At 49.4% G+C, this 125,579-nt stretch overlaps 1 protein-coding gene across 4 annotated transcripts; it reads right to left on the bottom strand.

Moving 5' to 3' along the window:
- Positions 1-18,331: 18,331 nt before the first annotated feature.
- SEMA6C (semaphorin 6C) lies at positions 18,332-113,965 on the bottom strand. 4 transcript variants are annotated; one of them, XM_029580211.1, is made up of 20 exons: positions 113,681-113,964; positions 81,489-81,594; positions 59,887-60,074; positions 59,372-59,486; positions 58,505-58,562; positions 57,896-57,952; positions 56,896-56,997; positions 56,176-56,266; positions 55,548-55,670; positions 54,958-55,046; positions 53,824-54,041; positions 52,933-53,064; positions 51,823-51,978; positions 51,203-51,376; positions 50,623-50,760; positions 49,993-50,070; positions 46,769-46,821; positions 45,306-45,356; positions 40,793-40,948; positions 18,332-24,977 (listed from the first exon to the last, which is right to left on the bottom strand). In XM_029580211.1, the coding sequence occupies exons 3-20, from the start codon at positions 59,990-59,992 to the stop codon at positions 23,725-23,727; spliced, it is 3,150 nt and encodes a 1,049-aa protein (XP_029436071.1). In that variant the 5' UTR covers positions 59,993-60,074; positions 81,489-81,594; positions 113,681-113,964; the 3' UTR covers positions 18,332-23,724. The 4 variants fall into 4 exon arrangements, with proteins under 4 accessions (XP_029436071.1, XP_029436073.1, XP_029436072.1 ...); XM_029580213.1 differs by lacking the exon at positions 40,793-40,948 and having other exon boundaries at positions 113,681-113,963; XM_029580212.1 differs by lacking the exons at positions 81,489-81,594; positions 113,681-113,964 and adding an exon at positions 60,206-60,317.
- Positions 113,966-125,579: the final 11,614 nt, after the last annotated feature.

The following is a 125,579-nucleotide window of genomic DNA, read 5'->3' as shown; positions in this document are numbered from 1 at the left end:
ACCGCCTACCCTGACCCTGGCGTTAGTGTGGTGCTGTGCTCTTGACAGTCGGTGAATATCCAACGGACAGCGTCATGGACTACATGTATATATTGGCTTTGGTGATCTTTTTTCTACGGGTGAGAACCAGATTAAGAAATGCTTTGCGAGCGAATTCTAGATGGCCTATTGGAGACAACAGCCAACAGGGGAACCCGGCACAAAGACTGCAAGAGGTATGTATTATATGTTTGTGAATATCCAATGGTAGCATTTTTCTGTCTGAGCATACAGTAAAGAGTCAAAATCAATAAAACAGAAGAGGAGCACATGCAGAGCATACAGCAAAGAGTCAAATCAGCTAAATGAAAGAAAAAATGACACAATGGACGGCATCTAGACGCCGGAGTAGGAGGGGGATGTTATCGCTGACTTGCGCGCCCGGACATTGGAAGGTAGCGGGGCCTCCGATCATCGACGTCCGGGTGCTCAGGGCAGCAGCCATAGAGGTTGGAAGGTAGCGAGGCTCTGCCTCAGACCACGCCATGGATGTTCCTGCCTCTTTCCGGACGTCCATGATCGGAGGCCCCGCTACCTTCCACGTCCAGGCGCTCAAGGCAGTTCATGGACGTACGGAAAGAGGCGGAAACGTCCATGGCGTGGTCTGAGGCAGGCCCCGCTACCTTCCACGTCCATGGCATGGCCGCTGCCCTGAGCACCCGGACCTGCATGATCGGAGGCCCCGCTCCCTTCCAACGTCCATGGCTGCTGCCTTGAGCGCCTGGACGTGGAAGGTAACGGGGCCTCCGATCATGGATGTCTAGGTGCTCAGGGCAGTGGCCTCTACATGACTCCTGGTGTCCATGCGGGGTCTGTTGGAAAGAAGCGTCCATTAGTATGCCTCTTACCTGATAAAAGTGTTGCCGATCTTCCGAAAGATATCCAAAGGTACCGCTGTAACCGCTCTGTCCTGGCCCGAACCAAATACAAAGGGATTTTCTTGTGACTTATATACACGTCCAAGGAAGGATTATGACGTGGCGATGATGTCACAAAGGGGGAACAATGGGATAAGTTTCCAGATCGATGAAAAGTTTGGAATTCATTACATTTTCGTTACATTTTCAAAATGACATTTCCCGTTCCATTGAAATGACATATATGGTATGGAAGCAGCGCACCCTGGATACTGTATAGGAGTTCTATAACGTCCTATACAGTAAAATCGATAGCGAGTGCCTACTGTGCGATAGGCGGCGCGCCTTTGGTGCCGCTTGGATTTGTGTCTAATTTGAATACTGAATCGAGCGGATTGTGAACCAACATGTGCGCTCGGCAAATGAGCAGGTGCTGGACACTGCCGCACTTTATTTTACTTTATATAGAAACCTAGAAATGATGGCAGAAAAAGACCAATCGGCCCATCCAGTCTGCCAAGCAAGCTGCCACACTTATTTTCCCATACGTATCTGTTTCAGCAACTACCAATTTCAGGGCCCTTGTTGGTATTTTATGTATTTATTTATTTATTTAAAAATGTTTATATACTGCAAACAATAAGACATTTGCATGTCTGTCTAGGCGGTTTACAAATATACATACATAAGTTAGAAGTAAAGCATAGCAAGTTTACATATATAGAAACATATAGAAACATAGAAATGACGGCAGAAGAAGACCGAATGGCCCATCCAGTCTGCCCAGCAAGCCTCACACATTTTTTCTCTCATTCTTATCTGTTTCTCTTAGCTCTTGGTTCTATTTCCCTTCCACCCCCACCTTTAATGTAGAGAGCAGTGATGGAGCTGCATCCAAGTGAAATATCTAGCTTGATTAGTTAGGGGTAGTAGGGGCAGTAACTGCTGCGATAAGCAAGCTACACCCATGCTTATTTGTTTTACCTAGACTATGTTGTACAGCCCTTGTTGGTTTTTTTTTTCTTCTCCCCTGCCGTTGAAGCAGAGAACTATGCTGGATATGCATCGAAAGTGAAGTATCAGGCACATTTGGTTTGGGGTAGTAACCGCCGTAACAAGCCAGCTACTCCTCGCTTTGTGATTGCGAATCCTTTTTTTCTTCACCCCTGTCGTTGAAGCTATGCAGGATATGCGTGAAGCATCAGTTTTTTGTTTTTGTTTTTGTTTTTTTTTCCCCTGCCGTTGAAGCAGAGAGCTATGCTGGAAATGCGTGATGTATCAGTCTTTCTCCCATGCCGATGAAGCAGAGAACCATGCTGGATATGCATGGAAAGTGAAGTATCAGGCACATTTGGTTTGGGGTAGTAACCGCCGTAACAAGCCAGCTACTCCCCGCTTTTTGAGTGCGAACCCTTTTTCTTCTCCCTTGCCGTTATAGCAGAGAGCTCTGCTGGATGTGTGAAGTATCAGTTATTCTTCTCCCCTGTCAGTTATTCTTCTCCCCTGTCATTGAAGCAGAGAGCTATGCTGTATATGCATTGAAAGTGAAGTATCAGGCATATTTGGTTTGGGGTAGTAACCGCCGTAACAAGCCAGCTACTCCCCTCTTTGTGAGTGCAAATCCTTTTTTCCATTACCTCTTGTTGTTGAAGCTTAGAGCGATGTAGGAGTCACAGTAAGCATGTGTATGTTTATTTAATAAGGGTATTGTGTCAATAGCCATCATTCTGGCGAGTCACCCACTCTTCATTGGCGGCCTCTTGACTTTATGGATCCGCAGTGTTTATCCCACGCCCCTTTGAAGTCTTTCACAGTTCTGGTCTTCACCACTTCCTCCGGAAGGACATTCCAGGCATCCACCACCCTCTCTGTGAAGAAATACTTCCTGACATTGGTTCTGAATCTTCCTCCCTGGAGCCTCAAATCGTGACCCCTGGTTCTGCTGATTATTTTCCTACGGAAGAGGTTTGTCGTTGTTTTTGGATCATTAAAACCTTTCAAGTATCTGAAAGTCTGTATCATATCACCTCTGCTCCTCCTTTCCTCCAGGGTGTACATATTTAGATTCTTCAATCTCTCCTCGTACGTCATCCGATGAAGATCCTCCACCTTCCTGGTCGCCCTTCTCTGTACCGCTTCCATCTTGTCTTTGTCTTTTTGTAGATACGGTCTCCAGAACTGAACACAGTACTCCAGGTGAGGCCTCACCAAGGACCTGTACAAGGGAATAATCACTTCCCTTTTCTTACTCGATATTCCTCTCTCTATGCAGCCCAGCATTCTTCTGGCTTTTGCTATCGCCTTGTCGCATTGTTTCGCTGTCTTCACATCATTTGACAAACACAGCTAAATTAGACATAATAAAGGTCTATCGGTATATTGTGTTATTGGATTTGTGGTATGTTGTATGCTTCTTTGAATAGATATGTCTTTAGCATTTTCTTAAATTCCTTACGGTTTGATGTAAGTCGGAGGTTTTCGGGGAGAGAGTTCCATAAGATTGGACCGGCGACGGAGAAGGTTCTTTTGCGGATTAGAGCCAAGCTGACTGTTTTGACTGTTGGTACTTCTAGCAAACATTTGTCCATGGATCATAGCTGTCTTGAGGGCTTGTATATACGTAAGATAGAGCAGAGCCAAACCGAGTCAACGTTATATAGTAGATTGTGAATGGTAGATAAGATTTTATATCTAATACGGTGAGTTATGGGGAGCCAGTGTAATTGTTGTAAAATGGGTGTTATATGCTCTTTACGAGATAAGTTATATATTGTTCTTGCTGTGGCATTGGTAACTGTCTGATTCAAGTTTTCTGCCATCCCCTGCCATTGAATCAGATTGTAATGTTGGAGTTGCATCAAAGGTGAGCATAAGGCTTAATGGTTAAGGGTTGTAACCGCTGCATCAAGCAAGTCACCCCGATGCTTGTTTACCAGACTGCACAGATCAATGTCTTGTTGGATGTTGTCTGAATGTAAATCCTGTTTTCCACATTTCCCCCTTTTCCCCCTGCCGTTGAAACAGAGAGCAATGCTGTATATGCATTCAAAGTGATGTATCAGGCTTAATTGGTTTAGGGTAGTAACTGCCGTAATAAGCAAGCTATCCTCACGCTTATTTGTTAACCCAGATTGTGAAGTTCAGTCCTTGTTGGTTGTTGTCTGAATGCAAATCCTCTTTTTCACATTTCTCCTTGCCGTAGAAGCAGAGAGCAATGTTGGAGTTGCATTAACCTTACAAAGAATAAATCTTTCTCTCCCAACATGGGGTTTGAACCCATGATTAAAATTCCCATTTGAGCTACTCAGGCTTTGTTATGTTATGTTATGTTATGTTATGTAATCAGAAAATGTATCTCAACCATGGCTCTGAAAGCCGCAAGAGTGAAAGCTGCAGCTCAGTCAGATAAGTATGTGAAGCGTCACCTCAAATACATCAAAGCGGAATAAGAACTGCCAGTGTTTCCACAAATATTTGCTATCTATCTTTAGTCTCTCTCCTTTCTCTGACGGGTTTTTTTTTAATGTTCTTTTTATGTTTTGCAAAATCCTTCCTCAGATTTTCCCCTAACTGCATTAAATCCTGTGGTGAAAAAAAAGGTGAAAAGTACCGGATTCGTCAGAAACGATTCCTGTAGCAAGAAATGCTCTTTACAAACATCTCAACTTTTGCAAAAATATCAATTACGTGGCCACTAGATGTCAGTTCAGCCCTGGCAATGAACAAAATCCTGGCTACAGGTGTTGCAGGGAGCCCGTGGGACCAGTCGCGTCTTTTATCTTTACAACTGGTCTCACAAACGTCGTGCAAAGTTCCAGCGTGCGCCAAAAAAAAAAAAAAAAAAGAACTGGCTTTCGATATGGAAGAAATTCAGTGTGGAAGGCGGAAAACACTTAAGACGTCGTCGGGTGGTCCCTTGATGCTGAGCGTTCAGGCCGGAGGGAATGGGGTGAGCTGGCAGGAGGGTGTCCTCCTCACCCCAGGTCAGCCCCAGCAGGCTGAGCTGGACTTGGTTTTTGCTCCACTGCATGCAGGGAGATGGCAGGGGATGGACACAAAAAAGGGACTGTGGTGGCAGAGGGAGGGAGAAGACCACAGGTGCAATGAGAGCTGGGACAGCAGTAAAAGGCAGACTTGGCTGCAGCAGGCCGTCCTTTTCTGCCCACATCTTGAACGGTTCTCTAGGTCTGACTCAGAATCACAACTCCATGCCTGCTGCGAGGGCAGATCCAGGACCAGACTGAATAGGATTGACCCTTGCTCCTCCGCCCGGGTTTCCTTACAAGTGGACGGCACATGGGTCCGCGAGCGTCTCCTTTTGCTGTGGTTCTCCACGTATGAAGAGGTGTTTAGAACCAGATCGGGGGACGAGAAGGAAATCCAAAATCATCCTATGAAGAAAGAGTGTGAGAATTCTGAACAAACAGCAATCCTCACTGTCCGGTTCCTCTGGCCTTGTTCAGCCTCATCCATCAAACCATGGGCACTTTCCTGGGAGGGACCTGGGGATGGGGGGGGGGTTGGGTGCTGTTCTAGTAAGGTGCCTGAGATTTTCCGCTCTGTGGGCTTTAAACTTCCTTGTGAATTGGTTTATCAGTAGTCAAATGTTTCACAGGTTACAGAGGAACCCACATCTTGGTATAAAGTTTAAGGGCACGGGGGCATAGCTTCTACTTAACATAATTTTGTCTGGTTCTTAACCCCCCTTCTAAGCCTCCGGTGTCTGTGCAATGCAGAGAGGAAGGTCAGAGTGAAAAGCAGATGCACAAGAGGGTTCGTTGTATTTTGTGTCTGCGGGAGAAAAAATGCAGTTCTTCTGGCCCTAAGAAGGAAAACAAAACTCACTTTTGTAGAATGTGGCCCAGTCCAGTCTGAAGGCAGCTAAAATCCAGAGAGAAACAGGCAGGTGAGGGCTCTTCAGCTTGGAAAATAGGCGACCTAGAAGGAATATTCTTCTTCTTCTTCATGAATTTTGATGAATCTCGTTTCTTACGTATGTACATCATCAAAAACGGACATACCACACATTAAAGCTAATAGCGAATGATAGACTAGAATCATGAACGGGGTGGAAGGGGTAATTAGGGGACGGTTATTTACCCTTCTGAAAGGCGCTAGGGGACACTCCCTGAGACTAACCAGCAGCGGATTTAAACAAATCGTAGCAAGCACGGTTTCACTCGGCGCATTGTCAGTCTGTTGCCAGAGGATGTGATACGTTTCTGGATAAGTTCCTGGAGGAAAAGTCCATGGCACCTTACTAGCCAGGTAGACTTGGAGAAAGCCAGCGCTATCTTTGGGACTCGGCAATAAAGACTGGGTTTAGGTTCAGTGACCCAGATTGGTGACTGTCAGAGCTGGGATGCCGGGCTCGATGGACCTTTAATCTGACTCAGCGCATATCTGATGCTCGTATGATAAGGGAAGGAAAGAAGCAACAGGACAGTGCAGCCAGGAAGTTTAGTTTAGGTAAATATCCCAAAATAACAGTGGAAGTGGTTAAGAGAAGGTTAGACAAATATATGTCTGCGATGATAGTAACAGCTGGACCTCATGAGGTACTTTCTGTGGAAGTCTCCAGGCTGTTACAGCAGGTTCAAGATCACAGCAGTAGCTCATGCGTGTAAAATGGTGTTCCTCAAGCTGCTCAGAGCAGCAGCCGAGTGATCAATCACACCAGGCATCTCTTGTCCCCCCTTCATTTATCTGACATGCAATCCTGCCTGCAAGAGGGTATCCTGCACCTGCTTTAAGATGGCAGCAGGTAATGTATGTCCTGGCACCCTGGAGCTCCTTTAATGCCATGCCGGAGTAAAGCCAAACCCTGCAGAGCAGCTACGAGGGCTTGGGTGGCTGTGCGTGTGGAAGAGATGGGAATGATGATATTTCCCCAGCAGCGATGCATAAGCTATCATCAGCCCTCATTTTTTCATTTCCCATTGCTGAAAAGTCAGTTCTTGAAGGTGAGTAGGGAGGAGGTGAAAGAGAGAGAGAGGGGGGGGGGGGTCACCTTATCCAGGGTCTTCTGTGGCACCTCCTTGTCCCAGCATTAACCGTGTGTATGTATATAGAGCATGTGAAACACATCATACAATAGACACACTGAGCAGACGTGTACTCTCTTGCACGCATGATATATCATACAGCGGATACACGGAACAAACATGTTTTGAGGAGATTAAAAACCTTACATCACTTGACACACATTGATATTTTTTTGGGAGGGTAAGGATGCTGAGATAAGGAGAGTCGCATTAACCGTGTGTATGTATATTGAATTAAGGGTATTCAATATACATACACACGGTTAATGCGACTCCAACATTGCTCTAAGCTTCAACAGTAAGAGAAAATGTGGAAAAAAAAAAGGATTTGCATTCACAAAAAAGCGGGGTGTAGCTTGCTTGTTACGGCAGTTACTACCCCCAAACCAAATAAGCCTGATACTTCACTTTCAATGCATAGCCAGCATAGCTCTCTGCTTCAACGGCAGGGGAGAAAGTCTGATACTTCACTTTCAACGCATAGCTCTCTGCTTCAACGGCAGGGGAGTAAGTCTGTTACTTCACTTTCAACGCATAGCTCTCTGCTTCAACGGCAGGGGAGAAAGTCTGTTACTTCACTTTCAATGCATAGCCAGCACAGCTCTCTGCTTTAACGGCAGGGGAGAAAGTCTGTTACTTCACTTTCAACGCGTATCCAGCATCGCTCTCTGCTTCAACGGCAGGGGAGAAAGTCTGATACTTCACTTTCAACGCATAGCTCTCTGCTTCAACGGCAGGGGAGAAAGTCTGTTACTTCACTTTCAACGCATAGCCAGCATAGCTCTCTGCTTCAACGGCAGGGGAGAAAGTCTGTTACTTCACTTTCAAAGCATAGCCAGCATAGCTCTCTGCTTCAACGACAGGGGAGAAAGTCTGATACTTCACTTTCAAAGCATAGCTCTCTGCTTCAACGGCAAGGGAGAAAGTCTGTTACTTCACCTTCAACGCATAGTCAGCATAGCTCTCTGCTTCAACGGCAGGAGCAATGTAGAAAAGAGTATCTATATATATATATATATATATAGACAACAACCAACAAGGACTAAATTACATAGTCGAGTAAACAAAAGCATGGGTATAGCTTGCTTATTGAGGCTGTTACTACCCCTAACTAAGCTACATATTCAATGAGATGTAGTTCCAACACTGCTCTCTACATTAATGGTGGGGTGGAAGGGAAATAAAACTAAAAGGTACTAAGAGCCAAGCGTAACAAGTAAGAGGAAAAAAAAAAAGTGCATAGCTTGCTGGGCAGACTGGATGGGCCGTTTGGTCTTCTTCTGCCGTCATTTCTATGTTTCTATGTGATATCTGACAACACGACAACGGTGGCCTATATCAATCACCAGGGAAGGAACCAAGAGCCAGCAAGTGTCGCAAGAAATAGATCAGCTTATGAAATGGGCAGAAGGTCATCTGCAGATTATCTCGGCCTCTTGCATTGCAGGAAAATACAACGTAAGAGCAGACTTTCTCAATAGGGAGAGTCTGGACCCAGGAGAGTGGGTGTTGTCTGCCGAGGTGTTTCAGCTAATTGTGGATTGCTGGTGCCTTACATTCCTAGACCTGCTGGTGACTTCTCGAAATGCGAAGGTTCCTCGATTCTACAATTGCAGGAGAGATCCGTGGTCCCTGGGACTAGATGTTCTCATACAGCTCTGGCCGGAAGACAGATTGCTTTATGCCTTTCCTCCAAGGCCCTTGCTGGGCATGATAATTCGTAAGATTGAAGGCTACAGGGAGCTGGTACTCCTGGTGGCGCCAGTCTGGCCCATGTGTCCGTGGTATGCAGATTTGCGACGGCTCCTGATGGAGGCCCTCCTTCGTCTTCTGCCGCACATAGATCTGTTTCAACAGGGACCGGTTCTTCACGAGGATCCGACTTCTATCTTATGGTTTGGCCTTGAGAGGGCTTGCCTGTTTAAGTGTGGTTATTCCTCTGTGATGATTGCTATTTTATTCTGTGCTTGCAAGTTCTCCACTTCCTTGGCTTATGTGTGGGTTTGAAGAGTTTTTGAGGCCTGGGGTGAGGAACAGGTGTTCTTCCTTGTTCAATTAAGATCCCTCATTCTGGATTTTTTGCAGAATGGAGTGAATAAAGGATTGGCCCTTAATTCCTTGAAGATGCAGGTTGCAACTCTTGCCTGTTTCAGAGGCCCAGTGAATGGTGATTCCTTGTCGTCTCATCCTGATGTGGCACATTTTTTGAAGGGAGTGAAGCATTTTAGGCCTCCCTTGAGGTTTCTGGTTTCATTGAGGAGTCTTAATTTGGTTCTGGATTTTTTTGGTGGGCCCTACGTTTCGATCACTGCGTAGCCTTTCCTTACAGTTGTTGACCTTGAAGACTGTGTTCCTGGTGGCTGTGGGTCGAATATGTTCTGTGGGTCGAATTTCTGAGCTGTAGACCTTGTCTTGCTGGGAGCCATTCCTTTCGGTGACTCCGGGGACATAACAGCTGCATACTGTTCCATCCTTCTTGCCCAAGGTGGTCTTGGACTTTCATTTGAATCAGGAGCTTCTTGCGCTCCTTGAATGTTAAGCATCTTGTCGTGCGGTATCTAGAGGTCTCTGAGTCTTTTAGAAAGACTGCCTGTTTGTTCTCCATGCCAGGAGTAAGCGGGGCACTTCGGCTTCACAAGCTACCATAGCTCGTTGGATTAAGGAGGTAGTCACGGCTGCGAATGTGGATGCTGGAAAGCTGTTGCCTACTCAGGTTAGGGCTCATTCCACTAGGGCTCAGGCAGTGTCATGGGTGGAGGTTAGTCTTTGTCTCCCGTCGATATCTGCCGAGCTGCGACATGGTCCTCCTTACACACTTTTTCCAGGTTCTACCATCTGGATGTGCAGGTCCAGGAGGATGCAGCCTTTGCACGTGTGGTGTTGACTGGACCGTGGGCAGCCTCTCACCCTGTTGGCGAGTAGCTTTGGTACATCCCACTGATCCTGAGTCCATCTGTCTTCACACTAGGAAATGGAGAAATTACTTACCTGATAATTTTGTTTTTCTTAGTGTAGACAGATGGACCCAGCTTTCTGCCCTCGGCTGCTACATGAATGTGTCAATAGTCCTCCTATGGGGCTCTGGGTCCACAGGGATTACTGATAAATATTCATCCAGTACCTAGAATCTTACGTGAGTTCAGTGTTTGTTTGGTTGAATACAGTTCTGGTTACCTGTTTTTCAATGAAGTTTTTTGCTAATCTGTCCACAGTTGCTTTTGAAGAGAATACTTAGCAGGCTGGGATCACTGCAGGGTTATATATACTGTGACATCAGCTTGCTCTGTCTCCATCTGCTGGCAGGGGAGCAAAAACCCACTGTCTACACTAAGGAAAACAAAATTATCAAGTAAGTAATTTCTCCAATAAAGAACATTACAGACTAGAGTTTACGTTCAGTATTCCACCTTCTTGTTCCTATTCACAATCACTTATCAAAATTGTATACTTCTACCCTTCCTTGGGTTGTTGAAAGTCACCCGCATACTCTATCTATCTTTGGCGACGCATGTAAAATTGTCATGCAATAAAGTTATCTGAATCTGAGTCAGGGCCAAGAAACGCATGTCCACCTTCTAGCTGGCCACTAGATGCTGCTCCTGGCTTGTGGAATTAACATTATTTCTTCCTGTCCTGCATCCGAAGAAGATAGGTAATTCTTAGGCTGTGACAATAAAAGGTGTCACAGCCTGCAGAACATCCGCTCAACAGCAAGTGAAGGGCTAGCTCACCTGCTCTTGATGGCCCGCGGTCATTTGAAGGTGGACACTAGAGCAGCATCCACAACAGGACCACCATCGGTTCAATGATTGACTGGTTCACATGCGTTACATGCATTAATTAAAATAACATTTGCTGTTACTCTTTTTAGCATGGATTCTTTCTCACTAGCTTTCTGCTGCCATCAACAAGATGAATGCATGCAATGAATGCATTTTTTTTTTCCTGATTAGTTATATCCTTATGGCTGCTAGGCATTTTCTTTGGTTGAGATCTGAGGGAAAAGGCACTCTGTGGATTAGCAGGAATGATGATATTTTTATTATTATTATTATTAAGAATATTTATTTTCTCCAAGGACCCAGCAGGATGTTAGTCTTCACACATGGATGACATCATGGATGGAGCTCTGTTTTTTATACCTTTGTCAGGTGCTGGCAGGACTGACTGAATGCAGTCCATGGGTGATCCATGTAGGCCGCTGAGCCTGGGGACTCGCCTGAGTTCTACACGGACAGGAGTTCCATGTTGTTTCACCGATCAATCGGCATTGATGGAGGTTAAGACAGTGAAGAGATCCAGGATCACACCATTCCTGTGGGGGGGAAAGCTCATCCTCCCCATATTCAAAGGAACTAGTCTCCACGGCTAGGAACACTGGACAATGTAGCCTCCTTCCTGTTTGCCTGTGATTGTAATGCAGTCTCCTTGTGAGAGAGGTGAGCAGGAACCTGGGCAAGCAGCTTGCTGCTGCACCTTTGATGCCATGCTCAATTACGGTTGGCCATGCACATCTGTGACCAGTGCACCGATAATCTGACATGATATCAGGACCGCATTGGGGACCAGGACTGCCATTGAGCACCATGGTTACCTTTGATGCCGTTGAGGTGCCGGGGCAGCCTCGATGCCATCAAGGTGCATGACCTCCCTCACTGTTGTAAGGGCTGTGCCGTAGGCATCTGTGGACTTGATGCACCAGAGTCCTCGTGCGCCTTGGGCCTCAGTGTGGCGGAGTAATAGCACTGACCTCTAGTGTCGAGGACCAGGGCTATCATAGATGCCATCGGAGCTGCCCTCGATCCCATTGAGCTGCGTGCGTGGGTCATTGAGGTGCATAGCCTCAATGCTGCCGCCACCCTCGATGCTGTTGACGTACGTGGCCTCGAGGACGCGGCCGCCCTCGCGGCTGTTGAGGTGCGTGGCCCTGATGCCGTCGCCTATAGGCCATTGTGCCATTCTCGACTATGTTGAGCACCATCAACGAGGCACTGGCAACGCCACTGAGTGCCCTAATCGCAGTTGAGGCCATTGACCACCGGGGCGTAAGAGCCCTCGAGTGCTACTAAAGCCTTAGGGCAATGGGTTTTGGCCTTGGACGGACTTGGTGCTGTCAAGCCCCAGGGTCGCCATCTTCTCAAGGCACCCTGGAGCACGGAAGGCATCCAGGTGCAGTGTTCTGGTGCCCTTGAGGCTTCTTTGCATTGTCCAGACGGGGCACCAAGGGGCATCGGACTGTCCCATCACTGGCCTATGGCTAGTGGGCACCATGGATGCCTATGATCTTGGGGGCCCTGAGCTGCTGGGATCAGGGGGCATCGGAGGCCCCACCTAGTTTTGTGCACCATCACTGCTAATGAGCACTAGCGAGGCAATCATCAGCCATAGCTGCTGCTGAGGGGCGCCATTGAGCTTGCACAATTGATGCCCTCGGATGTATAGGTGATCTGAGGGTAACTGTTGATGGTGCTGGCAATCATTGGTTCCTTTGGGCATCAATGAGGCATGTTATGGCTGCAGAGCCTTTGCTTGCAAACGCCCCTGGCATCCTCTCTTCCACCGGTCCAGTGATGCCTTTGGGCACTGGGGTTTCTATCAGTGCTGCCAGGCTGTCGATATCCGTGGGCGCCGGGGTTTAGTGCTATATACCGTCGAATGGATCAAGACACAGTCGAGCGCTATGAAGCCCTGGGTGCAGCATCATTTGGTGCCATTCATGCGATTGCAACAAGACCACAGAGCACCAGGGACGCCGTTGATCGCCATAGACCTCGCTGGTGCAGGTCCATGCGGGAACAGCGGTGAGCCATTCCCAATGCAATTTCAAGGGCTGAGATCAGCCTCTTGGAGAGTTATCAGGTACTGGGGTTACCATGGGGATGATGCCATAGAACGCCACCTACCACCGCGCCATAATCAGAGCCCCAATGATACTGGGGAGCCATCATCACACTATTCCTAGCCACTCCATTGGGAGTTAGTGAGACAGTGGAGCACAGCATGCATCGTTGGGTACAACAGGGCATCTACTCCAAATGCCTCAGCGCTAGCAAGTGGTATTCTCCCTGTCTGTATGGTACACAACCATGCCAGGGTTCTGTTGTTGTCACGTCAAGGTATCGGCCTCCTCATCTGTTCTGTAATGGGTGAGAAAGGTGCAGGAAAGTCAGTTCTGCCTTGTCAGCTATCTGTTTCACAATTTTTCCTATGGTGAAAGGCATTGTGAATGCTTTGAAACAGGAGCCGAAGAAGAATCTAGGACTGGCCGAGTCATTCCTTATCACCTGGGAGGAGATGATCCATCGTCATCACTCTCACCCGGCTCCCAGATTGCCCCTTCTCCATCCACACAGCAGGCAGTGATGGTACAATCTTCCTTACTTGCCCCAAAGGATTGTCTCAATCCATCCCTGGCAGAGGAGTGACCTCTGGGGGTGAAAGTGCGGGTCAGCCTCCCCCCGGCCCTCCTCTCTCTAGCCTCTCTGCTAAGTAAGCAATGGGCCCTGGACTATAAAAGTGTGAAGTCATTAAAACTAGTTTGCTAGTTACAGACAGGTTTCTGACCTCGGTTCCGTAGGGAAAACCTTAGAGCTGGATGAATTTCTGAAGGATCATAAAGTCCTGAGTTCCCAGCAATGCGAGTGTAGGTCTGTTCATGGCTCAGAAACGTTGCTGTTATCCCTGTGATTTCCGTTTGAGGGAAACGGATCAAGGAGGATCTGTCATTTTGATCCTCCCGGACATTTCAGCCGCTTTTGATACTGCGAGTCATTCCGTGCTTGCTACGGGCGGGACTGTTTTTTTTTTTTTTTTTTTTTGCTGGTTTTCTTCTTCTCTGTCTAGCTGGCAATAGCAAGTTTGTATTGGTGAGAGCTGGTCATTGTGGTGGCACATTGAGGCAGGGCTCTTCATCGTTATTAACAACTATTTGCAGCCTCTCTGTAAGACCATGGTGTGTTTTATAAAACCTATGCAGACGACATTCCGCCTAACCCTAAAAGGTCTAGGCGGTGAACAAAATGACATACACAAGTTAAATCAAGAACGATCCAAAGCAACATGCATTTAAAATCAAAATTAAGATATGTTGCATAAAAACCAAAATAAGTAAATAAATAAGGCAATATAGCAACCACTTTGTCATTTTTTAATTATGCTTTTCAGGAAATTAGTTCCTGGATTAAACAAAATAGGTTATGTCTCGGGACCTTCATTTTCAGTTTTTATTGTTCTTTATTTTGCCTGTGATTTATCAGGGTTTATTAGGAGAAGAACAAAAACAGGAGAAAATCAGCTTGGAAAAAAAAAAAGACTAATTTTTCCAGGTAAATAAATATCACAATCTATTTTGGTGGACAGAAGCCAGGGCAATAAAATATTAAGCAGATTCTCCCATCCAGCAGCATCCCCAGCTCCTGTCTAGCATGTTCCTCTCTCTCTCTCCACCCCCCCATACCCTTCCAAGAATCTTCCTGAGCCCGCCCTGCAGCAGCATTTATCCTTCCCTGTGGTGGCTCCAGGCTTCTCCTCTCTCCACCTTCTGCTTCTGTGCAGGGCCAGGGAGCCTGCCAGGAATTGCTTCTGCTGGACAGGCATTCATGGCACCAGCCAGCAAGGCCCTTTGGCTTCTTGAGAGGCAGGACTTGAACCTTGGCACGGGAGGACGAGTGCTTTTACGGGCGGGGAGTGGGGGCGTGAAACACAGCATGGGTTTTGGCGCCCACCGGCTTCCAGCCGTGGCTGGAGGCCTCGAAACATTGCAGCTGCAACTTTTTAATCATCCTAAAATTAGGGTGAATATCGGTTTAAACTCATTGTCACCTTTGGGGAAAAATCCTGGAATTATGAGTGAAAATTGTTTTAAATTGAAAATGAAGGGCCCCAGTTATGTCTTAATCTTGCCAAAACAGAAGCAGTCTGGCGGAGTCGTCCGCTCCCTGAGGAGTGCTTAGCATTTTCAGTAGAGAGGATGCCATTGTGCTTTTCCGAATGTATTAGAGCTTTTGGAGTCCTTATTGACTCCTGTTTGTCATTAAGGGCACAAATACAGGCTGCTTTAAAATCTTTTTTTTTTTTTTTGGTACTGAGGCTGCTGAAACAACTAGAATCTATTCTGTAGAGGAAAGATTTTAGGGCCTTCATTCAGGCTTTTATTCTGACTTCCCTCAATTATTTTAATTCTCTGTATGTGGGACTGCCCCACAGTTGAATTGAGCCATTGCAGCTACTTCAGCATGCCGCTCCGTGTTTGGTGTTGGGCAGATCCTTAAGAGACATTGCAACTCCCCAAGTTGAAACAGCTGCATTGCCTGCCTATTACCTCAAGGGTAAAATCTGAGGTTTTGTGCCTCATTTTTAGACTATTAATGGGGAGGGGCCAGGTTATCGTATTTATTTATTTGGGTGTTTTATATACCGTTGTTCCAAAGGAAGATCACAACGGTTTACAAAATCAGTATGCATATCTTTCAAAGATGTAAACACTTGAAGTCTTTCCTCAAGAGTTTGCGATCAGCTGGTAGGCGACTGGAATCTCAGAATTCTTTCAGTCAAGCAGGCTCACTTGCAGGAAACCTGTTGCAGGGCCTTTTTTCGGTGGTAGGACCTGTAAGATGAACTTCAGTTGACATCTGCTTCTGTCCAGTTCTGTAAGGAGCTTAAAGCCATGTAATGTTACCCCTGCATTCATGGGTCCTAAACTCAATTACTAGGTGTGACCACTGCTTCATGTGTAGAATTGCAGCATCCCCCTTACTTTCTTTCCCCATCTAGGTGCCAGTGCCCTAAATGTCAGTCCTCACTGCTGGGGCAGTCCTCAAAAAAACTGTTGCTTTCCAAACTGCATGCTTCTTAATGACATCGAGCCACGTGGGCCCAAATGCCTCCACTGTTCTGTCGACTATGTATGACTATGAAAACATCATAGATATTAGGGCCCAGCATAGCCCAAATTCAGTGAGAGCTTTGTGGTGCCGGAAGGGACAGGGCTCATTCCCCAAGATGTACCTGACCAGGGGAGGATTGGCCTATTGGGGGATCGGGCATCCCCCGGTGGGCTGGTCACGCTAGTCATGTGGTCTGCTGAGCGCGGCCGTGACAGAGCCGCGCTCGGCAGACCACGTGGTATCTCCTGGGCCGGTCTTCATCGGGAATCCGCCGCTATACCTGATCCATCTGGGTAGCATGCTAGCTGATGGGATGCAACTGCACTGCATCAAAGAAAGAGCCCTCTAGATGGAGCAGGCACCCTTATGTATATATAGATATAAGATATGAGTAACACTTTTATCATTTAATGATATGTTGTTTTCATACTAGTTTTATTTTTTGGATTTTATCTTATTTACATTATCCTTTGTTTTTTTGCCTGTTTGTGATGTTTTTTTTTGTTTTAATTTGTTTATTGTTTATGCAATGCATTATAACTCCCTAATGAAAGCTGGGTGGCAAGAACTGAAGTTCATGGAAGACTCTTGGTGAACTTTCCAGGAGAGGATTAAACAGGAAAGGAACAAAACAATGAAAAGGGGGGGAGGGGCGCGGAGAGCTGTTTAAAAGCCACTGAAAAGTTGTCCACCCTCCTTTAATCCGAACGGTTGGGTGTTTATTGCTGAGAGACCCAGGCAGCTGGTGAGGGGATACTGCTGGTGTTCAATGCATTTCAGAAGGCAGCCTTGATGCTGGTTGCCAGACAGAACCATATTTACCTTCTCATTGCCTAGTGGAAGCTTTTTAGGCAGTGCCTTAATCAGAGCACAGAGACTGGAGGGGAGACCAGGTGATGCTCCAGATATGACTGATTAACAGGCAGCGCTCTCTGTATTGCAAACAAATAGAGACTAGATGAGAATAGCCTCTGCCATTGGAGGTCAGAAACAAAACATGCACTAGCACCACTGGCACGGACAAAATGAATGGTGACTGGAGGACACGTACTAAACATGGGCGGTGTGGGTGATGGGGGGGTGAAGCTAGGCCTTGTATTAGGATTTTTAGCAATTAACACTGATTTACAATTTGTTTCTGGCAGAATTATGGATAGTAGTATAAAATGCAATATTGGTTATTACAATTGCAGAGGTGTATGGAGGAAGCCATCATATTTGTGTGAGCATTGGAAGGTAGGATTGATATGCTTTTGCAGAACTCTGTGGGTGGCGCTACCTTTGGTACATCTTAATGCTCACCGATTGTAGGAGGGATGAGGCTTCAGAGTGATGGAAGCTGGGCCAGTTCTCAGCCAGTCACCTCAGAAATCTCCAATGCATTGGCCCACGAGTGAGAAGATTCACTGCCTACAAGGTGCATTCTTAAGGTGGGGTGCTTGCTGTCACCCCCACAGCCTCTAACAAGCTTATACTAGCTTGTAACATTGTTAACAAACCTTTGGTTCTCTGCTTTTCTGGAAGTCACACAGCGGCCCGTGAAATTGCATAATCCAACTGCTTTTAAATGTTTGGTCTTCAGAAGTAATTTCAGGTTGATCTCTTGAGCATCATCAATCTTCTGCTAAGTGCTCTATATCATCTTGTAATGGGATTGGCAAACCACCCAGAACCTAGTGTTGTGAAGGCAATTTCCTAAATCTGTGCGTTCCCACCCTTCTGTAAACAACAGTGTCAAAATGACTAAAGCTTTCTCCACTTGACCTTGCTGGATGTCCTTGGTTAGAAGACCGAGCTAATGTTTCTCCTGGCTCTCTTCCCGTCTCCTTCCTCTGTGCATATATATATATATATTTTTTTTCTATTGATAATGTAAATCTAGAAATTTGATTAGCTCTGAGATGATCATGTGATTGCAAACAGGATATTATAAGAAACTATTAAACTGTTACGTTCCCGTAGGACATGTGGCAGGCAGTGGCAACTTGAGTTCATCATTAACCCCATTTTCTCCTTTTTCAGGATGGCTTTGTGAAGCGAATATAAATTGATGATTTGGTTTTATAGTTGAAAAAAAACCCCCATCTGCCTTTCGCCCCCATCTCCCATGATTCGGGAGGGCACAGCGCCCTCCACAGGGCAATATTTATCATATTCTTTGGGGAAATCTAGGGCCTTCGTCGCAAAGACATTTTTCCCATGCTGTGCCTTATGCAAAACATTTCCGCTCTGCCCCTTGCCAACAAACTGGGGTGCAAGAAAAGCGGAAATGTCCTTGTACCCCCTGAAGAGCCAGATATCCAGAAGGGCGTTATTCAGGAGAAGGAAGAGAGGAAAGATGCTTTAACGCATCCTTCAAATTCAGTTACCCTATCTCCCTAAAGCATGGGTGGAAGGGGTGAGCATCTTCTGCAGGTAAAAAGCATTCAGCTGAATATAGCCAAAATGTCTAGTCTCTATGCCACAACCCAGCCCGAGAAAAATAACCCTTCCAGAGCCATCACGGTGTAATTGCTTAGTTGTTTTTAATAACATTTAAAAAAAATGTGTCCTTTCCATATACAGTTTTAAAACCTAGAGCTCTCGTAGAAAGCAAAATGTGACACATACAAACGAAGGCAGAATAAAAACAAACTGTTAACTGGGACGTATACAGCTATTTACAATCCTTTGGCCCCCCCCCAGCTACTACACAAGGAGCTAGTGCCTGTCACAGGGTTTTGGGCTGCTCGTCCATCTCCGGGACACAAGGGACTATAAGAACTTTCCGACACAAAATCTTACCGGAAATGCATCTGCCTACCTCCACCTGATGGCAGGCAGATCTTCTGCCACCTGTCCATGCCATAGTTGTTCTTTTTTTTTAAACAGAAAACATTTAAATAGCTGCCAAATAGGCCCAATTCATTCCCATGCAGTGTCTACTGGGATGGGACCAACCTTCCCCCAAGACGTATCATAGGTGGTGATCTTCCTCCGTGGAACCATCCCTCCAGTCCAAAAATGCCTGTCGGATAAAGGTGGAAGGGGTACGAGTGAGTTTGTGTAGAATTAGTAAATCACTCTAGAAAACAACCAAGGGAGGACTAAGCACACATAGGCGTGGCTTTGGGATGCTTTTCAGCTTTGCCTCTATTGAAGACGACCTCATCCTTATTGGAGCAAGATCATTTTCAAGCAAGGAGGGGCCACCACCCCCATCCCATCCTCACAACTTGCAGCCCCATTGATCCAATGGCTGGCAGGTTATTGTGGCATTTAGCTCAGGCCTTTTCATTGGGAGCACAAGGCAGATTACGTCCAGGTACCTAAGCTGTTTCCCTGTCCCCCAGAGGACTCACAATCTAAACTTGGACTGGAGGCAAGGGAAGGGTGAACGTCCCTTGCCCAATCTCCACGTTAGTGAATTTCCAGCCTGGAGCTGGAGTGCTTGCAATGACTTTGCAAAGTAAGTCTTGGGGGGGGGGGGGGGTTGAGAGGGTATCCCTTAAATTGTAATTCTTGGAAGTTAAAATGCTCCAAGCAGCTCAGATTTTAGGGGTCAAAATAATAGTCCAATCCCATATTTTGAATAAAGAAAGCACTTGTTACGATGCAGATTGCTTTTTTCGTGTGAAATGCTTCCAGATCAAGGTTGGTAGCATGCTTGGTTGCATGTACACGAGGGAGCCCCCAGCTCCGTGAGCTGGTCAGCGTCCCCTGGTGTATATGCTGCTAAGGAGCAATGCCACTGTTACCTTGCATAGCAGTTCCAAAAGGGACCGTAATTTCGAAAGCTTGATTCGACCCAGTGAGCACTGAAAACTGATCAGCGAAGTCTTGTCTGGACCCAAATATGATACATCTTGGGTGCAGAATAAGGAGGAGGTGCCGGATGCAATATGAATTAAGGCTGCAGCTCTCTGGGAATTGTACCGAGAGCTCAGGGAGCAGTAGTACAGAGCCCGGGCCAGGGAGTTGCTGAGAAAGCCTGGGCATCAGCAGTGCTGGGGGTTGGAGGTTTCTTGGAGTTTAGGGACCAGCAGCAAAGGTGCTCTGAGAGTTCAAGCATCATCAATAAAAAGGAGTGGGACAGGCAGAGAGCTCAGGAGCCAGCATTAAGGGCTGGGGAGAACTTGGGCAGTAAATGGGCTGTTGGTAGTTCAGGCACCAGCAGTAAAGACATTGAGGAGTGAGTGGGGGGGGGGGGGGGGGGGTGCCAGAGGGCTCAGCAATAAAGGGGCTGGGGATCTTTGAGAACTTGAGCAGTACAAGGTCTGGGGTCACGTTCTTAGCTCAGGCACCAGCAGTAAAGCGGTTGGGAGTGGGAGGGGCTGTCAAAGGGTTCAAGGGCCAGCAATAAAGGGTAGAGCGCGGGATGTAAGAAACTTGCCATTAACTATTTGGATGCTTTAGATAGGGGGTGGGTGGTGTCGGTGGCTAAACAGATTGGACCTTCCAGCACGCGGAAATTGTGGCTCCCAAGGCTTCGAGATGCACCTTCTTTGAAATCAAAACAAAATAGAAAAACAAACAAGGACAATCACATATTTGCTACATTGCAGTGTTCATAAGACTAGTTTTTAAATAAGGCACACATTTACACAGACTATTGGTTTGGCTAATTCGTTTGAAATCCCGTGACGAGAGATGTTTTTTTTAATTTCACAACTTCACAATTACTGGTTGGACTCTTGGTAATAATCTGTCTGAGAAATACAGCTCGTTTGCTTAAGCTTTCTCCACCCCCACACCAACACTTTTAGTTAGGTAGTCTGGGACAATTTCCAGTAGCCCGCGTAGCTGTAAAGTACGTAGCTACGTTTCTCCCTGTGGTTCCTGCGGGCAGCAGCACTGGGCAAAAAACATACTGGCAGGCAGGGAAAGCATTTAACATTTAGGAGCCCATGTTCAAGAAAAGATGCTGAAGGGGGGTCTAGACCCGTGGAAGGCCCCGAAGCCTAGGCTGGCAACAGGAGGAGGAAGCTGCGCAGGGCGCATAGGCCGTACCCTCCCGGGGCCGGATTTAAGGAGACCCTGGAGATCAGATAGCGGGTGAAGTCCCACTGTCCCCGCTGCTCCCCAGAGCGGCACGGCAGAGCCCCAGGTGGATTGCTGGAGAAAGCTCCTCTTTTGCCTGGGTATTTGGTGCCTTCAAAATCTGGCACCCTAGGCAATTGCCTGTGTTACATATGCCTAAATCTGGGCCTGCCGCCTCCCTAGACCAGCTCTCTCCCAGCGTGGGGGAAGCTGTTGGGGCCGTTTGGGGGCTTGGGTGGTAATCCAATGCTACATAGGGTTTACACCCCCGATCTAAACAGCCTTTTTTTTTTTTTTAATTATGGCAAAAAAGCATGCTTGCTGTGAAGGGGGGGTGACAATTTTTTTTTTCTTTTGCTTAAAGAAACAATTCTTCAGGGAGTCACCTTGATTCATGAAGGTTTGCAAACAGCAGTCAAGCTGAATCATTTTCAAAATGCTACTTTACACCTTCATATACAACTGCATAGTCCTAGTCATCATACTGACCCTGCAGCTAACAGGATTCTCCGTGGGATACGAGGCCTTTTAACTGACCCATGTGGCACTTATCCAAAGCTGTCCAGATGACCTGCGTGCCTTCTTTAGAGATCATCTTTGCATAATACTTATGTTAGCTACCCTGAAATACAATCCAGCTAATGTGGAGAGAGAGCGAGCCCTCTTGTTTGGCAGCGACTTTAATCGGTGAAATGCATTCAGTCTACTTTGGTGTAGCCCCACTGCCATTGATGGATTCCTTATGGGAACTTGGATGCTTCATCTACACAAGATGGTAGAGAACCAAGGAGGAGGAGGATAAAATCTTGACTTGGATATAGCGCGGTATCTATAGGGGGTGCACTGGCAGCTGGGATGGATCCTTAGCAGCGTGGACAGGCATACCCGGGCACACCAGATCAATCAATTGCTCTTTATCTGCCTTTGTCTACTCTGTTGTTATGACATGATAAGGCTGCTGTAGTTTCATATAACAGCAAAAAGACAAACAGGAACCTTTTCTAAGATTTTCTCAGGTGACCTGAGACAGGGTAGGCGCAGGGCTGAGTTTAAGGTATGTGTGCCTGTAGGCAATGGAGGGAGGAGGGAGTGTCCGCCTTGCTTTCCCGACCTCCCCTGTGCAAATACTCCCCTCGTGCAGCATCCCCCTTCACCTCTAGCTTAGGAGGGGGAGGGGGGGCTGCCTGCCCGCAAGAGCAGCAAGTGGAGACGAGAACTTCAGCCCAGGGCCTCTGGCACCCCCCCACCCCCTCCTCCTGCACGGGCTTCTGGTTACCGCTGCAACCTATGTGAGTGTAGGGGCACTGTAGAGCCGGTAAGCATGCAATAGCTGCAGGAGGACCCCCCCGTGCTGAACTTCGTGTCTCCACTTGCTGCTGCTGCTGTTGTTGTGGGGTTGGCGCTGCAGCGGCAGGCCCAGATTTAGGCATAGCAGCGATGCTCCAACCCCCTAGAAAAATTTGCATCCGGAGGCAGTTGCCTACATTGAGTCCATGCCTAAATCCTGGCCTGGATAAACTTCATAGATGGCCCAGCCGGCCAGATTGTAAATGAAAACGTTTTCACATTGATTACTTCGTTAGGGAGCTGTTGCTTTGCACAGGCCAAGTAGGCAATGGTTCTCCTTTTCAAATCAGCCATGGTCATGATTCCCTAACACAAATATATTCACATTTTCAGTACTCTCTCTACAGGCGAGTTTGCTTCTTCCTACACAGTAGGATTTATTTCCTCCTTTTATATGGAGTTATATTGCAAAATCAATCCATACCTCTCTCTCTATATGTAAATATATACATATATATACACACTTCAGAAAGGTTAGGAGTTCTCTTTCTGATTTTCCCACAGAAGCACAGCTGCCTTCTCCTTCACTGGCCCATGGTCTCCATCAGTGAGGACAGAGTCGGCCTGACCAGGCACGCATCTGTCACAGTTTATTTTTATTTTGGGGAGGGGGGGGGAGCAGACCACCAGCCTCTACCATCCAAATGATTAACTTACTGGGAAACTCTCCAAAATGGGCTCTTCCCCCTCATCCCCAAGGTGAAGAGGGAGTGGACACCCAGCTACATTATTGGACAGGCGGAGGAGTCTGATCAAGGAGCTACTTCCAGCAGAGTGCTCAGCTTCCACAAGAAATAAGGATGCTTGTAATAAATAAACAGCTGGGTACTGCATCACTATGTTGTTGCATGGACTTAGACTTGGCGGAATCACGAAAGATCAACCTTTTGGCCAACGTGAACACTAGTGGTGGCAAAATGGGAACACGCATTTGAGAACCTGTGCAGTACTCCCCACCTTACAGCGAATGTCAACAAGTTTCTCATTCTGTTTTGCTTAATACCTTGATCTTTTTTCCTCCAAGATGCTTGTTGATCTTGTGGACTCCACCCTTTCAAAAATAAAAGGTGAGCTGTGATTACATTGCTTAAAAGCAACACTATTGTGTCCTTGCTGACGCAAGGGGTATAGCTGTTCCTTTATGAAGGTGTACAGAGGCATGTTAGGTCCTGTCCTGTCCTACTTTGCCTCAACAGCTCCTGTCGAGGACTCCTTGGTGGCAGGCAGCCTCTCTAGTCCGCTTCTGCTTCCCGTGCTTGATCTTTTGGCTCATGATGTCGCAGTCACTCCTACATGGCTTGGCGCGTTGGATGGGCTGAAGGTGCTGGACCCAGCACACTTGCAGCATGAAGCTGCCTTCTCTTCTTGGGTTACGACTGCTGCACATAAAAGATCGTCTACATTAGGACAAAAGCAGTTAAAAATTCCCCCAACTGCTTGAGACAAAACACTGCCTTGAGGACCACTTCAGCTCAGACCAGGAGAATTCAATGGCTTGAGCCTTTCCTTCTTACAGCCACAAAATCAGCCTGTTTAGTAGTTGAATGGGTTGGTGACCTTCACCGGGGAGGCTGGCATGAACACTGGCGTAAGTGGCATGTCTGGTTTCAAAGAGGTGGTTCTCTTGATGCCATTTCGTGGCAGTGGGGTTTGCTCAGTATAGCTGTGTTGCCTTGACAGAAAGATACTATGTCCTTCCAGGGGCACAGGTGTGCCAGTTGAATGCATCCGTGTCAGCAATGCAGCAGATGGGTGCTGCCTGGTGGCTTGGCTTATGCTGTGCTGCCTGGAGAGCACTGCTGCACTTGGACCAATGTTGATAAGTTTCTGTGTGGAGGACAGAGAATGTCTTTGGGATGGATGTCTCAATTGCTTTTCTATGCAGGACTGAGGGGTTACATCAGGTGGGATATCCAACCTGCGTGGTAAGCTGTCCCTGGGGAGTGTGGAGGAGCTGTAGTATGGTGCACTCTCAGTATCTGGAATTTTTGGCTGAACTCGGTTACTGAATGACATAGGAGAATGAGGGCTCAGGGCTTGCTGGTTAATGGACATACTGCCCATCATTTTCCTTGGAGACCCATTGGTTTCATGGAGGTGTTTTAAAAGCTCATCCAGTGTAGTCACCTCAACCCCCTTTGGCAGATAACACTGGGAGTGACGGATTAGTACACGTTCCGAGTTTGGTATCTTCTTTTCATCTGAGTAGTTGGTGAGAGATGGGTCATATCCATGGATGCTACTTGGCATGACCATTGCACTAGAGAATTGGAAAACCTGGGAGTTTGATACAGGGCTGTGAAACACAGGACTCTTGAGCTGAGTCTCTTTGGCATTGTTGCAGTTTTGATTCTTCTCCCACTGGTTCTTGATGGCCTTCATGTTCTTCATTGGCAGCTCCGGTGTTGACTCAGGCGTAGGCAAGCCAGATAGCTCTGGGTGTTCTTTCATTCCAGATTTGGTCATCCCATTGGGGTGTTCTCTTTCACTGGGCAACAGAGTCGTGTAGAGCTTTGGAGAAGATGCCTCCAACATAGCATCCTTGTTTTGACTGTCCAGAAGTCCATTCATCTTTGCCAAGCTTCTCAAGGAAAGGGGCCGCTGGATGCTGGACTCAGGGTCCTTGCTGATGTGTTTGGTTTTGTGGAACATGTGGTTACAGTAGCAGGAGACGAACAGTCCAGAGAAGAAGGCACCAAGAACAAAGGCTACAAAGACGCAGCCAATGAGAAATGTGAAATGAACGCTCTTAGTTGCTTCTTTGGCTTCGGCCTCCTGTCTTACGCCTGAAAAAATAACAGAAAACAAATGTAATTAAAACTTAAGATGTGGAGGGGAAGGGCTGTACTATTTATTGCCTAGCTTATGACATCACAGCAAGACATAACATTGAAGAAAGGCATTAATCATCCATCATGCTTTGTTATCTAATGAGTACCAGTCATGTTTTTGGTAGCTGAGAACATATCCATCCTATTCTCAAATTCCTCCTTCATTGAATCTGGTGGAAAACTCTCTCATCAATTCATCTCATCAACTCTATTGCGGAAGGTTCCAACCCTCGACTTCAAAATGAAATTTATTGTTCAGAAGGCTGTCTGGTCTTGACCCATCATGAGAATTTATCTTGAACAAAATCTCTCTTAGGCATTATTTTCAAAAGCTCGGCTTGAGGGCCATTTAAAAATAAAAAAAAAATCTACAAAAGTCTTCAAGACTTTGCTCCACAGGTTTACGAGCATATCCACATTTGTTTTCTTTCTGTGGTGATGAAGTGGGTATTCATGAAAGGCTACCTTGTCCACCTTTATCAGCATATTAATCGACACTGGTTTGACCATAATGTGATTCTTAGTAGCCAGCAGGATCACTAGGGGCTAGTTTCTACTACTCTTCTCAGGGTAATATTATTAGCTGGAGTGCTGACATTCCTTACATACTGTAATGCTTTGGTGTAGATATATATATATATATGTATTTAACTTTCAGGCTGGGTATGGCCCTCTGGCATGAGTCGGAGGCTTGCCTCCCAAGCCATTGTTGGCTGAGTTTAGTCTCCTTTGGCTGCATCTCGAATGGGAACAAAACATCAAAATTATGATGTGTAATGCCCCCATGTGCAAGAACCTGACATACTCTAAACATTACCACTGACTTTGTGGTACATAATAACAAATAGCAGAAAGAAACAAATGTTTATGAATAAATAACACAACTTTATGGTTGCCAGCCACTGAAGAGTCCTGAAGAACTAAAATTCAGATGCCCAGGGACCTGTAGCCATGTAGGGAGTGGTAAGGAGGAGCAGCAGTGGGGAAGAGGAGAACATATTCTCCCTGTCTCCTTGTACTGCCAGCCTGCAGCCTCCCTGTCTCTCAGTTGCAGTGGCTTCTGTGGCTCAGTGGACTGTACGGCAGAACTGAGGGAAGGAGCCAAGTGACGTGAGGCTGCCCTGGTGCTGAGGAGACATTGCCACACCTGGTACCAACTCAGCAGACAGACACCACTGGAACTATGGTATGAGGGAGGCAGAGGGGACCTGTGGCAGGAGGTGAGGGGGGAAGAGTGAAGACTGGAAGACCGTTGGTGGGAAAGAAGGACCTTGGGAACATAAGAGAGATTCAGAGTAGTAGATGGAGGGGTAACAGGAAAGGCAAGGGAAAGGACTAGTTATGGCTAGCATTTAGGACTGGAGGGATAAAGGGGTGGCTGGCCAGGACTACGTTCACAGAGTCAGTTTAAGAAGGTGGTCCTTCTCTGCCTCCCAGCCTGATGACGCTCTTGTCCGAATGCAGGTTTACTTAATTGTCACCTAACTATAGTAACCTTTTCAGAAAGTTTAGCAGGTTTAGATATATCTACACCAAGCCATGTGCTCCGAAATGGAAATAGCAAGAGCAGTCGACCAAGCCAGAAGGCGCACGGCAGGTGCCCTGTTCAGAACCAGAACCAGAGGAAAAGCAACCAAACCAGGCTCTCGCACAACAGGAACTCAAGTACCCAGAGAGAGCCTGAAAAATGAGGACACGGACAGTGGGAAGGCGCTGCTTGGTAGTCCCAGATGGTGTGGATTTGTTGGTGGACCCTTTTGTGGGAATCCGATTCCTATTTGTTGGGTTTTTGGTTTGGTTTTTTTTTACAAATGGTCTCTCTTTTGTTTGTTAGTTTGTTATGGGAGACGGGATGGGGGTGAAGACCGTCAGGATCTGTCAGTAACCCTCTAATTGCCGCCGAGAGCCCCATGCCGCACTGCACTCAGCTTGTCATCTGCCATTATTCTGGGATCTCAGTCGCTGAAGGGAAAATCAGGAAAGGACGCAATTGCTTTTTCTGAAGCCGGTAATTAAATGACACGAATTTCAGCTATTAGGATTTAAAACAAAACAAAAAAAAAAACAACAAACCTGACTTTACTGGGGTATAACTGCAGATTGGGTTTTTTTCTCTCTTTTTTTTTTGGCCAGGGAAAGAAAAATGGGCAGGAAAGGGTTAAAAAGGCAAAGAAAAACATAGGTTAAGGGGGGGAGGCCACTGAATGGTCACTTTTTCCTAGTCCAGTGGTCTTCATCGCCTTACTCTGTCCGGGCCAGAACCGGATTCCCTTTCACCAGGCTGACATAATAAAAAGGATGCTGAACATGAGCTTTTGAGGCCTGATATGAATCTTCTTCAGGAGTCCTTAGTCTGTGGGCTCAGAAGTGCATATAAATCACTAAAAAAGGTCTCATAGCCTGTGAAGTGTGAGTTTCTTCACCCAGTAGAGTCCCCGGAGACTAGAATCTGTGGCCCTTTTGAAATCAAACTGGAAACATGCAGGAGAGAGCGTGTGTGCGTGTGCATATGTGTGCGTGTGTGTGTGTGTGGAGGGGGGCGGAATATGAGAGGGGACCAGCAAGAACACCTCCCACTAGCACAGGCCCCTGCCGTATGCCCTGCTCAGCCTTTCCAACAACCGGTGACCTCATAAGCAAAATACATGCACTTTTCTAAAACTGACAGGAAAAGTCATCTTGAGATAGATGCCTTGATTTCAGCTGGGTCTGGGAGATGAAGTAACAGGCTCCTGGACCTGGGCACAGGGGACTCTGCATCGGTGCCGGAGACAGAAAGAAGGACATTTTCACAGTCTCCCCTGTGCAGCGTGCAGGTCCCCCACAGAGTGGCCCTTTGGAATAGTGCCGGCGTGGGTACAAAAGCACCCCATCAACATCCGCGTGTGCCGGAAAGCCGGCACGGTGATGTAAAGATGAAGAGCATGTACGCTTTCTCCCCCGACCTAAACCTGTGGGGGGGGGGGGGGGGGGGGGTGAAAGTGCCCATGTGAAGTGGCATAAATCCTTTCACCTGTACCGAGAAGGGGGAGAGAAGGGTGGGGCGAGTCTCAAAAGCTTGTTTTATATGGGTAAAGCCGTGTTTATCACGTAAAAACCTTTGAAAATTGTTTGCAGAGTGTCTCGTCCAAGGTCGCACAGAGTCAGTAGGAGAGGGAAGTCTTGAGCTCGCGTCCCAGGATTTCCGACACTTACTTTTATGCAGTACCACATTTTTAAATATATATATATATATATATATATATATACACACACGTATATGTATTAGGATGTACACTTGTAAAACTCATGTATTTTCCAAAGCTCACACCTTCCAGCTCCAAAGTGATCACACCCCTGGCTCCTTTGCGATAATATTCTTTAACAATATTTTGTGGGGATTCCTTCTTTTAAAAGCCACTTCCTGCTTCCCATTCCTCAACTAATCCAGGCCGAGTTTTAATTGCTACCTGTGACATTGTCTTTTTTTTTTTTTTTCCTTCCCCCCAAAAAATACCATGTAACAACTTGGAGATGCCTAAAAATGAAGTACCAAAAAAAAGAAATTGCTGGGATTCCCAGGAGCAAGTCTTACAGAAAGGGATCGCTCCGGGCGTGATTTTCCTTTGCTCTTTATAGGGAGGGACTCTGGTGTGCAACTTTCCCTTCCCGCCGAGCCTGTTCCGGAAGAGATTCTCATCCGTGCAGGGCAAAGCAGGGTTATGTTTTTGGCAGTTTTTTTCTTCGTATGCCTAAATTTGTTGGTAATTTTAAACCAGGACTGAACGGGGCTTAGGGCAGCCTTTCAGTCCCTCCATCTCTCGTGTCTGCTGTGCTGTCTGTGAACTGAAGGTGAGGAGGTGGAATTTAGTCTCTCGGCACCTGCCCCATTGAAAATGACCTCGATTAGATTAAGGGTCAGGACCTTCTCAGTAGGGTCCATAATCCTGCATTCACGTGGTGTGCTCTCCCTTCTTTATTTATATTGTATATATTATTATCTTGTATAATTATATTTAATTATCTGCTACCTTCATGTTACCTCGATCTGTACCATTACCTGACTTTCTGTTGCCTGACTGTAACTGTACCTGTTCCCATCCATATGTTTTACCTAACTATAATCATGATCTTTCTATTTCCCATTTGAATTTTCTTTCTCCGATCGAAACTTGTAAACCGTTATGATGGCGAAACCGAATGACAGTATATAAAACTCGATAAATAAATAAAATATATATATATATATATATATATTTAACCCTCTTTGACTGCTCAGTTGGAAGTCCCAACAGATGCAGAATCTGATTTAAAAGCTAAAATAGTGTTATGATATGTTATTTATTGCCTTTTCTTTTCTCTCTCCCCTTCTCTGCACCTCCCAGTTATTAAAATTCCTAGCATTGGGGATAATACACCAGGGTCAGAGTTTTTAATAACCAAGGTGAAGTAGTAGTATGAATCAAGTGGTGCTGAACACCCTCATCTCTCAGTGGCCCAGGGCTCTGCTTCTGAGCCATAACGCACCTCCCAGGTGACAGAATGCAGCACTGATACCGCGGCAGCGACAGCACTGTCTTAGTGGGAGACTGAATATTTTAATGATCCCTGCGTATGTGTGCAGGGGTTGTTTTCTTTTGCTAGAGAAGAGATTTTGCCTTTTAATGGACCATGAAAAACATCTCCCAGCATGGATCCTATTAATGCATGAAGCTGTCAGGTGCCAGTAACTGATACAGGGTGGATTTTTTTTTTTTTTTTTTACGGATTGGATATTTATGTATTTTGCTGAGATGCAATAGCCAGCTATATTTATACCACTGAATGTGGAAAATAAATGCCCTGCAAGTTCCACCCACTATGCCTGGAAAGGTTCCATGCAGCAGCCGGGAAAAAAGTCAGAAGCAACAGTGGGCTGTCCCTGTGTTGTACTGCACAGGAGATTAGCTGTAATAATATTGATATTCATCTGATATTGCAGTGTTTTGTCTGTGAGCAAGTATGCACAAGTGCCTCTTGTATCACTCACATTAGGTTCAATCTGTTGGTGGACTGTATACAGGCAGCTCAAAGATCTCATATTTACATAGTGATGTTTATAATTGAGAATCACAGCAGATGAGGCAAGTTTTAATCTGTGGTGCATGCAAGCTCATTTTCAGTTTCTCTTTGAAAATTGGGGCTGGCAGAGGAATGTGGATACTTTCTACCCCTGTTTAGAAGCAGGTGCAAAGTACACATGTGAAAGTTTATACAAGGATTTCAACATGAAATTCCCGTATGTACTTCCTAAATCTGATTGTCCTTCCCTAAAAGGTAAAAGTGCAAGTGCTATGAACAGGGCATACATACTTTTTACCCACACAGGCAGGGGGGTGGGGGCATTCTCAAACAAGCTTTTTATGTGGATAAACACCGGGTTACCTATGTAAAATTTTAGAAAATGGAGAAATTACTTACCTGATAATTTCATTTTTCTTAGTGTAGACAGATGGACTCATGACCAATGGGTATAGTGTACTCCTGTTAGCAGCTGGAGACGGATCAGATTTCAATCTGACATCAGCCCTAGTACATATACCCCTGCAGGAAGTGCAGCGCTTCAGTATTCTCCTCGAAAAGCATTGTGGATATATGTGTGACTGAATAATTTGAACAACTTGATTAACTTTATAACTTGGATAACTTGATTAATTTGAACTGGTTGAATTGGCTATAGCTGGAGACCGCCAGTGCCCTCAACAGAGAAACGTCGACACCTGGTAGGGTGGGTGTCCTAGATGAAGGAAAGCATGGCTTACCCTTGAATCACTCGCTCCCAGGGATGTGCCCCGAGAATTCCATGAGTAACGGCAGCCATGGGTGGGATGCTGAGTCCATCTATCTACACTAAGGAAAACAAAATTATCAGGTAAGTAATTTCTCTATTTCCTAGCGTGTAGCAGATGGACTCAGAACCAATGGGATGTATAAAAGCTACTCCCGAACCGGGTGGGAGGCTGCTCGTGACCCACTTAGTACTGCCCTTGCAAATGCTGTGTCCTCCCGAGCCTGAACATCCAGGCGGTAAAACCTGGAGAAGGTGTGGATGGAGGACCATGTCGCCGCCCTGCAGATCTCGGCGGGTGACAGCATCTTGGTTTCTGCCCAGGACACTGCCTGGGCTCTAGTAGAATGGGCCTTGACCTGTAAAGGCATTGGTTTGCCTGCTTCTACGTAGGCCGCCTTGATGACTTCTTTGATCCAGTGGGCTATGGTTGCTCACGAATCCGCTTCCCCTTGCTTCTTCCCGCTGTGAAGGATGAATAGATGGTCCATCTTTCATATGGATTCCGACCTTTCCAGGTATCGGACAAGGAGCCTGCCGACGTTGAGATGGCGTAGACTTCGAGCCTCTTCCAAATTCTTATGCTCATCTGGCGATGGTAGCGAGATGGTTTGGTTGAGATGGAAGTGAGACACCACTTTGGGGAGGAACGACGGAACTGTGCATAACTGGATGGTTCCCGGGGTGAGTCTGAGGAACGGCTCCCGGCAGGACAGTGCTTGTAGCTCGGATATACGACGAGCTGAACAGACTGCCAGCAGGAAGGCTGTCTTCAATGTTAATAGTCGGAGAGACAGGCCATGGAGAGGTCTGAAGGAGGTTCCTGCTAGGAAATCTAGGACCAGGTTGAGGTTCCAAAGAGGCACCGGCCACTTTAGGGGTAGTCGGATGTGCTTGACTCCTTTCAGGAAGTGGGAGACATCCGGGTGAGAGGCTATGCTGCCGCTCTCACTCTTGGTTCCATTGCATGACAATGTGGCCACCTGTACCTTGATGGAGTTGAGGGACAATCCCTTCTGTAGGCCGTTCTGTAGGAATTCCAAAATCGCAGGAATTTTGATTGAGCGTGGAATGATGTCATGGTCCTCACACCAGGCTTCGAATACTCTCCAAATCCTTATATATGTTAGGGATGTGGAGAACCTGTGTGCTCGGAGTAGGGTGTCAATTACTGCCCCCGAGTATCCTCTCCTCCTTAGGCGAGTCCTCTCAATGGCCAGACCGTAAGAGAGAATCGAGCTGGATCCTCGTGGAGGATCGGTCCCTGTTGGAGCAGGTCTCTGTGTAGAGATAGCGGCAGGGGGTTCCCTGCCAGCAGTCTTCGCCTGTCTGCGTACCACGGTCTTCTTGGCCAGTCCGTGGCCACTAGGAGGACTGGTCCCCTGTGGTGTTCTATCTTGTGAATGATCGCGCCCAATAGGGGCCACGGCGGGAAGGCATATAACAGAGAGTCTCCTCTGGCCAGGTCTATACCAGGGTATCGATTCCCTGGGACTGGGGTTCCTGCCTGCGGTTGAAGAAATTGGGAACTTGGGCATTGGACCGGTTTGCCAGGAGGTCCATGGTTGGAGTTCCCCAATGGTTTACTATCCATTGGAATGCTGTGGTTGACAGTTTCCATTCTCCTGGATCTAGACTTTCTCTGCTAAGGTAGTCCGCCGCGACATTGTCTTTCCTGGCAATGTGGACTGCCGAGATCTCTTGAAGATTCACTTCCGCCCATGACATTAGGATGTCTATTTCCAAAGACACTAGTTGGCTTCTGGTTCCTCCCTGACGGTTGATGTAGGCCACTGTTGTGGCGTTGTCCAACATTACTCTGACCGCTTTGCCTCGGAGTCTGTGACCGAACCTTAGGCAGGCTAGTCTGACTGCCCGGGCTTCTAGGCAATTGATGTTCCATCCCGACTCTTCTTCGTTCCATTGCCCTTGGGCGGTTAGCTCCTGGCAGTGTGCTCCCCATCCTCGTAGGCTGGCATCCGTGGTGAGTAGGATCCAGGTTGGGGAGGATAGTCTCGTTCCCTGGCTCAGATGGGCTTCTTGTAGCCACCATTGTAGTTGGGCCCAAACTCTGTCCAGAGTTGATGCCGTATGGTGTAGTTCTGGGACAGTGGATTCAATCGTGATAGTAGTGAGCGTTGTAGGAGCTCGTGCCCATAGGACTACTTCCATTGTGGATGCCATGAGGCCGAGAACTTGTAGGTAATCCCATGCTGTGGGGCTAAGTTCACTCAACAGGGTTTGTAACTGGGTCATCAGTTTTGATCTCCTTGTCTGTGTCAGGATGACCTTGTCTTGTTTGGTGTTGAACCGGATTCCCAAGTATTCTAGAGATTGGGAAGGCTGCAGGCAGCTCTTGTTTGTGTTGACCACCCGAGGCTCTCCAGTAGTTTTGACTCTCTTGGTTGCCTGGTGGCTTTCTTCTGGGGATTTTGCTTTGATCAGCCAATCGTCTAGATAAGGGTGCACTCAGATTCCTTCCTTCCTCAGTGTTGCTGCCGCCACCACCACCACTATGATCTTGGTGAACGTCCGGGGTGCAGTGGCTAACCTGAAAGGTAGTGCCTGGAAATGGTAGTGACGGTCCAAGATCGAGAAGCGTAGAAAACGCTGATGCTCCTGATGGATCATAACATGTAGGTAGGCTTCTGACAGATCCAGGGAGGTAAGAAAATCTCCCGGTTGTATTGCCCTTATTACTGAGCGTAGGGTTTCCATGCGGAAGCGAGGAATTTTCAGGTGACGGTTGACCGCCTTGAAGTCCAGGATAGGTCTGAACATTCCTTCCTTCTTGGGAATGATAAAATAGATGGAATAATGGCCAGTATTTATTTGTTGTGGAGGCACCTGTGTAATAGCCTCTAAGGCTAGTAATCTGGTCAGAGTAGCTTCCACTGCCATTCTCTTGGAAGGGTCGTGGCAGAGAGATTCCACAAACTTGTCCGGAGGGAGGTGGTGGAAATCCAGGAATATCCCTCTCGAATGATGGATAGGACCCACTTGTCTGAAGTTATCTCGACCCATCATTGGTAGAATAGGGCCAGTCTGCCCCCTATGGCTTCTTCCTTTGGATGGGTCGGCTGATTTTCATTGTGGGGTGCGGCTGGGGCCTGGGCCCAAGCTGGCTCACCTTTTATTGTGCTTGTTCCGAAAGGAGTGGCTTCGGCCTGCGGGGCAGGCCGCTTGATATGAGCTTCTATATGGGTTGAAGCGCTGTGATCCTCTGCCCCTGGAGGTCCGGGGGAAGGATCGCTGGTTTCTCTTATTCCTGTCCTCTGGTAGTCGCGGCAGTGGGGACTCGCCCCATTTGTTGGCTAGTTTCTCTAGTTCGCTTCCGAACAGGAGTGTTCCTTTGAAAGGCATCCTTGTGAGTCTCACTTTGGAGGATGCGTCGGCTGACCAGTTTCGGAACCAGATTTGTCTTCTGGCTGCCACGACGGATGAGACTCCTCTAGCTGCTGTGCGTACCAGATCCGAAGCTGCGTCCGCGAGGAATGATACAGCTGGTTCCAGGGCTTCCCCAGGAGTGTTGTTCCTGGTCTGTGCTAAGCAGGCGCGTGTCACCACAGCACAGCAGGCCGCGATCTGTAAAGACATAGAGGAGACGTCAAAGGACTGTTTGAGGATAGATTCCAGACGTCTGTCTTGAGCATCCTTGAGTGCTGCTCCTCCCTCCACCGGGATAGTAGTGCGCTTTGAGACCACGCAGACCATGGCATCCACTTTCGAACATGCCAGGAGATCTTTGGTGGCTGGGTCCAGAGGGTACATGGCTGCCAGAGCCCAGCCCCTTTGGACGTGGTTTCTGGGGGCCTGGATGGCTTGTAATAGTGGGAAATGACGGGAGGTCTGACGGAGTCCCTCCGAAAGTGGGATCAGCTAAGGTTCCCCCGAGGCACTTGTGCCCAGGATGGCAAGCTCTTTTAAGCTGTGTGTGACCAGATCTGGAAGCTCGTCCTTGGTGAAGAAGCGTCTCATGGTTCAATGGGGTTCTGTCCCCGGAGGGAGTTCACCTTCCTCCAGGAGTTCTGACTCCTTGTCTGAGATGTCAGTGTCCCCAAAGGTGGGGCTTCTGGGTGGTGGGATCAATTCCCTGGGCATAGAGGGTCCTGGAATGTTGAGGTCCCCTGGTGGAGCCTGAGGCCGCATTATAGGAGGCCCCGGTTGCATGTGGACGAAGGTATGCAAACCTTTGAAGAATTCCACCCAGGAGATAGATGCTGGGTCTAGACTAGGGGGCACCGTGTCCCTGGGGAGCCCCATTTGAGGGGGGTCCCGCTGTGTAATGCTCGTTCCGGTGTACTGCTCGACAGGCTGGGGTCCGGTACCGGCTGGGGAGGGCCATGAGTTGGGTCCCCTAGGGCCTCTTCGCACTGTATACACAGGGCCGTGGCCTCCTCATGCTGTGCAGTTCTAATGTGGCATGCTGGGCAAAGGCCCTGAGCTTTGAGTTTATTTTCCGGTGGTACCATGGCTTGTGCGCGTACAATACAGTTGTGCGCATGGGTTTGGTGCACGCGTGGAGGGAGATGTGCGCACTCTTGTGCGCACAGGTCGAAATTATGCGCCCGGCACAGTAAGGGCGTGGCTAACTGCGTCGCTTGTGCGCCCGGTACTTGTGCATGCGACGTTGTGCGCACAAGGTATTTGTGCACACGGCTCGCCTCTGTGTGCACGGATCGAAACGGCGGACAGGGCGGCGAACAGAGCCAAAATGGTGCCTGCGACCATGTGAACAATATGGCGACCACCTCGGAGGGTCTCCACGTAGGAGGGCCTTCGGATCTGACCGGGGTCTAGCCCTGCTAGGGCCAATCAACCCGGTAGCACTGGTCCCGGCTGGTGACCTGTGCGTCTCCTTGAGCTTCGGAGACTGGAGACTTTTAAATAGATTTCTACCTTACCTTGTCTCGGCGCTTTCCGGTTTCGTTCCGGGCGGTCTCCGGCTGCGGGGGGAGAGGGAAAATACCTTCACCGCCTCGCTCGAGGTTGCACCTGCTGCCTACCAGCCTCACCCAATGTCGGGGGCTAGGACCCCGCCAAGGATCAGCCGCCGGACCGAGGCTTACCTCCGAGGGATCGCGGAAATTACCTCGGGAAATCTCAGCTGGGGGAGGGACCTAACGGGTGTCACCACAGGAGAGCGGGACTCATCTGTAGAGGTAAGATTTCTTCTTAATTTGGTTTTCTTTTGTAAAATTTACTCTAACGCTATGCTAGCGTGCATAGAGTCCCTAACTGCTATGGAGACGGAAAATACTGAAGAAATGCACTTCCTGCAGGGGTATATGTACTAGGGCTGACGTCAGATTGAAATCTGATCCGACTCCAACTGCTATCAGGAGCACACTATACCCATTGGTCCTGAGTCCATCTGCTACACGCTAGGAAATGACACTGTTCATGTCAATTCCAGTATCCACTCAAAAGTAGCGGAGGCATCCACGTACCATATGGCTCACTCTTCTAAATATAATCATGACCTCAGATCTCTGGCTGCTAAATGCCCTAAACTCTGGTATATCACTACATAACAGAGAATACTGTATGAGATCAGTCAAGCTTCACTTACATTTAAAAACACGTACTATGCAGAAACCAGGTTTCCAAAACATAAAACAAAAAGTTCTAAAAACTTGTCTAATAGATTTTTTTTCCTTAGGAGAAAACAAGCTCCCTATAATTATTACATCAGTATTAGAGCTAAGTTTGCCCTAATTCGCAGCATAGCTTCCAACTGATCCAAGTTAATAAAAGGCTTTAGTTGTATAAGTCCCAGATGCATTCCATGGCTGATAATTCTGATTCTAAATAGAACCAAAAGGATATGTCCATATAGATTTGTAACTACACATACTCCCACTCTCAGTGCAGTATTTAATAGTTCAGACACACATGTATAGATCACAGCACTTGTCTGTGCCCACTGCCCCTATTTTTAGGCTATGCGAAGTTTCAATAATACCACCCACTGCTTCAGGAAGCCAAGACTGCCCCCAGTCAGAACTCTGACACTCATTACACTTAAGCATTCTTAGCCCTGTTTTGTGCATGGCACTAAGTAGTTGATAATGCTTAAATAATAATCATAAGCGTACATAAACATTTCTCAGAAATTTGTGGCCAGCAGTTGACTGCAGGCCCCCAGTGAGGGGAATCCTGCATTGCGATGGTATATAACTTAGCGATGGTATAGAAAAGACTTTAAATACATAAATAAATAAATAAATAAATTTGAAAGTTCCATTCCGCTACATTACCGGAGTTGTCTGGAAATGGAACACCAGGATGCAGCACGATGGGAGTTAGCAAACCAAGACTCAAGCACCTGTCCCCAGGGACTTTTATCCATCTGGTAAATCTTAGGTATATACAAAAATGGAAATATAGGTATATAAAAAAATGGAAAAGAACTATTTAGAAAAAAACACATGGCCAAGAGCCAACGATACCAGCGAGCACTTTCCTTGGCTCTGAGGGCTCTTGGCAATTTTCCAGTGTCCTTCCTTGCATGCATGCCAATGAGCGAAGAGGAATTTGGGTGGGGGGAGGGTTACTAAATCCAAAAAAACCAGAAATAGTCCACCTCTCATCAATTACAGATTCATCCATAGGTCCCCCCCTCAATTAGTATTTAACGGTATCACTATCCCCATCTTCAAATCTGCAAAAAATTTAGGTATAACCATTAATTCAGATCTTTCATTAAAACAACACATATCCATAATTACCAGAAATTCATTTTATAAGCTTCAACTCTTGAAACGGCTTCGACCTCTACTTTTCTTTCACGATTTTCGGACTATACTTCAATCACTCATCTTTTCGGGGCTTGACTACTGTAATTCTCTTTATATAGGTCTCCCAGATAACACACTTCACTCACTTCAACTGATCCAAAACGCAGCAGCACGTATCTTAACAAACTCTTCCATAAAAAATCACATCACTCCGATACTTCAATCATTACATTGGTTACCAATTAAATACAGAATACAATTCAAGATCCTGTCCATTATACACTCTCTCATCTACACTCCTAATTCAATTACCTTATGTTCCATTCTCCAGATTTACAAACCCACCAGACATCTAAGATCACTGGACAAAAACCTCTTAGACATCCCATCACCACGACAGGCCCGTCTTGACATCACCAGAAAAAGATCATTCTCTGTCATTGGACCAATCTTATGGAACGCATTACCAGACTCTTTAAGATCCATATCCAACTCCAAACACTTCAAAAAAATCCCTAAAAACACATTTATTTCAATCTGCTTTCCATATATCACACACTAAATAACATAACTACTTCTCCATCACACAGGGCACAACATTATTATACATTGATTTATTTTTTATGTAAACTATTCATTGTTTTAGATTTTTATTTTTATTGTATATTTTTGTAATTTTGAGCTTTTATAATTTGATAATCTTTATGTTCTAGTAAATTTAAATCTTTATTTACATTTGTTTTTTTATTTAGTTATGTAAACCGTTTTGATTAAACACTGTTTGTAAAGACGGTATACAAACACTTTTAAATAAATAAAATAAATAAATAATACTATACCTGCTTGTGCTCCTCCTGCCATTCAATTACCCTTGCTGCTGGTTTGACGTTCCCCTTGGAGTGCTATGTGCTGTTTGGTCATATTTTCCTTTTCATTACCTCTTCCTAGCTCTGGAGGCTTGTTTTTACCAGCTCTTTGTTTGCTTTTCATCTCTGGTTCTGGTGCTTATTACTCCCACTGTCCCAATTTGCAGCTCTCTTCCTTTCCCATCGTTAGAACTGGCTCTGGGGTGGGGGTAGGGGTATTTCTTCTTATCTCTGCCTCTACTTTATTTTTCATTCTTACGTGCTTGGTGTTTCTCATCCTCCTGTGTCCTTAATTTCCCTAAACTTTAGCTTCCTTGTCTTTTGTCTGACTGTTCTGAGCTACATTATCAGCACGCATGCTTTCTACCCCCAGGGGCAGGGGGCTGGGAGGCACCTGTTTACCTGTGTAAAAAGCTTAGAAAATGATACTTTCCATGTCTGAAGTAGCGGAGGCTCACTCTTCTAAACATAATCATTATCTGTCATCTGGTCATTTTCTGGTTATGGGGAAGGCAGTTTTCAAAGCCAGGTAAACTGACTGACTATCTGACAGTCGCCTTCCTCAGCCTGGGTAAAAGTGCACAGAGGATTCCACATTTCTTGCCGGATTGTGAAATAGCGTTCTGGGGGAAGGGGGTCGTGTTTAGGTCAGGAGAGGATATCAGCATGTGTATAATTTGATTTTCGAATGCATGCATACTATTTTACCCCATCTCTGCTGCTGCTCAAACAGCAGGTGCAATGCATACTGGCACTTTTAGCTTGCATTGTTTATGCTAACTAAATTTTCAAAAAAGGACTCAAAATTGCCCCTTTATTCTAAAGTGTATCTGTATATCCATTTACAGCATCTGTTTCTCTGTATTGATTTGCATGTAATCTAATCTCTATATTCTATCTTTTTTTTTTTAATTTTTTTCTCTCTCTCCTGCACCATCACTCTTTCTCTACAGGGACTTCTCTTTCTTGCATGTTTTGGAGATTTTGCTTGGAGAACAGAATTGTTGTGAGGTGCTTATCCTTTCCTCTCCTGGATGGTTAGATGCGGACATAACTGGTCTCAGTGCTCAGCAATGAGTATTCCTTGCAGGATTCATGGGGGTCTTCTCCCCCCCTCCCGAATAGTGCTTCCCAGTAAAGGTGCAAAACCAAGCAGCGTCAGACAGGAGACTGATCCGGTAGCAAGGTACTCGTCCTCTGATGTACACAGGCAGGCTCTGTCACTGCACGTCAATAGCCAGGAAACTTCTAGATCCAAACTGCATGGAACATTTGACAGTAGCCTAAACAAATCAAGTAAACCCACCCGCTTGGCTACAGATTTACATATGAGAATATATAGAAAAGTTAATGTGTATATCTCATATTCATAATGGCCCCAAGTTATCTTCTCAGCACCAGTTTCACCCTAGGCCTGTGACCTGCTCTGGACTATCGCCTTCCCCAGTACTATTTAACGCTCTTAACTAACCCAGGGACAATGCATTCGGCTCTCTTGTATCAGCCGAAAATCTATTGTAAGCATAAAGTGAGAATGAATGATCAAATTAGGAAGGTTTACGAAAGTTGGATGAATGGTCAGTAACTAAGGGGCTCGAAGCCCCAGTGGTTGGCACCACTCAACTTTGATAATAAACTAAACTGATGTACTGAGTCTGCCATTTTGTTTCTGTGGCCGAGAATATGTTCCTGATTTTCCACTCAGCAAAGCTTCAGAAACTGATCTAGCCTGGTATGGGTGGTGGATGGCGGAGGGGGGAAGAGTGTCCATAAACAAACTCCGCCTTCTCCCCACCCCACCGACCCTACCATGAGTGATCAAAACTACCTAGGCTATCGAGACCATGCACATTTCATCTGCATCTCGGTGAGCACCAGCCTAGAGGTTAAAAAGTAATCCTGCAAGATACCTTGGTGCCAGTCTCCCAGTAGGGATCCAGCAGCCAGTTATCATACACAGGGAGAACTGCAAACAGCCGCTATTCATCCATTTACATGGCATCCAGCCCAGGATTATGCTACAAAGACATGTACTGACACACAGACAAGCACGGTTCAGTCAGTTTAAAATACTCTTAACAAACTACAGTGTAAGTAGTGTTACTTAAGAGGAGGAACTGGTTTCACGCACACCGGTCCTGCCTCTTTACTACATGACATTTGCAGGCAAAGGGTCAACATTCACTGTTAGGATGGCGGATCAGGCAGCTTGCTCCCAGGAAGATGTTACACAGACAGGGGGATAGGGGTGGGAGGGGAGGATGTTTCTATGCCTCTGGCGCACTAGAAAGCACAGGCCAAATTGGTGTTAATGACATTTAACAGCTCGCGGGATGTTGCCAACGAAAGCCCTCTTACCCTGAGTGTTTATGGCTATCCGCAAGGTGGAAAGAAGAGGCTTCCCATAGGCAGAAGGTGGGTGGTCATCTGGCAGTGCACCTGCCTGGGGAAGGCCTGATGCCTTTGGCAATGGCAGGGTGGTGGAGGTGGTGGTGAAGGTGGGCGGGGTCAGCCCTGCGTTGCCAGTGACAAAAAAAAACAAAAAACATATCAGGAGTCAAGACAGCGATGGCGGGCAAAATCATTAAAGAGCTTCAGGGAGCAGGGGGACGAGGCCTGGTCTGGGCATTACTGGCAAGGAAGGAGGGAGGTGCAGCCGAGTGGTTTGACAAGGACCTGGTTCTAGGGGCAGCCCTGGCACACCCCAGCGGGGCTCCAAGCAGCCCCATTCACATTTCAGCACCTCCCCCCCCCCCCCCCCCTTGTACTGTGCTTTCACTGCGCATGCCGGGAAGCGGGACCACAGCGCTCCGGGGGCTTACGGTACCTGTCAAGGCTGTGCATGGCCTCAGCAAAGATAACATTATTACAGAACCAGTTCAAAGCCCCCTACAATGTGCCTGAGAGGCGGACTGGTACAGCACCACACCCTCTTAATAAAAAAAAACAAAACAGATATTATTTCTGGCTCGGTGTGCATAAGGAACAAGCGCATGCCAGGTGATTGTATTTCTTCTTGCTGTTTAATAAAATGTTTAAATACAAAAAAATAAACAGCTCTCGTCCTCTAGAGAAGTTAGTTCTTTCTCCCAAAGAGAGGGTCAGACTTGTAGGGCGGCATCGATGCCTGGGTCTGGGATACGCGGCACCTTGGGGATAATTCCCAGGCCCTACGGTGCTCCCCCAACCCCTTCCCACAGGCTCAGGACACTGCACAGTGGAGGAGAAAATTAGATTAAAAAAAAAAAAGAAAGATAACTGTATGCAAAGTCTGATAAACAAATAACTGAATTAAAAAAAACAACTTTTCTATTGGCATTTCTGCAAAAGACTTAATTTGCACATCGTCCTCCCCCTGCTGCTCTGATCAGCATTCACCCCCACGGACGCGTAACAGCCGAATATCGCCCCTGCCACCCCGGGAAGATCAGAGGGAAGCCATTGCCAGCGGCAGGCAGGGCTCTGCTTCTTCCAGCTGCGCAGATCCCAAGAGGAGGAAGGGGGGGCAGGGAGGGATTACATCCCCCAGCACGTGTTTTTATTAAACACCGAGATGACCCCCGCAGGCAAATTAATGAGGTCCTCTTCTTTTTTAATTTCTTTTAATGTCAACCAAGCACTTCTTGCATTTGAAAGCAGAAAAAAAAAAAGAAAAGCTTTCTTCCCTTCCATCCTCGGCTCTGCTCTCTCCCTTTGTACACGAGAACCTCAGAATAATCCGTCCAAGCTGCCTGCGTATGGGGGGAGTCTGTAAGAGCCCACCAAGCGAGGATGTACAAAGGCTGTGCCAGACTTTAAAGGCACGGCGCTCATGGAGAGCAGCCACCGTGCTTTTCTTTAACCTAACGCACAAGGAGGAGAATTTTAATCACTGCAAACATCCCTTGCCTGCTCTCTGTCACTTCATTAAAACAGGGCCTAACCCTCCGAACAGGCAACATGAGGTCTTCCAGAGATTAAGGACGAGAGAGAAATGGTTTTCAGCACCCGCCTGGTTCTGACCTGTCAGGGTGTCTGGGATTTTAAAATCATTTTTTTTCTGCTTGCACTTTGTGACTGAAATAAGTTGGGAATATATCCGGGATGTAAAACTGAGCTTCTGATTGCGATGCCTGATCTGGATGCCATCTTCCGAAGTGGAGGGTGGGAGAGAACAGGGAGCAACGTTGCTATTTAATGACGACGGCTCACGGCGCCTGGACCCCCCCCCCCCCCCCGGCTCTGAAGAAGCAGGAGGAATCTGCTAGGTTAAAAATAAAAGAGAGGCAGGTTATGATAGAAAGTGGTGTAATATCAGCCCAGCAGATGCATTCGTTGCCTTGTGCATGAAGCCCTCTTATGTCTGCAAGAGAAATGCACGTGAGAATGATAAAAGTTGCAATTAAGCACTATTGATTGTAAGCAGCATGATTTGCCCTTTTTTTGCTGGCTTTTGCCATTTTAACTCCCCCCCCCCCTGCAAGTTATAGCCGATCAAAGGGCCTCTGACTGTTATAAGAGAAGGTTTCTCCTGTTTGGAGTCAGAATACCAAACAGGGCACTGAAATTCGCCAGACAAAAGGGGGTAAAACGGCCTGCGATATCAGCAACACCACAAACTCAAGTGCAGCCTGCAGCCTAAACCTATCTGTCACGGGCTATCAGCTCATTGATTGCTGTACATTAGCGCCCACGCGTACGAGAGAAAAGCGGTCATGTTAATGTAGTCCGAGCCTAGAGGAAAAGCCGGGCCTCGTCCCCAGGGAGCCACTGCCCTTACCCCTGTGCTCTAACTGGCTCTCATCAGGAATCCATCATTCCCCAGCCACTCTTCTTACCCTTCTCTAGCAGTCTCTCATCAGGGACCTATCATCCCTTGCTCATGCTTATTACCCCCTTTATCTAACTGGCTTTTCTCAGGGAATGATAATTTCTCTTCTTATGCTCTGGTACTCATCAGGAAGCTGTCATTCTAGCCCTGCCCCCATCTGACTCTCACCAGGGAGCCACCGCTTCCTGACCTCATTCCTCATCTTGTGGGCCTGTTGGTCCTCTGCTGTTGGCGGAGTCTTCTTCCCATCATCTATGCATTTCATATTTTTATTCTGCTCGTCCGAAAGCGGATTGACTTGAGGCTTTCCATCAAGGTCGCCAAGCCTGGCCGAACCTCTTCCTGTGATGTTTAAGGCCCAGGCTTAATGCAAGTCCTTCAGAAGCAGGTGGGCTTAGTTTGGCCCCAGGAGAAAACGATCACATGTGCACGGTTCAAGCACATTTCCTAAACACTATTGAGAACAGCAATAATTCTGTGAAGCTTATTTTTTAAAAGGCTAGGGGGGCCTTGCTTTACTGTCTGGTGCATGCTAATGGCGTATGCACTTATTAAATCTATTCAGTTCTGTACAAACAAGAATGCAAATAGCCCCCTCCCCAATATCATCGTCACAAAATGATTGCACATTCAGTCCATTCATTAAACTAAAACTGCAAGAGGCTGAAAAAAACACCTGGAAAAGTATTGGAAAGCACTCTATCCCGATTATCCTAATCTTTTTTAAATCTGTATTTTTGGGGCTCAAAATGAAAAAAAAAAAAAGACATTAACACAGAATAATTAAATATCTTACAATGACATTGTATTCCTAATAATGAATAATATGCATTAATTGAGCAGGGAAGGATCTTGTCACAAGCTCAGAGGGGTCTGGGGTCAGACTTAAGGGTCACACTTAAGGGTCCAAAATCTTATTAATATTTGTATTAAAAAAAGGAGGAAAACAAGAAACTCCTCCTTCTGGAATAGTTCTCTGGCCCTCTAAATAATTACCAAACAGCTCGTGGAGTTCTCCTTTCTGGAAATCAGCGGTAATTCACTCTCAGCTCGTACAAGTGCAATGATTTACTTCACAACAATGCATTACACCCTTGTTTTAATTAATAATCTGAAAACTGCTCAGAAAAAGGATGACCTCGTAGATAGGGGGCTGAGAGATGATTAAATTAAAAGCCCAGATTACCATAAATTATAAAAGACGTGGCACTTTCCCACTTCCCCCTTCCTCCTCCTCATCTGCCCTCTGACCTCCACTGAAGGCAGATCCTCTCGTTGGACCTCACAAGCAGTGAGAAGCCCACAAAACAGGCTTGCCATCCAGTCCCATTAGTTCAGGAAGGGTTGATCCAGTCCTGATTTTTACCCTGTCGTGTGCTTGGGACTTGTGGATTTGATTGCCCTAAGGAACTACAAGTCCATGCATGCAACAGGGGTAAAACCAGGAATGGATTGGCCAACCTTGAGTAAAACCGAGCCAGCTGGCAGCCCTATTAGCAACAGTCATCTGCCTGCGGTCACAGTGAAGCATAGCTGCTCTTATTTTAAAGTGTATGCGTTACCCTTCGGAGCGCGGTTAGTACTGGGATTGTTGCTTTCATGTTTTTTTTTCTTTACATGGTCAGTGAGTTGTTGCTTGGGCTGCTCTGTAAGAGCAAACCAAAAACCCAAACAGGCTGTAGCTCCTGGAAGGGAAGATTCTCTCCTGCATTTCACATTTTGGTAAATTAACCTGTTTGAGGAGGAAGGGAGACAGATGCTGAGGACGTGTTTTCGCTAGCGGCTGGGCTCCCCTCCGTACATGGAATACATTATTTCATTAACAATAATCACCACGACATGATCAAGTCCTCAGCTCCACTTAGCAGAAGTTCCGAGGCATCAGGGTCATTATCTCATCTGGAAATCTTTGCCACCTGCAACACTCTTACCCTTTTCCAACAGCAGAGATAAACCTCAAAAGAGGGAAAAAAACACACGCGGCGGGCGAAGGGGAGAGGGGGATTGAGAGAAAACCAGAGAGAAGGGGTCCAGGAGAGGGAAATAAAAGGGTAAACTGACCATAAGCCGAGTCTCCCGCACTGTTGTGATTTCCTGTAGCAGTCACAACATCTACAGAAAGAAACAAGACATGGAAAAAGAAAAAAAAAAAATCAATAGGCTAAATTGAAAAGGTAATTCTTCAGTGAGTAGTAAGAGAGACAGAGCAGGAACTTAAAATATCTTTAAAGTATGTCTGAGGAGGAAAGAGGCTAGAGAAAAGCAAATGGGGAAAGAAGAGATGGAAAAGAGAGAGACAAGAGGCCAAAAGGACTGGGAGAGGAGAGCGACAGACAGACGGAAACCAAAAGCTGCTGGATGGCTTCCTCACGGGATTCCTCCCCCTGCCCCCAAATCCTCCTACGAATGATTAGCAAGAGTCCCTGGGCGTGCAGGAGTGGCTCCAGCCTGACGAGGCTCACAGCCAGCCTCCTCCCAGGCCACAGAGCCGCGGCGGGAAGGACGACCGCACGTCTTCCCAACAGGACCCGACCGCTCCGCCATCGCCTTGGCCGTTCGTTTCTATCGCGCTCGTCGTGGAGCGCCACCCCGGCATCTCGAGATGAGATCCCCCCCCCCCCCCAAAAAAAAGGGCCGGAGGAAGAGGAAGCAGCTCCCGCGCAGCTGTTCTCTAACATTAGGCAAACCGGTCAGGGCAGTAAACAGGGTGAGCAAACGATTTTGCACCCTCCTCCCTCCCCCGGTGCGTGCTTGGAGCCTGGGGTTCTTCACTTGGGCCCTACAAGCCCAGAGATGTAAGAGGTGCTCGGCCTGGCCCTGATGGCATGGAGCTCGTTGCTAATCCCGATGCTATACTGAGACTGGAAGTGTAGGATTACGGCTTTAACCCTGTCCAGTGGGAGTCTGCTGTTTGTTGTTCTGCTTTCAGGGTTTCCCATTTTAAGATTTTCCAGAGAAGACACTTTTACTTTTTTCTTTCCTCTCCATTTCTCCAGTTACTCTCAACCCCCCTGGATTTCTTCTCTTTTCACGTAAATGTTACATAGTCATTAATGGAATGCAGATGATAGACCTTACAACAACAAGCATGTCTTATTCCAAATACAATTACCCTTGAAAAGCCGAGCGGTTTTACATTTGAAAGCCTGGATCTATTTTTTCTCTGGGGCAGACTGGATGGGCTCTTGCATTTCCTTAGTTTCCAGCTTGCCTGCGGCCCCACACCCTAACCAGGGTAGGCTGGCCCCCCCCCCCCCCCCTCAGGCTCTTACAGAACGTGGAGCCTTGGATACATTGGGAGAACCCAGGACCCAAGCAGAATAGGATTACATTCTCATGGGCTGCTGGACAGGCCGGGTATCGAGGTGAGTGTAAGCTTGTAGTACATTGGAGGCATTTATCAAGGCTGGGTGAGAACAGCTCTGCATGTACAGTTGCTGTGGATACCGAGACAAAATCATCTATATCTCAATCTCTGTCTCTCTCTCTCACTCTATATATATATCTATATGTATCGTGCTCACCCTGGCAAGTTCCCAAAAGCTTCAGCTGCTCAATATCTTGCTCGAATCCGGTACTGTGAACAAGCAAAAAATATCTGGTGGTTATTTACAGTCTTTAAATGCATCGTCTATGGACACAGCCCTGTAGCGCCACAGGGCAATAATTTCTCGACTTCCGCAGCAGATGCTGTTTCCCTCACCCTCAGTGCTCCCCTCTTCATGCATATGCCTTGTTACAAGGCCCCACAACCCTCTTCCCTTCAGGCACCAGGATCCACCAGCGTCAGCTTTGTTAATGTCAGGCTAAGGCCTTTGCAAGCCCCAACACTTCATATTCCTGCATCAGAAATCTTATTCATCTGCTGCAATCTACTCTCCCTTTGGCATGGGCTGACAGACCCTGATGTCAATACACATTCCAACCACCAGTTCCCCCCCCCCCCCTGTCTGCCCATGCTGATCCCTCCCCCATCCAACTCAGGTCAGCGGCCTCGTGGTCCCTTTGATTCCCTTCTGACCCCTGGAGCCAGAGAAGAATCTGCCTTTGTGCACCAGGAGAAGAATTGCTTGCTGGAGGGGACTCGGAGTAGCACATGTTCTAACATGCAGGCGCTCTCGCCATGGCATGAGGAACAGTCCTGGTTTTATCCCAGAGTCTGAAAGGATTTATAGCTCTGAGGGAAATCAATGGGAAAAATTAGAGTTAGGAGTCCCTGCATGTACTGGCAGTAAAACCAGGACTGGATCAGCCTTTCCCTTTTGACACAGGGAGCCAGGTGGTAGCCCTAGGGTGCAATTTGCAGAAGGGAAAAAGACTTTACCTCCCGTCACAGGCCACATGAGCCGGTGGGGAGAAACTGGAAATGTACTTACTGACCTTCTATGGCCACGTGCATAAGGGCCTATGAGTTAGCCGCTCTGGCCCTCTCTCTCACTCCCACAGTAATATAGTGATAGTCTATGATAGCAGAGCTCGGCCTCCAAGCACTTCCAGTCTCTCCCCATTTCCCCTTCCTTCTCCCTTAGAAGACACCACCTTCTTCCTGCTGATCCCACTGGACAGGCAGCGGAAAAGATCTGAAGTTTGTGCATCGTTAATAGCTGTCAGATTTCTGGAGGTCTGATCACCTTTCTCTGGAGCATTCCCATCCTGTCTCCATCCCTAAAGGGTAGAGGAAATGAATCAGACCTTCGGCTACCTGACAGGTATTAAGGATGCACAAACTTCCAACCTTTCCATTGGAAAGGAAACAGTACAACTAGGGGGTCACAATGTGAAGCTCCAGGGGGGGACAACTGAGAACCAATATCAGGAAATATTTCTTCACGGAGATGGTGGTGAAGACAAGAACAGTTAATGAATTCAAAAGGGCATGGGACAAACACGGCAGGTCCCTAAAGGCTTGAAGAAAAGGATGGTCTGATATTTCTGCATGGAGTAACCTGCACGGAGCGGCAGTTACTACCCTTAAAGGAAACACGGGGGTAACTTGCACAGAGCAGAAGTTTCTACTCTTAATAGAAACATGGGGTAACTTGCACGAAGTGGCAGTTATTATCTTTAACAGAAACATGGGGGTAACCTGCACGGAGTGGCAGATACTACCCTTAACAGAAACATGGGGGTAACCTGCACGGAGTGGCAGATACTACCCTTAACAGAAACATGGGGGTAACCTGCACGGAGTGGCAGTTACTACCCTTAACAGAAACATGGGGGTAACCTGCACGGAGTGGCAGTTACTACCCTTAACAGAAACATGGGGGTAACCTGCACGGAGTGGCAGTTACTACCCTTAACAGAAACATGGGGGTAACCTGCACGGAGTGGCAGTTACTACCCTTAACAGAAACATGGGGGTAACCTGCACGGAGTGGCAGTTACTACCCTTAACAGAAACATGGGGGTAACCTGCACGGAGTGGCAGATACTACCCTTAACAGAAACATGGGGGTAACCTGCACGGAGTGGCAGATACTACCCTTAACAGAAACATGGGGGTAACCTGCACGGAGTGGCAGTTACTACCCTTAACAGAAACATGGGGGTAACCTGCACGGAGTGGCAGTTACTACCCTTAACAGAAACATGGGGGTAACCTGCACGGAGTGGCAGTTACTACCCTTAACAGAAACATGGGGGTAACCTGCACGGAGTGGCAGATACTACCCTTAACAGAAACATGGGGGTAACCTGCACGGAGTGGCAGTTACTGCCCTTAACAGAAGGCATGGGGTAACCTGCATGGAGCGGCAGTTACTATCCTGAACAGAAACATGGGGATAACCTGCACAGGGCGGCAGTTACTACCAGAAGCAAATTGCAGGGCAGACTGGATGGCCCATTTGGTCTTTATCTATGTTACTATTCCAATAATTGAGACACCTCTCGCTAACTCACCACCCCACACTCTCTCTCTCCGTCCCTTCCCTTCCTTTCTGATATGGATTTCTCCTGCCTCCTTGGAAAGGTCCAGCACTCCCAGTCTTTCTGCAGTTCAGTGTCCTAATGAACTCCTGCTGGGGAGCTACACTTCTCATATTAGGCCACAGGAAATTCAATAAGTGCTAAGTGCCAGCAGTCGCCCTACTGCACTTTCTCAGGCTAATTGCTTTATATTTTTTATCACCTCTCAACTCTTTCCTCCCCCCCCCCAAACCACCTTTCATCTGTAGGCAGGCCTTTTCTTCAGGAGGTGCCTGCTGGTACTGAGAGTACCCCGGTACCTTTTCCCTCCACCTGCTTGATTTGCCCTGTGGTCCCTTAAGAAAACAAACCACAAAGGCCTGCATCCTGCATGTGAGAGCCAGCGCCTTCCGTCAGCAAGACTGCCCTGTCTGCAGGGCTCCACGGAGCAGCCTTTTACACCCAGGGCCTGCCGGAGGAAACCAGTGCCTGCAGTGAGAACAGGAGGGCAGGGAAGGGGCCTGAAGACATCAAGGGAACAGGAGGGTGGGCAAGAAGCTTGCGAGAGTGCGATTCACCCTCCCCACTCCTGCGACATCACTCGACCTCCCCAACCACTTCAAATCTTGTTTGCCCCAGAATTTTATTTTATTTTTTTAATTCTGTTACCAATTTTGCCCCCAATGTGTGGCTATTCCATGCATCCACCCCCCCCCCTCCCTCTTGCCGTGAGGAAACACGTTCTTGAGATTCCTTCCTGAACACTTCTGTGCTCTGGACCCTGAACCTCCCCCCCTCCAGCCTCGCACCCCCCGAGTGCCTCAGCACATCTGTTTACCTGAGGTCGGTGCTGTAGGCCACGCACATCCCCGATTTCAGCCAGACACAGTATGGGTCCCGGGAGGCCAAACAGTTCCTGCAGCAAAAAAACAAGCCCCCATGAGAAGAGCTGCAGTGGAGGGTCTGGGGCAGAGCAGCTGCGGCTTTCCTCCCCTATCTGCCTCTGCTCTGAGCAGCTGGGCTCTTTGCAAGCTGTGACGCCGTTTATTGGATCAGTGTAAGACCTTTCCACAAGCGCTGCTGTACGTGACCTTTTGGGATCTTTTTATGCAAAACTTCTTTCATCTTTTCTGCAGCAGCCGCAGAATCACTGGCTGGGAATGGGGAACGAGACCCTGATCAGGGTCAGGGAGGAAGCATCCTGAGCAATCGGAGTCTCATTTGTTTGATCTGGGGATTGGGGGGGTGGGGTGGGAGGAAAAGTGGAACTACAGAAAGATAGTTAAAAAACAAACAAACCCCAAACAAGATAAACGGCTGAGCACGTGTGCAAGTATCTGCACTCTGGCATCTTTGAGTCTCGATGGACACGCGCATGCGTTACCTGTGCGCGTGGGGGTCAGAGTGCCGGGACAGAGCCAGGCCGTGGCGGCGGGCAGTCGCCCCCCCCCCCCCAGCCCACACTCACTTTTTACAGCTTCCGTAGGTCTCGCAGCGGCTGAGGGGCACGCGGACCACACAGCTGGAAAAGGCGACAAACAGGGCGTGACGGGCTTTATCCAGCTCCAGCCCCAGAACCCTTCGATCTTCATTCTTCACACTGCACCTGTGACGACAGGCAGGCTACGGGTCAGCGGGTCAGAGCGGGAACACAAGTTCGGGGAATTTCCAAGGACCTCTGCTCCTCTTCGAACACGTCACAAAATCTCCCTCCCCGCCACACACAGAAAATACATGAAGCTCCTCCTAGAGGAGCCATCAGTACCAGAGGGTTTCCATGGCTTAAATAATGCCCCGGTAGATGGAAAGAGAAACGCACGCCCTGAACGACCGAGCTGCTCTACGCGTGCAGGGCCTTCGAAAGCCGCGCATTCGGATGGGAGCCCGGCTGGGAAGGAAGAACAAAAAAAAAAATGGAGGTTTCTCGCTGCGTATTTCTTAAACGGACACCGCAGCCCCAGAGCCGGTCATTCCCCCCTCCCCAGCATGAGGACTCTTGTCACAGGTTAACTTCCGCTGCGAGTGCACGGCGCCGCTATTGATCTCACTTGGCAGGATTGTAAACGCTGATCTCTTCCAGGAGCAAGGTTTCCACGGCGGAGGTCTCATCAGCCTTGGCGAGGACCTTCAGCACTTTCCCATCTTCCGAGCCAAGGAATAAGACGGTGTGGTTACTGTAGGGGCCGGCGGCTGTATCAGCAGCCAGCTGTGTCAGCTTGTACCTAGGAAGGAACGCAGCAGAGGATAAGTGCCAGTGTCAAAAGAAAGATGGAAACCCGCCCCTCCCCCCCATCACATATGCCATTACCCGTCCAGACAACTCCGCTTCTGTCTCAGCCCTTAGGAACACTGGCGATCCTGTGAAATGTCAGGGAGGCAGTGTGAACACTTACCTGGTGGAGACAGAGAGAAGGGCTGAGGGAAAAGAGCACGGGCAGAAGAAGACGGAAGGAGACAGAGAAGTAAGGATGGAGAAAAAGGAAGTAAAAGAACTGATTCAGCCAAGAGCAACACGAAACAAGTTCAGGATCACCGAGTGCTTCTAGGATTCAAGCCCTGAAGCTCAGGCCTCTCTGATCCTGTGCTTCAGGAGCAGGACCAGGACTCCACGGAGGCTGGAAGAGCTTCCTGCTGTCGGGGGGTGCGAGGCTCCCCTCCCGCTCCTCACCTGCTGTTGGCCCTGGTAAACCACGGCTTCCCCGTGACGGACGGCACGGCTTCGTCCAGGAGTGGGTAGGATTTGATGAACGTCAGCATCTCGTCCGGGAACTCGCTGGACGCCTTGTAGGCAGCTGCCTTCCCAAACCCTGCGCAGCTGCCTGGCCTGCAAGAGAGGGCACGGGAATCACCAGCGCTTTTCCCTGCCCGGCGGCAGCAATCTGTCCCCGGCAGAGCAAGAGCGGTGGCGGCAGTAAGCGCAACCCTGCCCCCCCACGCGGTGTGCACGGCAACCCAGGACCTGAGGGATGGACTGGGCCGGTCCTGGATTTGCCCCCTACTGCATGTACGGACTTGTAGTTCCAATTCCTCCCGGAAGCACACAGGTGCCCTGGGGGTAAATCCAGGACTGGCTCAGCCTGGCCCTCCAGGACCTGGAGCCGTGAGGTCAACCTTATATTAGGCGTGGGATCCGCCTGCCTGAGGTTGCTTCGGGTGACATGCTAGGTTTCTTGGCTGTTATGAAGCGGGCAAGCTTTGCTTCTGCTAAAAGTAATGACAATCCCTCCCGCTCCCACCTGACTCACTGCTTTTCTGTGGCTGCACCGGCAGCCTCCATCATTTAATCATGCCTGGGAAGTTAGGAGAGCTCCAATTTCTTCATGGATTCTCTGCCTGATCTCGGGCATATCTCTTTATCTCCATTTGCTTCAGTTTATCCAACTCTAATTGCTTATTCTTAATGACAAGAATTATAATATGAACCAACAAGAATTTCTCCTTTCTCTCCTCTGTTATGCTGATGCCGACCACCCCAGAGGGGGATGCATGTACTCCTCAACTGTGACGTGCTGGGTTTGGATGCACTGTAATAACTATAATCACTTAGCTTATAAGCTCTTGAGGGGAAGGCACCATATTTAGGACCCGCTGCAGAGACGGCTTCCATCCCACCCTGAATGCTTTTCCAGCTCTGAGCTCACAGCATTCTGGGATATGTAGTTTTCTACAGGGAGGCTCCAGATTTCCGGAACCCTGGGGCCTGATTCGTCCAAGCTTTTTACCTGCAGGCCCAGGAGGGGGGCAGAAGCCTTTGTGACGGGACTGCAGTGGAGCTTACCTGGGTTTGGGCACCTTGTCCTCTGGAATCGGGGTCCAGGCAGACTCTGTGGTTTTCTGCTCCTTGAACTTGCCGTTGAAAACCTTCTCGATGTCGTCCATGTAGAAGGCGCAAACCCCTGAGCCTGTGATGCTGAGAATTAAACAGGAAGGGTTGAATCCACTCCCTCCTGCTAAAGACCGGAAAAGTCTTTGACAATTGCCTCTCTCGTTCCTCCCCTTCCCCAGCAATTCATTTGCCCCCCCCCCTCCACGCTCCTCTTTCTCGTCCACCTTCCCCCTCCCCTCCCTCCATCAGACGGGAACTTCAGGAATAAAACAGCCCAGAAGACCAAGGTGTTTTTATGTAGAAACATTTCACGGCCTTTCCTTTATTACATTCTGTCTTTTGCTGCCGGGCAGGACTTTAAATCTTTAGCTGAACTTTCTTGGTAAATTCAATTTCCATTTTACAGCTCTGCAGAGCCTGCAGATTTCAAGTTTGTTTGCTTTTCCAATTTATTAACAGTGACATTAATGCAGAGGGCTCTTTCCCGCCGATCTTTACGGTGTGGGGTTTTTCTCACTCCCACGTACAGGTGGGGGGGGGCTGGGCCACCCACCCAAGGATCGTAAAGACACCTCAGATAAAATCTCCGGCCTGTGCCATACAGCCGAGAGAGGCCGCCATGTTTAGTTTTAGAAGACAGGAGGGGACGTGAGAGGATTCCCCGTGTCTCTGCTCCCGCATCCCGGCATATCCCGGGGGGGTGGGGGTGGGGGCTTCTGCTGCTCTGATACAAACCTTACCCACCCTATTCAACGAGCGAACACACACGGACCGCAGTCCGCAGCCCAGGGAACACGGACGGGGTTCGCCCCGCCGCACGGCGGGAAGAGGAGAGGCGCTGACCTGTTCGCCTGCGTGCTGAAGGCGCCGATCACCGCCGGCCGGTTCTTCACCTGCACGACGTTGGTTATGGCCTGCAGCACGTCGAAGTAGAAGAAGGAGTCGCCGGGCATGGAGCAGTTCAGACGAGCTTTCAGGAAGGAGGTCCAGTACTTCTCCAGGACCCGGGGCGAGCCCCCCATGTCATTCTTACACACTCGGGCAACGCGGGAAAAAATCACCTGGCAAGGGCACCGGACAGAGAGGTTAAAAAAAAAAAGAGCCTGAGGGAGCAGGAAGAGGGTGAGAGATGGGCAAGAGGTGCAGGATTAGCCCCTGGATTGAAATGACAATGATGTAAGTCACAGGCCCAACCGACTGCCTTTCCTCCAGACTATGGCCACAGCCCGTTTATCACTGCCCACCCAGGGCCTCCCTCGCAGCAGCTCTCCCACCGCCTGGGAAACCACCCACCTCAACCAGAAACAGGCAAGGGGCTGCGGCTGGCTGATGCCTGCTCTCTGCCAGTGACTCTTTGCAAAGCCAAGGGGCTTTGATTGGGCAATGCACCCTTTCAGGGTTGGATGCTACAGCTTCCTGTGCATCCTCAATGAGGGCTCATCAGAGCCTCCAAGGTTGGTGTGCAGGAAAAAAAGCAGATCCTGCCTTTGCTACAGACCTGTGCTATGTTACCTTCTTACACTGTTGCATTTCAGCTTGGTCCATTACTGTGCTAGTGTTACATTGTGTTCCCGTGTTATGTTGTATTCCATCACGGTCCATTATTGTGCTAGTGTTACATTGTGTTACTGTGTTATGTTGTATTCCACCACGGTCCATTATTGTGGTAGTGTTACGTTGTGTTACTGTGTTATGTTGTATTCCACCACGGTCCATTACCGTGCTAGTGTTACGTTGTGTTACTGTGTTATGTTGTATTCCACCACGGTCCATTACCGTGCTAGTGTTACGTTGTGTTACTGTGTTATGTTGTATTCCATCACGGTCCATTACTGTGCTAGCGTTACATTGTGTTCCCGTGTTATTGTTTCAGCACTACAAAGCTTGATATAAAAGTCTTTGCTCTGTGGTTCTGTGCTCCAGGGATGAATTCGGACGGCACGTCCCCCCCCTCCCTCCCCAGCCCCTTACACTTACCCTCCCCAGCGTGGTATACTCCATGGATATCTCCCGCAGAAAGAAATAAACGTAGTGTCCAAACTCCACGGCATGGAGGAAGTGTGGCTCTGCGTGGGTGAAACACAGGAGATGTTATCTCCGCCCCGCAAAAAGCTAGAAAGAGGCATTTAAATCCAAGCTAACAGAAAGCTCTCAGCCAATCAGATTGCTTTGCACCTTATTCCCCCTTCTCTTCCTCAGCGAAAGGCCGGCAGTGCAACCTTTGGTCAGATGTTACTGCGCCTGTGGGCATTCGGACTCATGCAAACCCAAAAGACACGCCGCTGTATGGTACCGCCTTCCTAAATAATCTCCGGTCTTATTTTGTTTACAATGATTTAGTGGGGGCTTGTTCATCTCCGCTGGTGTTAAGATTTTTCACTGGTACTGCAGTAAGGAAATTGCAGGCTGGCTGTGAACTGCTGGAATTTTCTGCGCTCGGATCAGCGTTTCCTGATGAGCTTGGAGCGCTAGCTTTAGAGTAAGCCCTGCGACTCTAGGGGTGGCCGGACGACCTCTGGCTATGCCGCCCCCCTTCCCCCATTCATCAGCCAGCCAGTGCAGCTCACCTCGCAGCCACTTGGAGTCGTATTTGACGGTCCTCAGCACCGGGCTCTGCTCCCCCAGGCTGCGGTACAAGACGGCATCGCTTGCTTGGAAGTCCGCCACGGTAGCAGAGTACAAGTTTCCATCTGGGGGAGGGAGCCAAAATAAATAAATAAAAGGTGTGAGCTGCCGGGAAACAATAAGCGAACAGCTCGCGGTCCCTTCTGCCACGGCTTACAGGAGAAGCACAGGACGCAAGTGTTGAAGCTAAGCACAGCTGCTTCTGGTGAACACAATGGACTCTAGTGGCACACCAATCCAAACTAAAGTTAACTGGATCTCTGCCAAGCTACTGCTTTCAATTCTCTCTTTAAAAACATTCAGAAGAGATAACTGTCTGGGCCAGAACTGGGAACCAGTGACCCCACTGGTCCACAGGCGGCAGCAGTTCTACTGATCAGCCAAACAGAGCCGCTGCTCATGGTTAAAGCCTCCGATATCTTTGCCCAGCTGCAGCTCGGACCTCTCACGACTCATCACACCTGGAGCATCCTGAAGGAGCTGCAGGCCTTGCCCTTGCACCCGGAGACCGTTCCCAGCAGCTGACAGAGCAGAATTCCCAGCGTGGCGAATGCGCGCAGAGTCCATTACCTGCAAAGAGGGCTACATTGGTCTGCTTGGCATCGAACGGGCAGCGGGCCTGACCATTCAGCTCCTCCCCTTCCTGCTCCAGGGTGTTGATCTGCCAATCAGGCGAGAGAAAAGTCTGACCCAGAGATCTGACAAAGTCACGGGAGAGTCTAAATTCACAGGCCCAGCACACGGCATCCGTGGCACGAGGAACTACACAGGAGGCCATGCCTGAAAGCTGTTCACTGGGGGACCTTGGTGAGGCAGGGGGGTGAGTATGCAGAAGAGCTGGGACCCCGGTTCAAAGAAACACAGCAGCTCCACCAGCCGACTTGTGAGAAAGCCAGCCCTGGGGCTCTTGCCACCCAGCAGCAATTCTGATCGCCCACCATTATCAGAAAACCAGCGATCCAGTGTGGCCCGCCCACATGAGCCTTTGCACTACTGTGGGCCTAGCACAGTCCCAGGACAGTAACCCTGGTGGGGTTTGGGATCCACCTCCAGCTCGGGGCCTGTTGAATGCAGTTTGTGCCGTAGGCAGGGACTCACGGGTATGGTGGAAACTGAAACTGAGGTTGCTGTGGGGGTTTTTTTAAAAAAGAAAGCTTGAAAAGAAAAAAAAAAAGTTTCCAAAACTCATGCATGGAAGCTCTCCTGCTACGGATGGTCTGGGGCCTGCATCTAGAGTGCTGGAGCTTGGAGCCTATGCCCTGGGCCCAGGACCCCCCTTCGGCTTCCTACCTTGTAGGTGCGGCAGACGGGGTTAAAGGAGTTGGTCCCACAGGCGATGAGGGTGTCGTCGTTCTTGGGAACCAGCACCTTGATGTAGTTGTAGCACTCGTCCTGCAAAGCGAGAGGACCGGAAGCTTTAGCATATGCACCTCTGCAAAACATAATCGCAGCTCCCGGGGGCTCGACCCCACTCACTCACCCCGTGGGGTACTGCACACACTACAAACGACGGCCCCCGAATAGTTTTGTGAGTGATGGAGGTGTACGATAACCGAGCACTGGTAAAGGTGGTCTTATACTGGGGAAGGGCAGCAGCCAGGGCAGTCACAGGGAAAGTCATGTACAGGAGAGGTGTAGTCTGGTGATGGGGGGTACGAGAGTCCTTTGGGACCAGGGTCAGCGTTAAGGCTGGCGCCCAGAGCGGACACTAAGGAGCAGGCCCCGTCGGTGCCCGCTACCCCCTGAAGCTCTGCCTCAGGGACTCTGCTTTGCCAAGGGGAAAATCCTTGTGGCACGGTGGCCCCAGGCAATTGCCCCGATTGCCTCCCTCCGCCTCCCCCCCCCCCCCCAATGCTGGCTCTCTTTGGGGCAGGAGCACTGGGGACTGCTCCCGGGATTTTAACTCTCCTCTGATAAGACTCCTGGGATTTGTAGTTCTGCTTTTGCCAAATCCCAGAATGCTTCAGGATAGACTATTAAAATTAAAAAAAAAAAAAAAAGGTGTCAAACAAGGACTGGGCTTGGAGAAGATGTGACAGTCTTCTAATGGCCCCCAGGGTCAGGTGCAGATGCAGCACCTTTTCCATCTCGGAGAAAACCCTCATGAGACTAACGAGCTTCTACGAGATCAAATGGGAGGCCTCTCCTGCCAGCCCTGGAAACACAGAGACCCGACACCTCCTGAGTCAAAAATATTTTTGCGGCTCTCGGGGCATTAGCAGAGGAGAACATCTGGCTGCCAAAACAGCAGCTGCAGATGGGAAAGAAAGACGTGGGCAAGTGGCATTACCTGAAGCTTTCCTCTCATGGCACAGTTCTTCATGTCCTGGGTCTTCCATGTCAGGTGCTGCGATGAGAGAACAGAGGGTCACTGGAGGCTGTGGTGGGCTGCGTACGTTTGCAGTCCTTATGGGGGCCCCTCCCAGTGTGACCTGGTCTTATCATGCCAGTACCGGGGGTAAAAAGTGGACGGATTACACCGACCCAGGCTGCACCTACCGGACCGAGAGGAAGGGGATGCAAGGAAGGGTATCTAGCAGGTTTCAGCAAAGTTCAAGGTGGCAACATTTTGCGTAGCGCGAGAAGCTGGAGGACGAGAGGACACGATTGTGGAGGGCTCCCGTGCCGGGAGTGAGGAGAGGGTGCGCGCAATCGACTCCCGGCAGTGGCGTTGGTAGTAAACCCAAAGCAGCGACAGAATTCAAGCATGCAGGGGGTGGGGGCAGAGACAGCAAGGGCGGTGGCGGAGATGACCGGCGGACAGACGGGGTAGACCAACAGAACAGTTGCTAAGGTGCGAGGTAATTCATCTCAGACGGATCAGCCGATCTGGGGCTAGAAGTGAACGCATCCTTGTATCTGAATGAAAAGAGTGGCCTTGTGGTGCCAGCCTCCTTACTCTGTCCGGAGAGAGCGCGTCCTTGGCCTGCCTCAGGTCGATGGCGTACACGTGATCCCTGGGAGAAAAGAAACCGGATTTAGAAGCGGTGACAAGGGATCGTTAAGGCAGTGGGGGGGGGGGGGGGGGGTGTGTGGAACAAAATGGGACGAGTTTTGACAGGGGTAGAGTTCCCAGCAACCCCATGGAAAAAAAAAAAAAAAAGAAAACCGGTGAGTACAACTCAAGGGCAGAGTCGCAGCTTCTGCTCGTGCTAAGCCACATGGCCCAGCGGTGACCCAGAGTAGAGGGGGTGGTCGCCTACTGGTGCTCTTACTCAGCTACCCAAATGTGCCAGCTCTGATCCATGCCAACATTTAAGAGCTCAGGGCGGGCTATCTCCTATTGAAATACATCAGTCAGGAGAGTGTTAGATAGCGGAAAGTGGGGAGAATGCATAAAACATTCCCTCTTAGGGTCCATCAGCGACTTCTGTCAGGGAAGAGCCACCTAAGAAACCACTTTGGAGCGATGGGGGTCACCCGCAGGTTTCAACAGCGCTCGTCCGATCGCCTTCACATGTGCCCCAATGAGCCATTCTCACAGCGCCTGCCACACTGCACCCCGGACTTCTCAGCCCCCCGAAAGGCTAACGCCGTCTCCATTTCCAACCGAGAACACTGTCCTCTGCTTCCCACTCTCCCCCCCGTGTCCGGCCTCAGAGCTGACCACAGCTGGGAGTGCGGTTTTTCTGCCCTACGGTATCTGCTCTGCCCTAGTTTCTGCTCTTAGCATTGCTAGAAGGGTAAAGGGAATTGCATCACAACGTCCAGCTTGCCCGGCAGATGCATTGGGACCCATTCAACACTAGCCTTAGCCTGTGCTGACCTTGCCGCAATGAACAGAGTGTGGTTGAGTTTCAGCATCCTCTGGAAGTCCAAGCCCAGCTTTGCAGTGTCATTGTCGGTCATCAGGCCTCGGAACCAGGGATAGGACAGAGTACCTTAAAAAACAAGGGAAGGGCACGTCGGTGAGAGGTAATGTCCAGGAGCTGCCTCCTCTAAGGAGATACCACACACACACACAGACATCGCCCCCTTGACCATGTTACCATCGGGACTTGTGTGCCACGTTCCAGTCCTGGCTCTGCCACTGACTTTATAAGTGGCAGTAAGCAGACCCCTTTACCTCCCTCTGCCTCAGTTTATCCCCAGCCCTCTTGTGATGCTGGGTAACTCACCCCCCAGAGGTGGCTGTGTGGATGTTTTTGGAATAGTAAATTGTGAAGGATACTTAACTGCTGTTTGGAGACAAAGGTGCAGGGTACATCCTAATTATTACCAACAACAGCAGCAACATTCCCCTTGGGTATCATTCAGTGGCTGCCGAATTCTTTGCCTTACCTGGCAGGTCAGCGGTATTAATGGGGCTCAGGTCTTTAGGGAACAGAAGCGCAGAGGTCAAGAGGCTTCTGCAGAGGAGAGCCCCAGCGAGGAAGGAGAGGCTCATTCTTGGGTCCTTCGGGGGGGGGGGGGGAGGGAGGACGGAAGGAGAGCGCAGATGTGGACGGGGTCTAGGACGCAGTCATGGCCTATGGGAAAGACAGAGAAAAGAAGCAGGCCTCAGTCTAGGCGTACCGAGCTGAAAGCCAGGGAGGGAGGGGCAGAGAGGGAACATAGCACAGCAAGTAAAACATTTCCAGTGAATGTGAAAAGACATTACAAGGCAGTCTGCTGGCAGCTGCTTCCTGCGTGTCCTGTCGTTTAGCTTTCTGACACTATTTCATTCCTCTGTGTCTCGGGTTCCATAACCTGGTCCTCCTCACCTTCTCAGGCCTCTGAGGACAGGCTCTAGTGCTCTCTTCTCCGGAGAAGGCTTTTGGTGTGAGTATGACACCGTGTGTGTGTGTGATAGACTGTGCCTGTGTGGGGGGTGATTGAGCGTGTGACTGTGTCTGCACATTGGGGGCTATTAGATAATCACACCTCCTGTCAATCTGAAGCATTTATGGTCTGCATAGCAGCAACCCAGAAGCTCATAGCACCATGTGACAGCGAGATTATCTTTGCATGTGAGCCGTACAGGGAAGCAGACGTTACAGACAGCTGTACAGAAACAAATGTGAGATCCCAGCCACATTATCACGTGTATCTTGGGATGCCACAACATGGAAAAGCAGACTGGTGGAGGGCTACGGAGAAAAGGTGCAAGAGACGAAGCTGAGACAGAATTCATCCTTTTGCATTAATTACAGGGTGGGAGAGTTATCAGCTGATTCCAGGCCATCTGGACGGGCTGAGCCACTCCTGGTTTTGCAGCTCTGTAGGTCTGTTTTGGGTTTTTTTTTTCCTAAGAGAAGCAGGACAAGTCCATAGATGCCACATGATCCGAGCAGGATTCGGGCATAGGTAACAAAGGCACGTGCCACCCAAAAACTAGCACACCCCCCTGCTGCTCTCCGACTTCCGGGGCTGAAACCCTCCATCTGAGGGCGTCTGCCTATGGGTGCTGTAATTCTAAATCCAGCCCTGTGCGTGGGAAGAAAAACCAGAGCCACACAGCACTGCGGATGCCCAGCAGCGCTATAGAAGTGATTAGCAGCAGTAGCAGGAACCAGTTAGTGACTCTAGGTGGCAGGCAGCGAGCCCAGGAAGATGCTATTGGCTGGTGGAGCTTCTGCCATCCTTCATCTGTGGAGCAGCACAAGCCGTGCTCCGATATACTGCCAGACGTCCGGCAGCCAAAGCAAACTCCGTGGTTGGAAAAAGTGCCCCCCCGTGGACCATCTTCAGGATTACTTATCTCTTCCAGAGCAGCCTGTGCTGTGGACCCAAATTATCCCCTGATAATGCATATCCAAGCTATTTCTTACCAGGCTAAAGGGCAAGCCAATCTAACTGCCTAAAAGCGAGGGGTAATGGAGCCGTAGGAGCCTTACATCGAGGGAGAGTGTGGCACAGATAATTCCCGGCAGTCAGGCTCTTCTGATATACGGCAGCGCACCAAAGGAACCAGAGGTGAGTTCTAGTTAATGGCACAAGCCATCTGCCTCCTGCCTGCCCAGTCACTCTGTCTCATTATCACACAACAAAAGGGATGAGAGGAAGGAAACAAGAGACAATCATCACGCAGGAAATGGATGGAAAATGCTCCCTGCGCATGGGAGGTGAGCAGAAAGGAGACTCTCGGCTAAGGCCGCTAATTTACAGACTATTTCCTGGGACCAAATGGGAGGCAAATTGTCAGACCTTGTGCATCAGAGGAGAACGCCTGACTGTTTCTCCATAATGAGGCACAGGGGTAACCATTTTATGCCATTAATTGCAAATCACAGGCCAGGGGGAGAACGCTTGGCAGCTGGCTCAGAGTTCTGATTCAGCCCCACGGATATAGGTGAGACAGGATGGGTAACAGGTCCCTTGTGCTACCACCTCCCTCCTCCCCTCCCCACCCGTCGTCTGTCGCCTTGAGCAGACTGATAGGAGATTAAGAGTTACACCGAGATGCCTTTTTATAACAAACCTTGTGCCTGTCACTCCTGAGGTGATTCTCCTAACAGTACTTAACTCTGCTCTAAAATTCAGCCAGTGCAAGCATTAATGAGCTGACAGTCTGTCTGGAATGAAAGGGTGGGAAGGTGCCCCAGGGTTTTTTTTTTCCTCTGGCCCCAGCAGCAGGAAACCTTCAAGCTCTGCCTATCACAGAATCCAGGTTTTATCTCTCTGCCTATATCGAAGGGAAATGGTTTGTGTCTATCACCCTGTGAGGTTCCTGCAGCTTGGCCTTCTTAACTTTTTCTAAAGACCTTACTGGACTCTCTCGGAATGGCTAGAGTTATCGTCAGAGGCCTGACATCTACTATGAGCTTCGTCCAGCTTCGCCCTGTCTGAGCAGCCGTGCCTCCAGATCCCGCCCCACGCCTATGGAGAGCGGTACACACGGCAAGCAAGAGGCTGGCAGAAGAGAGTTCGGATGAGGCGCATGCTGTCCTCTGTTTCGTCTCTCTCATGCCCAGGGATGTGCCCCTCTCACCCCCCCCTCCACATGGATGCTAGGGTACACAAAGCGGGGAGGCCATCATGCCTCTGTCCGGACCTCGCCTCAAGCACATGGACAGAGTAGGGACACTGCCAATCCAAAATGGCATTAAAGATACAACAAAATGCCATTCCACTTTGTGCGCGTGCATGTGTACAATTCTGGTCGCCGCATTTAAAAAAAGATATAGTTGCGATGGAGAAGGTACAGAGAAGGGCAACCAAAATGATAAAGGGGATGGAACAGCTCCCCTATGGGGAAAGGCTGAAGAGGTTAGGGCTGTTCAGCTTGGAGAAGAGACGGCTGAGGGGGGATATGATAGAAGTCTTTAAAATCATGAGAGGTCTTGAACGGGTAGATGTGACTCGGTTATTTACACTTTCAGATAATAGAAGGACTAGGGGGCACTCCATGAAGTTAGCAAGTAGCACATTTAAGACTAATCGGAGAAAATTCTTTTTCACTCAACGCACAATTAAGCTCTGGAATTTGTTGCCAGAGGATGTGGTTAGTGCAGTTAGATAGGTGGATTGAAAAAAGGTTTGGAGAAGTTCTTGGAAAAGTCCATTAACTGCTATTAATCAAGTTTACTTAGGGAATGGCCACTGCTTGGGTAATTGCCAGGTTCTTGTGGCCTGGTTTGGCCTCTGTTGGAAACAGGATGCTGGGCTTGATGGACCCTTGGTCTGACCCAGCATGGCAACTTCTTATGGTCTTATGTGGACATGAAAATTAAAGCCCTCGAACCAAAATGAAAACCAAGAAGCCATTTCTTTTCCCATGCACGCCCGTAAAACCGAGCAGAGGCAATCGTGAGATGGCGCGGCAAACCCCCTGGGACAGGACAAAGGCATTCAAATAAATGCCCCACAGCAGCTCTTTTTCGGGGCCCTTCTTCCCGGAAAGGGGGGGGGGGTGTGTGGGTGGGTGCTTGGAACAGCCTCCCCGGAGCCGGAGATCCCACCGGGAGGCGCAGAAGTAAGGGGAAAGCCTTCGGAAAATGCTCAGCGGCCGCCGCTCCCTTTCCGTGTCAGAGCTTGGGCCTGGAGAGAGAGAGAGACTGCGGGGCCTCTTATCCCTCGCAGCGGTGCTGGAGCCAAAGGCCTCGCTTCTGAATGTAAATGCACTGAAACTCATGTGTAACTGACATCTTGCTTTCTCTCTCGCTCTCCCCCCACTCCTCACGTAGGCAGAGGACCGGGGGCAGGGAGCGCCTTCTCCCAGAAACGAGAGGAAGCGGGGGCAGTCCCAGTTTTCTTGGGCGCTTTCACAATTTGACAGCTTAAGGCACGCGGGGGCCCTGCTGGCCGCTGCCTGCCCTCCACCTGGTTTTCTCCCGAGAAGGAGGCCGGACCCAACGGGCCCACCGGTCGTCTCTCAGCCTAGCCAGCTCTGGACCTGCCACCCTTTCGGCTCTCCTTCCAGTGTTCACCCTTCACATCTGCGACAGAAGGGCTGTGCTCTAGGAGGGGGCTGAGTTTCTGCAGTCGGCCTTTCCTTCCATATGCTGAACTTGCAAAGGCTGCCTGGCTCAGGGGAACGGGGTTACCATCCATCCCAGAAACTGGAAAGGGCAAAAATGTCTCCAGTGAGCCTTTGCAAAGAGCAGCAGGGCCTCCTACCTGGATATAAGACTACATCTGAGGTGGGAACATTCATCCCTGAGCTGAGGTTCTGTGGGTATACGGTTGAATTTACTACATGTCCATACGCATGCACGTGCTAATACCGTATTTATTGACTCCCCACTGTGTGTATATAGACATAGATATAAATATATATATATATATATATATATATATAGTCATAAAAAGTTACAGTCTCTCTCTCACACAAACACACACACACATAAACAGATCCTCAGCCACTGCAGCGAGCTAACCCTATGCTAATTATAAATCAGATTTTATTGCTGGTGTTCATGTAGGAGAGATATCATTGATTGGGATGTTTGACGTCTCTGTAAATTGGAAGTGATTCTATTAATTTGCAATCTATTACCAGGTTAGGATTTTTTTAATTCACTGTATCGTACTTTTTTTTTTTAAACAAGCCAACCTCAATCAATTAGTGGCACTCGGCAGTCGGGCTGGGCACGTGCGCTCTGCTGAGTTCGCTGGCATCATCCACAGGGGATTTTTTTTATGCCGGCTTTGGCTTTTGCACACACCCATTGCAAACATTCTGGGGTTTGGTCTCCTCTGCTGTAGAAAACGAGGCGCAGCCTGGAGGCCGCTGTCCTGTTTGTCATCAGAAACATGCATTTGCACTAGCACCCCTACACAGTTTAGCCCATGGAGACCAGGCACAGCTGAGAAGAGAAGTGACCTCAAGAGGGAAAAGGGATGGAAATAAGATGCAGTCACAAGGAGATGGGCTGACTTTCTGTTCCAAAAGTGGAAATTTGAAGGGGGTTAAATAGACTCCCTATGCAATAGGCGTGTTTTGGAAAACATCTGGCCTTGGGGAATTCTGGGAATTATAGGCGATATTATCATAAGAAATGCCATACTGGGTTAGACCAAGGGTCCATCAAGCCCAGTATCCTGTTTCCAACAGTGGCCAATCCAAGTCACAAGTACCTGGCAAGTACCCAAACATTAAATACATCTGAAGCTACTATTTATTAATTACTGTAATAGAGGTTTATGGATTTTTCCTCTAGAAACTTATCCAAACCTTTTTTAAACCCATTTACACTAACTGCTGTAACCACATCCTCTGGCAATGAATTCCAGTGCTTAACTATACACTGAGTGAAAAATAATTTTCTTCAATTTGTTTTAAATGAGCTACTTGCTAACTTCATGGAGTGCCCCCAGTCCTTCTATTATCTGAGAGAGTAAATAACTGATTTACATTAACTTGTTCAAGTCCTTTCATGATTTTGTAGACTTCTATCATATCCCCCCTCAGTCGTCTCTTCTCCAAACTGAACAGCCCTAACTTATTTAGCCTTACTTCATAGGGGAGCCATTTCATACCCCTTATTTTGGTTGTCCTTCTCTGTACCTTCTCCATCGCAATTATATCTTTTTTGAGATGTGGCGACCAGAATTGTACACAGTACTCAAGGTGTGGTCTCACTATGGAGCGATACAGAGGCATTAGGACATTTTCCATTTTATTCACCATTCCCTTCCTAATCCTAACATTCTGTTTGCTTTTTTGACTGCTGCAGCACACTGAGCCGACGATTTCAATGTGTTATCCACTATGACGCTTAGATCTGTTTCCTGGGCAGTAGTTCCTAATATCGTGTAGCTTAACATCGTGTAACTATAGCAAGGATTATTTTTCCCTTTATGCATCACCTTGCACTTATTCACATTAAATTTCATCTGCCGTTTGGAGTTCTCCAAATACAAACTTGCTTATTTCATGGTTCCACTGCTTCCTTTTGGTCTTCTAGCCAGGTCTCCTTTATCTTTGGCTTGTTTTATTCCATTTGCCATTAAAGGAATGTTTTTTTATTAAGGCCATGTTCCACCTGTTAGACGGCTAATCTCCTTCCTTGACTTTTTGGGCTGTAGGAAGATTTTACATGGATCAAGGGGCTGCTTGTCTGGGGGTTCTCATGATGAACAGCACAGAAGCGCCCTCCGATGATGGAGAAATATCTGCTCTTCGGAAAGGAGGAGTGTCCCACTTATCTGCTGCATCCAAGCCAAGGGAAAGGAGGGAGAGGGCCTTCCGAACCGGCAGCCAGAAATGCAAAGCGGAAAAAAATGAAATCAAATTTCCTTTCCTTCAATCTGCCCTCCGCTCTCTGCCCTTTGCAGCTGTTCCCGGAGCCGGGAGTTGTCACAGCGGCTGGAGTCCAGCTGCGGAGCCCTCGCCAATCAATCATGGTGGCGTGGGACGCATACTAATCCGCCGTCCGGCTCTGGCTGTACCCGAAATCCATCATCGTTGCTGGGAGTGTAAAGGTCGGTGTGTTTGGCATGCAAGGCACAGCCCGTGCACCGGAGGGCTGGGAAGGGGTGGAGGAGTGCCTCCCGTGTTCCTTATCTGGTGACAGTCGGAGCTCCTCTCTCTAATGGAGGCTCCCAGCTCCCTCTGAGCACTGGGACCTCAAGCCGGGCATTCATTTCTCTCCGTGAAGGGGTACTGCTTTTCCCCTCACTTAGGTCTGGCATTTGAGCTTTGCCGGGGTCCTGATGTGACCTGGTTTCTGCAGGGAGACTTTACCTCGTCCCGGCCTTTTGACACCTGCCTCCTAGTAATGCTTTCTGCAAATAACAGGCACAGAACTACAGATCCCATAATGCACTGGGCTAGAAGCTCAAAAAGCAGGACTGGCCTAAAGGCCACCTCTCCCCTGAAACTGGTCATGCAGCATTTCCGACTTCAGTTTTGGCTGTTTGGGTGTGGATATATTTATTTATTTAAAATTATTTCTACACCGCTTATCGTAAAATTTAGGCGTTTCACAACTTTAAACATCCATAATTAAGTAAGATGTCAAATTAAAGTCTAAATAAATAAATCGATTATAAAATGCTCCTTCTTCAAATATAAAATGCACACTGTAAACAGGAGAACAAATATATCAGATCAGCAAACAACTGAAACGAATCGGAAAATATAAAGACAAAATAATACGAAAAAATAAAATAATGGCCCAGGAAAATAAAAACAGAAAACCCTGTCTTCGAGCCGCCCTCCTTAGATTTAATGCTGCTGTTAGCTGGTGAACTAGTGACCACCTTTATCCATTGAAAGCGTCTCTAGAAAGCCCAAATCTTCAGAGGTTCCCAAGTGCCCTGAACTCTTTAACGAACGCGGCCTTAACGAAGGGCCGGCCACGGAGATCGCCCTCTCGGGCCTGCTGAATTGATGGCACTGCCAGGAGACACTTTTCGCAGAATGTAAACATCTCTGGGGTGCATAACATGGAAATTTTCTAAGCGATAACAATTTTATGAATTAACATTAAAACCCTACACTGAATTCTTAAACAAAACAGGTGACTAATGAAGGCGGAAGAGAGGCGGCGTAATGTGGTTGAACCTGCTTACGCCGGCCAGGAGCCTAGCAGCCACGTTCTGTCACGGTTGTAATGTCCTGAGTGCGTTCTTTGGTAAACCAAGTAATAAAGATTTACAGAAGTCCATATTTGTAAAAAGAAGCATCTGTAAAACTAATCAAAATTCACTTGATTCCAAACAGGGCCTTAAACGACGCAGGATTCCAATTTTTCACAATTTGCGAACTTCCTCCCCTTCATGGACCCCTAGATCTCCTACTCCCCGAGATAACGAGATTTCGACTCCTCCAAAACATTGCCCTTTCCGCAAGCACTCAAGGCCAAATGTGTGCGTGGAACCAGCCAATCACAGTCCACCATATCAGTGCCTCTTATCTTGTACAGAAATGCTGTCCTAGGCAGGGCTGAGCCCTGGGGGAGGGTGGGGCCTGAGTCTAATCAGTCTGCCCAGCGCCCCTCCCCCCCCCCCCCCCAAGAAAATCGCATGCCCTCTTCTTTTTCCCCACAGCCCCCAGCCATGATCCTCTCCTCTAAACGCCCCCTCTAGGAATTCCTGTCCATCCTAAACTGTTTCTTGTGCTTTGAGACTCCGGAAACTCAGCAAACAATTCGCTCCTTCGGTCAGACCTAAGGTGCTGCCTCTCTGCACCATTTTGGTGGCCCTCCTCTTTGGTGGCGCCTCGTCGCTCCGGCCTTCCAGACAGATGAGATTCTGGTGACTTGGTCCTGGGGGACATGACCTGGGGATTTGTGCCCGTCACCGGTAAGCGCTCAGACACCCAAAGACTGTGCGCCTGAACTGGTTTTCTCAAAGTGCATTACTCACTCCTTGCGCCTTGGGGGCAATCCCCACCAATGGGCTGGGATTCGTGGGACTTCAGTGCTGGTATTCAACAGTCCTGTGGGTAACCTTCCCGTCCCTCCTCTCACGGTATTACCAGTTAACCTGTTCTCCAGACAAAATATCTTCTCCGGCTGTGGGACGTCTGCGAAGTGCTCATAAAGATCAGAGCATGAGCTGGCCCGCCCCAGAACCCCTCCCTGCCAAAGCCTCCATTGCTCGGTTGTCCTCTCCAACGCCCCCGGAGAGCCATTACAGCCTCTTCCTGCGAAGGCGGCTGCCTCACCGAACTTCCCTGCCCTTACTGCTCTAACATTTTGTGGCTTAACACAAATTTAATGCAAAACAATTAAGCCTGGCTTCAAAGAGCATAATGGCCCCTCCCATGGGCCCACTCAGCAGCGATTCGCTCAGCTCCAATCAAAGAAACATCAGTAACGATGAGGTTTCTAGTCCATAAAAAACAAGACGACAAGGCCTGGGCTGCAGACACTGCGCCAACAGTGTCAACTCTCAAACTCGTTTTCTGGCCCTTGGGTCAGGCTGGCTCTCCTCTGGGTTCTGAGGTTCCACGTCCAACCTCCCGCCATCTGCCACGGGCCGTGCCACTGGTGTGGCCGAAATCCCAGCTCCTTTCCCAAGCAGGCATCATCACTCCAGGTGCCCAGTACAGCTCCAGCTAATAATAAGCGAGGGGCACTTCCTGCCTATTTCCAGACTCAGGGGCCGACGCAACATAGTGCTCTCGGCCTAGACACGCTGGAATAACTCCCGGGGCAATAACGGGATGAGCGCATCCAAAACGGGCGTCCAAACCTGCGTGCGGCTAATAGCGCTCAGCACACGTAAATGCCATGGTTGATGAGGCTATGAGCCGGTACCCCCGATGTAAAAAAAACCAAAACAAACCGTCGTGTGCCCGACGCGCACATTTTAACCCTCAAAAATGAATGCCAGCCCCGGAGCTCGCGTTAAAGTCTTGAGGCGCCCCAGGCCGTCAACAGATAAGCAGAAAATACTGCTTTTCTGTCGTTCCTCCGACTTAATATCGTGGCGATACTAAGTAGGAGGCGCCACAGAAAGCAGCAACATGGGAAAAAATGTCTTCGCGGCGGTCGGGTTACAAAAAATGGACGCTCAATTTACCAGCGTCCCTAAGCTGTGGCTTTGTGCGCAAGGCCACGTCTCCTGGGCGCCCGATGCCAGGGCCACACAATTTTTCCCCTAGCGCGGCCCTCTTTTAATGCAGCTGTTCGTTCGCCTAGCGCGTCGCGCGCCCAGGAAAGGTGGATGGGCGTGCGTCAGGGAAAAAAAAAGGCGTGCAGTTTGGACGCCCGTGTTTAGTGCGTCCCTATCGCATCGGCCCGACAAAGGGGCCGGAACGGCCTCATTCCATTACTAAGGAGGTCAATTCAACGCAAGACCAGCGAGAATGACAAGGTGAGGAGGGAAACGATCCAGAAGGAGAAGAGAATGACAGGCAAGAAAGGAAAAGGAAAACACAGGAGAAAGAAGAGAGGCAGGAGGAGGAGAGAGAACCAGGGGAGAGAGTGGCAGGGAAGTGCGAGCTTCGGCTGCTGGGACTGGGGGAGCTGGGAGGGCAGGAGGGCAGGAACCGGGGGGCACGGCTGTTAGGTTCAGGAGGGAGCCGCGGCCTGAGGCTGGGATGGGTAGGGAAGGGGGTATTTAATGGGGAAAGCTCCCAGGTCGAAGCGTCCTATCCAAGCAGAGCCCAGTGCCAATGGACCTGGGAGCCCACCAAAAGAGATCTGTGCCCCGGGCAACCCAGGCCAGCCCCATCCCTCCGGGAACACAAAGAAACCACTTTTTCTATCGATCAGAAAAGCCATCCCCACCCCCAAGCCTGAAACCGCTTCTATGTTAAAACAGCTATGCTAGGAAAACCCAACATACAAACCATGAGGCCAAATCCCCTTCAATTCAAACAACTAAACTGAAAGCAGACAATGCAAAGGCAATGCAAAATCAAATCAAATTATAGTTAAGTCAACAAGGATCTCGAGCCACCTCTTAAATCTCTTGCACATGCGCGATTCCCCTCCGTAGACTTCGGAGGCCTCCCCATGTAAACATCTCTTCCCTGCTTCATTCCCCTCTGTAATGGCCGCTCCTGCCTCTCTTTGCCCAATCCTATGCGATCAATGTCATGCATCAAGGCCTGAATGTCACCCCGGTAATGTCCCACAGGTAGTGACAGCTCAACCTTGGCATAAACAGCCCAAATTACAGGAAGAGATGCCTTCTTTAGAAGAGGGGGCTCCTTGCTGGCCAACAAATGGTTAATTTTTCCATTTTCTCTTCCCCCAGTGCATTTCAATGCTTTCTCTTCCTCGGAGATCTGAAATGAAGCTGCACCCCTGAGAGAAGCTTTACCACCAGTCTCGACTAAAGAAGGGACTTCAGGAACAGAGGCGAGAACGTCCTGAAGGAGGCGCAGAGCCAAACAAATCAACCCATCGGGAACAATTCAGAAGGCTCCTCAACCTTTTTTTTTTTTTCCCCCTTGTTTAAAGGGAAACCCACACCCATGGCAAAATCTGCTTCAGATCTGCGAGAAACCCAAAGCGGATTCAATTAAATCACCAGCGTGGATTTCTTCACATCTGGAGGTTTGACCGGCGAGATTGAACCCAAGGACAGCTGCCAAACGTGCTTTCCTCTAAATCCCCATAGTTCCCCATCCCCGCCCAATTCACAGTGCACACACAGCACCCGCCTCCTTACTTCCCTCTCGCCGCCTAGAAACACCGACAGGCAGGAGAGAAAAATGTTTTAAAATAAATGCAAATACACCCCCCCCCTCCCCCCAGAATTATCTGCTGGCTTTAGACATCAGGACCTACTGATCTATAGTCTGGTTTCACCACACAGACTCCCACTGCATGCCTGCCCTTGCACTTCTGATATCCCTCACAAAAACGGGGTGACGGGGCAAATCCGGGCCTGGAGCCAGTTGGCGACGCCATTCTCTGCCTCCGCTTCCCATCCTGCGTCTTACTGGGGCAAACAGGGTTTCAATTATCTCCCTCAGCCCTCTGTGTCAGCACCAGGAGAGAAAAGTCCGCCCTGATTCCCCCTTGAACGTCGATTTGAAATGAAGGTATCCAAGAGGCCGGCTCCACAGGACAGGGCCAAGGCAGGGCTCTTAGGTACGAGAGAGAGGAGGGCCATGCAGGGGGACCTGACGTTCATAGAATGGCTCCCTCTCACGCCTTCCATGCTGGCTCTTCCCCCTCACACCTCACCACTTTATTTCATTTTAAATGACCCCCGCCCAAAGCCAGGGAGAAAAGGAGAAAGAGCAGCCGTGGCGTTATTTCCCTGTGGCCCCTGCGCCGTGGCTTCCACCCGGTGCCTTCAGTGGGCTGCATTCCCTCGTTGGCTCTGGAAAAGTCTCTCTCTCTCTTTTTCTGCAGGCGGGGCCCATTCTCTCTCTAATCCTTTCCGCTTTGTATGCGTCACCTCTCTGCTGTGCCTTTCCAGGGATGCAAAGCACGCGTGGACCTTCTGCGCCGGGGGTGGGTGGAATGCGGCACAGGTCAGCGTGGGAGCCTGCACTTCACCAGCTCCAGAGACTGCAGTCTCCGGACAGCCTGGCAAACGGCTTGGGAGGTTCCTCTCTGACTGAAGGGGAGGTCTGGGGCGGGCGCTGTATCATCCCCAAGGTAATCCCCGGAGGTGCTCCATGCCTGCCGGTGGGTCCTGGTGTTTACCCTCGCCGTCTGGGGAGGATCCATGCACGGAAGTGTCTGGGGCACCTTTATCATTAAGCTAAAGCCCTCTGGAGACAGGGAAATGAACTGCGGCACCTGAATGCACTCCCCTCGGAAGTGCCGGAATATTAATCAAATAAATAGGAGCAAGATGGAAATGGGACATCCAAGCAGGCAATCGGAGGGCGGGAGGGGTGGAGCCCTTCCACGCCTTCACCTCACCGGGTGCTCAGCAATTGCAGGCCCCCGGAGCGACGCCTTCGTTTGGCCGAGTTACTCCTAACGTAGGAAGACCTGCGGCTCTGTTCATAATCCTGAGGTTCCCCGGAGCTGAATGAAAGGGGCCTCGGATCGTCCGCTTGAGGGCAGTCGTCGTCTCCCGTCCCCCTCGCCCTTCAACCCCGGCCCCTCATGACCAGAGCTGGGCAGGCCCGACGTGGCGGGACGCAGGCTGCCCAACCGTACCCAAGGCGGTCAAGCTGAAGTGCGGAAAGCTAATCAGAAGTCAGCTCCGACAGCCACCTCGCTGGCTTCATTAGACCTCAAAATGTCCAATTACCCAGAGCTTGAAATCTGGCTGTGTGTTTTCCACATGGGCTATGCGGAGGTCAGAGTAAAGAATTCTTCAATTAACAGCAAGCCGAACAAGCAGCTAGCACGCTACCTTCCAGCCTGGGGCAGCCTTCGCCAAAAAATCTAATTATTTCTCCTCGACATGTAAATCCTAGGGTGCCGTGGAAGATGTGATGAAAGGGAGGGGGAGGGCGGCGTTTCAAATGAGATTGCTGACTCTTTTTTTTTTTTTTTATTTTAATGCACGGAAACATCTCTGATTTTCGTTTTTGAAATAAAGTCAAGTCAAATGAGCAGTAGAGAAAACTGCAGAGGGGAGGAGAGTTCCTAACCTGAATCAGCCACACAAGGGTGCAGGTGGGCTGAATGTGGGACACTGCGATGGCCATGGGAATGCAGTTGGGAAGAACGTGAGCCACCGTGTGATGACCTGTGGAGAGGTGGGGAGGGGCAGCAGTTGAACTGAATGGTAGACACTGCAATGACCAGAGGGGTGGGGAGTGCAGGCGGGCTGAATGTGGGACACTGCAATGGCCATGGGGTTGCAGATGGGAAGAATGTGAGCCACCGTGTGATGACCTGTGGAGAGGTGGGGGGGGGGGGCAGAAGTTGAACCGAATGGTAGACACAGCAATGACCAGAGAGGTGGGGAGTGCAGGTGGGCTGAAGGATGTACTGTCCTACAGATGACTCCAGTCATCAGAGACATCAGCTAGCAGCTATGCCTGTCCTGGTTGTTTCCCCAGTGCAGACAGGGATGGCTTGATCCAGTTTCCCTGTATAAAGCAAGAAGATGCGTCCCTACATGCAGAGGGATGTGAGTGCAGGGCTGGCTCAGCCTAGCCCTGCTGACTTGACTTACCACTTGGTTCCTAGCCGGATCGAAGTGCTCTTTTCCCCAGCCTGAACAGTTTTGACCAGTGGCAACCCAGAGAACATCTTGTAAGCTTAATCCTTGACAGAGCTAGAGACATTTTCAGGATTATTAATGTCTTGTGCTTTGGAAGGGGGATAGCAAGGCCCCCAGTTCTACGAGCCTTATGTGGTGGCTGTCAGCTGCTCTCTGGCCTCTCACATGGAGCTCGAGAAGAAGCCAAGCAGCTTCCTTAGACAGGGCTCATTGAGCAGAGCCTAAGTCCCTGCTTCTAATTGGGTACTGGGAAGAGACCAGCACTTTGCAAACGAACGAAGCACATAATTTGAAAATCTTACCGCAGAAGTCATTATTCTTCTTGTATCAGGCTCAGCAATCAGGTCCTCCTATGCAGCCACACAATCACACAACACACACACACATCTACATATTGAAACATACCCACACACCGCGTGTACAGACATACGCGGACATGCATGACATGTACATATGCACAGGCACTCACATTCAGCTTCAGTCTAACTGCATCCAAGAATGGCAGTATGAATAAGCGAGCGATAAGAATCCATAAAGAAGGGAAAAGCACAGATTTGTTACTGCCTCACAAACGATCTTTCTGCAAATACTGAGAAGGCAGCAAGCACTGCAGATGGTTTCAGGGATCCATCACTGGCCCAGGGCATCTGTTGATATCACCAACTAACACTCACACACATGCATTCATTCTCTCTCTCACACACACACATCCACCCAGCGAGTGCATATGTTCCCTGTCCTAGCAGCACCAATGGTCTTCCAACCTTCACAGATTGCAGGCTCATTCCAGAGTTTTAATTGTGCGTTGAGTGAAAAAGAATTTTCTACGATTAGTTTTAAATGTGCTACTCACTAACTTCATGGAGTGCCCCCCTAGTCCTTCCATTATCCAAAAGAGTAAATAACCGATTCACATTTACCCGTTCAAGACCTCTCATGATTTTAAAGACCTCTATCATATCCCCCCTCAGCCGTCTCTTCTCCAAGCTGAACAGCCCTAACCTCTTTAGCCTTTCCTCATAGGGGAGCTGTTACATCCTCTTTATCATTTTGGTTGCCCTTCTCTGTAACTTCTCCATCGCAACTATATCTTTTTTGAGATGCGGCGACCAGAATTGTACACAGTATTCAAGGTGTGGTCTCACCATGGAGCGAGACAGAGGCATTATGACATTTTCCGTTTTATTCACCATTCCCTTCCTAATAATTCCTAACATTCTGTTTGCTTTTTTGACTGCCGCAGCACACTGAGCCGACGATTTCAATGTGTTATCCACTATGACGTCTAGATCTCTTTCCTGGATGGTAGCTCCTAATATGGAATCTAACATCGTGTAACTACAACATGGATTATTTTTCCTATATGTATCAACTTGCACTTATCCACATTAAATTTCATCTGCCATTTGGATGCCCAATCTTCCAGGCTCACAAGGTCCTCCTGCAATTTATCACAATCTGCTTGTGATTTAACTACTCTGAATAATTTTGTATCATCTGCAAATTTGATTACCTCACTCGTTGTATTCCTTTCCAGATCATTTATAAATATATTGTAAAGCACCGGTCCCAATACAGATCCCTGAGGCACTCCACTGCCCACTCCCTTCCACTGAGAAAATTGACCATTTAATCCTACTCTCTGTTTCCTCTCTTTTAACCAGTTTGTAATCCGCGAAAGGACATCGCCTCCTATCCCATGACTTTTTATTTTCCTTAGAAGCCTCTCATGAGGGCCTTTGTCAAACGCCTTCTGAAAATCCAAATACACTACATCTACCAGTTCACCTTTATCCGCATGTTTATTAACCCCTTCAAAAAAATGAAGCAGATTTGTTAGGCAAGACTTCCCTTGGGTAAATCCATGTTGACTGTGTTCCATTAAACCATGTCTTTCTGTATTGCTCTGTGATTTTGATCTTTAGTTTCCACTGTTTTTCCCGGCACTGAAGTCAGGCTCACTGGTCTATAGTTTCCTGGATTGCCCCTGGAGCCCTTTTTAAATATTGGGATTACAATGGCCATCTTCCAGTCTTCAGGTACAATGGATTATTTTAATGATAGGTTACAAATTTTAACTAAAAGATCCGAAATTCCATTTTTCAGTTCCTTCAGAACCCTGGGATGCATACCATCTGGTCCAGGTGATTTGCTACTCTTCAACTTGTCAATCTGGCCTACTACATCTTCCAGGCTCACAGTGATTTGGTTCAGTTCATCTGAATAATCACCCTTGAAACCCATCTCTGGAACTGTTATCTCTCCCCAACATCCTCATTAGTAAACACAGAAGCAAAGAATTAATTTAGTTTTTCTGTAATGGCCTTATCTTCCCTAACAGCCCCTTTAACCCCTCGGTCATCTAATGGTCCAATTGACTTCCTCACAGGTTTCTTGCTTCGGATGTATTTTAAAAAGGTTTTATTATATGTTTTTACCTCTGCAGCCAACTTCATTTCAAATTCTCTTTTAGCCTGCCTTATCAATGTTTTACACTTAACTTGACAATGCTTATGCTTTTTCCTATTTTCTTCAGATGGATCTTTCTTCCAATCTTTGAAGGATGTTTTTTTTTGGCTAAAATAGCCTCTTTCCCCTCACCTTTTAACCATGCCTGTAATCGTTTGACCTTCCTTCCACCTTTCTTAATGGATGAAATACATCTGGACTGCGCCTCTAGGATTGTATTTTTAAACAGTGTCCATGCCTGTGGTACACTTTTAACCTTTGCAACTGCACCTTTCAGTTTTTTCTAACTATTTTCCTCAGTTTATCAAAGTTTTCCTTTTGAAAATTTAGTGTTAGAGCTATAGATTTACATCATGTCCCCCTTCCAGTCATTAGTTCAAATTTGATCATGCTATGATTACTTGCCAAGAAGACCCACCACCGTTATCTCTCTCACCAAATCCACTAAGAATTAAATCTAAAATAGTTCCCTTTCTCGTTGGTTCCTGAACCAATTGCTCCATGAAGCAGTCATTTACTCCATCCAGGAATTTTATGTTTCTAGCATGTCCTGATGTTACCTTTACTCAGTCAGTATTGGGGTAATTGAAATCTTCCATTATTACTGCACTGCCAAATTGGTTAGCTTCCCTGATTTCTCTCAGCATTTCATCATCTGTCTGACCATTTTGGTCAGGTGGATGGTAGTATACTCCTATCACTATACTCTTACCCAACATACATGGGATTTCTACCCATATATAATTTAGTTTCTGCTAAACAATCTTTATTTCCTCTGATCCCAGTTCAATAGTCCTTGTTAATTGTAACTGCTTTCTTTGACACGTTATTTCTGTTTTTGATGTATTTATTGCACCCCTGTTTATTTGTAAACCAGCATGATGTGATCATTTCATGAATGCCGGTATATAAAAACTTAAATAAATAAATATAGATTCTACTGTAAGATCATAAGAACATAAGAAAATGCCATACTGGGTCAGACCAAGGGTCCATCAAGCCCAGCATCCTGTTTCCAACAGTGGCCAATCCAGGCCATAAGAACCTGGCAAGTACCCAAAAACTAAGTCTTTATCCTATTGGACTCTATACCCTCCTGGACATAAAGTGCCATACCCCCACCAAGTTGATCCTCCCTATCATTGCGATATAATTTGTACCCTGATATAACACTGTCCCATTGGTTATCCTTCTTCCACCAGGTCCCTGAGATGCCAATTATGTCTATCTTATCATTCATTGCTATACACTCTAACTCTCCCACTTTATTTCTTAGACTTCTGGCATTGGCATACAGACATTTCAAAGTGCGTTTTTTGTTTGTATTAACAACCTGTGCTTCAGTTGACAGGGATAATTTGGAATTCTTTAGCTCAGGTGATTCTTTACTTATAGGCACATGGACTATGTTTGCTTTTATTACAATCTCTCTGTTGGGATGCCCTAACTCTCCTATTAGTATCCTTCAAAGATACCTTCCTCCAAACCATGCACTGCTGAGTGACTGTCTGCTTTCCCCCTTGTTCTAGTTTAAAAGCTTCTCTGTCTCCTTTTTAAAAGTTAGCACCAGCAGCCTGGTTCCACTCTGGTTAACGTGGAGCCCGCCCTTTCAGAAAAGTCTCCCCCTTCCCCAAAAGGTTGTCCAGTTCCTTACAAAACTGAATCCCTCTTCCCTGCACCATCGTCTCATCCATGCATTGAGACTCCAGAGCTCTGCCTGCCTCTGGGGACCTGCATGTGGAACAGGGAGCATTTCAGAGAATGGCACCCTGGAGGTTCTGGATTTCAGCTTTCTACCTAAAATCCTAAATTTGGCTTCCAGAACCTTTCTTCCACATTTTCCTATGTAGTTGATACCCACATGTACCATGACAGCCGGCTCCTCCCCAACACTGTCTATAATCCTAACTAGGTGACGGGTGAGGTCTGCCATCTTCGCACCAGGCAGGCAAATTACCAGGTGGTCCTCATGTCCACCAGCCACCCTGCTATCTACATTTCTACACTTGCTGGTGCGGCAGTTACTACCCTTAACCAATAAGCTTTCATATTGTTGATGCAACGCCATTATTGCTCTCTGCTTTAATGGCAGGGGGAAAAGGGGAACTGAATTCAGACAGCAACCAACAAGGGCATTGAATTTTACAGTCTGGGAAAACAAATAAGCATGGGGGGAACTTGCTGATGCAGTGGTTACTACCCTTAACTAATAAGCCTGATACTTTGGATGCAACTCCAACATTGCTCTCTGCTTCTATGGCAAGAGGTGACGGAGAATTTGACTCAAGACAGCAACCAACAAGGGCCCTGACTTTGACGGTTTGGGATACTAAGTATGGGGGTGACTCGCGTGACGTGGCAGATGCTATGATAAGCTTGCTGGGCAGACTGGATGGACCGTTTGGTCCTTTTCTGCCATCATTTCTATGTTTCTATATGTCATGGAATAATCTGCATATAAGAACATAAGAACATGCCATACTGGGTCAGACCACGGGTCCATCAAGCCCAGCATCCTGTTTCCAACAGTGGCCAATCCAGGCCATAAGAACCTGGCAAGTACCCAAAAACTAAGTCTATTCCATGTAACCATTGTTTGTATTTCCTGTTATGTCATAGTAGACCATGTACACTGACTCTTTTTCTTGTCAAATATTTATATATTTGAATTTGTTTCAAAATGCACAAATAAAATAATAATAATAATAATAATAATAAAAATTCACCGTAACCATAACTATTTGTGGTTTGGCTGGTTTGAGCTCTTGTGAAAGTGATGCACCTTCACCCCTTGTGGGTTTTTCTGAACTCACCAGTTTGCAGTTCATTACCGTAACACCTCCTCCCCACTGGCCCAGGATGGCTGTGCTCTGGGATAGCTGCCGTGGTGGCGAGTTATCAGAGGAGCTAGTGCTGGGCTGTATGGCACTGAGGCGCTGACACCCTGGGGTCCAGGAGGCAGGCAGACTGGTTAAGGTATACGGAGCCGAGTCAGCAGGCCCGGGGGCTCAGATCCTACTTTCCTCAAGTTCTCCTCTGCTCACACCTTTCACACTCCCTGAAAACCCTGCAGGTGATGGACTACTCCAGCCTAGGACAGGTTCACCTCTGCAGTACCAGAAGCAACAGTATGCCACCTCCCCCCCCTGCCCTCCATCAGCGGCCATACCTACAGCCACTGCTCCATCCTCATTAACAAACCAGACTCAGACTCGCCGGACAATCTCTAATCCCCAAATCCGATAATCGCCATAAAACCAGCCTGCTATACTACCAGCATGTCACAGGGTGGATTGACCCCGTTGGGTGCCCTCCAAGATCCCAGCACCTTAAACACCTCCCCCCCCTCTCCTGATGCCAGACTGGGGCTTGGTGGGGGGGGGGGTTATATGGAGAATAAGCCAATTAAAGCAACAAGCTGACAATTCTGTCAGTGAGCGAGCTGGGAATTATCACAGATTATCCTCAGGCGCTCTGGGGAGGCGAGGAGAAATGTTCTAAACAGATGGTAGGAGGTAGAAGAGAAAAAGGACCTTTCCGCCTTCCCAATTACAGGTAAAGTACTTGAGAAAAGTCACAGCAGGTGTTGCATGTTTACACCCTGCAGATAAATCTGTCTGTCACTCAAACAAAAGGTGTCTCTGTCACATGTTCAGAGAGACTACAAGTGTGGGTGGGAGAGGAGCTTGTAAGCAATGGAGGGAAAGGAGCCTAGGAGCAAGGGAGGGGGGATGAAAGAGTGAAACACTGGGAGCATGAGAAGGAGAATATGGAGACAGTAACTAAGAGAGAGAGAGAGAGAGAGAGAGGAAGGGAGGGATGGGGGGGAGAGAACTGAGGAAGAGGAAGCTGGAGGGATGCACATGGGAGAGAGACATGGAATGAATGAAAAAAAATAAACAAATGGCACAGAGACAGGGAGGAGACAGAGGGACAGAGAGAGGGAGAGGGAGACCTAAGAATGGACTGGAGATAGGGAGAGGGAAGGCAAGAGAGACAGAGGGATGGGAAGAAGGAGAGGACGGGAGTGAGAAAGTGTGAAGGAGATAAGAGGGATGGAGAGAGGGTGAGGGAGACAAGAGGGATTTTGATGGATGGAGAGAGATTGAGGAAGGATTAAGAAAGAGGAAAGAGATAAAAGAATGGATTGAGAGAGAGAAGAGATACAGAAGAATGGGAAGAGGGACAGGGATGAAGATAGGGCGTGAGAGACAGAGGAATGGATAAAGGGAGAAGATGAGTGAGGAAAGGTAAAGGTGATAGATAGAGAGACAGGGAGAGACAGAGATGGATAGAAGGAGAAGGAGACAATGTTGAAGTGAGAGAGAGAGAGGGATGAGAGAGAGGGAGAGACAGGTATTGAGTGAGAGATAAATGGAGACAGAGAGAGAGACAGAGGGATAGAGAGAGACAGAGGGATAGAGGGAGAAGGAGATAACGAAGTGAGAGAGAGAGGGATGGAGAGAGGGAGAGACAGTTCTTGAATGAGCAATGAATGAGACAGAGGGATAGAGAGAGGGAAAGGGAGACTGAGGGATGGAGTGAGAGAGATGGATGAGGATAGAGAGAAAAACAGAGGGATACAGAGGGCTTGAGAGATGGATGGGGAGAGAGAGAAAGAGAGTGAGACAGAGGAAAAGTAAGACAAAGGGATAGAAAGAGAGAGAGAGGGAGACAGAGGGGGAGAGAGAGAGAGGGAGGGGAGTGAGCGGGAGAGAGGGAGGGCGAGAGAGGCTGAGTGAGAGAGACTGGCATTTAACATTGTTTCCTCTGTACCCAGGCTTGCTCCATATCATACACAAATACAGAAATTAGTGGTGTGTGAATGGGAAATTATCTGCATTTGTTCTTCATGATGAGTGGGAAATGATTCTAATAATATTTCTTAATTATCTCCTCTTATTACAAAGAGCTTTGCTGGGAGCAGTCAATAGACCTTCAGCTATCCAGACATGTGGGGGGGGGGGGGGGGGGGGGGGGGAACAGGAGGAAAGGTCCCTGGAATCAGGGCCTACTGTCAGGCCCAGGGAAAGCTTTTCATCCAAGATAATTACCCAACAAATAAATAATTATGGGTTATTCACAGCCCCCAGCCTGTCCCTCCTTCCTGAGAGCGCACACAGGCACTTCCAAAACTTACTTGGCCAACTGGAGATATCTGAGAAGGGCTCGGCGCTTTTAAGACAACATTTCAACGCATCCAACCCAAACGCTGACTCTGCCGAGATGCCGCCTGTAACTGATACTTCCACGGCACCGAGAAAGAGGCCTACGTGGTCGCCAAAGCTCATACGCATCAACATGTTTTTAGGAATGCCTTTGTTGGCCCAAAAAAGGTCTCAAACTACAAAGGACTCTGTTGTCCCTGGGACTGAATCGGCTTCCAGTGCCCTGCAACGGGGACAGACAAAAAAAGGGATTCGAATAGTATGAGCTTCATCACATCTTACCTCTGTCCAAAGGATCTTCTAGGGCTTTCTCCAGGGAGGGGCTTCCAAGCTGGACACCGTGGTGGCTTCAAGGTTTCCTCGTTAAGTAATTAGGTTTCCGCTGGGGCTAGGAGAAAAGCAAAGAAGACAAAAAAAATGATAAAGTGAAACACATATCCCGATCCCTACTGGAATGAACAGCCGCAAGCTTCCGGGACGCGCTGGGCTTTGCCATGAATCAAAATGATGTCCAGACCCACTGACCGGAAATCGTTTTCAGACTGGGGCAAAGTTGGGAAGCAGGGAGATACACTCATTTAAGAACGCTGAAATTTACCAGGTACCCAAGCCTACATTAAGCGGGCAAAGCAGGAACAGGGTCAGCAGAAACAGGCTGCAAGGTCTGTCCATTCTTCCTTCCTACTGCAATACCACAGACACGTTCTGATCTCAGACGTTACCCCATAATAGGAGAAGCAAGCATTCATCAAGCGTTCATGCCACAGCGTCCACAGGCACTGGCCTGAGGGAAAGGAATGACATTATCCCATTGCATTTAATCTAGAATCTCAACGCTGGTCACAGAAACAGGCCGGGTTTATCAGGAGACGCAAAATGTGCAGATTCATCTTCCCTTACCCCATACATATGTAAATGTAGCTCAGAAATATTCATTGTGGGCATCATGAAAAACTATGACCTTGTCATAGGCAGCACCAGAAGCAGAGCTGAGAACCAAACTACTAACATGTTGGCACTTCATGCACTCTTGGGTGGCATCATGTGCCAGATTGTGTTACAGAAGATGAAGGATGCTGATTTCAGCTGCATAGACCTCCCTGCCAACTTGTGTTCAGCCAGGAATCTAGGTTATTAGCCTAAGTGAATTCAAGACTTCCATACCCAAACAGGAGCTAACTCATCTCTGGTCATCCTTTATAAAATAATATCCCCACCTTCTTTTCTCTCACATTACCTATGTATATATATATATATATATATATATATATAAAACCAGTTGTGAGGTTTGTATGTTTATCCATCCTATTATTTTAATAGATGAGACTGCCACCTTGTGTCCATTAGCAGTACTACAGCCTCTTGTATTTTCCTACAGTTAAGGATGAACTAAATGCAAATAAAGTGTGCCAAAACGAACAAGCCTGCTCCTGCCAGCCAGCGGCTGCCAATGAAGAGCAAGGTAGAGGAGGAGAGAGAAGAGAAGAGGGAAGGGAGATGAGGGGAAGAAAAGAGCAAGGGGAGAAAAGTGCAAAGGAAACAAGGGGAGAGAAGGGGAAAGGGAAAAAAAGAGGTTAGTGGGAGGCTATGGGGACGAGAAAGGCAAGGAGGGGATAGTGGAGGAGGTTGGCAGGAAGTAAAAAGAAGGAGGCGGCAAATGAAAAGGGAATGAGTGGAAGAGTGGCAGGAGGGAGAGAGAATATTTTAGGAAATCATTTTGACTGAAGCCAAGTACAGGCACCATCAATCAGCAGCAAAGCAAAGAGGCTCCCATGACTCGATGCAAATATTATGCCAATATTTCCCCCAGCATTGAGGGGCAATAATAATAATAATAATATAATAATACAGAGGAGCACACACCATCGATTATTCTCATCCTGTCCACAATAACCCACTCCTTCTCCCCATCACATTATATAGCAGTGCTTAGGAACACACAGCATCGATGATCCACATCCTTTCCACAATAATCCCCCTCCCCTCCCATGTTATACAGCATCGATGATCCTCCCTTCTCACATTATACAGCAGAACTGAGGAGCACACAGCACTGATGATCCTTACATTATACAGCAAAACTGAGGGGTACCCAACATTGATGATCCTCACATTTTACAGCAAAACTGAGGAGCACACAGCATTGATGATCCTTCCCTCTCACATTATACAGTAGCACTGAGGGGCACTCAGCACTGATGATGCTACCTTCTCACATTATAAAACAGTGCTTAGGAACACACAGCATTGATGATCTTCCCCTCCCTCTCCTCTCTCATACACAGTAGAACTGAGGAGCACACAGCATTGATGAATCTCCCCTCTCACATACTACCTCCCCCTCTCCTCTCTCACACACAGTAGAACTGAGGAGCACACAGCATTGATGATCTTCCCCTCTCACATACTACCCCTCCCTCTTTACTCTCACACACAGAACTGAGGAGCACACAGCATTGATGATCCTCACATTTTACAGCAAAACTGAGGAGCACACAGCATTGATGATCTTCCCCTGTCACATACTACCCCTCCCTCTTTACTCTCACACACAGAACTGAGGAGCACACAGCACTGATGATCCTCACATTTTACAGCAAAACTGAGGAGCACACAGCATTGATGATCCTTCCCTCTCACATTATACAGTAGCACTGAGGGGCACTCAGCACTGATGATGCTCCCTTCTCATAATATAAAACAATGCTTAGGAACACACAGCATTGATGATCTTCCCCTCTCACATACTACCCCTCCCTCTCCTCTATCACACACAGCAGAACTGAGGAGCACACAGCATTGATGATCCTCCTCTCTCACACACTACCCCTCCCTCTCCTCTCTCACACACAGCAGAACTGAGGAGAACACAGCATTGATGATCCTCCCCTCCTACATTATACAGCCGCTCTGAGGGGCACACAGCATCAATGATCCTCTTCCTATCCACAATAATCCCCCTCCCTCTCATTATACAGCAGCAGTGAGGGGTACACAGCATCGATGATCCTTTTCCTTTCCACAAAATCCCTTCACTTTCACATTACACAGCTGTACTGAGGGACACATAGCACATGATGATCCTCATTCCCTCCACAAAAATCCCCCCCTACTCCTTTCTCACGTTACACGGCAGTGCTGGGAAGCACACAGCACTGATGATCCTCATCCTTGCTGGAGTCCACCCTGACAGAGAGACGCATGGGGTGGCATTATGAGGTCTGGGCTGGATAACTGAGATCGGTGCTCCAGGACCATCCAGAGACCCGGAGGATCTCTGCGGAGGGGACGAGACGGAGAACAGCGATGTTTCGAGGAAATCTCTCTCTCCGACATTCAAAGCTGCCCTGATGTTTGGAGCGGATCTGGCTCGGACCATGAGCGGAGACTTGGGGGGGGGGTGACGAGAGGTGCACCAGGGGATGAAATAATTTCCAGATGAGGGCTCAGCAGACACCCTTGCAGCTCTTCCGCGTTCGGCGGTGCCCTGTTTTGCTCAGGCCCCACCGGGGAGGGATGGAGGCTTGGCTTGCATCTGCTGACACAGCAGCTGTTCAGGACCCTTCCCCTGGTGGAACTTGGCAAGGGAAGAGGCACATGAGAGAGCCTTACCCGCCAGCTTCGTGGAAACACGGTCTCACCCCAGTAAATTCGCCCTTAAAAGCCTGCACTGCCAGGAGGGCTCTGACCCACCCAGCATGCTCTCTCCCTGCCCGATTCATGCACACCTCCAGTGTCGCCACAGGAATCGCAGCGAGCCACAAACAGCAACATTTCCTCCTGGACCGCATGAAGACACACGGGCACTAATGCCTGCAGCCACCTCAGGGGTGGAGGGCTGGGCACAAAAAATCCTATTTAACTTCCTCACCTGACTCCAGGAGGTTTCTAAACCAAATTGCAATTCGTGCTTTGAAATGTGCTGCAAGCTCCACTAGAATGGGGCTCGCTGTACGTCCATCGCTATTATATTGTTCCGGGGATGATAATATTTATGTTAGATGACATAGGCATGTAGGATTTCTTCAGTCTCTTCCTGCTGCACTTTTAAAGCCCCCTGGGGCTGGCCCGCTCAGTGGCAGGGAAAGGAGTCCAACTCCTGGCCTAGGTCAGGTCCTCTGTTTCCCAGGCTGGTCAGGGCTGGAAATGCTGGGCCAAGCGAGCCGGGGGTGGGGGGAACATAAAATATAAAACAGAGGAAATATCCCTGGCCCCAGATCCCGGGCCCTGGATCCGAATGTGCCCGGACGTACAAAAGGAGCAGGAGGAAACTGCCAGGCCCGTCTAGGCCTCTCTCCCGCACGGCCGACAAGCCACAGTCAGCAGACCGGCACGAGGCCCTGGCCTTGTTTACCAAAGGATGAATAGTGCCATTCTGCTCTGCTCCCAGCAGCACCATCCCTTGTCCTCAGGTGATGCCGACGGGTGGCTTCTGCCGCAGGGCTGGGACCGGGCGAGAGCTGGCACTGGCTGCACTAGCCAAGGCTCTGCCTCTTACTTCAAAGGGCCCGACCGCAGGCCTTCTCCTTAAGAACCACACAGGCTAGTGCTTATCTGTTCATGCAGGGAAGCTTGAGGGCAAGTGGTTCCAACATTCGGCTACTGGTCAGGCGGTTCCTTCTCCTGGGCACTGGACGTGTGGCGCTAGGCTCTCTGCCCATCCCCAGGTGGCTGTATGCATGCTTTTGACATGTTAATGTCAGCTGCAGAGAACTACCTGCTGTACGCAGCGCTATAGACAGATAATGTATCCCTGGGGGAGCACCACGCTGCAGAAACTGAGGTGCATCCTCTTTCTCCCTAAAGATGCAGTATTTAATTTGTTGTTTTTGTTTTTTTAAAGGATTCATAGTTCCGTAATGCAGTTCAGAATTAGCCCATCCTGGGACAAAATTTCTGAATTCATTGCAGGGGCCGAGGACCTCGGTTCTCACACGGCCTCCGTGGCTGCTCCAGTCGGGGGAACATGGGAGAGCCAGCAGGCGGCTCTCGCCGGCCCCTCGTCTTCAGCCACATTCAGGACAAGGCGAGTGGCCTCTCTCTCTCTCCCCCCACACACACCCTGCCTCGCCTGCACCCTGTCCCTTGTTTCACGCTCTCCTGACTTGGAGGTCACGAGAAAGCGCTGCGATGATTATTTTCTGACTGTGAAAAAAAAAATGGTTTTGCTACATGAACAAGAAATAGATTTCCAGCTAGGAAAAATATATTTCCTCCTATCAGCTGAAGAATAAAGGGTGTGTGTATATACATTTATATATATAATGTGTGTGTTTCTCTTATAATGGAAAAATCCAGATGGGACAAGGTCTTCTCTGGCTGCAGTTTTAATGGAAAAGACTTTTAACCTTGAACTCCAACGAACGTGCGCATGCGTGCGCCGCTTTGAAAGTTACCCCTCTTAATACCGGCTCCCAAAGGCGCCTCGCGCTTTCCCCAACCACCCTCAGTCTTTTCCGCCAAAACCTCTACCTCACAAACTCTTCCATTTCCAAATGCCCCAAGCATTTCTCTTTCCAAGCCGCCTCGATGGCTTTCTCCTCTTGGATCAGCCAGCGCCTCCCTCCAAAATCCTGCTGTCACCGGACAGCTAGGGGTAACGTCCCTGCACACTGCCTGCAACACTTCCCAGAGCTCGCCCTTCCACACCCAGCCCTCCTCCTCCCAAACACCTTCAGTCTCTCTCTCCCCAGCTTTAATCGCCGGTAGATTTCTCACATCCTTCCATCTATGGAGAGCTTTACACATGCCAGCCTCTTTCTCCAGGGCTGAGGGGGCCCTCACCCATCTGTTTTTGCTGGTTAGATGTAACTCCATCTTTTCAGGCGCTCCAGAGGTGGCTGCATGCTTCTTTGTGCTGTATTAACCCTTTAAATGCCTTGGGATCCTGCACTAATCCATGTTATTACCCTTTTTTTTTTTAAATGATTTTGAGGAAGCAAACTTGCGGCCCTCAGGCAACCCTGAGGGCCCTGCAGCCAGCGAACATGTAAATACACAGGGCTGCAAGCCCTCTCGTTCCCTGGTTCTCATTTCTCATCTCCCCCCACAGGCTGTTTCCTGCCGCATACAGGTACAGAGAAGGGCAACCAAAATGATAAAGGGGATGGAACAGCTCCCCTATGGGGAAAGGCTGAAGAGGTTAGGGCTGTTCACCTTGGAGAAGAGATGACTGAGGGGGGATATGATAGAGGTCTTTAAGATCATGAGAGGTCTAGAACGGGTAGATGTGAATCGATTATTTATACTTTCGGATAATAGAAGGACTAGGGGGCATTCCATGAAGTTAGCAAGTAGCACATTTAAGACTAATCGGAGAAAATTATTTTTCACTCAACGCACAATAAAGCTCTGGAATTTGTTGCCAGAGGATGTGGATAGTGCAGTTAGTGTAGCTGGGTTCAAAAAAGGTTTGGATAAGTTCTTGGAGAAGGAGTCCATTAATGGCTATTAATCAAGTTGACTTAGGGAATAGCCACTGCTAATAATTGCATCAGTAGCATGGGATCTTTTTAGTGTTTGGGTAATTGCCAGGTTTTTGTGGCCTGGTTTGGCCTCTGTTGGAAACAGGATGCTGGGCTTGATGGACCCTTGGTCTGACCCAGCATGGCAATTTCTTATGTTCTTATAAGAACCAGAACAACATTTCATGGAATTTAGCAAAAGGCTTTCCCTTGTTTGAATGTTTACTTTAATGACATTCAAGCCCAGATAATGGCATGGAGGGGCAGGGGTGCTATTGTTGGGCTGCCCAGCTGGCTTCCAGGACGCCACCTCTGTGCTTGGCCCTTCTTTCTCCTCAGCAGGGATGAGCTCCAGAACTCTCCCCCCCCCCCCCCCCCCCCCCACCACCAAGGGCAGAACCCAAGGCCAAGCTCCTCTTGGAGGGGAGCATTTGGTTTGGTGTTCATGCTGTGCTCCCCGTGAGTCCGCCAACCAAGCATGATCAACGCTACAGGCAAGAAGCAGCTTCTCTCCGGAGGCCGCAGGCCCCCCCTCCACCCTACAGCAAGACATCCTCGGCCTTCTCAGGCCTTGCCGACCTCCCGCCTTCCAGCGGAGTCCCCGCTCCTTCCTCACATCACGGGGCTCAGTGCGCTGTACTTGTCCCCCTCAGGGGGGGGGGTCAGGGAGCTTCTTTCTGCTCTGTCCGGCCCCTAGTGGCCTGTTTACCCCCACCCCCCCCCCAGCTGTACAGGGAGGAGGTAAGGGGCTCCCCTCCCTCAGGAGTCCGTGCTTCCACATTTCAGCCCGGCTTCAGCCCTCGGAAAAACATTTTGATTCATCCCGGCCTGCAAACCTGCACTAAATTTAATAGTAGAGAGGCAGAGAAAATAATAATGTTTCCCAGTGCAGAGAGATATAAACTACAGGATCAAGTCATCAACAGCAAATGACCTTTTATTGGGAACAGGCGGAGCAGCTAAATGAGGTTTGGTCTGTGCCGAGGTCCCTGGGGGCAGGTTAAGAGATTTCCTATGAATGATTATCAATCGCTTTCCATCTTGGCGTGCCCGGCTGTTTATATTCATTTTGACAGCCTCCAGAAAAGCAACGCTGCAGGATAAAATCCCCCCCCCCCCCCCCCCCCCACCATGAAGGATAATATCACGAGTCCACGGAGAGGTACCTGAGGTCAGGGCCGGAGTCAGGCGTTTGGGCTTCCAGTGATATATTTTTTCATTAGTCCTCTGGAAGGTAAAAAAAAAATTGCTGAAATACTCTCTCCCCCCCCACACCTCCTTTTTCATTCTGATTTCTGTTCCACTCCAGAGAAGCTCGTTAGTGCTCAAAGTTTTCAAGAGCCATGAATCGCAACCGAGTCGGAAGGTGCTACTGTGCCCCTTATCATCAGCAGTATCCTCCGTGCAGAGGCCCCCTCGAAACATGAGAAATCTGGCCCCGGGCCATAATAAAACGGAGAATGCCTTTTGATTTATAATTGTTCCAAAAAAAAAAAAAAATAAAAAACCACCCATAAGATTTTGTTTTATTTAAGTAGTGATATCCCGCATGATCCAAAATACTCGGCGGGTTTTCAAAGATCGACATCCAGAATAAAATTCACAAAAGCAGGCCAACATAAAAACAACTAAAATATATATAAAAATTAAACATACTCCCGAAAAAACCAAACTGCCTGCCCCTAACTATACTGCAATACAAATTCCATGCTGACAAGAAGAAAAATTCCTTTTGTTAAAACAAAGCTAAATCCGTCACTGCCATAAGCCCGTTTGAAAAACATGTTAGCAACAAAGAGAAAGGAGACCCAGGGGGAAAAAGGCCCATACTGGACATATTGGACCCCAGAACGAGAGCCTAGCTGCTGCTGCTTCCTGGCCTCTCTCCCGCTCTAATATCCGCAAAAGAAATGCATCTCTTGGGGGGAGGGGGGGGGGAGGGGATCTCCTCCCATTTCATCAGGGACTTGGAGTGCACATTTCCGACAGGTTCTGAGGAATTGCTGTTGCCCCTGCTCTTACCTCATTGCCAAGGGCCCAAGGCAATAACGTCGCCTTCTCCTTCTTTTTCTCCAGCACTCAATTCGTCATTTTCCCATTCGTTTCAAGTAGAGATTTATATACAGCTTGTTGCTATAACACGTCTTCCTAGAGGGGAAGCAGGTAAGGGGGCTGTGAAATCTAATAGGAACCCACCGTGCACCGGTCACCAGGTATTTAATCACCCTGCAGGTTCAGGCTATGTGGGAAAGTCGAATCCTGGGAGCCTGGCAGGATTGTAAATGCAAAATGAGTCCCTGGACCACCAGGTATTGATCCGCATGGCAAAACTCTTCATCATATACATACACAATGTATCTGAGAAACAGGATTATTTGTCTTCTTTGCAAAAACGTGAAGAAGAAGGGAAAGAGGTGTGTTTTTAAAGTAATAGTTTGTGTCCCCCCAGCTGCAGCCGGCCGAGTGCTCGCGGTGCCTCCTGCTGAATAAGAAACATTCAGAACAACTCAAGTGGCTCCTGGCCAGGCCAAGGGGTCTCGAGCCCCAATCTTCCAGGGCAAACTAACTCTCCCTGAAAAATCTGCTCACCCCCGCTGCGGCGGGAGAGGGTCAGGCTGTGGAGGGGAGGGAGAGAAAGCGGAGGCTGCTGCTCCTGCTGACTTAGTGGCGCCCAGGCTGCGCCTCAGGGTTGGCATCCCTCCAGCCCCCCGTGGCCGCTCGGGCGATGCCGTCTGAGGAGGTGGGGGAGGGGGAAATACTATCTCCTCTTGTCTTTTGGGTTTTCCCCAAAGCCAAGGTCATCCGGGGGGGGGGCACCAAGAATTTCCCCCCATCGCTCTCGGTCTGCGAGTCCCCAGACAAAAGAGCCGTCTGTATTACACCCGACCGGCACCAGGAGGCGGCTCCTTGGCACAATGCAAAGGGCATTGGCAGTAAATCGGAGATGCTGAGCTTGCACCCAACACGTCCTGGCTTAGGGGCGAAGCTCAAATCCTGTTGTGGTGCGCCCCCGAAACAAACCCGTATGGGATGCGCTCCCCCGAGAGAAGATCCTCAGCACGGTGCAGGTGTGAGCCGAGACGCGACAGGCTCGGCGGGCTCACCGGTGCTATAAGCCTGGCAGCCAGCACGTCATGTTCGAGCCGATGGAGCGCAAAAGCCTTTGGCCGTCTCCCAGCGCTGGCTGCACTGATTCAGTTTCTTGGATTTTGCTCTTTTTTTCAACGAATAATGCCATCGCATATCAGTTACTCAGGGAGGGAGGGGGGGTGGGGGAACGGCTTGGTTCTCCCTGCGGAGAAGCCCAACAGATGCTTCCCCGGAAAGTTGATTAAGACTCAAAAAAGCAAAAGAAGCTGCTTTGCCAGGGCGAGGAAGGAAAACAGCAAACTGGAGGCGGATCCTAAGCGGAAGGCGTTAGGGAAACAGCCTTGACACTTTCAAGGCATGCTGGGGGGGGCGGACATCTGTGACCCCCCCCCCTGGAGGGTCAAGGTGTAGGACCACCTGAACAAGCCAGGTTCCCAATCAGGACCCACCGAGAGCAGGGTCTTGTAGGAAAGCAGACCTACGATTGCGGGATGATCCTTCTGGATATAATAACTGTCAGCCTGGGCTGGCGACCCCCACAGCCAGTGGGGGTACCCAGGATATTTGCAAGGAACGTGCAAGACATCAGTCTGCACGCTCTGGGTCTGCCAGCCTCTGTAGATTTCTCGTGCATATCCCTTGTGGATATCCTGAAAAACTCGACTGGCTGTGGTGGACTCACCAGGACCGGTATGGGAAGCCGTGCACGACGGTCTGTTGAACTTGGCTTTGCGGAAACGCAATCAAACATTCCAGATTATTCCTAAATTGTTCTGGAGTCGCCTAGTGGTATGGTGTTCCCTGGCTGTGACCTGCCTGTTCTCACTTCCCTGGGAGGCACCTGTGCCTGGCTCCTAGAGCTGAGGGGGAAAGGCGGGCAATTCACTAGCACAAGGAAAGAAGAGTCAGGCACAACCAGCAGCAGGATTACCATCCAGCTCCATGACATGAAAGCTGAGCCAGTCCTGGTCTAACTCCTAGTATAGGGAGGACGGGTTTTCAGGAGAGCCTCCATGAATATGGATGAGATAGATTTGCATATGATGGAGGCAGTGCATGCAAATCCATCGTGGAGATCCTGAAAGCCAGGCCTGTTTGTGGCTCTCGAGGCCGCTCCTGTCCTAGTGCGCCCATGGATCTGTAGGTCCAGCTTCTCTAAAAATGGTAGGACACGGCACACCCGTGCAGTCTGAGGGGGTACAAGCAGGATGGCTCAGCCTGGAGCCAATATTCAGAGGATCCGAAAAAGTCCAGCTCTCGTGGCGAGGTACTGTATCCTCCTCCCCACCCCCTCCGCCAGCCCAGTCCCTGCTACGCACAGCTCACCAAGCAGAGACCAGAAGCAGAGGGGGAGGGAAAAAAAAACCACGTTCCTGGAACCCAACTCCCCCTCCGGTAGCCCAGAACGTTTGCCGCAGCTGCCGAGTCTCCCCAGTGCTGGGGCTGGCGTTGGGTCTCGTGGGACTGGATTGGAATTGCTCCTGGCTCAGCTGCTCGGGCTTATGCACACCTTGCCCGATCCTCCTCCCCCTGCTTCCAGAGAAAATTCTGGGAGGGAGCACTAGGAAGGGTCACCTGGAAGCCAGGCTGGCGTCACCCGGTCCTCAGCAGGCTGGCATTGAAGCAGGGCTGGTGCGAGAATATTTGGTGCCCTAGCAAACCTTCAGTCATGCACCCACCCCCACTCCCAACTCACATACTGGTGGCAGCTCCAGCCCAGCGCTCACTCCCTTCTAGGCCTTGTGCTGGCGGGATTTTGCCAGTCCCAACACGTTGACACTCTAGGCAACTGCCTAGTTTGCCTAATGGAAGAACCACCCCTGCATTTAACTACAAGCTGGAAACCAATCTAGAAAGGCAGGCAGGCCCCTCAACATGCACGTCTGAGCCACCCATCAAGGAGGCCGATCGAGTCCTGCTTCTAGCCTACTGCCTGCAGGGACTGATACTTTCCCCTTGGTTTCTCACAGAAAACTAGAAGTACAACTCCCTGTACGCCGCCATGGACTGGATCAGCCAGGTTGACCCTGGGTGAGGTTGGCGAACCAGACCCATCATGGGGGCTTTACGGGGGCTCCATGATATCTCCGGATTATCAGATCACTCCACGTCATGGGGGATGAACTACAAGTCCCTGCATGCAATGGGGCAGCCTGTCCCCGATGACCTCCAGCTTCTTCACATTCCCAGCACCTCAGCTTGTAACTTGTTGGGGGGGGGGGGGGGGGGGGGGCAGCGATAGGTTTCAAATTTCAGAAACTTCTTCATCCTGGGACGCATCTCCCCTCCCCCCTCCCTGAGCGCCTGATCCCAACCCAAAACCAGCAATGTGAGAGGGGGGGGGGGGGGAGAGAGGAACAGCCCCCATCCCCCCACAACCATACTAAACTCAACAGGCCAGCAAGGGAGGCGGTGTGGGCCAGCAGCGTGGCTCGCAGGAAAAAGGGGGCCAGGCTGGCCGCCCCTGGGGGACTTATTTTACAGCTGCGAGCATGGCCAATCCCGGCCTGCTTTGGGAAGCTGATTTTCTGCGATCCGCCTGGAGAAATCCGAAAGGAAGCCGGGGGGGGAAAAGCTGGGAGGGGAGGGGTTGAGGGCGCTTCCAGGTATTCTGCTTCTAGGAATACAAAGCTGAGCCTTGGCAGAGGGCTGCAGGAGGGGCGGAGAGAGGCTTTACCTCCCCTGCTCTCTCTCTCTCTCGCCCTTATCTCACCCCCAGCTCACTGGGGCACAGTTTATTTGCACGCAGCCCTCGCCAATGCCTCTCAAAGGCACTGGCACAAAACAGGGTGCGCTCTCAGCATTAGCGGCTGCTTTGCCCATGGGGTAGGGATGCAGAGGCGGGAGAGGGAGCCAGCCCCCCCCCCCCCCGGTGAAACCTAACACCTGCGAGAGGATGGGGGGGGGGGGTGGGGGAATTTCTGGGTGAGCTGCCAGTGAAGGATCACGAAGCCCGAGCCCTAGCAGAGCTTTGTGACGCTTCCTGCCACGGAGGAATCGGCGTTGGCTCCCACCCAGTCCACAGTGCCATCTGCCTGCAAAGGATGCACCTGGTGCCACAAACAGGCAAGAGGGAGCAAGCAATCTCTTTCAGGATGGTTAAGAGCAAGTGGGCTACAGACCAGGGAAGCCAAGGTTCAAATCCCACTGCCACTCCTTATGACCTCGGGCAAGTCCATGCCGGGTTTTCTGACTGAGAAACTCCCTGCCCCGGGCGGTTGCTGTGATTCACCCTCATATCATAAGAAGGCCTGGCACGTTCTCAGGCTGTTCCCCCTCACCGAGGGATGGGGGGAGAGCCCATCATGACCACCTGGGCCTGGGAGAAGGGTCAACACCTCCCCCCCAGCTGAAGTGCCCCAGTCCTGATGTTCTCCTCACAGCATGCAGGGGACTGGTAATTCTGATTGCCATAAAACCAGGGCTGGCTCAGCCTCTTCGGACTGAGGTAGGTGAGGTGGCGGACCCTAGCCTGGGAGGCACTAACCCACGCAGCACGGCAGGAGGTGGTGCATGGAGAAACCGATGGGGAAAGCCCACGCTCCAGCAGCCGGAGCCAGGAGCTCGTTTCCTGCCCTGCCCCGTCACACATGAATCACAGGTTTCTGGCCACACTGCTGGCTTTTGAAGGCGCACACCCTCAGCAGGGTGTGAGATCAGTGCAGGAATCACTTCCAGGGTGAATCATGCCCGCAGCACTTCCCTTGGGCTTCACTGGGGGTGCAGAGGACAGACGGATGGTGGGGATGCTGTGGGTGCTTTTAGAAGCATCTTGGCTTCTGACACACTCAGGCTGTTGCAGGCTGGGCTACCTGGTTGTTGCCTGAATTTTCTTCCGCAGCTGGGGGAAGGGGCAGTGAATTATTGACTGGAAAGCCCTGGATGAGTCCATTTTTCCCCTCCCTACCACGGACTCTTTGTGAGCCAGAATCAGATTTAGACTCGGAGAACCCACAATCACTGCTCTGCCATGTGTGCAGCGGGTGTGTGGGGGGGGGGGGGAAGGGGGGGGCTCTGGTGTGGAAGTGGCTTGGGGGGATAATGTCAGTGGTTCAAGCTGAGATTTATTACTGTTTGCACAAAAAAACTTCAGAGGCCTAAAGCTGCGTTCCCAGACCCCTGCCCCCAACGAGGGAAACATCTCCCTTCCCCGAGAGACACTCTGTGCGTTGCAAAGACATCACAGGATCAGCTTCAAAACGCCGGAGTCATTAGGGCCAGGCCAATAGCCAAGTGGTTTGTCTCTCAGGGACCTACGGACTACGCATTTTTCCCATAAACACAGCACGAGGGAGAGTCTGTAGGACATCGAGGTTTTTTTAGTCCTGAGCGCCACTGCGCTGGACGCTTCTTCCAAGAGCCCCTAGTGAGCCTCAAGAGAAAATGCCCCACTGAAGGAGCATCCTCAAACGTTTCATAACAATGGGATGCGGCTGTGGTTAAAAGGATAATAATACAACAGGTTGGGAAAAGCCGAATTCTCTGTGCAGGCTGGGCTCTCTTGCTTTGGTCCTGTGGGAGAATTATCTGGAGAGGGCCGGGCCGCAGCAGCAGAGGCTCCAGATAGCTGCAGGACCAAGAGGAGGTCCGGGATTGCTCTTTCAGGACTGTGCCTGACGCTGCCTCTTTAAAACTCAGCAGGCCTGACACGAGGCGGGAGGAATCCATGGCAGGGTGACATTGCACCTTCCTCTCAGCTTTATTTTCCTTACCGTCCCTTACGAGCCACCTGAGGTACCAAGAGTCAATAGACTCCAGTTAAAGGGGAAAAAAAAATAAGGCAGGAAAAGCCCCTCCCCTTCACAGAGTTCAGGAACTTCAATTAAGGTGAAAAATGAACGACCCGGTCTGGGTCGCCGGCTGAGCCAGGGCTGCATTTCTCAAGGAAAGCAGGAATGACAAGCTCCGGGATGCACTGGGGCACGGCCAGGACTGGCAAAGCCTGCCCCCTCCCCCCTCCGGCAACCCGCAGGGTTGGCACCGTGGCAGGCAGTGGGTGCAGGGCCTCTGCCCGGCAGTGGATCCGAGTCCGGAAAGAAACCCCCCCCTCCCCCCATCATCGCTGCTCTTCTGGCTCCGCGTCATTCTGGGGCCCCCTCCAGAGTCAGCCGCGACGTCCCACGGCAGCGTGGCTGGAGCCATTAACTGCGGCACGCGTGCTCTGTCCGAGCAGCTCTCAGCCCCGGCATCCATGGAGGGGGATCTTTCGTGGCCATGACAGTGGGTGGGTGGGTGAGCCAGAGGTCCCTATCCCTAGGCTTTCCTGTGATTAACCGTGGAAGTGCTTCCTCAGGCTGTCCTAGGGAATCCAACAGCCACCCAAGTTTCCAGGATATTCACAATGAAGATGCATGAGACAGACTGGAGATGCACGGCCGGCACTAGATTTTTCTGTATCATCAAATACTTTGCTGCTCCTCTCCTCACTCTGTTGTTGTTGGTTTTTTTTAATGCTTAATTTTGTATTGGTTTTCCAATCAAGGCCAGTTTAAGGGTATTAGGCACCCTAGGCAAACCTTACGGCCTTGTGCCTCCCCTTGCTCATCCCTCCCTAAACATAATTAAGCATTTATAATAACAGATTTTAATTGAAAAAGGACATTCAAAGTAGTCTTCACAGATAAAACTATCATTAACATGTGTATTATATTTACATGCACTGCTGAGGTGTCAATCAGAAAAGTCTGCAAACAACAGATACTTGATATTAAGCCTGTTATAATGCCTGTTGGGTGCAGGCATAACCGTAGGAAAGCTACAAGAAAACAGAATTACAATATTATAAACCTCCCATACTAAAACAGCACTAATTGCCAGTACTCAAACAGCAACAACCTTACATATGAAAAAAGGCAACACTGCACATATTACACCGGGCCCTAAAACACCAATGCATCTTCGATTAGGAAAACAGAACAAGCCAAGCTGCTACTATAAACAAATACCTCTCCTCAGTCACACATGCAGAACACAGATAGACCCCAATAAACACATAATAAAAGAAACCATAAATAGAAATGTGCAGACAAAAACTGAACTGAAAACCAAAACAAGCCAGACTTTGTATGCAGTGCAACTATGGAAAAACAGAAATATCACCATTACTCATAAAGCATGAAATAAATCAAGAAAATGTAAGACATCAATCATAATAGAAAAACCATATTAATAAAAAGAATAGTTCAAAATAGCCGATAAATAGAATATCCAATAATTAAAAACTCACATACAAATATTTTTAAATTTCCCAAACATCAATAAAATATTTCAAAACAGCAGACACATCAAACACCACCCAATAATTACAACTAATAAGGATCCAAAATTTCCTGCTCTCCATATTGGGAAGTTTAGTTTCCAGTCACCCTAAGACTGTCATGGATTATGGGAGGGTGGGGGTTGGGGATGCACAGACTTTCTCCTCTTTCTCTCACATACACACACACACACACTCTGTCACACATACATTTCCTCTCTCCCTCACACGCTCAACCACTCTCTCTCACACATACTCTCTTTCACATACATAATCCCCTCTCTCTTTCTTTCACACACATTCCCTCTCTCACACTTATACACTCCCTCTCGCTCATACATGTTCTCTCGCACATACACTCCCCTCTCTTACATATGCTTTCTCTCACATACAATCTTTCAATGACATGCACATGCTCTGACACACTCATGTTCTATCACACACACACACACACACACACTCCGTATCTCACACACAAGCTCTCACCAACTCAAAGACTCCCTCTCACACATTCTCACTGACACAAACACAATATCTCTCACTCACACATGCTCTCGCTGAAACACACAACACACAACCCATCTCTCATTCACACATGCTCTCACTAACAAAGACACATACACACACACATGCTCTCACTGATACGCACATACATTCCCTTTCTCTCACACATTCCTCACTGACACACACAGACACATTCCCTCTCTCTCTCACTTATACTCGTATGTTGACTTGCTCATGTCCGGGCCTCTTTTATATCTTCAGCTGCTGATGGAATGGGGGTACTCTGGTGGTGACCCATACCTCACTCTTCTTATTTCTTCAGCCACCTGTGGGATAGGATCCACCAGCTGCCATTTCGGGCTCTCCATTCTTCAACTGCCAGTGGGATGGGGTCCACAAGCAGCCAGCCAGACATCTCGCTTCTTACTTCTTCAGCCACCAGTGGGATGAGGATCACTAGTGGCAGCCCTGGCCTCTCCTTATTTGCTTCCTTTCTTGGGCCATGAAGGCTTCACTGTTCCTCTTCATCCACTGCCTCTCCTGGGTGTGGTGCCCTGTGCAATTGCTCAGTTTGCACATCCAGTAGTACTGGCCTGGCCTGACTCCTGCATATCCTGAAACCCTGGCTGTGGGATCACAAGGATAGGTTTTCATTTTCCCTCCCCTCAAGGCATCAGAGTTGGATAAGGTTTCTTCTGTACTGGATGATCTGGGTTGGCTGTCTTCCCTTCCCTGGCACAGATAATTATGTATTTATGGATCCGTAGCGTTCCTATAGGTTTGGTGAATGATTCCAGTATAGCACCTGTCTAAATCATCAACAAAGGTGACAGATACCAAAAGCAATTACAATCAGAGCCTTGTCATACTGTCGCTGGCTGGATTTTAAATATATAACCGTACTGTAGCTGCCTACCGAGCGTCCTAGAGAACAAATTACAATATTGCTGTCCTGATTTATGGGAACTGCTTACTCGGTACATACAGGCGAGTCATCAAATCTGCCTGCCTGAACCATTACTGCATGTAATCCACAACCTGAGCAAGGCCGAGATGGGAAGGAGAGGGGGGCGCATGTAAACACACACCCACGGACACAAAGGCACAAGCACACACACACACACACACGGTTCCTCTCTCTCTCCCTCTTCTCATCCTCTTTCACTGCCCTTCCTTCTTAATCTGCCCTTTTCTACTTTCCTTCTTTTGTCTCTCCATTTTTCCTCCCCCCCCCCCCCCTCCCATTCTCTTCTCTCTCTTTTAACCACAATCCCAGATCGACTTTGTTGCATTCCCAGCCCCCTGGATAAATGGTTGTTTATCTTCTATGATTTGTTTTAAAGAAAACAGAACAACAGAGCTATAAAAGAAGCCATGGGAAGAGGCCTGGGGTGTACTGCAGTGCGTTCAGAGAGTTCATCCCCCCATGCTGGGCCTCTTAGGAGTAAGGAGCCGTGTGACGTGTCAGCGAGTTTCTGTGTCCTGGCTGAGAAATCAGTAAATGTGTTGTATGCCACAAGGCGCTTGTGTTCCAGGGATGTTTCCGAGGCGTTAGTGTGCATAGACGTGTGTCACTGTTTTCCACTGTTGTTTTGTGGCAGAGTGTGTGTATATTTAGCTATGGCTAAGAGTACACAGCAGTGATATCTCAACTGAGTATTTAGCTGGCTGGAAATGATCCCTACATCCAGCTAACAATTACTTTAAAGATGCACATTTTTGGTAGAGCAGACCTTGTTGCGTCCCTTTTTTGAGGGTGCATGAGGTACGTTTTACACACAGGCAACAGACTCCTTTTATTCCAAGCCCAGCAGTTTATCTGGATTTAAACTACTCGCCTTTCCAAACCTGAGTGCAAGGAGAATTACAATCCAGGTACCTGTCCCAGAGAGCTTACAATGTTCCCCTTGCTTGCTCAGTTACAGAAAACCATCCTCACAGCCAGTTACCTCTTGCCTGTTCCTTTGCCTTCTGGTCTTCCCCGAAACCTGGGATGGATCACTCTGGGTGTCCTGGCAACAAGAGATCTCACTGAAGCCTTCACCGGGATTTCATCTGCAGTGTTCGGCGGCCTGGTGAAAAGACTTTGTCCCTGCCCAGCTAGGTTTGGTGATGAGAACTGCATTTTCCTCGGGAGGACGTGAGCAATTCTTTTTAAGCCTGGCTTCACTGTGAGCTGGAGCCAGGGGTTCAGCACGTCATCCCCTCAACCCGTGCTGTCCCGGCACGGCGCGCAGGCACCAGAACTACCGCATATTCTGCCACGCCCGCCGAAAACCCAGCGATGGCCAGTCACTGCGAGGCCTCCTCCCCAGCTCCCGCGAAGTGCGGAGGGGGCCCCCCCCCCCCCACTCCGGCAACGGTTCCCGTCACCCCGGCCCACCACTGCCTGCGGGGTCAGACGCGCAACATCCCGAGGCGGAAAAGGCATGGACGGGCTTTCAGAGGGGACCCTGCTGAAGGCCTTCTTAATTGAATGTGTTTCTTAACCTAAGTACAGTTATATAAGGGGCCTGCTGGCGGTGTAGTATAAGAAGGATCTTTTCAAACATTTTAAGGAGAAGGTGGCTATGGAGCATGATCCTAAAATTAGCTCACTTGTTGGGGTGTGCACGTTTTGAGGGGCGGGGGGAACACAGTCCCCTAACCTCACAGCAAACCTGCAAAGGCCCAGCATTAACGTAGCCCCCGCTGATACAGAAGCATAATTAGGGTAAGTAGTTAGCATGAGGTAATTGTTGGCAAGACATATTAATGCAACTAATGATGCTATCGTACAAACAATGCAATCACGCCCTTGGCCGCTGAAGACAACAACTTCACTCCATCTTGCCGCCTGTTTACACAACAAGGGCTGCAGGGCCGAGCCTGCCCCCCCTCCCTCCCTCCCTCCTCAAAACTTTGCATGGGAACCAGAAACCCCTGACTTCTGGTGGCTGCTCTCCAAACGCAGGGGAATCTTTGTTCAAGGGCAAGGTCCTCGCCTGGATCCTCCTCGAAGTACCTTCCCCTCCCCCACCCTTTAAAAGCCGAGGGAGGGGTCAGTGGCAGGCCGAGCGCACGGGGTTACCCTCGGCTGGACGCGCGTCTTAAGACGTGGTAGCGTAAGCCTCCCCCCCCCCCCCCCCCACCGGAATGAGGGGATCGGCGCGCACAAACCCGCGCCCAAACAAACGCGCGGCCGACAGCACTCGTCACGTGCGAATTCCCACCCCCTGACGCGGTAAATCCCCGGGCTCCCAAAGCACACTTTTTAACCCGGCAAATTGGACGCCAGCCCCGGAGCTGGCGTTAAGTCATTCGCGAGTCACGGGCCGACGAAAAAAGACAGACTCTTCCGTGCGGTCCCTCCGCAGAAGAGGAATCGCAGAGAACAGAAGATCCGCTAAAGATCTACAAAAGAATTAAAGAAATGGATGGATCATAAAAAAAAAAAAAAAGAAACTTCTGGACGCACGATATAAATGCTCCAGGCCGATTTCGCCCCTTGCTATCGTGCGCGTTATGTTGTGCTTTCAGAAGAGTTTGGGGTTTTTTTTCCATCACGGATACGTTTCATGAATCCTTTAGCTGGTAAGTGTTCTCTGTGGTTCGTATAATCAGCACCCGTAGGCAATTAAGCGTGCAGCCGCCTCTCCCGGGTGCTGGGGGGGCCGCGCGGTTTCTCTCCAGCGCGTCCCCTTCTGGCCGCACCAGCTCGCTGAAATACTGCAATTAGGAATGAGAGGAGCAAGGAGAGGCGTCCATTCGGGTGACCCTTGCGCCACTTTAGGCAAGTCGGATGCCAGTCGGGCACGGGAAAGCCTGCCAAGGCCGCCCAGTTGGGTTAGGCTGAAAGGAGACCCGTGGTCTTCTGATGAGGCTAACCCAGGAGGCGGCGGGGCAAGGGGGAGCCGGGAGGGTTTTTCCTTTAACTCTGTTCCTGGGATTCATGAATATTTCACGTTCGCCATCACCACCACCAGCAGCAGCAGCGCGGCCCCTCCCCCTCCTTGCAGTTGGACAGATGCAGGCCCCGAGCCGGCTGCCTCCGCATGGCCTATCAGCATCAGGGTTGATAAAGAGCTCGACAGCAAACTGTGTTATTTAAGCTTCAGGGAAGACATTATCTTTTGGGAAAATAACAGGTTATTTTCCCAGTCTGCCTCCCAGCGTCCTCATTGTACTCAAGCTTGTAGTTGCTGCCGTATTATCTCAGCAACGCGCCCACATCTGGGACCTCAGGCCTTGTGTCCTGCTGCAGTATCTGTGGTCAGGTTTATTGCCGGGATGCAGCTATGTAGGACAGCAGGCACCAGTTGCGTTAAAGGCAACTGACAGAAGTCCCTTTAGGACAGAGAGGAGGAAAGCTGGAGGCCTTCTTTTCACGCATGTCATTCTGTGACTTTGAGTGAAGTCACTTAACCTCACCGTGCCCGAACCGAGATTGTAAGCTCTAGGGGGACAGGACCGTGTGAGCGGCTGCTGGACATTTTAAGAGTTATCCACTTGAGGCAGGGAGACCAGGGCTCAGATCCTGACCGAAGGGGGTTAACAGGAAACAGTAACCGGCAGCTGGTCTGGGGATAAAAGCTGTTCTCACCCAGCCCTGTTGAGCGCAAGCTCTGCCAGTGACACCAAAGAACGCTTCTGCCAGGACACGGCTCCCCAAAGTCCCCCTGCGTCCTGGGAATCGCAGAGCGGATGGTTAAGGTTAAGGGAAAGGGCCTTTCTGCTCCTCTTGTTCCTTAGAAGGAAGTTTCCTTCAGGGCTCCCAGGGCTCTTAGCACAAACATTCCTTCCCCTAAAGTTTCACATCTGCTCCTTACAGCCGAATATCCCCTGGCTCCTTACAGGCCCAAACCCCAGAAGCCTTTCAGCACTTAAGCCAGTGCAGATGCAAGGAAGGCTCACCATGGACTAACATCTCCGCGCTGAAATGAAAAACCTTTAAAAACCTCATCGTTGCTTTCAGCCCATTTCAACTGGATGCCATGTTTATTGGGATTTGATCCCCATGAACCCTAGCCAGATGTTACTGACCTCAGAAGCATCCGAGAAAGGAATTCACAACGCCTGGGCCCAAGTCCTGGACAAGAACATCTTTCAATAAATCGTATGCAAGTCCCATAAAGCGAGTAACGGCCCATGGAGAATCCGGCTCTCTCTGCATTCCCGGCCTTAGCAACACTGTCCCTCCAGCAAAATTAAAACCCTTTCTAGGATGTAACGCTCCTGGATTTTCAGGCTGTAAAGCAAGGGGACTGAGCCTCCGCAGATCACGGACGGCCCAGGAGGTCCTTCTAGGGCTGGAAGAGACCCCCCCCCCGAGGATCTCCCGAATCATAGTCACTCACCCCCCACCCCCGCCTCCAGGCAGGATCCGCTGCACCTATAATGATATCCCCCCAGGCTCTCCCCCCTAGGGCGTTGCCAGACCTCAATCCTGCCCCTCCCCTTGACATGGATACATTGCCGCCCCCCCCCCCCCGTCTGTGGTAGCACGAACTCCTCATGGAAGCTACGCCATAGCAGGCGACAGCGCTGTCTGTAAGGAGACAACGCAAATGCCGTGCTTCTTGATTTTAATGGCCGTGCTACTTTAAACAAATCCTCTGCCATCTGTTCCACCCTTAATTAGGGACTGAAAGAGAAGGCCTATATATTTCAGCATCAGTAACACAGTAAGGCACAACTACCTCCGATTATAACCTTCCCTTCTCGTCCTGCTATGTCACCCCCCCCCCCCCCATCTGTGGCATCTTCACACCTTTCACCAAGAGGAAAGGAGCAGATTCTGGGGGGGCTGTGCCCAACAAGACGTACCGCGACACCTCCCCGAAAGCCTGCAAAACAGTTTGCATTCTCTCAGTTCCCCCCGCTCGCTCGTGGAAACAGCCAAAGATATTCACCGGGAGGGCTGTCTCTTCTCATTCTGCAAGAAGTAACTCTCGGAAACGTTTGAAATTCTAGGCCAGCTCTGGGGAGATCCAGATTTAGTCACGGCGAGGAATCTTCTCCAGACTTCATGGACTAGAAGCGGTTAAAAAAAAAAAAAAAATACGACACTGCTTTATATATTAAAAATAAGCAAAAACTGTTTTCACTCAGCTGGAGGAATTGGCTGGCTCTTCGTTAAGACTTTTGTGAGCTGGAAGAGGTTCTGTTCATACGTAGGCTAAAGCCGCCGAGCGTTTTCCGCATGCGTGAAACCTGTCCTAGACAACTTTGCTACTTTCCGGTGCAGTGGAAACCGTCTCACAGCCTCTCCCGGGCCAGGTCACGCTCAATTTTGGCCTTTCGAACCTTCCCAACAAAAAAGCTTTAGCCTCAAAAGCTCAGATGCAATGCAGTAGCATCCCTTTCATCTGAAAAAAAATAAATATATATATATATATATATATATCTATCTCTCTCACAGGCTTTGGCCTGCGCTCCATTATCCAGAAAAGCTTCTGGGAGGCTTGGTTAGCTTCTGTGTTGCAGAGAAACTCCCACTTGGCCCTATCTGTTTTGGACGAAAGGTGTTCTGCTGGCCCACGGAAAGGGGGCCCCGCAGCCTGCAGAGATATAAGCACGGTTGCTGCCTCCCTTCCCCCTTAAGAAGGGACGTTTGACACCCCCCCGTTTTCCTGTTCTCTTCAACTAGAGCAGAAGGGTGCCGCTACCACTGGGAGTCCGGGCCTCTCTCCCAGATTTCAGCGCACCTCTCCACACCACCACATCCCATCCCCACTGCCTCTTTCGACAGGGACCGACGGTCAGAGAAGGCAAGGGGCCTGCAACTGCCCGCCCTGACCACCGCAAAAGGCTCGGTGCTCTGCGTACTGAGCCACAGAACGGCTCGCGTGACAGCGGCATCAAGCTCTAGCGCGGTGGTCCTCACGCCGGTCCGCGGGACACAGCCGCTCAGTCTGGTTTTTTTTTTTGGGGGGGGGGATATCCTCAATGAACACGCTTGGGATACATTCGCAAACGACGGGGCGGGTGCACGCGGCACGCTCTCACACATCTTCCTTCTAGACATCCTGGAAACACGACCGGCTTGGGGGGGGGTGTCCTAAGGACTGGCTTGAGAAGCCGGATTGGTCCTCATGATTTCAAAGGAAAGTTCCAGAAACTTCTCAACATTCATAGCAGTCAGGAGACCAAAGCTGTGGAGGACCCCGTCAAGACCTGCGAGTTTTTATGCCTGTATAATGCATGTTGAGTCATGTCCAAGTACTGAAGTTTTACCAAGGGTTGTGTGAAATGTTGTCCAAATGTATGTTACATCTATGACGAGGAGGAATTATTAGGTACCTACACCTTAGGGATGCGCTGTGCTTTTCTGGTTTCGTTTGGATGCTGTGTGCACTAAAACAAAACGAAGTGGAGAAAAAAATGGTACGAATAAAAAAACAAACCAACCAAACAGAACAATTTTGGCTGCCCACCCCTAATAGACCCTGGACGGGATTAATGGACTGGATTAAGCCTTGCCCCAAGCAGTGAGGAACTGGAACTCGATTTATGCTGACAAATAATCATGCACTAATGCACTACTCATGTTTGCGCCCATCTACACATTATTCTATTAAATGTATATCCCAAGTTACACTACCCCTATTTAGCTAGTACCCATATTTATCCACGTTACTTTGTCGAGTTACTGTTGCTTATGTAATATTTATTGATGTTCCTATGTTCAGAAACTCTGTTTATTGTAACGCCTTAACCGCGACAGTTTTGTTCTTTGGAAACCGACCTGATTTGATACTTGTATTAAGAAGGTCGGTATATAAAAATCCTAAATAAATAAATAAATAAATAGCCTGCAGTTTTGTAAGCCAGGTCCTGCCTATGCTCAGCTCATATCTAAATAAAGCACTATTAAGAACATAAGAGGTGCTGAATTTCCACTGAACCCAGCCTCCTGCCTCCAACAGCCGGCAGCCCGGGTCACCTGGAAGACCGTTCAGATAATCCCATCAGGAAAGTCCGTGCCATGCCGCTCACTCCCGGAAGCAGGAGGTGGTGACACCTAAGGCCGTCCAGCTAAATAAATGGTTACTGGACCTGTTCCCTGGAAACTTAACCGAAGGCTATTTCCGAGGGCTGCATGGGCATCATCAGCACTGCAACCGGAGCAGCCAGGAGCCCCTCTCCCCTTCCCTCGTGAGGGCGGGAGCGAGTCGTGACTTGGGGGTGTACAGGCCGCAGAAGACCATCAAGGGGAAACGGAGGAGCAAAAAAAAAAAAAAACCACAAGTCCGGTAAAAGGTTGGAGAGAGCACTAAAAGCCGACTTTCTCAAAACTTCAAAACTTGGCTCTCTTTCCTTGGAACCCCGGAACTGACAAAGTCCCTCGGGGGCCTGAGCGCACGTTTGCTTCAGCGTGCCACGCTGACAGACACACAACCTCCGGCCTGCTGCCCGGGCACCAACTTTTCAAGGCCTTTGGCTCCGGCAATGTCTCCAAGGCTTATTTGCACAGTAGACTTCTCAAGGGGACACACACACACACGCATGGAAATAAAAGATACACACGATATGTTTTTAAAAAGAAAATGCCCTGCTGCCTGTGCCGTGGCCTCAGTGGCACAGCTGGCTAACATGGGAAATAATATTTGGTTTTAAGAATGCCGCTTGCTGTCCTCTTAAATAAGCAGTAATTATGCCACCTCCTGGGTGCCTCCTCTCCAAGGCAAAACATTCCTGGCTGCCCCAAGTCTTTCCTCACACCATCCCCGTTCCACTGACCTCGTTATAACTTGCCGCCTTTGGCTGGCCGTGGCTGATAAGGCTCCTCCTCCAGAGGGAGAGACACCCCCGCACCGGGTGAGGCCTTCCCTGGAGAATGGCTGCCTGCTTCCCAGCAGGGAATTAACATCCTGGGGCAAAAAACCTGAAATCTGGGCCCGAGGTCCTGCTCCAGGCACGTAACCGTGTGCAGAACCGGCTCCGCAGCCAGTGCACCGTGCGGGCGATTACGGCAACAGAGCAGAGACTTCACAAGCCACCACTGGGGTCCCCTTTGCAAAAAATAAAGCAATGGCAGGTAACTGAAAAAGGCACGGAAACTGAGGGAAACTGAATGTGTCTCGAGGAAGGGCTGCTTTCACCGTTCTGTGCCTGAAACACCCCCCCCCCCCTCCAGGGCAGGCAGGTAAGAGCGCCTTCCACTGCAAGCCTGCCAAAGCTTCCTCGCTTCTCTGAACACCGGAAACGAAGTCACGGGGGAGAAAGCTAAAACACAAGTGCCAATAACCAGCCCGAGATGCTGCCCAGTCCACTGGTCCTCAATTGGCTTGCAGGAACTTAACTGGTGAAATGCCACCCAGATCTCATACGTGATCAGGGAGCAACGAGAGGCGATACACACCCAGCGCGCTCTTCCCATCTTTAGCACACTGGCGCTGGACGTCCGACGTGGGAAATAGCGGACATCTCGCTCAGAAGCAACTCAGCCCTGGATCAGCCGTCTGCGGACCCTCAGACGGAAGAGTCCTCCTCGGCTGTAAGAGCTGCCCGAAGAGGATGACAGCACGCACGGGTGAGTATCGGCCCTGCCTATGCATCTGGCACTTTTGTAGGGCTTTGTTTTTTACATGACTCACTGGCTTCTTCTTTCTCCTGCGGGCTTCCGGCTCGCTGGGAACCAGGGCTCGGGGCACCTTTGGACCCTTCGTTCACAGCTGCTCATTGCAACCACAGCCTTTAGCCGTGAATCCGTGGCGTGAAGACGGTGACCTGTTCACTCCAATGAGTGGACGCTCCGCCCTCCGCAGCAACCCCAGCCAGGAATCCAAACCCGGTCCCTCCGCCCGGCAGAGCCACTGCAGGACTTCTGACTGCTTAAAGAAAAAGGGCCTCCAGGCTACAAAAGGGAGAGAGTAATAGTTTACCCGGGAAGACGACAGCCAGCGGCACGATGCTGTCAGGTACCTGAGTAGGGCGTTAGCGTTTCACAGACTGCGCTGCGCAGTTACAGCCACGGCTCTAAACAGGCCAGGTATGCTCGACACGGTAACGAAAGCTCGACCCCCCTGCAGGTTACCGCTCCTTTTGCCTTCCTCTCTGGTTCTCTACCTTCCAGGGTAGATGAGCGCACAGATTCCCTCACTTGATCCAGCTCCTTCACTCTGCCTTGGTGCAGGGCCGGTGCTTCTAACAGGCAAACTGGGCGGTCGCCTAAAGCAGCAAATTTTTTTGGGGGGGGGGCCAGCAACATTCTGCCAGCACAAAGCTCAGAGAGGTGCTGTGCTGGTGCCAATATCGCCAAAGTAGACAGCACTGTCTTGGAGCCACTGCCACCAGTAGGAGGGGAGCACTGTGCTGGAGTGGCCACCGGGACATACGCTGGGGAGGGAGGTGCATGACCAAAGGTTTGCCTAGGGCACCAAATACTCTTGATCAGCCCTGCGGTTACACACATTGTTACATGGTACTGGACAAACTGAATAGTCAGTGCTCAGCCCGTTCACTCTGATAAGCAGTTTCCCTTACTATTAGGGCTGTCAAACAGCTGATCCAGTTCTGGTGTTAGCCAATTGCATGCTGGGTAGAAAGAAGATGGCAGAAAAAAAAAACAACTATTGTTGGATCCTAACTATTCAGTGTTAGGATCCCTACCACTCCCTCAGAGCTCCCCTGTGCGTCTGCTAGGCTCTCTTCATTTCACATGCTCTCCTCTTCTTCAGCCGTTCCATGTAAAGAAATATTTCTTAAGATTATTCCTACCCCCTTTCACCCTCATGGGAGTAAATGTTAGATCTTTAAGTCTTTCCCCCTGTGTTTTAGAACGAAGACCACTGTCCATTTCAGTAGCCCCCTCTGGACAGACTCCATCCTGTTTATATCCTTCTGAAGGTGCGGACTCCAGAACCGTGCACAGGATTCCCAGTGAGGCCTCACCAAGGACCGATACAGGCGCAATATCACCGCCCTTTCAGGTTTCAGAGCGAGCTGCATTTCAGGTACGGTATTTTACTCATGTAGATGAGGTTAGCCCTAAGGTACACATTTTAATTGGCCATTGATGTTTTGCTGCTGTTCTGATCTGTGATACACCGCTTCTCATTGTAAGGTTGCGGCTGAGCACTGCTCACAGGCCGCTATTCTACGGTGCCGTAAACCCAGTCTGGATGGCTTTCCTATTCAAAAAGGTGGGTAAGAAGCCCAAGGAAGATTGGATCTTTCCCTAGGAAAATCAGAGGTTCAGCTCCCCTTGCGTGCGCCGGAGGGTAAAGCCATAGCCCATAGTCAGCTTCCAGCACCTTGATACAGTGGCGAGAGGACGCAGCACACAAACTCCTGCCTTCCCTCCACCCCCTGTCCTGCCCGATTCTCTCTCTCTCTCTCTCCCCTCACCAGATATAAGGCAGCGCTCCTGTGCTAGCTCTGGACTCCTTCCCCTCCTGCTGTCCTCACTCCCACACACTCTGCCATGGCAGAGTCCCCTCACGTCTGTCTGCTCAGGCACCGTTCTCTTTCATCCTCCTCTAGCGCAGCGCCCTCGTGGAGGGGGGGGGGGGGGGAGAGACATGGACTTGGAGGCTGCTTCTCTCTCTCTCTCTCCCCCTCCTCCAGTCTGCCAGCTCTGAATTATTTTCAACTCTGGAACTTCATTAGCGGCGAGAAAGCCAGCTCAGACTAGATCAGAAGAAAACCTCTGATCTTGGCAAGGGAACCTCACCTCCGAGGAGGCCCACGTCTCTCCAAAAAGGCAGCGCAAAACTCTTCAGATGCCAGCAGGGGAACAAAGTATTCTTACATCCACTGACTCCCGGAGGGCACGGGCGGGCTTGGCCCCTGCCACCCGTAAGCAGGGCGCAAAGGGACAGGCTCCCCTTTACTTCCGATTCTCACCAGGACTTTTTTTTCTCCTCGACCCCCACGCTGTCGGGACATTATTGTCCAGCTGAGCGTCCGCTCCCCGGTGGTCCAGGTCAGTGGTCAGGTTCGGTGACACGGCAAGCTCCGGTCACTGACCACCCCCCCCCCCCCCCCGATAACGGAAGCGGGCTTGCAAGTTCGGGTGCGGGAAATGGGCTGCCAGGCCGTGCGCCCCAGAGGTGGCTGTGTGCATCTTTCTACAGAGGTGTTTCAGGGGGGGGGGGGGGGGGGGGAGCGGAGGGCCTGTTTGGGAGAAGAGTGCCAGGCGCGCACAGAGTATTAATTAGCCATCATCGATAGATGCTTCAGCATTGGCAGGTAAGGTCCCTGCCGCACACGGCCCTGCTCCGAGAGCTGCAGGGATCCGACGCTCGGGCCTCCGAAGGCATGGGGGAGCTGGGACTGGCTGCCACCTTTGTCACCACAATCTATAATTACCGCAATACAGGTTTCAAGACGTTGGAAGTCGCCCATTCATCAGAAGGCGGAAAAGCAGCACTTTCCCTTGCCAGTCCGTTGTCACCATTAGTGCACTGGCAGACTTTTATCTGTGATTGTTTTTATTTTTTTAATACTCTTGGGCAGCAGGTGCCTAGAGAGCTAACAGTGCATTTGTTATGGTGCTTTTTATATATTAAAGGGTTCTCTCAGCTGCTAACAGTCCCCAGCCCGGTGCCCTGAGACGTCTGCCCTGAGACGCTTCCCGGGCCCCTGGCGGGGATCAGTCTGCTGGCTCTCCTTTCCGACCGCGCACGCTGCTACTGCACGGAGAGCCTGGCATCTGAAGCTCGTGCTGTGTTCCTTCCAGGCGGCAGGGCCCCCCCTCCCCGGGTCACAGGCTGTGTTATTGTGCACTACTGCCGTTACGTAATGCTAGAAGGGTAGCCGAGTCTGGCGCCAGTTAAAGCAACAGGCCCCCCCCCCCCGGGGTGCACCCCTCCCCAGCGGCAGGGCTGCATTTTGACCCCTTTGATTCACGACTGGGAGTCAGCAGGTAACGCATGATCGCACTCACTGGCGTCCTTGAGGAAATGGCGTGCCTTCTATTATTTAAAAGTGCCTTATTGGGGTCGCAGCACGGCTACCTCCAGGGCAAGTTGGATTTTCCTTTCCTGGATTCTTTGCTCAATCCTTCCCTCTCTGCACCCCCCCCCAAGTTCCTCTTCCCCTTTTCCAGCGGAGAAAACTCATCAGATCCAGCGCAGGACTGTTTACTCGGTCACTTAAGGGTGGTTTGGCCACGGTGCAGCTATCAGTCAGAGCCGAGCTTCGTGGCCAGGCTCGTGTTTAGCTTTTTTTCCCTCTCCGAGCTGGCATTTTCAGCGGGAGGGTTGGGAGCGAGAGGGGATAACCTGTGGTTTTCCCAATACCGAATCCCCAATTAGGACCATCTGCAAGTACTCAGGGCTGCACGTGGGGGAGGGGTAAGGCCCTGACAGGAGGCTACAGCCAGCCCAGCTTCAGCCTGTAGACACGCATGCCCTTAGTAAGAGAACCTGAATCTGAAAACTAATCCCCGCCATGCTCCCTTCTGGCCTGTTCATCTCCTGCACGCACACCCCAGCTCCTCTAAACACACGTTTGGGTGGCGCTGACCTTGGCTGCAGCTTTTCAGCTGCTTGCAAGGCTCCTTGTCTCTTTTCTACCGTTAATAGGGGCGGATTCTCCCCCACGCCACAGGTCGTCCCGTCCATGTCACTGGTGCATACTGCTGCAGAGAGTCCAGCCTTGCGTCTGATGGACTCCTTGAGTCCAGAGCTGCCCCCCCCCCGAGCCAGTTCCAAGGCAGCCAGTCCCGGGTTTTGAACTGAGGCTCCCCACCGTTGCATGGTGGGATTTGTAGTTCCTGCTTCTACCATTTGAAAAGAAAGCTGCAGGTATCAGAATGCAACAGGATGGGGGCTTTGTCAGAAATCCAGGACTGGCCTAAAATCTTGAACTGGGTCACTTGACATCTTTGCATGAGTCATGGAAGGGGGGGGGGGGGGGAGAGAGAGCTGCTGCCAGCTCCCCTTCTTTCTTCACTCACTCCGTAACAGCCTCATAATTTACTTCAGATGCAACATCACCCCTCCCTCCAGCAAACTTACCTCAATCAGGGGGATCCCACTACTGGCCCTGGGCACGAACACCCCAGGGATGCTCCCTGAAGAGGGTCACCAGTTGGCTCACCCTTTTTTTTTTTTTTTTGTGGACTGCTCCTTTCCTTGTTTTCTCTCCTTGCATGCAAGGAGGATGGACAGTTCCTGCTGTTCTCTGGGAAATCAAAACTGGAAGCCATGGGCATGCCTGGGTGAGACCGGATCTGTCGGTCTTGATAAAAACAGAGCCAGAGACCTTAGGTTAGATATGGAAGGGCACAAGACCCATGGGCCACGGCAGAGGTCTGAATGCCAGCACCGCAGGTGGCCCCTAACCATCCTTCTGTTACAGAGGAGCCCCTCCCCCACCCCGGTCCATGGTGGGGGGCAGGAGCTGGAATTCCTGCTCTCTTTAAATTCCCAGGCCCTGGTACTTATGAGCTTCCTGCAAAAAGGGACGATCATGGGGGCAGAGGAAAATACAACCCCCCCCCATACACAACCCCCCCCCCAAAAAAAAACCAACAACAAAAAACCCTGGGAAAATGTACAAAGAATGTATGCATTCATTCAACTAGTGCAGGTAGCCAGAGTGTGGAAATCGGTGCAGGTCTCTTTCAGCTAAGTTAATAGAAATATAGTAACATAGTATAGTCGGCAGAAAAAGACCAAACGGTCCATCCAGCCTGCTTCGTGCAGGTTACCCCCATGTGTCAACAAGACAAGGTGACCAGGCCGGTGCAGAAGGAGCCCAGAAGGATGCTGGCCTAACATATAATTAAGGGATCAGAGCTCTCCAAGGCCAGTCACAAACCGATTAAGATAATCCAGTAAAGAGGCTTCAGCTCCAAGCTCTTCCTTGACCTCTATTTCTGACACAGCCACCGCATGATGTCATTTAATAGAAAGACCACATTTTGGGATACAGGCGGAATGCCACAAGGAAACCTACTGCAAATAACATTTCTAAATACCCACTTTTATAAAAATCCTTCCATCCCCAGCCCCGCTCTGTGGCCTGTGCCAGCCTCTCCAGTTCATTATTAGGCTCAGACTGCTGCCAGCCCTCAGCGCTGCGCGAGGTCCGAGTTCCAATCCCACTCCCCAACCACTGCAGTCTGGTGCTCATGTTAACGTAAAGGAGAAGCTCAATCAGTGAGGCGCACACGAACTCTGTCTCTGTGATGGGCTGGAGGGGGTAGGCAGCTGTCAGCCCCACTCCTCACCTGTGCCCTCCCGTCCGAGCCGGCTGCCTCTTTCCATGTTTTCCTTTTAAACCCCCCCCCCCCCCCGGCCCTCCACCTGCAAGGAAGGTACAATGAATCTAGATTTAGGGAGAGGCGTGTTCATTCCCGCAGAAAGGAGGAGAGGCTCAGGAAAGAGCATTTTCCTCACCCTCTCTTGTATTCTTGGGATCATTTTAGCACTGCTTCTCTCCTCCCAGATGAGGACCTGGTCCCCCTGAGGTGGCTGCACAGGTTGGAGACTCTCCGGATCTCCCGCACTCTGCTCAGTCTTCCTTGTTTTCCTCCTTTAATTCTCTTGACTTGCTTCCATGTCTTCCCTTCTCCTCTCTGCCTTTCTTTCTGATGCGTTCCCTCTCTCCCCCCCCCCCCCCCCCCCGTCCCTGATTCTCTCTCCCTTCCTTCCCTCTCTCGCTCCCCGAGTCCAGTCATGCAGCTCATCTCCCCGGCACACACTGCCTCGGCTCCCCATTGATTTGGGAAGGTTTCTGGATCCGCATTGGCAATCCCCCCCCCGCGAATAAAGGAATCCATTCGGCAGCTGCAGCGGGAAGCTCTGGACCGCTGGCTCTTGGTACCGTCTTGGATGTGGACCCCGCAGCCGGGTTAAAAGTTTGCATCAAACCCAAACAGCCACCCCCCTCCCCACCCCCATCTTCTGCACCCCTGAATGGCAGGTTGCAGCCCCCCCCCCCTATCCTGGCACCCAGCCCCCATCTGCTCCATTCCTTCCTGGCACTCAGACACCTCTTCGGATTTTGAAGAACAATAAAAGCCACTTTCCACCTCTAGCACCGAAGTTCCCCCGACAGGACCTAAGCACAGAAAGTTATACCCAGGACCCCCCCCCCCCCCAGGCGAAGGAGCCGGTGAAAGCCCTGGGCAAGGAGGACCCGGGGCACAGGGAAAAGCCACATTAAAAGCAAGTCTTGACAGGCAGCCTCCATCCCTCCCTTCCCACCCCGCGGCCCCCTCTTACCTCTCTGCTCTCCCCGTCCGTCCGTCCCCCGCCCCGAGGCGATGTCCTCATCGGTAGAGAGCAGGGCACAAGCCGGATCCCGCAGCCCCGGCAACTCGGGATAATCCTTTTAGGAGAGCTCCGATCTCGCTGCACCAGGGATGTGCGAGCCCGAAGAGGGGGGAACAGAAAAACAAAACACACACACACACAAAAAAAAAGTCTAGCAGAGCAGGGACGGGGGAAGGCAGTCCCTGCCCCCACCTAAGCCTGGAGATCCGCTCACCAATCCCCGCGCGAGGCAGCCCTGCCTCACTCCTCCTCCGGCCCTCCCCCCTGCCTGCTCTCCCTCCTCCCTCACACCGAGGAGAGAGGAAGCCGCTGCCTGCAGAGAACTCCCCCCCCCCCCCCCAGCCCTTCTCCTCTCCTCTTTTGTCTCCTTCTGTCTCTGGCACGGAAAAAGGAGTCTGGGCTTGGGGTGGGGGGAAGCCATTACAGACACAAAGGAGAGAGAAGAAGCCAAGTGCAAGTTAGAAAGCCGAAAGTCAGGGAAGGAGGACTGCGCTCCCCCCCCCCCCCCCCATGGCAGGGCATGGGGGCCGGAGGGACCCTTTCTCCTCCTCGCCCTCACTAGTTTTCGGGCTTCCCGAGCTGCCGGACAGTAAAAGTGACGGGAAAACCCACCTCTTTCCTGCCCTGCGCCTACGGAAACGAGCGGCGGGGCTGGAAGTGCCCAGGGGAAGGAAACATCTGGAGCGGCAGAAACAATAATACGAACCCCGGGCATGGAAAGGCCGTGCTGCCACGACCCGGGGGGAGGGAGGGGGGGCTAGAAAGGGAAAAAGCAGGGCTCTGTGGGCGTGCAGCCAAGGCCGGGGTGCACCGGGGCAGCACTTGCACGCCTAGTGCAGGAGGAAAGCACACGTGTCCCCGTCCCCCCCCTAAGAAAAACAGCAGGGCGCCTTTCACAGCATGGTGGGACCCGCCATCACCACCTAGTGTTTACCTAGTGCTACACCCCAGGATGGGGGGGGCAGGCCAGGAGCCAGAGAGGTTCGTGTCGTGGGGCGCAAAACACGCAGGAACGGGCCTGAGGGAGGAGAGGGCGGGTGACACGTTTCCTCTGGAAATACGGAATGCAGGCGCGCGGTTCCACACTCTTCTTGGAAATAAACATATTGGCCACCTAATATTTCTTGGTGGGGTAAGGTAGCTGTCTCTCTCTGCCTCTGCTGCTGTCTCATCTCCTCCAGTGATTCTGGTACAGGGGTGCTACAAGGCATCACCCAGCTCTCTGTGACTCATAGCTGGACTGCCCGCCCCCTCTCCCAGATCCGGTCCCCGTTTTCATTTTACTCCTCTCCCTCACTTCCCGGGATTTACTGGATTTACACGGTGACCCAAAACACGGCGGGCGGTCTCATTCCTACGGCGCTACCAGCGCGGCCCACTCTGGTGGGAGTGAAGCTGGGGTGAATCCCCCGCGGTCACGCATTCCGTGGGGGCCGACGTCCAGTTCTGGGCTTTGGGGGTTCCAAAATTAGGGTGAGGACAAATCAGTACCAACCCCCCCCCCCCCAAAAAAAAAACAACAAATAAGTGTTTGAAAAACCTGGGATTTGTTCTCCCAGTGCAAAATGGGGGTTTAAATTGCAAGGCCTCGTCGCCGGGCTGTTAGATACGATGTCAGACTCTCAGATTTACTGCTGGTGCTCACCTCAGTCCCTGCACTGTGCCCAAGAGCGCCGCCTCCTCGTGGTCATCGGGCAACACGTCAAGGTGCTAATCAGGCCAGTGGCACCCATTTCTCTATCTTTGGCCACATTTTCTTGGTCTCTTGATTGCATTTGGTGATGCTTGAGGATCTTCTCTCTTTCCACACGTTGCCAAACCTGTCCTGGAAGATCCCCCCCCCCCCCCCCCCCCCCCCCCCCCCCCCCCCCCCCCCCAACCAGTCGGATTTCAGGATATCTGCAATAAATATGCATGAGATGAGATTTGCATGCATCCTTATTATGATCAAATTAGGAAATGGTACACTGGCTAAACTGAGGGTTTGTGTGTGAGCATCAGACACAGGCACATGCACAGACCTGGAGGTGGACTGACTCGGTGCACAGGTGTGTACTGAGCTGTGTCATTACAGGACTCCAGTCTCAGTCTCTAACATGCCCCTTTCCCCTCACCTAAGAACATAAGGCTTGCCATACTGGGTCAGACCGAGGGTCCATCAAGCCCAGCATCCTGTTTCCAACAGTGGCCAATCCAGGTCACAAGTACCTGGCAAGATCCCAAACAGTAGATAGATGCCTTGCTGTTAATACCTAGGGATAAGTAGTGGCTTTTCCCAAGTGTACCTGGTTAATAACAGTTTATGGACTTCTCGTCCAAGAACTTGTCCAAATCTTTTTAAAACCCAGCTATGCTTTAGTCCTTATCACATCCTCTGGCAATGAATTCCAGAACTTAACTGTGTGTTAAGTGAAAAAATATTTTCTATGATTTGCTTTGAATGTGCTACTTACTAACTTCATGGAGTGTCCCCTAGTTTTTGTATTATTTGAAAGCATAAATAATCGATTCACATTATTATTTTATAGACCTCTATCATATCCTCCCTCAGCTATCTCTTCTTCAAGCTGAACAGCCTTAACCTTTTTAGCCTTTCCTCATAGGGGAGCTGTTACATCCACTTTATCGTTTTGATCACCCTTCTCTGTACCTTTTCCAGTTCAGCTATATCTTTTTTTGAGATGCAGCAACCAGAATTGCAAACAGCACTCTAGGTGCGATCTCACCACAGAGCGATGCATTATAATATCCTTTGTTTTATTCACCATTCCCTTCCTTCTAAATCCTAAAATTGTATTTGCTTTTTTGACAACTGCAGCACACAGAGCTGAGCATTTCAATGTGCTGTCCACAATGACGCTCAGATCCTTTTCTTGGGTGGTGACTCCTAATATGGAACCTAACATCGTGTAACTACAGCAAGGGTTATTTTTCCCTATATGCATCACTTTGCACTTGTCCACATTAAATTTCATCTGCCATATGGATGCCCAATCTTCCAGTCTCACAAGGTCCTCCTGCAATTTATCACAATCCGCTTATGATTTTACTACTCTGAATAATTTTGTGGCATCTGCAAATCTGATCACCTCACTCGTATCCCTTTCCATAAATATATGTAAAAGCACCAGTCCAAGTACAGATCCCTGAGGCACTCCACTGTTTACCTTCCTCCACTAAGAAAACAGACCATTTAATCCTACTCTGTTTCCTGTCTTGTAACCAGTTTGCAATCCACAAAAGGATATCGCCTCCTATCCCATAACTTTTTATTTTTCTCAGGAGTCTCTCATGGGAGATTTTGTCAAACACCTTCTGCAAATCCCCAGGTTTATTAACCCCTTCATAAAATGTAGCAGATTGGTTAGGCAAGACTTCCCTTGGGTAAATCCACGCTGGCTGTGTCCCATTAAACCATGTCTATATGTTCTGTGATTTTATTCTTTAGAATAGTTTCTATGATTTTTCCCAGCTCTGAAACCAGGCTCTCTGGTCTATAGTTTACCGAATTACCCTGCAGTCCTTTTTAAAGACCAGTGTCACATTGGCCACCCTCTTGTCTTCAAGTACAATAGATGATTTTAATGATAGGTTACAAGTTACTAGTAACAGATCTGCCATTCCATTTTTTTAGTTCTTTCAGAATTCTGCTGTATAAACCATCTGGTCCATGTGATTTGTTACTCTTTAGTTTGTCAATCTGCTATATTATATCATCCAGGGTCACTATGATTTATTTCAATTCTTCTAAATCATCACCATTAAATACCATTTCTGGCACAGGTATCTCATTTCTGGCACAGGTATCTCCCCAACATCCTGTACAGTAAACACTGAAGCAAAGAATTTAGTTTTTTCCACTATTGCCTTGTCTTCCCTAAGTGCCCCTTTAACCCCTCGATCGTCTAACGGTCCAACCGACTCCCTTGTAGGCTTCCTGCTTCAGATATATTCAAAAAAGGTTTATTATGAATTTCTGCCTCTATGGCCAGCTTCTTTTCAAATTCTCTTTTTGCCTGCCTTATCGATGTTTTACGTGTAACATGCACTTATGCTTTTTCCCAGTTTCTTCCGTTGGATCCTTTTCCAGTTTTTGAAGGACATTCTTTTGGCTAAAATAGCCTCTCTCACCTCGCCTTTTAACCATGCCGGCAGTCGTTTGGCCTTCCTTCTGTCTTTTCTAATGCAGGGAGGACTTCTGGTCTGGGCTTTTAAGATGATATTTTTAAACAATGTCCATGTCTGATGTAAACTCTTTACCTTTGTAGCTGCGCCTTTAGTTTGTTCCCGTCTTCCTCATTTTGTCAGTCTCCCTTTTGAAAGTTAAATGCTAGAGCAGGAGATTTACTTAATGTTCTCCTTCCAGTCATTAACTCAGATTTGATTGCCTTATGATCACTGTTGCGCAGCGGCACCTCTCGCACCAAATCCTGCGTTCACTAAGAATTAGGTCCAAAATGGCTCCCATCTCATTGGTTCCCAGACCAGCCGCTCCACGAAGAAGTCATTTATTTCATCCCTAGCATGTCCTGATGCGACATTTTCCCAGTCGGTATTGGGGTAATTGAAATCTCCCATTATCACTGTGCTGCCAAGTTTGTTAGTTTCCCTAATTACCATGAGCATTTTGTTGTCTGTTTGTTCATTTTGGCCAGGGTGGCCGCGGCTGCTATGGCATGCCAAGTGAGTCAGTGGCTTCCAGCAATGCCGGGGTTAAAGCCAGCAGCGGAGAGCCAGCCTCTGCAGAGTGACATGTTTTCTCTGAAACCTGATTTACAAGGGCAGCTGCGCTGGAAAAGCCCTGACCCCCCCCCCCCCCTCCGCAGTGGCCCATGCACTGGCCCTGCGACTCAGCTTCGAGTGGCAGGCGATGCTCCGGGGCCTCCTGCTCACGCGCTCAGCTGTGCTTACCCAGGGGACGGGGACGGGACATCGCTCCTGCAAGTCTGCTGAAGCAGGGATGGATGAACCTACTCCCACTATTAAACGGTTCTACAGCGCTACAAGGTGTACCCAGCGCTGTACAGATGCCCATTAGAGAGAGTACCCGCTGGCTGGAGCTTACAATCTAATTAAAGACAGGCAAGACAAATAAGCATTTGGGGAGGATCCGATAAGCCAGAATCTCAAAGGTAGGTTAATAGATGGAGTTTAATTGGAGGCAGGGATCACGTTACCTAATTTGCCAAATCTGGAAGAAATGAAATCTTCAAAATGTTGCTCTACGGTCTGCCCAGCTGTCAATCAATACCTACCTAGCACACGCCTACACTCAAACAGGCACATGCTGTACTGATCCATGCATCCAGCTAGCCATCCATCCTCAGTATCAATCTCTCCTATAGTACCTATTCATCTTTCTGTCTATTCTACTGCGCTGAAAACCCCATTTGTCCTCTCCAGCTCTGCCTCGCGTCTCCTCTCTCTCCACCTCACTGCTTCTGACCCCCATCCATCCCCGCAGTGCAAGAGCGCAGACAGGGCCGACGCGCTATTAAATCCCTTTCTTCTGATGAAACTTTAGAAACCTCGATGCTGTTCTTGCCCACCCTTTTCTAATTTTGTTCACAGGTGAATAGGAAATAAGGGATGGGGGTGTGTGGGGGGAGATAATTTGAACCCTCTGGAGATCATTAAAGAGATGGCTGCTGGTAACAACCGAATGTGAGGATGTTCCTCAGTTTCCTTAGGGAATTCCAGATCTTGTAAGAACGATTAACGCTCACAGGCAGACACAGCTTATCGCTCAGCCTCCTGCTCTGGTGAGTTCTGGGTCCAGACTGATAGCAAGCAATTAACCTGTTAACTTTGGCTTCTACGAATATCCGTCTAAAAAAAAAAAAAAAAAGAGTATATTATTTCTCAAATAGCACTATCAGTGTGCAAGGGAAGCCACGTGCTTTTAATGTCCCTACCTCAAAGAGCTTCCAGTGAAGGGGAGGTAAGGTGACTCCTCGCACGACCTGCAGGGGCCTGGCCAGGCATTTTGGCACAATAGATTTAACCTCCAGAAATTCAGCACTCAGTGGGTGAGGCTGGCCACGGGAGGAACGAAGGCGAGAGTCATCTTCCAGCAAAGTGCGTCTTCCAATCCAAGGGGTCAGCACGTGTAGGACTCTAGGGCCCACACCTGACTGCGCAGTGGGGCAGAGTGTTATAGATACGTATACTTAGTATACAGAAGGTTTAAAAAAAAGCTAAAAGAAATGGGGGGATCTTAATATAATTAACGCCAGTTATGGATATTGTTCTTTGTATTATTGAGGCCGTCTGGTGGTGCTGCTGTGAGCTTTTTATTTATTTATTTAAATTTTTTTACTATACCGATGCTCAAGACGAAGTCTTATCATACCGGTTTACAGCAGAACCAGGGGAAAACCATTTAACAAGAAGAAAGAAAGTTACAATAAACAGGGAGTATAAATTCAGGATCGTTAAGAGAGAAAGAATTAGTTTAACGTAACTCAACTAAAGAGATAATGTAAAATAGCAGAAAACAATTGATCAGCATAGGGTGCTGATTTAGCAGCTGATTTAAATAAGCAGTTCGAGCATAACAGATCCTTTGGATTGAGGCAGAGGATGCGTCCGAAGGGGCGATGGAGGGCCGGGAACGGGGTGGGAGCAGGGGGGAAGTGGTTATAGGGCCAGGAGAGGAGGAAGGTGATAGGGAGGAGGTGAAGAGCGTCAATGCTAGTTGGGGAGTGACCCATTAAGGGTAGGCTTGAGAGAACAGCCAGGTTTTCAGTTTCTTTCTGAAGGACAGATGGCATTGTTCCTGGCGTAGATCCGGGGGTAGTGAATTCCAATGATGAGGTCCAGCAGTGGACAGTGCTCGTTTTTGGAGTTGTGAATGGAGGATTTGTTTGGGGGAGCCTGGAGGGATCCTTTGTATGCGGAGGGATCCTTTGTATGCGGAGGGATCCTTTGTATGCATTTTGCAGCATCTGTAGTGGTTTAGCTTCACAGATCTATGAATGGTCCACCTTTGACCACATTCCCCACAAGTGGGTGACCCTATAACTGACTGCGGCGTTGGGTTTGGAACAACTTAAGGTAACGATGAAAATCTTAGTCACCCGGGCTGTCTAATAGTGACAAAATGTGTTAAACCTCAACGTCAATTCAGCAGGTGATAACAAGGCCTTATTATGTGGGCGTGTCAGTCGCTTAGCCAGAAGCCGTTTGCCACAGCTGGGTGTTAACATGGTTGGGTTTTCTTTTTATTATTAAGCTTAATTGCGAGGAATTCTAATTTTAGTCTAATGAATAAGGGAACGGAGGGCCTATTTACTTAGGATTCATAATGTGTAAGGAGGAGGTGCGATCTCTTCAGGAATGGCAGAAAACTGAAACAGGCAGAGGAGGGAAGTTTACCAGTTTTGTTTGACTGCCAACTGGACGGATCTCGGCAAATGCTCAGGGCAGTGTAACTGTTTTAAAAGAGGAGCTGGAGCCCAGCCAGGAAGCTGGTAAAGCTGCCGAGCTCTGAAAGTGCCCAGGAGCGCCAAGGGAAGATTAGCTCCAAGATCAATCGCGGGCTAGCGCGTGCTCAGATGGGGACAGAGAACAGCTGGCCCAGATGTTTGGGTCTGAAGGGGAGCATATGCTGTCAATCAAGGGGAAATTCTTGGATTAAGAAACTTAAAAAGGTTGTAGTTGATTTCAAAAAGATATATTGTTTTTCATTAGGAAAAAAAAACCCCCAACTCTTTGGGAGATCATTTTTATTATGAATAAGCCAAAATGGAAGGACTTTCATTTGTGCCCATATGGACCTTTTCAGCTGGCCCTAGAAGTGAAGGACTCCACCCCCACCCACTCCTCAGTTATTGCAGTAGGCCACAGCTGGAGCATTATTGGCTACAGGAAGTAAGATCGGGAAATATTTCTTTGCAGAAAGGATGGGCAAGGGAGCAGAGCACGGAACAGCCTCCCAGTGGAGGTGGTGGAAGCAAAAAGTCATCCACAGATTAAAAAAAAAACAACAAAAAACCCCCCAAAACCTGAGGCAAGCACAGAGGATTCTTGGTTACCAGGAAGCAAAGAGAGAGCCTGAGATCAAGTGGGGTCTGTGGCATTCCAACAGGAAGGAGAACAGGCAGGCTGGCTGGGCCTTACTTGCTGTCATATCCTAGCTTTTAATGATGGTTCAGAGGAAGCCTACGCCCCAGCTCTCTTTAGAAGAGACTTCCCACCAAGTTCATTGGCCAAAAGATTGACCATTGTCCCACTTCCTGAAGGTCCACCGACCTCTCCCTCCCTTCTTTCTCCTTCAGTTTCCCTTGTGTAGGCACTAAGTGAGCTTAAATGTCTGTGGGGACCTGCCCCCACCAAATGCTCAGAGGGTCACCCCCAACTCTGTAATGGGTAGCACTGAAGATGGGGGAGGAGAATGGGCCTTTTGTTGACCTCCTCTTCTCTAGGCTGCATCTCTTTCTATCATTCTGTAATCAGCTGGCAATTCAAAGGGTGGCAGCTTCTGTCCTAGCGATGGCATGAGCACCCGGCTGAGCTATGACAGCAATGCCAAATTCATTGTTCATAATGCACAGACCTTATTTGCAAATTGGTGTCATCTATTTTGGTCTTCGTGTGATTACAGGTGAGCTGTACTCAACATCCAGGTGAACAGGTAAGGGCGTGGCTATCCCCCCTGGAGCAAGGGAATTCCTTTCATTCCAGCAGAGATCATCCCACCGGGACAAGAGTCTGAGTGACTGGTTTCTTGGCAAACCCACAGAAGGGTGGTTCTTTCACGGCAAAAGGGCTAGGGAAGTGAGCAAGCTGGAGAGAATTTTGGAAAAGCTTCCGCCGAGTATGGGCCTTGTCACCTTTAATTAGCAGACTGCCTTGCAGTCTGATGGAGACGAAGAGGTTGACGCACTTGCCTTGGGCGACTCTTCTTCCTGGCACACCCGAGCCATCGCTGGACAGTGCATGCCTTGACTCATACAATTTGTCACTCAGAGCACCGACTCTGTTGGGGGGAAGGGACAGACAGAATGGACCATAAGACCCTTTCATGCCCACATCATTCTATAAGATATGACAACCTTCCACTAGGTTATAGAAGACACGACAAAAATAAAAGGGGGCTTTCAATGACCTCTGGGTGAAGAGACGGACACATCTTCCGTACACACAGCCCTGCCCTGTCCATCATTACTTCCTGCATGAGGTAAAGTTTCTCCTCTCATCTCTGCACTAACCCTGGATTTCCACTTGGCCGAGAGATGCAGGAATGCGATTTCAACAAAATTAGTTTTCGGGTTGGGGATACTTAAGCTGCTTCCTCCCAGTGCCTTGTGGCGGTATAATCAATCTTCTCCTTCTGGCAGAGATTACTTTTCCTGTGCTCGCTGGGAACGAGTGCCAAAGGGGTGATGAAGTCAGAGGTGCCCACAGGAGAGAGAGAGAAGGCAGGCAGAGTCAGGTGCAAACTAGATTATTAAATACATCTCTGCATCAGGAGGATGAGACACATCCTCAACACTGGCTTAAGTTCAACCTCTTTAAACCTGTCCAAGCACCAACAAAGTACTGCATTGAGCCACCAATTAGTTCTAAAGTTTTCTTGGGTAAGGATTCTTGTCAGCCTCCAATTCTGTACAAGTTAGGAGGTGGGGGCGAGGTGCTGTGAACCTATTGGCTCCTGTTTCTGATTTCCCGCGGTCATAAACTACTCAGCCCATTCACCCTTGGAGCTGGATGATGATCCGGTTGTTGGATGCATGAAGAAGAGACCCGTGTGATCTCAAAAAGTTCAGGCAGCAGAAAATATCTCCCACCCCCCCCCCCCCATACTTCTGGATTTTTGTTTTAAGGTAGGAGTGTCGTCTCTCCAGTGGGGGGATCAGACAGCAGCGCATTTACTCCCTCACCACTCTGTTGTAAAGGCTGTCAACCTCTGTCACAAAAGCCATCCTCAGCTCATCACATTAGCAGAAAAGTTAGCCCTTGTGCTAGTCCTGCAAATAAACCAAGGTCTTCCGGCATGGCAGATGACGCAAGCCCCCTGGTTCTGACCACTTTCAAGCTGGAAGGTGAGCCATCATCTCAAAACTCATTGAGCAGAAACTCAGAACCTGCTGATAACTGGTTGTGGTGGTGGTGGTGAAATAACTGAGGGCTTGGCTGGGGCGTGGCTGCTATCCGTGGTGCCTCTTCACGACACATTTCCAAGGCTCAGTGCGTTTGCTTTCTTATAAAGCAAATAAAACGTCTGATGCACTTAGTTACAAAGCAGGCCAGTTTCATCAAAGGAAAACCAACTGTAACCCTTCTTTAGCCTCTGGAGTGAGCGGACGGGGGGGGGGGGGGGGGGGGCAGTTCATGCCAGGACAGCTGTGAGTGAGGCAGCCTCAGAGAGAGTCTCAGAGAGCAGCCAGGGCACACAAATACAAGAAAAAAAGAGGCATCTTAGAACTATGATCATGTGAGTCCTTGCATTATAAATAGCAATCACGACTCTGCGACTGCACAGTGCCGTGTACGCTGATGGCTCATCACTGGTACACCATTCAGAGGGCAATTCTGAAAGCCCCGTGGGTAACTTTCCTGGCCAAATTCTCAAAGGGAAAGCAACATGCACGTACCTTTCCTTTGAAAACTGGGGTGAAGTCTGTGGGTGAAAAGGTGCCTATGGGCTCTGCACCCAGGCGGAAGGTTAGAGAATTACTCCCAGTGTGGAAAGACCTGGGCACCGCACAGTGAAAATGGCTGCCAGCACCCCTGAATTATGATGTGTGCCGTGCACGTCTGGTGCTTGTTGGGGGCTGAGATAATCAGCTCTGTATAGTGCTTCACCCTCAGAAGCCCACAGGCTCTCTCGGCTGCCGCACGGAGGACCACCATCCTGCAACACCGCCTCATGCCCCCCCCAGACAGGGGCCACTCTTCCTTAAAGACCCGCTTCCTTCCGAATGCACGTTTCTATGGCTTTTCACCAGCCGGCTCTAGTGAGGCAGTCGCCTAATAAAGCATAGGTTAGTTTAAAGGAGTGTTCCTCCGAAAAAAAACCAAATCTAACAGCAGCATCACTTAAACTGCATCTCTGCGGTGTGAGGCGGAAGGCGCCTGATCCCAGACCCTGCCATAGGGTGTTCGCCCAGGGGCATCTACAGCGACCCCAGGCCGCCACAATCTCTTGTCAAATTCTTTGCCTTTGGAGAGATCAGGCTTGGGATGGTGGAACGGCCGGACCGTAGATGGCTCTTCAGAAAAGAGAGCATCCAGAGTGGCCCTCCCTTTACTGCACTGTCAGGATACCAGGCCAGGGGGAGGGCAATACTCGCAGCCATTTATGCGGGAAAACAGCAATGTAGGTGCCCAAATGAGCCTGAAAAAATCACTCTCCCACGGCACGCGTTACAAGGGGAGGCGTTCCTGAGGGCACTTCGGGTACAGTCGGAAAATAAATCCCGGAGACTGTGCCTGTAGGGGGTCTTGCGAAAACTGCCCGCAGAAGAAGCAGGTGCAAGCGTCCGCGGGTGCTTCGGAGTGAAAGCAGGCAGGGACCGGGAACCTTCTCTTGGAAACTCAGTGCAGGGTCCTCGTGTACAAAGTATCCGCCGAGTATGGCCCCCCCCCCCAAAGTGGGCAGTCTCAAAGTGAACCAGTGTCACTAATCAGCCCCTCTTCGCTCCCCTCCACCGGCAGGGCACAGTGTGGATGAACGGCCTCGACCATCACGTATGGGAAGTGGAAAACTCCCTCCTTCCTGGATGCCCTGTTCTTGTAGGGTCACCCCATGCATTCACAGGGAACCTGTGGCTCCTGCTCTTTATGTTACAAAGATCAGAGCTGGCTCATTGCGACTCGGCACCAGTCCAGTAGGTCCATGCTC

The sequence above is a fragment of the Rhinatrema bivittatum genome, chromosome 16, assembly GCF_901001135.1.
Source record: "Rhinatrema bivittatum chromosome 16, aRhiBiv1.1, whole genome shotgun sequence".
Lineage (NCBI taxonomy): Eukaryota > Metazoa > Chordata > Amphibia > Gymnophiona > Rhinatrematidae > Rhinatrema > Rhinatrema bivittatum.
The sequence above is the reverse complement of the archived record's forward strand: the minus strand, read 5'-3'. Positions and strand labels throughout refer to the sequence as shown.

Bases quoted from the DNA above. Each gene is read 5' to 3' on its own strand.
- SEMA6C (XM_029580211.1), bottom strand. From the start codon at position 59,992: ATGAGCCTCTCCTTCCTCGCTGGGGCTCTCCTCTGCAGAAGCCTCTTG. The intron at 50,761-51,202 runs GTGAGATCAATA...CTGTCGTCACAG, and splicing joins AGCGTTTACAATCCTGCCAA to GTGCAGTGTGAAGAATGAAG. The intron at 24,978-40,792 runs GTAAGAGGGCTT...TTATTTTTTCAG, and splicing joins GATAGCCATAAACACTCAGG to GCGTAAGACAGGAGGCCGAA.